This window comes from Mytilus californianus, unplaced genomic scaffold (assembly GCF_021869535.1).
Source record: "Mytilus californianus isolate M0D057914Y unplaced genomic scaffold, xbMytCali1.0.p SCAF_6, whole genome shotgun sequence".
NCBI classification, from domain to species: Eukaryota; Metazoa; Mollusca; class Bivalvia; order Mytilida; family Mytilidae; genus Mytilus; species Mytilus californianus.
In genome coordinates this window covers 69,747,070-69,868,965 of record NW_026262712.1, presented here as the reverse complement: position 1 = coordinate 69,868,965, position 121,896 = coordinate 69,747,070, and the positions used below count along the sequence as shown (strand labels likewise).

The 121,896-nt window shown below is 31.5% G+C and overlaps 3 protein-coding genes and 3 long non-coding RNA genes across 15 annotated transcripts; 4 read left to right on the top strand and 2 right to left on the bottom strand.

Annotated features, from left to right (window-relative positions):
• The first annotated feature begins 998 nt into the window (after positions 1–998).
• On the top strand, positions 999–34,948 carry LOC127706339 (EF-hand calcium-binding domain-containing protein 4B-like). Of its 8 annotated transcripts, XM_052210878.1 has the most exons (23): positions 999–1,155; positions 2,989–3,044; positions 7,767–8,060; positions 12,834–12,984; positions 13,135–13,281; positions 15,709–15,799; positions 18,451–18,546; positions 18,879–18,950; positions 19,603–19,718; positions 20,285–20,356; positions 20,637–20,688; positions 21,843–21,881; positions 23,204–23,295; positions 23,862–24,134; positions 24,578–24,631; positions 27,211–28,152; positions 28,795–28,873; positions 29,705–29,840; positions 30,156–30,237; positions 30,758–30,872; positions 32,022–32,132; positions 32,327–32,403; positions 32,941–34,948. In XM_052210878.1, exons 3-23 carry the CDS (start codon positions 7,799–7,801, stop codon positions 33,026–33,028), a joined length of 3,147 nt encoding a protein of 1,048 aa, XP_052066838.1. In that variant the 5' UTR covers positions 999–1,155; positions 2,989–3,044; positions 7,767–7,798; the 3' UTR covers positions 33,029–34,948. The 8 variants fall into 8 exon arrangements, with proteins under 8 accessions (XP_052066838.1, XP_052066840.1, XP_052066846.1 ...); XM_052210880.1 differs by lacking the exon at positions 21,843–21,881; XM_052210886.1 differs by lacking the exon at positions 27,211–28,152 and having other exon boundaries at positions 1,002–1,155.
• Positions 34,949–37,870: 2,922 nt separating this feature from the next.
• LOC127705229 (uncharacterized) lies at positions 37,871–41,591 on the bottom strand. Its single transcript, XR_007983753.1, has 2 exons — positions 41,084–41,591; positions 37,871–37,949 (listed from the first exon to the last, which is right to left on the bottom strand). It is a non-coding gene; the product is annotated as an uncharacterized LOC127705229 (long non-coding RNA).
• Positions 41,592–47,214: 5,623 nt separating this feature from the next.
• LOC127705138 (glutaredoxin-2, mitochondrial-like) lies at positions 47,215–53,740 on the bottom strand. The gene is made up of 3 exons (XM_052209389.1): positions 53,688–53,740; positions 48,501–48,786; positions 47,215–47,763 (listed from the first exon to the last, which is right to left on the bottom strand). Exons 2-3 carry the CDS (start codon positions 48,753–48,755, stop codon positions 47,653–47,655), a joined length of 366 nt encoding a protein of 121 aa, XP_052065349.1. The 5' UTR covers positions 48,756–48,786; positions 53,688–53,740; the 3' UTR covers positions 47,215–47,652.
• Positions 53,741–53,979: 239 nt separating this feature from the next.
• On the top strand, positions 53,980–103,145 carry LOC127706423 (TBC1 domain family member 9B-like). The gene is given in 31 exon segments (XM_052211053.1): positions 53,980–54,123; positions 56,908–57,019; positions 57,895–57,946; positions 58,857–58,934; positions 59,600–59,689; positions 60,727–60,810; positions 61,543–61,676; positions 64,316–64,381; positions 64,793–64,869; positions 65,661–65,714; positions 66,496–66,567; positions 69,280–69,436; positions 71,111–71,287; positions 71,613–71,701; positions 72,372–72,424; positions 72,957–73,086; positions 73,574–73,682; positions 74,502–74,596; positions 75,520–75,614; positions 75,993–76,139; positions 76,420–76,531; positions 77,133–77,193; positions 77,687–77,866; positions 79,200–79,310; positions 81,155–81,253; positions 81,657–81,848; positions 93,465–93,651; positions 94,445–94,522; positions 95,689–95,952; positions 96,594–96,697; positions 97,345–103,145. Coding segments are annotated over 31 exon segments (3,915 nt in total). The 5' UTR covers positions 53,980–54,079; the 3' UTR covers positions 97,957–103,145.
• On the top strand, positions 69,838–71,089 carry LOC127706424 (uncharacterized). 3 transcript variants are annotated; one of them, XR_007984458.1, is made up of 3 exons: positions 69,838–69,921; positions 70,256–70,365; positions 70,699–71,089. It is a non-coding gene; the product is annotated as an uncharacterized LOC127706424 (long non-coding RNA). The 3 variants fall into 3 exon arrangements; XR_007984456.1 differs by lacking the exon at positions 69,838–69,921 and adding an exon at positions 69,933–70,014; XR_007984457.1 differs by lacking the exon at positions 69,838–69,921 and adding an exon at positions 70,045–70,107.
• Positions 82,465–85,562, top strand: LOC127706425 (uncharacterized). Its single transcript, XR_007984459.1, has 2 exons — positions 82,465–82,799; positions 84,380–85,562. It is a non-coding gene; the product is annotated as an uncharacterized LOC127706425 (long non-coding RNA).
• Positions 103,146–121,896: the final 18,751 nt, after the last annotated feature.

Below are 121,896 nucleotides of genomic sequence, written 5' to 3'. Positions count from 1 at the left end.
ATATCTAGCATAATTGTCTGTTTCATTACAGAAGGTTTTATATTAATAACAGCAAATAAATTTGCATTCAGATTTTTTGAAGGACCATTTTAAGAAATATGAAAACTCGGTTGATAAGATTGTGAATGTCTGGAAGTGTAGTGTACAAAGTTGAAAAATCTTTAAGCCGTACAAAAAACAAAGTACTTGTTGTTAGTTGATCTACACAAACTCTTTTCTGCTCATCGATAGAACAAGGAAGGTACTGGGCATATCATTCTAAAACTGTATTTGTCTACATGTTGTCAAAATGAAATAGAGGATGATGTTAATTTATTTTAGTTCTCTGAAAGAAGCATACATAGGACAGAAATTACCTTATAAAACTTGTGTGACATCAGCATTACAAATTAAACAGGCTGATGAATTGTGAAGATATTTATATAATTATATCCTTGCTTGTCTTGCTCAGTTCATCTTGGTATACAATACATTTGTACTTCAGTATTTTGTCATTGGTGTATCTATCTTGTCATAAGAACTTTCAATAAAACTGTATTACATGTATTTTTGTTATCATGATATCTTATGTAAATGTATTGTTTAAACGATTTCAATGGTATAAATGTAGCAATGGCCCTTGTGGGCTCTTGGTTTGTTGAATAAAATATCTATCTGTCTAACTTTAAAGACAAAAGGTTGGTTATGTTTGAATAATCATGCCTGTCATAAAAGTGACCTAAAAGTACATATTTGTAAGAATCTAAAGAAAATAACCAGTGTAGGAAGTTTCTGAATGCCTGGAAATAATGATGCTACACAAATTTCCATGGATGGATGTTCAAGTCTCATCAGATTAAAATTATTGTCTGATAATGTCACTGTTGATACTGTTGATACTCCTTAGGCCAAAACTTTTAATTTTCACAATGAAGTTCAATGTATTAAAAACAGTTATGTATGATTGAAATGAGATTACATTGTCAATGGATTATATGAATGAGTGATTTTCTCAGGGTAAATATTAGGTGTAAAAATAAAATGTCAATGTGAATGTGCTTACAAAGAGTTTTTACAAATATAGGTAATTTTATATAATTCTAATCAGTACAAATAGAGACACTAGTGTGGGAAGTAGTATTGATTTTATTTGACAAATTTGATCCTCTGAAACAGGTAAGAAATGTATAAATATAAATGAAAATTTTATCAGGAAAAACACACAGATATGTTTTCACTCAATGTTGCCTAAGGTGCTTCATAAGTACACATGTATAAATAAATTATGGAAATAATTTCTGTGATACACCTTAAAATGCAGTGTAAAATAACATTTATTCTTACTATGTCACTTGTATATAAAAAAGATTAAAGTGATTTGCATTGTATGATTTAATAAAATGAATTAAAGGGATTTTAATGGTATACATTTATTTTTCAATCTTGATTTGTGATAAACACACAAGGGCTTAATTTGTGCCTTTAATGAATTATGAGTAGAAAAAAGTTAATGAAACTACAGCGACACAAAAGAATACGTTTTTGTGAAATTTTAAAAGTTTCTTATTTCTACTTATTTCACTGTTAATTGTGGCTTTTGATATACCTTCATACATGATATTATTTAAACAAGGACCAATATAGCAATCAAAGCAAGGTTCACTTAACTTAGATAGAACTCTTTTTTAGCTCACCTGGCCCAAAAACACAATCTGGTCATGAATCCATCTGTGTCCTTTGTTTAATATGCACATAGACCAAGGTGAGTGACACAGGCTCTTTAGAGCCTCTAGTTTCAAATGGTGCTGATTTACCTTCAGAAAAGGAGTTTTCCATGGCAACTTGTTTTCTGTACTTTTAACTTTTACACTTGTGGTTGGAATTGGTAGGTTGATTAATTAACCATAATCTTTTTTATAGAGGGTTTTTTTTTTATTTTTTAAAATTTAGATTTAAAGCAAAACTGAAAAAAAAGCTTTTGAATTAACAATTATTTATATAATTAATAATGGATTAAAAGGTGCCTGCTGTTAATTTCCACAAGAGGACAGAGGGAGGAGATAACCACCTAACTCACAAAGGTGAAAGTGCAGCACTATATATTTACTCAATATATTTACTCCAAATTTACAAGGGAAAACAGTTTTTCAATTTAAATTTTTTAAACACTGCAAAATATTTAGTTCTACAACCTTTGAAGAGGATGAAGGCAAGTAAGCATCGTGAATATTGTTACTTTGCACAATATACTTGCAGCTATTTTGTGTAATTATTGACTAGCATAAGGAGACCAGGGAAAATTTAAGGGATCAGAGCCAGTGGCTTAAATCAGTGGCTCTTTGAAAAGTTTGTAGTTCCTTATTTTGAGTTGACCCTTCTGGACATGATCAAAATTGTCCCTACAAGGACTACATTGTAGGAGTGTAGTACTCCAGAAAATATTGGAGATCTGCAGACCTTTTTGGTAATGTGTATTAAATGTATTGGTAAATAAAGCATCTTAGCGAGCTACCATTTGAATTTTATGGGGGGGGGGGGGGGGGGGGGGGCTAGGATGAAATTTGAAAAAAAGGCAGGACAGGAGTTTTGAGTAAAAAAAAAAGGCAGGATGAGCAACTTGGCAAAAAAAAAGGCAGGATGACAATTTATGTTAAAAGAGTCAGGATAAACTAATAAAAAAAAAAGGCAGGACCGAATAGAGTGAAAAATAAAAAGGCAGGACAGAGATTACAACTAAGAAAAAATGCAGGACTAAATTTTTCATCCTAGCCCCCCCTCCAAAAAAAATCAAATGGTAGCTCCCTTAATCTAGAGCAAGCAAAATTTGTGGGTGAAATGTTATCCAGTTTATTATATATATTCTCTTCATGCATAAATGAAAAATATATATATATTTAAATTATTTGTTTGAGGTAAAATATAATGTTGTCAGACATCCATATAAGTATTTACATATTTATAAACGTGTGTTAAAAACTTAAATATGAGTTAATTGTTGTGCTATTACAGGAAACCGTATGAAAGGAAGTTATGATGACTATTTACACAACTAACAAGTTTGTACGGTAAGTGTACTTTATATTTGATGTCAGCATTTGATAAAAAAATTAATTTTGTCTGGTTTTCAAAATATGCAAAATGACCAAATCTTTTATCTTAAATGGCAAAAGATTTTGCTATATACCAAATGTCAGACCAAAGATTTCATCTCAAATGGCAAAAGATTTAAAAATATACCAAATGACCAAAGATTTCATCTTAAACGGCAAAAGATTTCAAAATATACCAGATGACCAAAGATTTCATCTCAAATGGCAAAAGATTTCAAAATATACCAAATGAGCAAATCTTTCATTTTAAATGCCAAAATAAAAAGAACTCTGTTATGCATTATCAAATTGTAAAAGTAATTTAGACATCACCATAAGACACCAAAAACCAAAAGACATCTCGAGTTTGATCTCACAAACTATTCTAAAACTAAAAAAGTGTAATCTTTGATACACACTGTTACATTCTACTGTAAAATAATGAAACTTTCTTATGTTTTAGAAGATTTTCAGATTTGTTATTTAGGAATAAAAATAATCAGAGATTTTGGGCTACTAATCATCAAATAGAAAATATTCCTTTGTTGTAGTGTAACTAATTATAAGGAGATGTGGAATGATTGACAATGAGACAACTATCAAGTTTGTTTCTACTGATTTCCATAATATGGAACTTTAGCTGGTGTACCACAAGAATAATAATTACTTTTGTCAGTATTTCTATCCTCTGGTTGCTTATGATTTTATTGGTTTTTCTATGTTGAGAAAGAAGATATAAAGCTCCTTTTTGACTTTAAATATTTTCTGATATGTTTCATTGGACTTTTACAAGACAAAATTTCAAGAATTCATTGTAGGTTATATAGTGGCTCATGTTTGCTGTACTTTAATAGGTGTTTAAAGATTAAATTGGTTGAATAAATTCTTTTCTGGTTTAAATTTTGTTTATATGCCTGTTATAAGTTGTTTTGCTTCATAAGATGGATTTAAAATATCAATCAGACATTATTTATTCTACTATTTAAATTTCACTAGGCCAAATAAAATAATTTAGCCAAAAAATGTGTGATTCCTGTAACAGAAGAGTAATCAAAGTACTGTAGTACTGAACATCGGATGACCGCAAGTTCTTGTGGATGGTCACAAGCGCTTGTCTGAGAAAAAAATATCACATCTCTTTACCTGAAAGTGAGGTTAAGGTACATAGATATACTTTTTTCTGAGACAAGTTTGTGCGTGGATGATGAATAAATGACAGGGAATTCAACATCAACGTAATAACTATTATATTGTAGTGATACAAATCAGTATACTCTGGTTTGTTGTCATATATTATATTAATATTTGTATATAACAGTGACATGTATATATTAAAACAGAGAACACTTGAAGGTCTTTCCACATCAATTTTCTAAATTATTATTGATGAGAAGCTACTTCCTATTTACTCAAAGTTACCATTGGCGTCCAAGCATAGTTTTCTTCATGATGATTCAATAAATATATGTTTCTATATATTTTTGTCTGAAATAAGGGAGATAATTGTCAACTTCTGGTTTAAAAAAATGTCACTTTCAGTCTCACATAATAGCTTTATTCACACTGATTCCAAAAATATATGGTTACTATATACTTTTGCCTGTAATAAGGGAGATATTAGGTACTTCTGGTTTATTGAAGGTCACTTCCGGTCTCAAATAATAGGTTTATGTATGCGTATTTAAAAAATATATAGTTTATAGGTATTTTTCCATGAAACAAGTGCAAAAATGGCTACTTCCGGTTTACTCAAGCTACTTTCCGGTTGAAATTTTTCAAGGTCAGATGTCAACCAACAGTTTGCAAAAGACCCTATGGCTTTATCATGTACCAAGTTGGAGTAATAATCAATAAACCTTAAATTTAATCATTTCATGTACAATAACTCCTATACGATGTCATTGGATTGTTTCAGACCAAATTTATCATATTTTCTTCACAATCAGGCAAACATTTTGCACTAGTTCTTTTATATATCTTTAAAAGTGACAGAGGAGGTCATAAAACAAGGAAAAGTCAAAATTTAGAATATGACCTTGACCTTTGACCTTGACCTCAATTTCATTTTTGTGAATCAAGGACCCCAATTCAATACACCTTAGTTCTCTATCACTTTCCATTCATGCTATATATTAATGTATCACTCATGTCAAATACAGAAGGGGAAATAACTCTCATATGGAGTCTTCGTATCGCTCCGGTCAAAATTGGACAAAATATCCTGAGGATATAACGAGGAATATGGTAAAATAAATTTGTCGGAACAATGAAAAGTCAAAATTTAGAACAGGACCTTGACCTTTGACCTTGACCTCAAATTTATTTATATGAACCCAGGACCTCAAATACATGTACCTTAGGTCTGTATTACTTACCATTCATGTGATACATTGACATATCACTTATGTCAAATTCAAAAGGGAAAATAACTGTCATATGGAGTCTACGAATTGATTTGGTTAAAATTTGACAAATCATCCTGAGGATATGAAGAGCAATTTAGTAAAATAAATTTGTCGCTTTCTTTTACGGTTACGGAGGAGATCTCACCACAAAGAAAACAGTGTTTGGGGAGATAACTCTTACAATAAAAAGTCTTCGACTAAACAGGGTCAATCACAAAAGCGCAATAACTGTTCGATATCATATGCAAAAAATCTAAGCGACATCTTGTGAAACCACAAAACAAATTTTGAAATTTGGCGGAAGAAAAGAAAAAAAATAATCAGAACAAATACAATAGGTCTTTCCACAAAATAGTGGAAAGACCTAATAATTTTCATCCATTTGTATATCATTCTATTCTACTATTCTAATAATAGTGCAGTGCAAGTGCATGGTGGACACTCTTCTGTAATAATTTGATTTTTCTAATAGATTGGATTTGAGTAGGCATTCATATTTTCCCGCAAACGTTCTTGAGATATTCCTCCGCATGTGTTAACACAAATTTTCGGTATTCTAGTTTTGTTATTGATATATTTATTTCTCACGACAAAACATTTTCATATCATTTATCTATGTTCTGAAAAATTATTTTCATGAATATTTTTTGATGAAATTGATATATAACAAGCGATAAGGAATGTTATTTTGCGTTCAGTTATCAGTCAAAAACGAAAGTCATGTGGGTAGAAATGTCTGTGGCAACAATACACCGGAATGCCCCAACGGTCATTCCATGTAAAAATGAAGGTGATACATTATCAAATTAAAAAACAATGTCCATGTAGATATACATGTTTTTAGGAAGGCAACTCAACTTTAACAGTGCTTACTTGAAATTTGATATAAAATAAATGATTTTTTCCAAATGATGAAGAACTTATAATTTTTCTTCATTCAATTATATTTGAATGTAAATAAAAGAAGTTATGGGTAATGCATGAATTAGACAGCAGTCAATGATATGAAACAGCAAAAGACATCTGGAGGTCATTTGTAGGTCATCATATTCTTCAAAAATAGACAAGTGCTGTAATATTAGCTGCTGCACATGAAGCAGCCATTAATTTATCAATCTTTTGTTGGTGGGATCTGTATCAAAACCTTTATGAACCATTATTTAGAAATACTTTCAATATACTTATTATCTATGTTTGAAAAAACTTGAAAAAATAGTTAACATTATATGATCTTGTGGAGGGATCATTTAATTCAAGTAACTATTTTCGATTTATGTGATTTAAAGAAAAGCTTACATTGTTGTGGGGGTATTTTGTTCAGAAAAGTCACTTTTGATATCCCTACTAAGAGACATGTTATACTTGGGATTCAATGAAACACTTGCCATCTAATGCTCCTAATGGAAACAGGATGAATAGGTGCCGACTAAGTAAGCACAAAATTGATTTAAAATTACAATTTTTTGGAGCATTATTTGTTATTGTTACTTCTCAAAAGTTTTAAATATAATGACGACATTGTCAGAATGTTACAAAAAAGTATTGGATAAAGACCTAATGCCTTAAAGCAATATCAGTTTAAGATTGTAATTTTGATTGCCAGTCATTCTAAATTGTCAATGTTATTATTTTATGTTCGTTTGCAAAATATTGGCAATAATGTTTTAATTAAAATATCTGAATATCTATAAAAGTACACCTGTTATTAGACTGTACTGTATGATAGCCCATCCAGTAGGCTGACCTTGTTGTGAATTCCTTACCCAGCTGTTACATACAAGTCAATAATATGCTTAGTCAATTGGTGAATTGATCAAAAAATTTTAGATATGCAAAATCAATAATTTGTATATCGGTAGAAGTAAACGCATGTATACATGTATTCAGTTTTTATCACCAGAATGTTAGTGTGTTATCTGTTGTTAATCTTATTCTAAAATAAATGTAGTGACTTAAAATCGTCAAGTGTTTTTGCAGGGATATGTTAACAAATGGATTATTTTAACTAAGGCTGTATTCGTACATATAGCAGTATTCGCTGCAGTTAAAATTATTATATAAATCTCAGGTAAGTAACAATCCATCAATAGAATAGATATTTTACTTGGAAGAACTATTGAAACAAGTTTCAAGAAAAATATGTTATCAAAGTTTCAAGAAAAATATGTTATCAAAGTGTCAAGAAAAATATGTTATCAAAATTTCAAGGGAGTAAGTTTGTATTTTTGAAAGTACTGCTCTGTTGCATGAAAAATCTTGAAAGTTTATTTTTCATATGTATTTTTAATTTCAGCTCTTCCTTCTTGGAAGTAAAATAGTGCCAGCATGTCGTCTGCTTATGATGATCACCTTTCAAAAGACGGGCGTGGTGTGTCAGAGGAAGAAGTTCAACAAATGGCTAAACAGAAAGCACATGAACTCTTTAGTGTTTGTGACATTGAACAGAAAGGTTTTATTACCAAACGTGATATGCAACGTTTGCAGAATGAGCTACCATTATTACCAGATCAGTTAGAGGCAGTATTTGATTCACTGGACGATGATGGCAATGGATACCTTACTCTGGAGGAATTTACTGAAGGATTTGGTTAGTATATATTCAAATTTTAAAGATTAATATTTATCTTGTAACTTCAATGAAATTTGATGTCCCGAGTTCCGGCATCAGAAGCTAAGTGACCCACAATCATATAACTTGGTGAAAGGATGCATCTTGGGGATTATAACAGCTTCAGACAAAAATAGGTAGATCTGACCTACATTTTACACTGCATTGAGTCATGTTCAGTTTTACATTCAAATGCATTTTTGTATTATGTTGCATGAGGGACCAAACTGGGGTATGACGTTGTGGTGCAGGCTGGCAAATGGGCTATTTATTTAGTATTTTCAACTCCTCCTTCAGTCTTCAACTGGGATCCTTTAAACTTCACAGATAAATTGTACATATGTCTCTCTTTCTTGTCTAGTATTTTTGAATATATTCTAAATAGGACACCATATTATATAATGACATAGTTTTAGTTAATCTGTACAAAATTAAAAATGATATGATAACTTGATTCACATGTGTTAATAACAAGTTACATACATACAAGTACATAGCAATTAATCATATAAGCTGTCAATTAAGAGTTCAGGTTTATTTCGTTTCATGGAAGGGCAGGAAAGCAATTTCATTTAAATGTTGAAATGCCATCATAAAAATTGTTTGAACTTCCATTGTGGCAGATCTTGGAAAGATGAAAATTTTTCATCGGATATAAGCGTCAAAACCTATGTTTAATTGCTTTGTATGATATTTTATATTCTATCGTACCTTTTAGCAGGGAATCATAAATGTTTAAATGAATTCTTTTAAATGATAATACAACAAATCCAATTACACAAGAATTAATTTGCATAATTTACATGTCAGTTAGCATTGGTACTATTATAGTTATGTTGTATTAAACAAACATTTTGTGACAATTATTTTTTAATTTTTGTAAATAATGGTAAAGAGGGTTGTTGTCTTGTACTAATATCAGGAATTAATACCTGGTTGATACATTTGCCCTAAGTTAACATGCATTAAGTCAAAAAGTCATGTATTAGTTTAAACTCGTTGCAAAAGTATCAGTGATATACAAAATTTCCATGCATTTATGGAAATTTCATCTAGCATTTAAAAGATTCAATATTGTATAAAGAATACAAAATATTTATTTGAAATAAGTACAAAGACTTCAACATCAGTCTGCAAAATATTAAATAATCATTTATTGAACAAAATGTTTTGTGAGTGTAGACATTTAAAAAATTTCAATTGACAAGGAAGTTTAAAGTGCATGTTTCCTGTGTAAAATGTTATAACATAACACCAACCGGCCTTATTTCACATTGTCTATATATATATATAAGGAATATCATTTTCATCTTAAGTGATTTGATAAAAATCTTGTACATTTTAATTGTGTAAAGATTCTTTAAACTTGTTCTGTGCCACATCAGCACAAATTTGATGTTTTAAAATGATTTATGCAAATTTTTACAATTCATATTCCTTGAACTTGAAGGCAGATGAAAAATATGCTTCTGTACATACTTTATGGAAGCAGATGTTATTAAGTATTGTTACAAATACATGGTCTTTTTCCTACCGTGCATATTTTTATTTGATTGCAAACATTAAGTGAAATGATTATTGTTTTTTTTTTATTGATAGCTGCCAATTTTCAAAGAATCACAACTCTTTGATGTCACATATAACTAATTAGAGAAAAGGTCTTTAATTACTCCAAGCTTTGATCACTTGATTAGTCTGCTGTCTTAATTAGATATTTTTTTTAATTTAATTAATCCATAAATTGACATTATGAGTTAATTAAGAAACTGTGGCAGATTTTATTTGAGTAATTTTGACTTCACTGCTATATCAGACACAATTTTGGAAGGTTTGACCATTTAGACATCCAAAGGTGGAGAGATAAAAAGAAGTTTATTTTGTTAATACATCATTGTATAAGATGATTACTCACAGGAAATATAGTAAAAGGCGTAAGTTAAAAACCACTGTTTTTCATTTAAATAGAGAAATATTAAAAAAAAGAATTGAATGCAACCATTGTGGTGATGTTAAAAAAAGTAAGATTGCTTCACACAATGAACTGTTTATAATTATTCATGCTGAAATATTTGGGAATCTAGATTTACCCATGGACATAATTTAAATGTAAATGCATAATATTCACTCATACTTAATAAAACAGAGACATATAAAATTAAAAGTTTTTTTCAAAGTTTGCATAGGAAATGTGATGTTTTCCGATGTAGTGACATCCTGGACTTTTTAGCCGTCATGTGATCAGTAATAGTACGTACTGACTTCTTAACTAAACTTGCTTCTCCTTTTCTGGAAGAACCATATACTAAATGTGTATTCCCTATTATGACTCACAACTTTTCAAGTATAATTTATTGCAATAAAATTATAAATCATTGGACTCCAAAAATTATATATTTCTAAGTGCTCTTTTCGGAAATTCAGAAAAAATTATCCTCTTTGCTTAATAAATTTTACTCCTAAATGGCCTTGAGGTGATGAAAAGGGAAGTAATTTGAAATAATATTTACACAAAATTTTAATTTATACATCATAAGTAAAGTGCCTCTCAAGTTTACATTTAAAGAAAATCAAGTGTGACAGTGTGTCATGGTTAGGTAAATAATCTTTTGGCCTAAATACACACTAATGTTTATATTAATATGCATTTCTGGAAGTTATTGTGTTAGACATAAAATAAAATAAATTGATTTGTCGTTAAAATTGTGGTATTAACACTAGATATGGAGAAAATTCATCTGATTCAATGAAAAGGACTTGAAAATATATTTTAAAAGCATAAGGATGCAATCAAGTATCACTTCCAGATAGTAAGTAAGTTGTGAAGATATAATATTTTAATGAAAAGAACTTTCACATCAGCATGATTAGTGTTAAGGTTATTTTTGGGTAGTTGTATGAAGGGGACTAAAGCATGCAGTTCTTGATGACTTTGGTGTCTGCACATCAACAATTGTTAAATTTTTTGATTAGAATACACAGACAAGACATATATCTATGTTAACAGTATATCATAGATTGTATTGATTTAAAGTGCTCTTTATTTTAAACTTTCTATTTTGGCTGAATTCAATGACTATATGGCGTTCCATACTTTCAGAAGTGAGCTAGTTGAATATTTATATTAGAACATCGTCCATCAGCTTTGCCTGTTTTTTCATGTGACATACACACAACATGGTTTTGTGTCATCCATAATTGATCCTTGCCTGGAGAAAAATAATATTTTTGGTGAAAACTATTAGTTTAAGGCTATCAGGTTTCAGTGTAAATGCAGAATAATTCTGATACCATCCTCACATTAAAGTAGAGTGTATCTTGTTGCAGAGATTTGTAGCATTAGGGTAAACCAAATATTATTGTAAAACCTTTAAAGAAATTTACTTTCCAAATCTAAAAGTAAATCACAAGAAAAACTATGCTTATTTGATTTGAATGTCTTTTAGTAGACCATATTATGACCAAATATGTTTTCTCTAGTCAGCTCTCTTTCGTAATCCCTTGACACTGAAGTTTAAGAGATATGACAGAGATTGTCACAATAGATGTTTTTTTTCTTTTTATGCAATGGCTACCTTTGGGACATAAAATCTGCCACCTTTCTGAGTTTACTAACTGATTATCAATATATGTATCAAAAGAAGGTTGCAGTGCATTTCCATGTTATCTTTGAAAATAATGGCCCAACTTAAGGGAAAAATTATGTCTGTTCAGAATAGGGAACGTTAAATCAGATACCTTGTGTAAGGAGAGTGCAATGCTCTGCGTGTTAAAAACCTTTGCAACAACTCTTCAAGGGATCTGCAGGTAGCCTGTTGCAAGACAAAATTTCTGTCCCTATCCTATATACCCTCATTTACCAGTGGCAGTCCAAATTTCCTGACCTCCAACCTTGACCGCCTCTATTAAGGACCTACTAATTGTATTTATTGTTAATTTGTTGATGTCCTGAACATGCATAAAATATTTTCCACTGGATGTTAAGCAACCAACAATCAATCAATTAAGGATGAAATGCAATAGAAGTAGTATATACCTATGAAGAGTGTGCAGTAATAACTGGTGTATGTTCTTAAAGGAAGTTACCCATAGCACCAAGGAGACAATGTAATGGAGGTAGTTAATAACCCATGGGAAACGTATAGTATTAACTTTTGTATGTTCTTATAGGAAGTTACCCATAGCACCAAGGAGACAATGTAATGGAGGTAGTTAATACCCATGGGAAACGTATAGTATTAACTTTTGTATGTTCTTATAGGAAGTTACCCATAGCACCAAGGAGACAATGTAATGGAGGTAGTTAATAACCCATGGGAAACGTATAGTATTAACTTTTGTATGTTCTTATAGGAAGTTACCCATAGCACCAAGGAGACAATGTAATGGAGGTAGTTAATACCCATGGGAGACGTATAGTATTAACTTTTGTATGTTCTTAAAGGAAGTTACCCATAGCACCAAGGAGACAATGTAATGGAGGTAGTTAATACCCATGGGAAACGTATAGTATTAACTTTTGTATGTTCTTATAGGAAGTTACCCATAGCACCAAGGAGACAATGTAATGGAGGTAGTTAATACCCATGGGAAACGTATAGTATTAACTTTTGTATGTTCTTATAGGAAGTTACCCATAGCACCAAGGAGACAATGTAATGGAGGTAGTTAATACCCATGGGAAACGTATAGTATTAACTTTTGTATGTTCTTGTAGGAAGTTACCTTAGTATTAATTTTTGTATGTTCTTGTAGGAAGTTACCTTGGTATTAACTTTATGGGAGACAGTACAATGGAAGGTGACGATACTCTGGAGAATGTCTACGAAGGAGAAGAGCGGCAAGAGGAAGAGAAACAATTCACAGACATGATGGAGAATATAGGAGCTAAATCTTTGTTTGATGAGTAAGTTAGAAATTATTATTACTTAAATGCTAATGATCCTTAATTTTTGCACCTTAGATTCAGAATTTTATCTTGTGGGTTAAGGTCCAAGATTTTCCTGTATTAATCTTGTCAGTGTATCATATCATATTAATTACTTTTCTATTTCAGTGAAAACACTATTAGACATTTGTGGATGAAGATAAGGAGAGACGAACCAGAAATGGTTGGAAATTTTGAGGAGTTTCTCTATAAAACATCAACAGATTTACGCAAAACTAAAGCAGACTTTGACACACTGGAAAATGCTCTGAAAAGGTAATGTCATGATTCTCTTCAAAGTGATAAATGGTACATGAAATTTTAGAGTTATTTCCCCTTGCTTTGGATTACAAGATTTTTGGCAGGTATGAATTTAAATACCAGCTAATATTATATGCATACCTTTTGATTTGTCCCTAAGAAGATCACTTTTAGTCATACCTTTAGTAGGAGGAAGAAACAATTTATTGCATTATATTTGTTTACTCAGGGTGGTTCTGCCTTTCTCATTGATAGCTTTATCAATCATTTGAAATTTTTCCTGAATTTTGTGATAATTACTTTGAAAAGACTGCCAGTTTTTGTTAAAATTTGAGGATACTTGTTGATGTAAGTAGCTGTTATGATATTTAAACCTTTGATTTGCCGTTAAGCTAACATTTTTTACAAGGTCCTGCGGAGATATTACTGCAGTATTTATTATGGAGCTCTTTTAATGTATGATTAAGATGACATGAACACCTCAGACATATTTGAAATTATATATATATGACAAAAAAAGATAAGAAAAAAATCGCATTTAAAACAAAACATTTGTTAATTTCATTTTGAAAATGCATTCATGCTACCTTTTTCAGATTAAGGGACTATTTATCCTGCTAACATGTCCAAGTACTATCATATTTATGTTGAATCAGCTAGTTACAAAATAACAAATCATATTCTATGAAAAATACTTGAATAACACCATCAGTGTGTATTTTATTTTAAATAAAAACTTTTATTTCTTCACAATTTAAATCTGATAATTATTGTAAAGTGCTATTAAATTTTAGAGTTTAAAATATGTGTCAAAGCAAATCATTAGTATTTATTTACATGAATAGTGCAGCTAAGTTTGATAATCCTCTTATTTGACCAAGGATGATAAATTATAGTGTATTTAAAGACCAAATATTAGGATTAAATACTGTACTGTAGCTATAAGAACCATATAAATTGTTTTAAGTGGCGACATTATATATATTGCCCTAGGTCATGCATGTAATGTTAAATTGTCACTGATATTTGGCTGTAACGTGCACCTACAAAATCAGTTAGTCATCACAAAATTTTTGTGGATTTTTTTTTATCATATCTGTTACTGGAAATTTTTTTACTTTCATCAAATAGGTAGGATGTTTTTATTGATAACTTATTGGTTGCTATGTCCTTATGCCATAGGCTCTTATTTTTCATGTTTCTTGTCAGAGATCAAATAAATCGTGATGTGCACCTTATATACTCATCCATATAAATCTGATTGGAATTTGGGAAAGACATATTAAGTCAAAAATAGGAAGTATTTACACCTTCAAATGCTGTAGGTGAACATAACCTGGGTCACCTTATCTGGGTCACCCTAATCTTGGTCAGTAGGACAGTATACTGTTGATTTTCATCTTGCTAATTAAAATGTCTTATTGTTTAACATTCATATTTTAAAAAATGAATTTTGCTTTTAAAAAAGTGTCATGAGAGGATTTACCCTTTGATATATGTACAATATTTCTGGGATTTTTAGTATGACTATATTTCAAAACAGGTCGATGTGAATTTATAGAAGGAATAAGTGCTATCTTTTAATTGTTGCAAAACTATTAAGAATTAAAATAAAGAAAATGAATTCTGCCAAATACCTTCACAATTCTGTATTCAGCTTAATTAATAAAAAAAAAGTTATCAAAGAAATTTATTTATTTGCGCTCAATATATTTAATATTTATTAAATAAATGACCAGTGATTATTTTTTTATGGACCACATGTGATATAAAAGACACCAAAGCCATTTTTTTCTATATTGTATTTTTGAGCTTGGTATAAATAATTGAAATCTTTGTATCTTGTGTGAGCTCATCTTTTATGGCTGTTTAGGAACCATCTAGAAAATCATTTTGGTTGGCATGGATTGTTTGGTAGCTGTCTGATCAAAGTTAATGCCACTACTCTTTGATATTTCAGTTTGAAATTTATTACACCAACATAAATGAATGTACATGAAGTTTATCAAACACAAGTTGATTTGCATAATAATTATCATGCCTCATTACTGTGCTGTTCAACTTAAAATGTTTACAACCTTCATAAACTGGTATTTAAAAGCTATGCATGGTTAATTAAAAAAAGAAATATTGAAATGTAAAGTACATTGAGAAATTTATGATGCTCTTTGCTTGATAAGGTTATTTGTAAAGGAATTTACTGTTGAAATTGGACTAAAATCATTTGAGTGTAAAAATATAAAAAGAATTTTGAAGTTTAAGAAATGTTGATTTTCTTTAGATACATCCTTTAACAGTCTGTACTTTATAAATTTGAATATTTAATTGATATTTTAGATTTATATATTTAGAAGAGGGTAAAGTTAAAAATGCTCTAACTTCTTTTTTGGTAAATATTCATTGTAAGAAAAGGAATAATTGTTAATATTTCTCTATTTTCAGTAAAAGTTCTGCTCACGACGAGGAAGTAAGGAAACTATACGAAGAGATGGAATATCAAATAAAGAAAGAGAAAGAACGCATCCTGAGTGAGGTATGAAAAGCATTTATCTGTTTAAATTTGTATAAAGAATGCTAATAAAGAAACTTAATTTGCATAATTTCAAAGAACAGAAAACAAGAAAAACTTTGTTTTTCTATTAAATAGGCTTTGTTTGATTTATACACCAATCATTTAGATGATGTCTTGTTGGTTGTGTGGTAGCATGCTTGCCTAGAGTGCAGGAGGTAGTGGGTTCAAACCCCAGCTGGGTCAAACCAAACACTTGACAATTTGTATTTGCTGCTTTTCCGCTAAGCACACATTATTTAGGAGTCCTAGCAAACCTGATCAATATGTCCAGGTAGGGTGACATGTTTCTACAGACTGCTACCTTGGGAACTAGCATGTTTAAATTCTGGCTCAGCCTGTTGGTCAAGTTCAAATAAGGGTTTCTATTCATATCACATTATCATGTTCTTGTCCTGAATATGCATTTAATTTGCCACTGGACGTTTAACACCATCCATCCATTCAAATTTTCAGACTTGGTGATTTAAAACTGGACTTATTCATTGGGTTTCCCTAAGCAAATCATTGACTTTGCCATTGCTATTTTTGTATTGTACCTATTTTTTATCAGTAACTTTTGGGTTCTAAGCAACTCATAGACTTTACCATTGCTTTATATATGAGGATGGGGGTATCATTTTGTGAGCTTTGATTGCAGTTCATCAAGTTTCTATATACTTGAGCTACAAAGATACTACCATTAAATAAATATCTCTTTGTAAAAAATACTTTATTTATAAAAGAATTATTATCCCCGAGTGAATCAATATCTATGTAAAACATATTTTATTTGCAGAGAAAGATTATCCTTCTAATGAATTTATATTTTTATGACAAAATACTTTATCCAAAAAGTTGCATTATCCTCCCACTGAAATTTACTGCAAAATCTGTGATGATTCATCTGTCCTTTCGCTGGTTCAATAACACCCATGTCAGTAAATGTAACAGCTTGGTAGTATTGAACTGTAAAATAAACAGGATTGATTTGATTTTTTAATAGTTAAATAATACATCTACTATATAGTTTTGAGGTCAAACAATAAATAGCTCTATAAAAGTATGGACATTTTGTATTCTGATCTAGGTCCCCAATAAATCATTCTTATTACAGTGCATAATAAATCATTTGGATCAAAACTCTTATTCCTTTTGTCTTTAAGTACAAGGAGTTTATTTAATCTTCTTAGATTTAGATTAAAGGTATGAAATCCTCTGTTCCATAATAGATACATGATGTTTAACAGTGCAAAATTACAACCATTAATGTTACTTCTATTTAAATGTCAACATTTAAGCAGAATATATGGTTATGTTTATAAACAAACATTTAGGATACTCCAAAGATATGTCCATCAGCAACACATTTATTGGATAACTTAAAGATGTCAAATTTGAAATAAAAATGCATAATAAGTACAAGGATTTTGTCAGTTTTCTTCAGAGAAAAAAAATTAAAGACAAAATATAAGAATTGAGTCAGAATGTATATAACAATGGCAGCTCCTTTAAAAAATATCTTTAGGGGTAAATAAACAGAGTTCTAATTTCTAATCATCAGCAAAAATTTCAATGTCCAAAAACGAGTTCATTATTCTTATAGTTAACAAAATGTAATACATAAAAAAACCTATAGATTTTCAATATAAATTAAAGAGAAATGGTATAACAGTGATAATTTCAAATGGTCAACCATCCCAGATTTTTTATTGCCCTAAAAATTTGGTTCAACTACTCAATATGTTTTATAGTTCAAATGATTAACCATCCCCAGATTTTTGAAAACCTTAAAAACTTTGTTCAAACTGCTCAATTGATCAACAATACTCAGATATTTTATCATCCTAAACATGGGACAATTACACAGCTTGTTTAAATTTCAAATGATCAACCATCCCTAGATTTTTGAATACCCTAAAAAATTTGGTTCAATTACTCACTATGTTTTATATTTCTAATTTCACAAAATGATAGAAGTGAGTTTTTTTCAAATTATCAACTGTCCCTAGATCTCAAGATATTAGATTTTTAACTTGCTTCAACTACAAATTCTTTGTATGTTAAAGAATAGAACGGACATGGAAATGAAAATTTGAAATAAATGTAAAAAAAAAAAGAAGGAAAACACAATCTTTTCTAGCTGGTAAAACATTTACCATTAAACAAGAGGTTATATGATGTGTAAGTTGGGAAAATTAGTAATATTCTGAGAAAATCAGTTATTATTTGTGAGAGAAATTTTATATTGATGCATTGCCCTTACATTATGACACATAACCTACATTTAAGTATACCGGCATATTCAAATGATTCTTCAACCAAAGTAAAAATGTTTCTTTTTTTCAAAATTATATTTACAAATTTATAAGAAAATGTTATAAAGGGGAGACAACTTCTGACAAAATTTATGTCAGATCTGTATATATATATAGGGGTTTAATGACATCATTGATATATGTTGCTGATTAAGATTTTATATTAAAATTTAGCTCTGTCATTTTATGACATTTAAAGTCCTAGCTGATGTGGAATTAGTGATGATATAATATTGTCATTTCCAATCAGTGCGAAGCATTTGAAATGAACAAACTATTAAGCCATGACAATACCTAATTGATTATACATGTATTTAGGAACAATTAAAAGAGAGAAATGTGAGAGAAACTCTGGAGAGAGACTTAGAGGAGAAGGATAAACAACTACAGGAACTGTTAAACAGACATTCAGAGGTACGGTCAAATTATTAGAGCATTTAAGGTCATCATTAATATTCAGTTGAATTTTATTTTTTTTATTTTGTTGAAATTAATTTTCATTCATATTATTGACTAGGGAAGAATTTCCAGATTTGGATTTATTGGACTCGTGTTGAAGTGGAGTAATGAAAATGAAACATATTTCTGTTAATTGACATCAAAGGAGAATTACAAATGGTCTAAGTCTATGAAAATAGTAAATAGGAATAGTAAGGCTATTTTTTCGGGTAAAAGTATCATCAGTTAAAAGGGTTAAATGAGTATGAGTAACTCGCAAAATACTTACAAAACAAATTACATTTTAGATGGAGAAGAAATTGGAAGTGTTAAATCTAGTAGAAACAGAGACCAAACAAGAAAACGAGAAATTAGCAAAGGTAGAATGAATTAATATAACTAATAAGATTATTCTAAAATATGAAAGTCTTTAATTGGTTAAAATGGTATAATACAAATTGGAATGAAGTACTTTTTAAGATTTACATTTTAATGTTGATAAGTTTCTCCTTTATGATATATTTTTGACAGTTGTAATATTAAGAAATATGTTTTTCCAATGAGAAATGCAAAATTGAAGGTACTTTGTTCAGGAGAAGCATCACAAGACCTTTGCTTAACATAGCCCTTTTGCAATAAACTACCCCCCTTTTTCCCCTTTTCATAAAAAAAAATCCTTTGAAATATTTTAACTTATATACCCCTTAAGGAGCCCCACAAAGAAATTGTGTCCAAGATCTAATTTTGTATTTTTTTTCAATTTTATTGTTGCTTGTTTTATGCAGTGATATTATTGGTGAATTTAAAAGAAATCCAGTTATGGTTGCTATGGAAATAATTAGAATATTACCCTTCATTGAAAACTGGACTAATTCAATTCTAAATATTGATGTAGATTAGCACATTTTGTATTGTTTGAGAATAAAAAGGCTGCAATTAATGAACAAGCTGATTCTCAAACAGAGATCATTTAATAGTTGGGTGTGGTTTCATCAGTCACTTCACTTAATTTTAAATCTTCTTTAATTTCAGGATAAAGAAGAATTAGAGGACATGTTGATGAAGTCTCAGGTTGGTTTAGAAGATTCTAAGATGTACATAGATCAACTCAGACATCAACAGAAAAAGGAGAAACAAGACCGAGCAAGGTAAATATATGGCAGTATCAACAGAAAAGGGAGAAAAAAGACAGAGCAAGCTAAATACATGGCAGTACAATTTTGGCAAGGACAGAATATGTTTACAAAACATTAGTGACAAAAAAAACATTAAAGAGAATGTGTTAGGAATCCCTCTGTTGTATAGATTCTCAGCTTTATTTGCATTGATGGAATGATGGTTACAGTGATGAAGAAAACTTCATCTGATTACAGTAGTTGTCGTCTGTTTATGTAGTTCATACATGTTTCTCGTTTCTCGTTTTTATATAGATTAGACCGTTGGTTTTTCCGTTTGAATGGTTTTACACTAGTAATTTTTTGGGGCCCTTTATAGCTTGCTGGTCGGTGTGAGCCAATGCTCTGTGTTGAAGGCCGTACCTTGACCTATAATGGTTTACTTTTATAAATTGTAACTTGGATGGAGAGTTGTCTCATTGGCACTCATACCACATCTTCCTATATCTATTCATAAATCCAAATAGTGAGCTATTGTGACATTGATGCAGTATATTTTTTAGGATGTGTTGATGATATATATTGTGTTATCATTATAGGTCTGCCATCAAGTTAACTGAAAGCATTGCCTTGGAAAGAGAAAGTTTGGTCAAGCAGCTAGACACACTCAAGTATGTATGTTATTATTTTAAAAGAAGTGGAACTGAAAATAAAGTATCTTTCAAAGAAACCACAAAAGTTGATTTTGTAAAGGTCTAGAAATAATGTATTAGAATTTGGTAAAAATAAACAATTTGAATTTCATTATTAAAATATTTTATAAATTTCATGTGCTTGTTCTCAATATCGGTTGCCAGAATTGTTACTGAATGTTTTACATGTATTTAGCTCTCCAAAAATACTTGAGTTAACAGTGGAAAAGAGTTACAATATTTACTTTTTATTTTTTAGAGATGTAAACAAGAAGTTACGAGATGACAAGGACGAGGCAGAGATAAGGCGGGTATATAAACCGTTTGTTATTTTCAGACAGGAGACCCTCCCAGACAGTCTTTTTCTTAAATTTCTGTGCATGTCTGTCAGATCTGTCTAAGTTGAAATCTTTAAAAAAATCTCCTCGACTATAGAGCTTTACATGAAATTTTGTCTTTATAATTCTAAAAACTTATATTATTTCTCAACTTGCATGACTTAACTTTTCATGATCTCTCATCTTTTTACAGTTTTAAAATGTCAGAAATAACAACTATCATTTTCTCTTCCTACATGACTAATTCAGTTTCTTATACTTTTTAACTCAACATTTTACTGTTTTAACTTTCATTTTAAGTTTTAACTTTGAATAGATTACTAATGCCTACCATATAAATTATTGAAGCATTTAAAATTAATAATATTAAAAAAGCTGTTCATCCAATTATTATTGCAGTATATTTTTATATTGATATTTACCAATAATAGATTATATATTTTGATAATGCATGTAAACATTATATTATTGATGAAAACACTGCACATATAATATATTAAATATACCGGTAGTAGGAAGAAAATGCATTTCAGTTTTTGCACCTTATGTATACTTGAACAAGTTAGGAATGGTTATGTAATAAGAATAGAAGGCTGCAATCAGCTATTTTAAATATTTAATATATAACATTTCTTCAGGAGCAGATTTTATAGATTAATTTGATTCATGCAAATAAATTGTGATTGGGGATTACCTAACAATCAAATTCTCACCTAAAAATTTATATTATTGACTTTTTATCATAAGAGTTTTTTTTTAATGAAAATGCTTATAACTCTAGGTACATTAGTTGGTGTTACAAAATTAATATTTTGAGATACAAGTTTCATTCTTACAGGCATCTTTCATATAAGCATTGTATTTATTTAAAAGTAATGGAATTGCTTGAGCTTGTATTTCCAGTGCATCTTGAAATGTTTTCTGAATGAACTCTGGACCTTTTATTATATTGAAATGACTATAAAATCATTTTTATTGGGTTATTCTTATTATTTCAGTAAAATAACTGACATTCTTTACTAATTTAAATGAACAAATGATACAATAAAAATCTTGGTATGTTATAAATATTTAGCTTAATATAATATTTGTACTCCATTTTCCTTTTTACTTATGGCTAACTCTAGGATCTGACCAGTAACCCTGAGACAGATGACCCTGAACAGGTATTCTCCTGCCTGATCTGAAACAAACTGGTTCAAACTGGTTTTACTTCATTTAAACTTATTTTTGTTTGTTTTACTTACATGAAGTTATTGTTTGATTATCAACTTTCAGAGATTCTTAGAAAAAAATAGTTTTCTGAGAACTTACAACTTAGTTAAAAATATATGAAAATCTTTGAAAGTTGAAATGTTTTGTTAGGTTTTATTATTTCAGACATGTTTTTGTGTTCACCCAATTAGTTTAAAATCACCATTTTCCTGCATGTTATTTAAATGTTGCAGTTGATTTACCACCAATTGTTTTTAATATCTTGTTTAGAAATTCCAAAAAGGAAACTTACATTATTGTAGTATTTAAACCATTTGAAAGATGTTTTGGCCACTGGCCTTCTCCAGTTTCTCTGTTATGTTAATAAACTACATTATAGATCATTCACCTTTAACTATAAGCATTTAGATGTTTTTATACATTTAGATCATTTCTAGTGGTTGAAATGTCTTAAAAATGGTTTATATGCAGGATTGGATGCTTTTTTTTGGGGTAGTTTTATTGGGGTATAAAAATGTTGAGTGAAGCCTTGGAACACGCTTCATGCTAAAAAATGTATACAAAGTCAATGCTTTTACAACTCTACAAATTGACACAAAAAGCTTTCAAGTCTTATAATTACATTTTAGCGCTTAAACCAGGAAATTGAGTTTTATAAACCTTTTTTTACAAGTGTTTTAAACATTTCTATGAATTTTTGTTATTTGTTATGGGAAGCATGTGCAGTCATGGATGTTTTGTTTTGTTGGGACATAAGTTACCAATTTAAAATGCCATGAGACAGTCGACTCGGTTGTCTGCCAATCAGAACGATGGAGTCTTAATGAAACATCTATGTAATGATATTACTTTGAAATTGTTTCAATTTTGTTGAACATTATGTTTCTTTCATTTGAGATTTCATACACAAGCTTTGTTGTTACTGTTTTGTTTAGTATAATTAAACAGAAAAATGAATATCGGGATAGCTTATCGCACTTGAAATTCACCAAATTCCTTAATGCTTATTAATCAATAAATAAAAAATGACATTCTCTTAAAATAGTTATTTTCTTGAAGTCTAAATGATTTTTCAAGTGCCAAGTAGTTTTTGTCAGAAGTTTTATTTGGTCTGAAATTTTTGTAATACTTCATTTAAATATCTTAGAATTTACAAAATTAACTGTTGAGAGAAAATTCAGAATTATATTTGACAGTTAGCTATTGTTATAAGCAAAGGAAGAGGAGTACTAAGTGATTGTATTAACACAGAATATCTGTTTTATGGTTACAGATTCTGGAAGCAGAAGCAGGCAGGTCTTCACCAAGAAAAAAAGAATTATTCAAACAAGGTTCAATCCTCGGAGATTACTTCCCAACCAGCAGGTATATAATCTAAAATTAAGAAACTTGTGCATTACGAGGCAATATTTCAGAAACAAGATTGAAGTGCTTTTAACATATATAAAAAACAAGTTCACAAGTGATTACTTTTTTATTCTGTGTACAATATTTGTTGTTGAAAATGAAAATGGACAAGGTGAGATTGAATAGTAAATAACTGAAAACTACCGGTATATGCCATAATTTTTTGCAAAAAAATTACTGTTGTGTAAAAAAGAGGCGAAGGATACCAAAGGAACATTAAAACTCATAAGTTGAAAATAAACTGACAGCGCCATGGCCAAAAAGAAAAAGACAAGCAGACAAACAACACTACACAAAACACCAAAGACTGAGCAACACGAACCCCACCAAAAACTAGGTGTGATCTCAGGTGCTCTGGAAGTGTACGCAGATCCTGCTCCACATGTGGCACCCATCGTGTTGCTTGTGTAAGTTTAATACTCAAGCAAAATATGTACTGCTATTTTATGAATTCTGTTAAGTATATTCTAATCATAAATACTATGAAGTACATTGTAAATAGCTCTGACTTCTTTTTTTTCAAGGAGGAAATTTGAATCAACAGCCGAGTCAATTGAAGAAAGTTTAGATGTAGAATCGGGCAATGAAGATGGATTTTCGGATGACGACATTGAATGTGATGATGACGATTTAATTGAAAATAATTGTGCTAATTTAAATAATAATGATATTTTATATGGGGATTCTGATGATAAAGTAAAAGGTAGTTACTATGGACACGATTCTAACAAACTGGACCAATCATTAAGATCTAGTGATGAAGATGAGGCTGGGAAGACTGATTCTAACAAATCAAGGTCTGTATTTTTCATGCACAATGATCAATGGTTAAACAATTTGTTAATTGAAAATGAGTGCTGATCTATTATTCACTTGCACCAAGTTGCTTATTATACCAATATAAGAATAAGAAGATGTGGTTTAATTGCCAGTAAGACAACTGTCCACCAGAGTTCAAATGACGAGATACAAGCATTGATTACTGAAACAGCAGTAAATGAGGATAGTTGTGTATGATCTACCATCTGTTTGTTTGTTGTTCATCCATACTTTGTATCTGCAACCTTTCTCCAATCTGGCTCAGCGTGGTGGTCTAGTACAAAGCATGGGTAATATTCATGTTACATAAACGTGTTCTTGTCCTGAATATGCGTTTTATTTGCCACAGGACGTTAAGCAACCATCCATCATCATCTACGGTATCTGAATCTGAATTTTGAACAATTTAATTTCCTTTCAGACACAAACCTAAGAGAAAGATACCATCAAAGAAACCAGGTTTTCATCCTGTTAGGTAAGTGTAGAAAAGCTTTGATGTAGTTTTGGCAACAGCATATTTTAGTTTGCTCTTTTGTACTCAGGATTTCATATTATTCTTAAGAAAAAATCCATGTAAGAATCTGATGGTAACAATTAGTAAGAATCAATTAAAAGTAATAATTACTGTAATAGTGATAACATATTGTACAAATTTAAACATAGAGGAAAGAATTGAAATTGAATTTGTGTGATTCTTACATGGGAGTTTTCTACCAGTCAGATAGGAGAGACCACATTCAATAAAAAGAAGCCCTTTCCATCAGAAGCACAAATAATTTTCACTTAAACTAATTGTAATGAAATTTTAGTATACCTCCACTCTTAAAGAGTGGAGGGTACCAGGAGTGTAGGCTATATTGAATTCAACTTGTCCGTCCGCCCATCTGTTCATCCTTCAAAATTTTTTGACACATTTTTAGCTCACCTGGCCAAAGGGCCAAGTGAGCTTTTCTCATCACTTGGCATTCATTGTCATTAACTTTTACAAAAATCTTCTTCTCTGAAACTACTGGGCCAAATTTAACCAAACTTGGCCACAATCATCATTGGGGTATCTAGTTTAAAAATTGGCTGCCAACCAAGAGGGCAGACCTGGCTAAAAATAGAGCATAGGGGTAAAATGCAAGTTTTGTCAATTATTTTGAAAACCGTTATAAATAGAGAAAATCTTAACTGGAGCATAAATGTTCAGAATGTTGAGCTCTACCAATTGTTCATATACATCAAAACTGTCAGACCACTTCTTATAGGAGTAATTGCCCTTAAATGACAAATTTTACTATTTTTTTTTCATTTTTGCCTATTATCTTGAAAATTATAATAGATAGAGAGAAACTTTCAATTGCAAAATGATCAACGAGACAAGTTCTACAAATAAGTCTGCATAGTCCATATCGTCAGTCGTTTCTTTCTTAGAGTTGTTGCCCTTTGATGACGATTTTTACCGATTTTTGTGTTTTGCTTTATATCTTCAAAATTGTAATAGATAGATAGAAACTAAAATAAGCAAAAATTATCAGCAAGACAAGATCTACAATTAAGACGATATGGGGGAAATCGTCTGATGACTCCTTATTGGAGTTATTGCCCTTTAATGACTTTTTTTTACCATTTTTTTTGCGTTTTGCCTTATATGATAAAAATTATAATAGGTGAATAGACACTTTAAATCACAAAAATGATCAACAAGTTAAGATCTACTAACAAGTCAGATTTTGCTGATATAGTTAGTAGACTGTCACTCTTTATAGGAGTGATTGCCCTTAAATAAGGATTTTTTTTACCCTCTTTTGTGTTTTGAGCAAAAACAAAAGAAGATAGAGAGAAACTAAACAGACTAAATGATCAGCCATACAAGATCAACAAAACAGATTTTTGTCATGAGTTCTATTCTCGTCTACAATGTTGGAGAGTGTCCTTTGTTGAATATGCACATAGACCAAGATGAGCGACACTAAGGAGCCTCTAGTTTCATGTACTTCTGAATAGATTGAATGACTTCATATTTGGTTAGCTGTTTGAAAATGGAACTTGTGAGAACTTTTTTGAGTACCTACTTCTTGTTCAAACATACTTTAATTTTTCAATGTGCTGAATGAAATTAATATTTTCGTCGCACATGTGTGCACTACTTTCATATGTGGTAAGCAGCTTGACAGTGATGAGTAGTTTTATGTGAGCCATTGTCGTATCTGTCAGGATAATTCCTGTTTTCCCATACCTTGAATTACGAGTGTGGTATGCTTAGTACAACAATATGTGCAACATATTATTCAGTATCAAATCTCTTAAAAAAAAAAGTTACAGCTTGGGAAAGTTGAAAAAATACGCCAGTTTTATTCTAAACAATTTAAGTAATTTTAACTCTATACATAACAAATGCAATATAATGACTAATCAAATTTAAATTTATCGGTCATCATTCATTTCTCACAGTTGCTTACATTTCACATTGGTTTTAACTGTTGTGCACTTAAGGACTTTCCATGGAAACTACAAAAATTATTATGAAATGTGCGAAAACAAGAAGCATTTTCAAATTAAACATTGTTAATGCAGAAATTGCAATGAAATTGGGAAAAAAATTTGGAAGTTTTTATCCTAAATAAATTGCAGACTTTACTGTTCTTACAGAAACTTTCTATAGCTGCTATATTTGAATTGCAAAATGTCAGTTATCCTCTTACTGATGCATTGCACAGAAAGCTTCCTAGGAAAGTCCTCTTCACATGACTAACTTTCTTATAGTTACTTAACACTAACTAATGATCACCTTTACAGATATGTAGAACTTTAAAAAATGGAAAATTGCACAGTTGTTTTTTGCATTATGTAGATTGAAATATTGACTATTTCACTTGCAGTAGAAGAGTTTACATTCTTTGATAGTTTGAATAGTGTACAACATTTTTTGTAAATACTGTCATTTTGGGGGAAATAAATTTAATCACTACAAATCGAAAAATATCAATTTGTCAAAAAAGACAACTAATTTAAATAATAAAGGTGATCATTAGTATAGTCAGATTTCTTAACATGGTCTTTCCTCCCTAGCATGCATTCCAAGAGACCTGTAGCTCCACCTAGTGGTGATGGTGTAGATGATAGTTATGAAGAAAGTGGAGATAACATTGACATGATGGTAGCTCCTGCTTTCGAGGACAGCTTAGTTTTAAGTCCAACTGGTAAACGTCACTCTATATTTTTTGAAAACTTGAAATCTGTTGACATGGAAACTGTTGCTGTACAGACTGAGGAAGAAATGATACCAAAATCAGAATTAGAAAAGTTTACCTCTTCACTTAGTGTTGATTCGTCAACAAACACTGATATTATTGAATCTAAGGGAGATAATTCTAGTAATACTATTGAAAATATTTCAAGATCTGACACTGTTGATTCTTCAACAAACACAGACATTATGGAATCTAAGGTAGATAATTCTTGTAATACTGTTGAAAATATGACAAGATCTGACACTATTGATTCATCAACTAATACAGACATTTTCGAACCCACTGGTGACATTGAAAATAAGTCTTTAAAAGATATGTCTGTTTCTTGTACCATTGATTGTTCAACAAGCACTGATGACCTAGAACACACAGAAGAGGGAATAAAATCTGAATCTTCTGTCTGTTCAGTTAGTGTTTCAACTAATACAGACTTTGAGGAATATCAGTCACATGAAAAACCTGAGTCAAACTTAGGCCTTGGAGATGTATGCAATGAAACCAATTATAAAACTGAGTCTCTTGGATTGTTGGAAGGTGGAAAGATCAGTGATATAGATAATTCTTTTGAAGTTGGTTCTCAAAAGGATTTTAATAGAAATAAGAAAGATTTCAAATTAAAAAGGAATAACAGAATTTCTGACGGTGATGAAAATTCTATTGAAATGGCGAAAATGAAACCTAACATTGGTGTTTCAACAATGGTACTGGAACACAATGATCGGTTTGTTATACCAAGGGATGGTCCAGTTCGGGATAGAATGTATGTTTTTATTCTTTTCTACATTATAACTTTGTATATTAGGAAATGTGGAACCTTCATGCAGTGGTGACAGTATATTTACTACAGAAGAAAAAATTGTCTCTGCGACTGTGTTTAATAATAACTGTTTTATATCCTTGGGAACGAAAATCTGATGGTGACGGCTTTGAACCTGCAACTTTTTCCTGGGATAAATACCTTAATGAACTTTAAAATGACAGATAACTTGACTGTTCACTGTAATTAAGTAAAAAGTAGATATATACTAACACTGTGCAAGTGGATCTCAGCTTTTAACCTTAAAGCACTATTGGTGGTGGTCATTTAAATTTTGGTGAGATGATTTAAAATATGCATGCATCATTTTGTTTTGCACATTGTGGTATAATTATTGTAGCATGAGAATAAGCACAGTAATCTTTCACATTCTTCAAAGGTTTTTTTTATAACATGTTTAAATAGCTTGTTTTTGGAAGTCAAAGTTTTTAAAGCTTTTTAAATGAAATTCCTTGATATTCAGTTTTAAATTAAGCTCTTTTATTAGCAATTTTTATTTTTTTTCTCAAATTCCTGATAATTATAAATTCAAATTTATTGTGTGATCTATTAGTTTTAATTTTAGTTTTTTGTACAAATTAACAGTGATTTCCATGGCAATGATGAAGTATTACAGGGAACCAGAGGACAGCCTGTTGGAGCAGATATAGAAACTAATGAAAAGGTAAACAAATGAAAAATAAGTATAAATGTTACATTAATTATGAAATTTATTATATAGACTTAGACTTGAATTTAATATATGAATGTAAACAGTATTGAAAATTCATATTGGAAGCTTATGTGTATATGACAGGAAAGCTTTAGCAACATATAGCAAATTTTGTGTCGTCTGACATAAAAGCTGTAGTGTAATATAGGAAATTTTATGTTGCCTGACAGAAACCTGTTGCAACATATAGGGACTTTTGTGTCGCTTAACAGAAAAGCTGTAGCATCATATAGGGACTTTTGTGTCGCCTGACAGAAAGGCTGTATCAACATATAGGTCCTTTTGTGTCTCCTGACAAAAGCTGTAGCTACATATAGGGACATTTTTGTCACTGGAAAGCAAGATGTAGCAACATATAGGGACTTTTGTGTCACCTGACATAAAAGCTGTATTGACATAGGATCACTTTTTTTGTGTTGCCTGACAGAAAAGCTGTATTGACATAGGAAACACATTTTTGGGGGTTTCTCAAAAGATTCACTACTATTTCCACTTATTCATTTGAGATGCCTTTGAAGACTGACACATTTTATTACAAATTCTTACAGTCGGAAAGATTTAAAAGAGCACCGTATAAAGCAAAGTTTTGGTACTTCCATAGTGTTAAGTAAGATAATATTAGGTACCATATACTAAAATGTTATCAGTTTGGTTTTAAAGTCAACATAGCTAACATAGCACAGTATAAAATCATGACTTGTAAATATGTGCAATATGGTTAAAAAGTTTAAACAAACCTCCAAAACTTCAAATCTCTTGAATTGAATATGTTATTTATTTCAGGGCGTTGAATCAACTGTTGCTATGAGACAGAGAATCTTTAAAGTTGTATTTGTTGGAGATTCTGGTGTTGGAAAGAGTAGTTTTATTCACAGATTCTGTAATGATAACTTCAATCCTACATTTAGTGCTACCATAGGTATGTTCAATATTTTTAAATATCAGTGTTAGTGAAGTACTGAGTTTCAGCAGCAAATTATGAAATGAAATACAAATTTTATAATAAATATGAAAAATTTAGTCATACATTATTTGTGTATTTTTTCATTAAGTATTTCATACCTTAAATTTCATAACTTTTTTGGTCACAATTGAAAATTTTTGTATTGCAGATTAAAAGGATTTTTTTTTACTTTGAGGTAATTGTCATAAATTGCAATTAATTTGTAGTGAAATCCAGATATGTTGAATTTTTGTATACAATGACTTATTGTTGACTGCTTTTATTTTACAGGTGTTGATTTTCAAGTAAAATCTTTAATACTGGGTGGACAGTCGATTGTCCTACAACTATGGGATACTGCTGGACAAGAAAGGTGAACTATTTTTCTTTTCTTAAAGTGTAATAAAATAATGTAAGTTCAAGAAAATTGAGTAAATTACCAACGGTCCACACAAACCTACACAATACAACTAAAGAATTATCCAAACATAGACATCCAACAGAAGGGTAGTCAGTATCCTTCTCCATTAATGGCACCTGTTATTGTCATCAATGCAAAGTTGGAACTTGAAAGTATCATGAATAAAAGGGGATATTGGATAAAAAAGCAATGAGATTGAAACCCACCAATACAAATCAACTGCAAATATACAATCGCTAAAGGGTTACCATTTTTACAATAACATTGGATAAGTAATCAAACCATCGGACAAATGAAGTGAGTCAAAATTGAGACAAAATGGAAATAAATTCAACAGATGGAAAAAAACGTTTCGGCAAGTTGCTGCAGGCTCTTTTCTTGTATTTGTGTATAATAATTAAGCATCTCCAATATTTGTCCATGTATAACTAAACAACTTTCCTTATTAACATTAAAATATATATTGTTTTAGATTTCGTAGTATAACCAAGCAGTATTTCCGTAAAGCAGATGGAGTTGTTATCATGTATGATGTAAACTCAGAAGCTACGTATACTAATGTGAGAAATTGGATGGAGAGTGTGCAGGTTTGTATGTTAAAATTAACTACAGTTACCAGGGGATAGGGGGGAATATGTAGGTTGAAGGTCAAGGTCCTTTTTGTCTATTTGACGGAGTAAAAAAGTGAGACTTAGGTATGCTGTTTTTGGTGGCGGTGGCGTCACAATGTATTAGTTTGTGATTAGGTCAATTTATGGGAAACCACTAGTGGTAGGTCAATGATATTTGGTATACAGTTAGAAGTATTAGCATTGGCACACTTCATTTCCATGGAGATTATTTGGCCCCCGTCCCCTCAGTCATGGTCTTTCGACTTTGAAAATTTTGCTTAGTTTACATGTATTAGTTTGTGATTAGGTCAGTTTATGGGGAACCACTAGTTGTAGGTAAATGATATTTGGTATGCAGTTGTATTAGCATTGGCACATCTCATTTCCATGGCAATTATTTGACCTCCTCCCCCCATTCATGGTCTATTGACTTTGAAACTTTTGCTTAGCTTACATGTATTAGTTTGTGATTAGGTCAGTTTAAGGCGAACTACTAGTGGTAGGTTAATGGTATTTGGTATGCAGATGGAGATTATTTGGCTCTGCCCCCTCAGCATACATGGTCTATTGACTTTCAAAATATTTTGCATAGTTTACAGGTTAAAGTTTGTGATTAGATCAGTTTAAGAGGAACCACTAATGTTAAGTCAATGATATTAGATATGCAGTTGTATTAGCATTTGAAGCCTTTTTTCCATGGAGATTATATGGCACCATCCCCTAGTCATGGTTCATTGACTTTGAAAGTTTTACATTGTTTACAAGATAAAGGTTGTGTTTTGGTTAGTGTAAATGGCACCACTTATGATAAGTCAATGGTATTTGGTATGCAGTTTTATAAGCATTGGCATTTCTCATTTCCATTGAGGTTTTTAGGTCCTGCACATTAATTCATGGTTCATGGATTCAATATTTGCATTATACTACCAAAATTACAAAAAGGCAGGACATATCATTGTGTCAACAGTCTGACTGACCTTCGTGATTATTCATATTAATGACAGGATTATCATTTAACAGGAAAAATGTCTTTAGAGTTTTCAAGTTTCAAGATGGGACAAAATCTTTTTAAGTTAAAATTTATGAAGTCACTACATGTAAATTTTTTTACTTGATTTTTTTAAGGAAGGAGTTGAGGAAGGAACAGTTGTCTTATTGGTAGGAAATAAAACAGACATTGCAGAATCAGAATCTGACCGCGCTGTAAAGACAAAAGATGGCAATAAATTGTCTGTTGTAAGTTAATCTTTAATTGTTATACATACAAAATTTGTAAACATAACATCTTGCTGATAGATTTACCTTTGTTTTACCTTCATTATATTTACAATTCTTACTTAAATTTTGTGTCCATTTCATTTAACTTATGGTAAGTTATAGTAATTTCAGAAAATATTTATTACCATTATTTTTTTCTTATATTATTGCAGGAGTATGATGGTATCTTCTTTGAAACCAGTGCTAAGATGGGAAACAATGTTAAAGAAAGTATGGAAGCTATGGCCAGGTAAGCATTGATTAAGAGCCATGTATTACAAAGGAATATAAGAGAGGGTCAAACCTCAAAACTAGTTCTTACCTTTTTTAACAGAATTTTACCAGAACAAAAAAGTGCTTTAGACACACCATTTTCCAATAAAGCCATTTATAAAGTGTTATAGTCATTTTAAAGATAGACCTCTCTGAATTTAAGTTTTTAGAGTGGAAAAATCATATATACATCTATGATAATGAAAATATACATAATAAATCAATACTCACATAAATATTCCTGATTTCTGATCTTAGTAAGGATCCAAATTTTTTTTAAGTAATCCTTCTTCCCATGAAACATCAATCAAATTTTTCCAAGAGATCAAAATCAGTAATGTGTCAAACCAATAGAGATAAATTTGATGCTTAGAATAGAAGAACCACATAGGGGACACGATAATTTGTCAAAAAAACACACCCCTCCCCAAGAAAAAAAACCCCAAAATTAAAACAAACAAAAACAACAAAACAATGTAATATATGTAATATACATTTTCTGATGAAATTTCAGCATTCTAAAAGAGAAGGAGGATAAAGAAATTGAAAAGGCATTACATCTGGATGACAGTGCTGCTAAAAAGAAATTTTGTTGTGGATAGCACTCTATCTGTACATAGTACTGAAGAAAGATCTAAATAATTCCACTTATCAGGGTTCGCTTGCATCGCTGTAAATCATGCTTCCTAGCAAGTTATGGATGAATAAAGTTTTACAGAATTAACGAGAAGAGACTAAGGTTAAAAATGAGCAGTGTATTGATCTGATGTATTTGATATAAGAACAGTTCAGTGAAACTAATTCATGTTATTTTTTGCATTTTTTAAGTTTTACTATTTTCAGAATTTTTGTACAAATCTTTTTGAAAATACATTCATAGTCTCCTGCAGCATAAAGTATTTTTCTAAATAGGTTTTATTTGTCACCAAGAATATGCATGAAATATTTGCTGCTGGACAGAAGAATCAATCAGATTTTTTATTTAGAAATGTACAGAGAAGTGTCATGGTATCCCAGTTTTACACTGAAAGCATTCCAGTTTGTTTCGATCTCTTAGACATGTGTGATTTGTTGATTTTATTGAGTTTAATGGTTGTTAAATTGTAAATATAATTCTATCTTTGTACATTTTGATTTTTGATTATAATGAATTTTGTATCTATCAGAGTCCCCATATCACTTATGTACTAAAATTATTGTAGGCCAAATGAATAAAAGATTAGATTCTTGCATTTCATAGTGCATCCATACATTATCGTTGTTGATTGTATGAATATTTATTCAATATTTTATTTATTTGGCCTAAAAATATATTATATTTTTTCAGTTGCTTTTTATTTATTGTTTTTTATTTTATTGAAATTTTTACTTGCATATTTATTTATGAATAGTTTTAAGCAGAAGAAAGTTGAAAAAGTAGTAAGAATTATCATATATATATATGAGAAAAGTCTTGGTTTTAAAATCCTGTGGAAGAATGTATTTACATACATAACCTTGTGCGATGACCTTGAAAGATTTGCCTAACCAACATCTTCTTGATAAGGATGTAATTTTCAAGCAGAAAACAACAATAAACGCACATGATTTTAATTCACTTGTTTATAGAATTATAAATTTTTACATTTCATTAATTGTGAATTTATCAGTTCACAAGACATTTTAGAAAGTAGTTGTAGTTTCCACAGCATATTTTTTTTCAAATATTAGACATAGCATTTTTAAACTTTAGCCAAAAAATTGATTTTAGAATAAGAAATGTTCAAATTACTATTGATCTCATGTAATAAATCAATTTTAAGAGAAATTGTTACTATTTGATGAAAACATTTACTTTTGATCACTTTATGATATGCAATTCAAATTAATTCCAAAATAAAAAGTAAAGGTGCATGTATATAAAATGTCATTTATAAGAAGAAGAAAACCTTGATATTGAATCATAGTCTTTACAAAAGTCTTGTCCTATTTATTAACTCCTAGATAGAAACATACCGGCATAAGAAAAGTAATTTTAGATACAGAAAAAAAAAATATGGAAGAAATGATTTTCGACTTTTGTTTGAAAATCCAGTTAAATATCAAAATCCTGGCTTTGTTTCAATTGGTGCTTTTGGCAATCACAGTATTTGCCTTGACCTTATATATCTCTATTGGTCAGATTCCTGATTCACATTTTCATTTTTGCTATATATATTCAGATAACATATATTGTTGATTGTCAAAGATTCACAACTAAAAATAGTGAATTGTTTTATTTTCTGAATTTATGTTACTATTATTTTTAAAGAATGATACATTCTAGAAAAATTCTGTCATTCTTATATATAATACTGAATTGTGGGATTTCCAAGGATATATGTAGCAAAAGAATTTTTTAGCTGTATAATAAAGTTTTTGAAAAGGCTGATAGAAATCCAGATAGTTGTTAGACAGCATGTGCAATATATTTTTTACTCACTTTTTCTTCTTATTTGTAAAATCATATTATATATGAGGTTGGAAATAAATTTTCAAGATTATAGTTTGTTAATTTCTTTGTTTGCTCCTGAATAAGTAAACGATTATAATTGAAAACCAGACCTAAGCAAGATAGAAATCCACCTATACCCTGTCTCCAGACATGTGTTAATGTTGTTTAAAAGTTATCCTCACAGATATATGAAATAACTTGATAAAATTTAATACCAATAAAAATATGACTTTCTTCTCACCAAGGAAACATGCAGTTTTTGTCTTTCGAAATGTTGGGCATGTGTCTTGAACACAAATTACTGTTTACATTGAAATTAAAGACATTTTGTCAATAGTTTCTGTAGCTATATTAGGTGATAAAGTTGAATAATCCTGTGTAAATTTTGAAATCTGTCCTTTGTTCTCAAAAGTTTTTTAATGCATAATTTCCTACAGTGGACTTTGTAATGATTATAAATAAAAGGAGATTTGGGGTAAAAGTTGATAAGTCAGCAACCCAACAACATGAATAACCAAAAGACATCTAGAGGTCAATAGACAACTGTCTAAACAATATATCAGGCTCCAAATCATCCACAGTATATAATAGTTGTGAAAGAAGTGATCAAAAGACAAGCAAAGATCTGCTGTAAGCACCAAAATCTCCAGATAAAAACAAAAAATTTAGCTAATGACATAAGGCAATGACTGTCGAGATTCAGGGCTTGGAAAAGGCACCTTTAAATATGGAACAAACTGTGACATAATTGCTTGCATATCAAATTGGAAAAGAAACAACAGATATTGGGTGAATGAACATGTGATAATAGCCCTATGGAATACTAGGCATTATTATACAATTTATATACCTTTCTCATAAGTTGAGGTCTTCAGTAACATTTTCTGATGTGATAGAATGCACATTTTACTTTCAAAAGCACAGTGAAATCATGGGATTTGCTTAAAATAATTTACTTGTGTGGCGAATTGCTACATGAAAAGGTCTCATACATCAATAACTTATCATACATTTGCCAGACTTAGCTTTTTTTGCTTCTGATTGCCATAGTGATAAATTATAGCCATTTTATTGCTCATTAACTTAGAAAAAATAAGATATTTTACTTCCCACTTACATAGTGGGTAGTATTATTTAATGGCCTTGCTTTATGTAACATATTTCTCAGCTTCTGGATTCTTATTATGGAATGCCTAAATATTTGGTTTGGAACTTTATAATGTCAAGCAGTAACATGTATGAATATCTGCCAGGCAGTCACTTCCTGTTTGGCAATACTTTGAATTTTTTATCAACCCACTGGGAATGGAGGTTTTTGTCAATGTCTTATAAAATTGTGTCAGGTGTATACTTTCCACTTTATTGTGTGCAACTTCTTGATTTATTTTGATATTTGTATAATTTTGAAGAATGCAGCTCCACGAAAAAGTGGATGCCCAGCACTTATATCCATACACTTCATAGTAGGAAACTTTACCCTGTCAAACAAGTTTTAAATGTACCTACAGATCCTAGTTAAAAGATGGAAACCTCTAAGTTAACATTGATCATTATACTTTATTGGAGGCATTTCATTAATCTTGAGATTTTCACCTCATTCTCTGATGGTTTTTGGTGGATTACTGAGTCATTGACAGTTACACAGTTATATAAAAGTTTGCCTTGCTACCTAATTAAAAATTAAAACTATATTGGAATATGATTATATACTAAGTAGTAAATACAAGTAAGTATTATATGTAATACAATAAATGGTGATTGTTCGATATCTGAACAATCCATGATGATATCGATATCTGAGCAATGATACACAGGTTTTCTAAAACCCCATCAGATAAACATCTGTTCAAAGTATATATGATATGAGTTTTCCAATATCACACACTATATCAACCCTCAATCGATATAATCCCTAGATCAGAGCTATCAGGTTTATATTGTGTCCCAGATGTGATAATGAACAAACCATATACTATTCTCTATTTACTACAGCAGATATATTCCTAATACACTGATACATGACCATAAGGCAACACCAATCTAAGTTGCACTTTCTTCAGATATTACATTTTGGATAACATTTCCACAAGAAAATGTTTAATTCAGTACTAAAAAAAATCAAATTTGACTTATCTATATTCAGAGTAGAAGATAATTTCTTAATTCTAATTCTATTTGATGTAACAGATCTCTGTGTTAAATTATGGCATTTTGTCTATGAGAGTAATTAAAATCAAATATTTCATCTGCACAATATGAGTATGGGCTAGTGAATCAAAAGTTCTAATCAAAGTGATGGAAATCACTCATGGAAAGATTGGAAGAGTAGTTTGAATAATTTCAAATTCTATTTAGGTACGGTGTGGACAAAAAAGAACATTAATATAGAATTATTGCAGACAATTGTATTAACTGCAGGTCTTTAGAAGGATAAGCACTTTTTCAGTAGATAAAATGAGCTAATGATGCAATTTCTTATCTTAACCTAATGTTCCCTGTTACATTTTATCGTTAGAAGCAGAAGAAATTAACAAATAAAGATAATATAGATAGTGATCCGGCGGCGGCGGTGGCGGCGTTAGCTAACTTCTTAAAAGCTTTATATTTTAGAAGGTGGAAGGGGTGGATGCTTCATACTTTGTATATGGATGCCTCATGTTACGAAGTTTCCGTCAGTCACATGTCCAATGTCCTTGACCTCATTTTCATGGTTCAGTGACTACTTGAAAAAAAAGTTCAGATTTTTTGTAATGTTAGATTCTCTCTTATTATAAGTAATAGGATAACTATATTTGGTATGTGCGTACCTTGCAAGGTCCTCATGCCCGTCAGACAGTTTTCACTTGACCTCGACCTCATTTCATGGATCAGTGAACAAGGTTAAGTTTTGGTGGTCAAGTCCATATCTCAAATACTATAAGCAATAGGTCTAGTATATTCGGTGTATGGAAGGACTGTGTAACGAAGTCAGTAAGTGGATAAATAATTTTTATTATGTAATTACAAAGTTAAGACTGTTTCTAAAGTTCAAATGTTCGATTGTTCACAAACTGTCTTTAAAGTTGAATTGTTCGAATGTTCATATCGTCACACGGACACGTGATCGTATAGTGGTATAACTGTTCGGTCCTGACTGAGTAATTCGGATGGTTAGTGAATAAATTCCAGCCTACCCACAAGGGGGGAGACCTTGGCGGATCTCCTGTCGGAATCTATCTGTACGAATCTATCTGTACAAATCTATCTGTACAAATCTATCTGCCGTTCGAGTCCAAAGCTGGATCTTATATAGTTCAGTGGTCCATAGCTGTAGGCCGGTTACGTAGTAGTCTGGTTGTGGAGTAATACTAGTCTGTGGTTAATTGTCAAACTATGCAATTAACCCCTGACGGATACATGTTATTTCACAGTAGACATGGTCATTTATTGGCTGCAGGGTATATGTCTATAATATTCGTACAGATTGTTATTAAGTGTCTAAAGGTTACATGTAATCGTTTCGGATTTGCTGTATTTAGTTACTTCCTGATGATTAACGTATGGAACACAATTGTGTTACATAATGCCTTCCATCCAAAATAGAACGAAAGTTCGGTAAAATACGATAGTTTTTCTTCCTGTAGGTTATTATAAATTCTGTAGTTTTTTGTTAAGTCTTCTGTAACCATCACCACATATATAGTTCATAAAATTCGGCAAATCCAACATCTGGATACATAGAGTTCATATGGTTCATAAAGTTCAATATTTGGGTATATATTGTGCATACTTTTTCCCGTCACCATTATAGCATATTATTCATCAACTGCTGGAAAGGGCACACATCTTTGTACACGTGTCGGTCATCATCATCTCCATTACGAAGTAGTTGACGCATCTAGCAGGTTGGTTCATCCTTCTTAGAGGCTGTTAACATCGGCCTTCGGTTAAGTTTCGTCCTTGATCAATGGCGCAGAGAAAGACATCTCTCTGGAATCAGTAACATCTGTCCCGTCCCAACCAATCACGTAGACACCATTTTGTACTCATTGTTCGTGGCATTAGAACCAAAACTCACACCTTTCTTTTTGGCCAACCAAGATATATTCTGAACAAATTAACAGTACAAAAATATGGCTATTCCAATGAAGATCGCACCTAAACCCCACTGATAAACTTATCTCAATTTGGAAAAACTTGAACTTGTTAACTTCCCCTTATTTCTTTTTTTTATTTATCAATCAGATTATTGATAGTATGTTCACTCGCCTTTAGTTCGCTGGGTTATTCAAGCCTAGCAACATTTTGTAAAACAATTCCTATATATAAATCAATACGTTCTTTTTTTATATCGAATTACCTGTTTAAAACAAAAAAAATAAAAGGGGGAAACTGTTGTATACAACTTCTACAAGTTTGAGAATCCTACATAATAAAAACAAAGATATGTTTATTTACACAAGACATAAGAACATATTTACAAATTTACAATCAAATAAGTTCAATTGGATCATTTTATATAACCCCTACACCTACATGATACCTATAAAAAAAAATACTAAAAATTATATGCGTTACTTTTTAACCAATTGTAATACTTTTACGTCTTTAACTTTAGTTTCTCATTAATTAATCTTAATGCTAAATGTAGTCCACAAATTAATTCAGGCTCATCACTCTTAAATCGTTTACATTTCCAAAAAAATGTATATAGTTTCCTCATCATAGTCTTTCCTTTCTTTTTTTATATATATCATTTTAATTTGCTTTAAAACATCAGCAACCTACTGCCTTTCCTTTTTATACATTTCATTATGACTGAATGTTTTTATTCATTCTATTTTTTTTTTAAACTTGACTTACTTCTTAAAAACCAAAACAATTTAAAGTTTGTTCTATGCTTATTTATGTACAAAACCCATTGTTTAGACTCATTTTTTGTTTTACTACTAAATTAATTATTTTCTTATTCTTATTTTAATTTCTGATAATTATCCTCATAATTGTTTATAAAAAAAAATCAATTTTATTTTAATGCTAGTTTTCCTTTAATATCAATTATCTATTTCACTTAAAGTTTGTCATTTGTCATGAAGTTCATGTGTCTCTCATTTTTTACAAATATCAATCTACCACAAAAATACTGTAATTCCCTTAGGGCAAAACATATCAACATTTATCTTTAATGTGCTATTTCCTGAAGATACTTCTCTTTATCTATTAACATTTATTTTTATGTAAATAAGGCGTTATCTAACACCATAAAACAACTTGCACCATTTAATTACTTAACATCACTTATGTTAATCGTCCGAAGAAGGGGTTGGAATCTAAAATTATAGACTATTTGTTTTCTCTAAACAAATGTGCATACACACTACCCAACTGCGTAAACCATAATCGTCAATGGCTATAGCATCGCAAACATATGAACCCACAATGTACCCTTAACTTCATCTACCAAAGGTTCTAAATCAACCTTCATATATACCGGTGCTCTACTAATTTTACGTAAGATATATATTTTCTAGAATAATTGAATGTATCTTCAAGAAAACAACCCATAATATATATGATCAAAAACCATAAATACGAAAAAATGCTATAGTATCAGACATTTTACTTTTTTTTATTACATATTTACTCTAAACGAAAAACTAGCTTCTTCAAACTTAAAAAAAGAGTTTTATTTTAAAGAATCATACTTATTATATATAACGTATCCTATCTATTAAATAACTGCATATAAAAATAACTAAAAAATTATCTTCAATTGTTTTAAGAATATGTGTATTCATAATTCTTAAATTGACGTACAATTTCTAAAAATACTAATAAAAAAATTTCGTGCGAACCACAGCTCGTGAACAAACTTCTGATTTTAAGCCTTTTAGATATACGGCCTCATTCCCTTTAAAATTAAAAAACTGTACTTAACATGTGTGCCATCCCTTGAAAAGCCATTTCTACTTTTTGCGCTGACATAGAAATATCTTGATTGTCCATAAACAAAAAAAATGAAAGTAACTTAGTTCTTACGTTTTATATTCCTTTGCGTTGTTTTAGCCAATCCAAGTCGATCCTGGTCTAGACGGCATCAATTTTACGACTTGTAACGAAGTCAGTAAGTGGATAAATAATTTTTATTATGTAATTACAAAGTTAAGACTGTTTCTAAAGTTCAAATGTTCGATTGTTCACAAACTGTCTTTAAAGTTGAATTGTTCGAATGTTCATATCGTCACACGGACACGTGATCGTATAGTGGTATAACTGTTCGGTCCTGACTGAGTAATTCGGATGGTTAGTGAATAAATTCCAGCCTACCCACAAGGGGGGAGACCTTGGCGGATCTCCTGTCGGAATCTATCTGTACGAATCTATCTGTACAAATCTATCTGTACAAATCTATCTGCCGTTCGAGTCCAAAGCTGGATCTTATATAGTTCAGTGGTCCATAGCTGTAGGCCGGTTACGTAGTAGTCTGGTTGTGGAGTAATACTAGTCTGTGGTTAATTGTCAAACTATGCAATTAACCCCTGACGGATACATGTTATTTCACAGTAGACATGGTCATTTATTGGCTGCAGGGTATATGTCTATAATATTCGTACAGATTGTTATTAAGTGTCTAAAGGTTACATGTAATCGTTTCGGATTTGCTGTATTTAGTTACTTCCTGATGATTAACGTATGGAACACAATTGTGTTACAACTGTAAGGTGTACATGTCCAACTGGCAGGTGTCATCTGACCTTGACTTATTTTCATGGTTCAGTGGTTATAGTTAAGTTTTTGTGTTTTGGTCTGTTTTTCTTATACTGTATGCCATAGGTCTACTATATTTGGTGTATGGAATGATTGTAAGGTGTACATGTCTAGCGGGCAGGTGTCATCTGACCTTGACCTCATTTTCATGGTTCAGTGGTCAAAGTTAAGTTTTTTGAGTTTTGGTCTTTTTTTCTAATACTATATGCAATAGTTCAACTATATTTGGTGTATGGAAATATTTTATGATCTATTTGGCAGTCACGCAGGTTTTATTTGACCTTGACCTCATTTTCAAGGTTCATTGCTCAGTGTTAAGTTTTTGTGTTTTGGTCTGTTTTTCTTAAACTATAAGCAATAGGTCAACTATATTTGTTGTATGGAAGAATTGTTAGCTGTACATGCCTGCCCAGCATGGTTCATCTGACCTTGACCTCATTTTCATGGTTCATTGGTCAATGTTTAGTTTACTTGGTTAATGTTAAGTTTATGTGACAGTTGTAATAAAGCTTTATATTTAGGACTATCAACATAATATCAATGATTAGTAAAGAAGGCAAGACATTTCAGCGTGTGCACTCTTGTTTGATTTAATATCTCTGAGAAAAGAACATTGAAAATGTACTTTTTCAACATAAACAAATCAAAATACCTATTTTATTGAAATAGGGATTCAATGACTCCTTCATTGCGAAAATATACTTCTTGTATTCAAATGAATAATATTGTTAATCAAAGTACTGAAGTACTGAACATCGGATGACCGCAAGTTCTTGTGGATGGTCAAAAGCACTTGTCACAGAAAAAAATCACATCTCTATACCTGAAACTGAGGTTAATGTACAGAGATATATTTTTTTCTGAGATGAGTTCGTGTGTGGATGATGAATAGATGACAGGAAATTCAACCTCACCGTAATAACTATTATATTGTAGTGATGCAAATCAGTATACACTGGTTTGTTGTTATATATTATATTAATATAACAGTTACATATATATATAATTTTCATCCATTTGTATATCATTCTATTATACTATTCTAATAATAGTGCAGTGCAAGTGCATGGTGGACACTCTTCTGTAAAAATTTGATTTTTCTAAAAGATTGGATATGAGTAGGCATTCATATTTTCCCACAAAAACAATTACAGAGTTACCGGTCCTTGTCTGGATTCTTGAGATATTCTTCCGCATGCTTTAACACAATTTTTCGGTACGTGTGCATAGATATTATCAATGATTTTTTACTTATATATATATATCTAACGACAAAACATTTTCATATTATTAATTTATGTTCTAAACAAAAATATTTTTATCAGTATTCATTGAAGAGATGTATTTATAACAAACGATAAGGAATGTTAATTTGCACTCATTAATATCAGCGTATTTATCATGTTCATAGATCGGTTACAAACCCAAAACGAAAGTTACATAATGGAAATCTAGGCGATAGCAATACATCGGAATGCCCTCACGGTCATCACGATGTAAAAAGGAATTTAATGGGGAATAAACTTGAAAATATTGGTTTGCTCAGGATAAGAGTTTTGAAATTTTACTTACCGGTGTCATATGGTATTTTGAACCCCCTGAAAAGTGAACCCGGGGTCAAAATACTATATGGAAAATTGACCCTGGGGTCATTATACTGCATGGTATTTTGACCCCGGGGTCATTTTTCCCATATGGTATTTTGAACCACACCATGGAAAATTGAACCCCCCTGTTTTAGATAATGAGTATTGCAGATTATCTAATTTACAATATGTTGGCTATGATTTTTTTCTAAATTGGAGGTCCAATATACCATGGCAGGGGGGTAAAAATACCATGGCTAAGTAAAATTTTCAAAACATCTTTTCCGGCATGTTAAATACATACAAACTACTTATTGGAGTATTATTACTACAGTTCTGCCAACTTTTAATAATGCAAATGCGTGAGATTTGGCCAAAATCGTAAAGATCAAAGAGAAAAAACAATAGATCAAAGGAAAATGCTGCCAAATAAGCATGAAAATGTGTGAGTCTCACGCTAAATGCGTTAGACTTGGCAGCCCTGTTACTATGTAAAGGAGTTAGAATAGCTAAAATTTTTGAAATTAGAGGTCTATAGTAGGGGGTTCAATATACCATGACAGGGGGGTCAAAATACCATGGCTAAGTAAAATTTTCAAAACATCTTTTCCAGCATGTTAAATACATACAAACTACTTATTGAAGTATTATTACTATGTAAAGGAGTTCTAATAGCTAGAATGTTTGAAATTAGAGGTCTATAGTAGGGGGTTCAATATACCATGGCAGGGGGGTCAAAATACCATGGCTAAGTAAAATTTTCAAAACATCTTTTCCAGCATGTTAAATACATACAAACTACTTATTGAAGTATTTACTATGTAAAGGAGTTAGAATAGCTAGAATTTTTGAAATTAGAGGTCTATAGTAGGGGTTCAATATACCATGGCAGGGGGGTCAAAATACCAGTAGTTTTACTGAGCCATGGTAATTTGACCCCCTCCCCCTTTTTTACCATGGTAAATTTAACTCCCTTTATTTGTTAGAATTTCAAAGCATTCAAGGTACATGGTCTAGTCATAATGCTTCAATAAGTATTTTGTTTGAAATTTTGTTGGTAAAGTCTTCAGCATGTTCAGAGCACTTATACCAAGCCATGGTATTTTTTTTTATTTCCTATCATGGAAAATAAAAGTACCTCCCATTTTTGTATGTCTGATTTTCAATCTATAATAATCTTTAAAATAATGTATAATGTTCTAATAATTATCTAGAAGGAAAAAAACATGGGGGTTCAATTTACCATGGGGGTCAATTTTCCACACAGGGGGGGGTTTCAATTTACCAGGGGTTGGGGGGTTGGAGGGTTCATTTTACCATAGCGGTATTATGACCCCGGGGTCAATTTTCCATGGGATTCAAAATACCATACAACACCAGTACTGTTTCAAACCAATCACTGATAAATTATTGATTAATCACAGATGATTTATATCATTTATCTTTCAGACATAACTCATCATAGAATCATATTATGATACATAGAATCATTTTATGTAGGGTATATCAAAAGTAATAGACAATGAAGATATCATTTCTATATATCAAACATCAAATATATGCATTTGTGTCGTCAAATAATGAGGTTGAGTATTCTTGTATTGAGATGTATAATGAAGGGTCTTGTTTAATTGTGTAAGACTGAGGTTGATTAGTAATTTCGTCAATATGATTGGCATTTAAGGAGGAGGGAGATTCAAACTAAGTCCCCAAAATGTCTGTGATTGTTTGGTGATCATGGGAGTTGTCAATCATACTGGTACTGTATCATTACTCTTACCTAATTAATTTGCAAATAATGCAAATTGACAAAACTTAAACATAACATACTTGAATCAAATGCTCCAAAGATATAACCTAAATTTTCCACAGTTCATATGTGCATATGTACACAGACAGGAGAATTATAGGGAACTTATAGTATTTCAATGTGTATACATTTTGTATATTTAGTAGCTAGTATGTGCTACTTCCTGTTTTGGAGGCCAGTGCCTTAGGAAAGACTTGGAACAATTCTAATCTTTCCAAAAATTATTATGGTGTGGCCTTACCATTGTTCTCGTTATAGATCCACTCCATCACTCCAGTGACCTGCTGTAACAGGATAATAAACAACCATTCTGAGAGTATTGCATGGCAATACATAGTCCCCTACCGGTTAAAAATTAATTGTACTGGAACAAAATGCTAACTTGATCTATAACTTGTCATGATGTAAACTATATACCAATTATCAAGTCAATATCTTCAAGCATGACGAAAAAAAAGTGTGGAAAACTGATCATTTAAGTGAATTTTCTAAGTCCAAGGACCATAACTCTGCACAAAATCACGAGACTGGAACAAAATTCGAACTTGGTCTGTAACTTGTCATGATAAACTATATACCAATTATCAAATCAATATCTTCAAGCATGACGAAAACAAGAGGCTCTCAAGAGCCTGAATCGCTCACCTGTATTTCAGAGGAGAAGATTTTTAAATGTTAGCAAACTTGATGAACAAATTGTGTAAAATTGTCTTTAAAGGGCAATAACTCCTTAAGGGGTCAATTGACAATTTTGGTCATATTAACTTTTTTGTAGATCTTACTTTGCTGAACATTATTGCTGCTTACAGTTTATATATATCTATAATAATATTCAAAATAATAACAAAAAACTGCAAAATTTTGTTAAAACTACCAATTCGGTGGCAGCAACCCAACAATGGGTTGTTCGATTCATCTGATAATTTCAGGGCCGATAGATCTTGACAAATTAAACAATTTTACCCTATGTCAGATTTGCTCTAAAAGCTTTAGTTTTTGAGATATAAGCCAAAAACTGCATTTGACCCCTATGTTCTATTTTTAGCCATGGCGGCCATGTTTGTCGATGGATCAAAACTTCGGATACAATTTATAAACTAGATACCCTAAGGAATATTTAGTTAAAGTTTGAAGGTATTTGGCCCAGTAGTTTCAGAGGAGATTTTTGAAATAATTTACGACGACAGACGACGGACGACGACGGACGCCAAGTGATGGCATAAGCTCACATGGGGCCCCCGATGAGCTAAAAAGTGTGGAAAACTGAATATTTGAGTGAATTTTCTAAGTCCAAGGACCATGACTCTGCCCAAAATTATCAGACCGGAACAAAATTCGAACTTGATCTGTAACTTGTCATGATAAAACAATATACCAAATATCAAATCAATATCTTCAAGCACGAAGAAAAAAATTGCAAAAAACTGATTTGCTGGACTGACGGATGGACAGACGGACAGACAGACGAAGGAGTGCAAACCTAAAGTCCCCTTCGACTTCGTAGGTAGGGGACTAATAAAATATCAACTTTATCAAGTCAGTGAAGCATAAAAGAGTTTTACATATTTTTGTGTTGAGACTCATCGTTTTACTATAAAAAAAAGAGATGGCATACAAAGTTAAATACTCCTACTTGTAGTACTCAAGATTTTGAATCTTATGTGAACTTAAAACAAAGTAAGTAGAGCATGAAGCATGGTAAATAGGCCAAACTAATCATAATCTTACATCATCCACAGACCTAGATAAAAGTTTGTTTCTTGTAAATTTAAGACAGTTGAGCATACAAAATAAGTCGAAATCTATACTTTCTTATGAAATGACTAGATACTATACATCATCCAATGACTCAGGTAATTCAGATAAAAGAACAGAAAAGTGACAATTTCAAGAAATTTTCAAAGGGCCACAAGTTACAACTTTGCAAAAATCACTCACTTTGAATCACTAATTACCAAATATCTAATCAATTGATTTGAGCATTTCAGAAAAAAAGTGAAGAAGCATGTGCGACAGAATGATGGATGAACAGACAGACGGCTTGATTGGCAGACAGAGTGCAAACTTATATTTCCCTTCCATTTTTCTAGGAGGGGACTTAAAACCAAGTAAAAATGTATGCTTAACTATAAAAATAATCAGTATGATGCAATCAAGACAACTATAAACACATTATTCATTCCATAAAATATTTAATTATATACTGATGATGTACATGAATGAAATAGGAACACATTGGTAAATGTTAGTAATAAGATGTAACAGTAATATCAATAAACAGGAAATAACTGTATTATAAATACACAGCACCAAATGTAAACATGTAGCTCATTACATTTTTTTTTTAACTATATACATTGTATCACATCATTTAACTAAATATCTGAGATATAACTTATATTTCTTGTTTACCAAAACATTGAACCAGCCAGGTTTACCCATCTTCTTTGTAGTAAGATTTTACAATATCATCACCACATGTAAATTACTGCCTAGAATTTTCTAAAACAAGATTGTGTAACAATTCATAACACTGATTAATTGATAAATAACAAAATTATCACAGAAATCTTGAATATCTTATAAACAACTTTTTAGCAACAGTTTTTATCACTTGACTTTACATTTCTGTATCATCCTGAGGAGTTGTCCTGCTTGGTGTAATGCTCTAGTATCTGAAGCTCCACCAATACATTCTCCATTTACAAAAACTCTTGGTACCTGTAATATAGATAATGTTTTATTAGAATTTGTAATGACCATGTGCAACACCGTGGGTATTACATGTGGAGCAGGATAATCTTACCCTTGCAGAGCAGCTGATATCACCCCTGGTTTTTGGTTGAGTTTGCGTTGCTCAGTCTTTATTTATTTTTGTAATGTTTAGTGGACTTTTATTTGTCTCTTCTTTCTTTTTTTCCCTGAGTTTCTCGGTCTCTCTTGACTTATGAGTTTTGATTTTCACTTTTGTATCCTCCACCTCTTTTTTTTTAATAGCTATGAATTAGGAAATACCAAAACATTTTGTATATTAAACAGTATTTGGCTTGAATATTAAAAGGACTACTTACACAAGTTGACTTAAATAAAAAAGATCAATAAAAATATACAGACTTAGTTATCACAAAAGGATTTTGATTTTAGAAATACTTCTTATCAGGGATGGTAAATCAGAAAATATCTTGAAAACTGTAGCCCATATAAGAATAATAAAAAAAACTGAAAAAAAATTATCAGAGCCTGGCACTGTGTCCTGGCATAGTGAACTTAAATTTGTTTTTGTACTTTTTAACTACTTAAATTGAATTTACTTCCTTTAACAGCTAAGTTGTACTAACTGTGTTTTTAAAACTAGTTGTTTTGAACATTGTTTTGTAAGAGTTGAGTTTTACTTTCAGTTTTTTTTCAATGGTTGAGGTGAACTGCCAATTTTTATGTACTATTCAAGTTATACTTACTGTTTTTTGTTTTGTGATGTCAGCTAGAACCTCTTGAACTTTGTGACCAGATTCCATCTTATTGATTTCTATAGCTTTATAAGGAACACCTATCTCATTAAACAATTTCTTAGTGTTCGTACAGTGTATACAAGATGTCTTTGAGAACACTGTTACACAATTATTATGTACATTGTCAAAGATAAACTTGTGCTCCTCTGTATCAAATGTTGGTGGTTTGTTTTGGGACGGTGATGATGACTGCTGTGATCCCATCTTGTCAAGTACAGCTGCAAGATAAATCAAACTGGAAATTAAATATGAAAAAAAAATGTTAAAACTTTTTGAACACAATATGAGCTTCATTGAACCTGTTCTCCCCACAATAAATAGTAAAATCTTAATAGTTAAAATCAGATCATTTGAATAATACTTCAAGAAATGCATGGTGTTTGAGCAAATAAGTTGTGAGTTTGAGTCCAGCTCATGGCAAAGTGCATTCTACTGCTGATCTTAATTGACTGGGATTTCTAGTTTCCTGAATTGGTCAGTGGTTCTCTTCTGGTACTCAGGTTTTGTCCACCAAGTGGCATTAAAGTGTAAACACCAACAATCAATCAACAATTCTAGGGTCAGTGTCAAAGAAATGGTTCTTGTCATCCTTCTGTACTGATTTAATAACATGTCTACAGGATTACAGAATGAGTTGTAATATATCGTTTCTGCATTTTATTTTTTAAATCATGGCACATAATTTGGGATAGTAAGTACTTAGGAAGGTGAGAATTTCATGGTTCTTACTAAGACAAGTCCATGAGTCCTGAACTCATCATTTTCTGAACTGATGAATCCAAAGACGATCAAGATTGTACAATTTTGTTTCAGCTGAGCACAGATATCATTTTATAGCAAAATTTCAAAAATTAATCTAAATTTCCTTTCTTGGCGAAGAGACTGAAATAATGAATAATAAATGGAGAATGTGTCCCCATGGACACAGATGATGCCCCCGCTTGCATACAACATAATAAAGGGACATAACTCAAGAACAATAAAAGTGACGCTACCCAAATTTGTACTTGATCTGAGTTTTGTGGTAATAAGTATTGTGTAAAGGTTTCATAATGTTTGGTTGGGGCAAATAAACTTAAATTAGAGAACGGAAACTAAAAATTTTGCATTTTTTTCCATTTATAAAGAGGCATAACTCGAGAATGATTAAAGTGACCCCACCAAAATTCAAACTTGATCTTTATTTTGTGGTAATAAGCATTGTGTATAAGTTTCATAACATTTGGTTGAGGCTAACTTAAGTTAGAGAACGGAAACTAAAAATTTTGCAATTTTTCCATTGATAAAGGGGCATAACTCTAGAACGGTTAAAGTGACGCCACCAAAATTCAAACTTGATCTGTGTTTTGTGGTAATTATCATTGTGTATAAGTTTCATAACATTTGGTTGAGGCAAACTTAAGTTAGAGAATGGAAACTAAAAATTTTGTAATTTTTCCATTTATAAAGGGCATAACTCTAGAACAGTTAGAGTGACGCTACCAAAATTCAAACTTGACCTGTATTTTGTGGTAATAAGCATTGTGTATAAGTTTCATAACATTTGGTTGAGGCAAACTCAAGTTAGAGAACGGAAACCAATTTTGGGACGTACGTATGTACGTACAGACGGACAAGGGTAAAACTTAATGCCCCCTCCGCTACAGGGGGGGCATAATAAAAATAGTTTTCTTCTCACTGTTATAAAAATAAGGAGATGTGGTATGATTGCCAATGAGGCAACTATTCAACAGAGTTCAAATGACCTGAATATATAAGCATAACAATTTTATAGGTTACCGTACAGCCTTCAACAATGAGTAAAACCCATACTATATAGTCAGCTACATGTATAAAAGGCTCTGACATGAAAAAATTGAAACAATTCAAAGGAGAAACAGATGGCAGCATTTTTTACGGCTCATTTTCAACTTAAATCAATGTTCAATCTCAGTTTATAAACAACAAATTAACAAATGTTTATCAATAATGGACTTTTTATGAGGTCAATACGTTATATATGGACCTGTTCAGATTATATTGACGAGGACCAAGTCCGAGTGTCAATATAATCTAACAGGTCCACATAACGTATTGACTGAGTGAAAGTCCTTAATTTATATATTACATATGTAAATGTAACAGCCACTATGTTCCGTCAGTTACTTTGTTCCGGCGGAACTTTTCAACTAGTTATTTCGTTCCGATGGAACTTTCCAACTAGTTGTTTTATTCCGAGTGCAGTCGAAAAGTTCGCGAAAAAAGTAGCTAGTTGAAAAGTCCCGGAACAATGTAGCTAGTTGAATAGTTCTGGCGGAACAGAACAACTAGTTACATCTTTCCGAATATACCATATTTCGTCCTTTTTGTAGAAAGAGGGGGAAGAATGAGTATCAGTATATATTATGGCAAAACATTAATTTACAAGAATACCCAACGCACTGAAATGGGTTTCTTTGGGGACAAATATGCAAAATTTAAGTTGTATTTCATAGCTCACATAAAACGGAATAAGTTGCATTATCATGCAATTTTAGTATTCATAGTACCCTCAAGAGAGGGAAGAATACCCCCCTCCTCATGTGGTTCTTTGCATCAATTCTCCAAATGGAACTTTGTGGCTGGTTGATAAGTTCCGTTGGAACTTTTGGGCTAGTTTGTTAGTTCCGGTTTTGACTTATTTGCCAAAGAGGAACTTTGTGGCTAGTTGATAAGTTCAATTTGACTTTTGTAATCAGTATCTTGGTTTCCCTTTGAAAGGTTCAAATATAATATGTTGGCAGTTGCGCTTTTGCGGTGCATCAATTCTCCAAATGGAACTTTCTGTCTGGATGATAAGTTCCGTTGGAACTTTTGGGCTAGTTTGTTAGTTCCGGTTTTGACTAATTTGGCAAAAAGGAACTTTCTAACTAGTTGATATGTTCCGTTGGAACTTTTCAACTAGTCACTTTGTTCCGGTGGAACTTTTAAACCAGAGGAAGAACAAAGTAACTAGTTAATAAGTTCCTCCGGAACATTTCGGCTAGTTAGTTCTTTCCGCCCGGAACTTTCCAACGTCAGAACAAAAGAGCATTTACATTAACAGTGTATTATGGAAATTACTTCAATGTTCTCTCAGTGTATTTTGCATTGTATTTTGCAATATTTTTAATATTGACCATCAATATATACCGGTAATAGAAATAGAAACATAGCGTATTTTACGTTGTATTTTGCAAGATTTTTAATATTGACCGTCAATATATATATAAATAGAAACATAGTGTCTATATACTTAAATACCCTTTGAATCACATGATCGTAATAATCAATGAAAAAAAAGAATGCTACACCATATCTTATTTATATGCATATCTACTGATGAGTTTCAAAACCCCTGGATGCACATCTTGTTCAGTAGTTAATGATAAAAAATGTAAGCTTTGGATTTTAATGAACGTAATCTATGTATTACTGGTAAATTATTATGTCAGGGATTTCGTTATCACAAATTACTTAAAACCTTTACTAAATTCTTCCATAGATATAAAGATTTGGTTTTGAAGTTTGGTTGTACTTGTAGAAAACTTATTTCAAACAGGATAGCACATCCTCATTTTTACGGAGATGTTGTTTTCCGAGCCCGGAAATTTAGAAATGATCCTGGTAAACTTATCGATCCTTTAAATAAACTTATGCGACAAGGTTACCAATTCAACACTGTAATTAGATCTTTGAATATTGTTTTTATTGGTATTAATATTGATTTTGTTATCAGTAAATTAAAATCAAACTAAATATTATTGTTATATACATATGCACATTCATGGCTCTACAATCTGTCGATACCTGTATCTTGGCATTGCACAAGGTCATGTTTTTCTCTGGCTGTTTATGATGTCTTTACACTAAATCCATTGGATGTTGGATGTGTGCTGATTGATAATTTAGTCTTACATGCATGATTTTTTTTTTATTAATTGTTATTGGCTTTGAACTAGCTGTCAGTAACTGTGAGTACTCTCAGATCTATGCTAAGTGTCTTTTTGTTGTTGGGATGTACAAGTACCTGTCCACGTCCACTTTGTGTTTTTGTTAGATGTATTTCTATTTGTATCCATCTGATGAGTTAAGCCTTTTTCAACTGATTTTTATAGTTTGTTCTTATGTTGTACTGTTACACCACTGTCCCAGGTAAGGGGGAGGGTTGGCGCCTTCAAACTAGTTTAACCCTGCCACATTCTGTATGTGCCTGTCCCAAGTCAGGAACCTGTAATTCAGTGGTTGTTGTTTGTTGCTGTGTTACATATTTGTTTTTCGTTCATTATTTTGTACATAAATTAGGCCATTAGTATTCTCGTTTGAATTGTTGTACATTTGTCATTTTGGGGCCTTTTATAGCTGACTATACGGTATGGGCTTTGCTCATTGTTGAAGGCCGTACAGTGACCTATAGTTGTTAATTTCTGTGTCATTTGGTCTATTGTGGAGAGTTGTCTCATTGGCATTCATACCACATCTTCTTTTTATATATATTCGTCACTTCCAACCTACATTGAGTGAATTAGTGAAAAAGCTTCATGCTATACTGGACAAAATATTTGTTAAATTAAAATCTAATTAGTTGTCACCATCCCTTTACTTGTACAGGAATTGAGGTTAACTTACCTAAGGAACATAAATTATTTCTAGACTGCAGAATGGTGATCCTGAAGATGTCTGAAACTTTAATAGTGCAGGGATACAGGCACGCTTCTATCTGGTAAATGACCTCATCAGGGCGTGCCTAATTGACAAGAAATGATTCCAGAAATAACCTACTCACAGTATCATGAGTATGAATCTATGATATGGTGGACTCTTTTTTATATACTTCAGTTGAAAGGATCCTAGCTTACTGTGCCAGGGAACCGGCATGTAATTCTGGTTTAATATAGGTGTATTTTTGGGAGGAAATTACTTCATTGTTACATCAATAAAAAGAAATAAGGTTCTACAACATGTTTACATAACATATATATACTAAGTCTATTTGTCTACAATATTTTAGTTTTTAGTATTCCTGTCTTTTTAAGTTCTTTGTTGAGAAAAAAAATACTCCTATGCATGTCTTATGATTCTTTGAAACAAATCTTGCATTTAATCTATAAACTCAAAACATTTCAACCTCAAATTTACCTCAAAAACTTGCCTGTTTTATATTGACCTTTGCTGGTACTTGGACAATTTTTTCAAAAGACGGACTAGACTTGACAAATATTCCGGATTATTTTTTACCTTAATAAATTAAAGTTATATAGGATGTCAACTTCCCATGGTTAAGTGAAATGTCTAAAATAAATGCATGTATGTGAAAAATTTGTCTTTCTCATACTACAACCTTCTCTGGTGATTAATTTCAGATGAAAACTACTATTGGTCTTGTTCCGTTCAGTAGCTGCAATTTGGTGTACCCTAAGAAAATTGCAAACGTAAACAACCAACATGGAAGTCAGCTGATTTCCTGTGCCAAAGTTTTATAAGAATTTGATAACACTTATATATTGTACAAGAAACATTGTCACACAAAAATGTGGACGAAACCTGATGAAGTGTTATTAACAAATGCTCTTTGGTACGAAATACTCATGAACATCTCAAATATAAAAAAATATTTTTCCACTTCCAGGTAGCATGACACATGTATCTGTGTATATCTGTATTTGTTGCAGGAGGTTACTCTTGAATCATCTTTATTGTCAGTAATCCATATTATGTTATGCTGGTAGCTATGGTATTATTTTGTTGGTTTATACCTCTAGACAATGCACCTTATTGCTATTTGTCTGCTATTACTGGACATCACAAAGTTTCCTGTAAAATTTTGACGTCACAATAGAAAATGTCTGATACCACAAAGGAAAAGTGATTGTTGTATGACGTCAATAGTTCAAGTGTCGCAGATTCTCAAATAGCGATAAGGTCTATTCTTAAGGTTGTTTATCATCTAGATAATATGAGGCAGGCGTTACCTGTTTTATTATCAATGTCAAACTCCCTCTCTTTACTATTGTTAGAGCTAATTTTTATACGACCGCAAAAAAATTTTTGTGGTCGTATATTGGTATGACGTTGGCGTCGTCGTCAGGTGTCGTCCGAAGACACATTGGTTTTCGCACTCTAACTTTAGTTTAAGTGAATGGATCTCTATGAAATTTTACCACAAGGTTCAATACCACAAAAGGAAGGTTGGGATTGATTTTGGGGGTTATGGTACCAACAGTAAAGGAATTAGGGGCCAAAAAGGGGCCAAAAATAAGCATTTTTGTAACTTCCAGACAAAACTTGTGTGTTAGTGTATTGATCTCTCTGACATTGTACCACAAGGTTCCATATCACAAAAGAAATGCTGGGATTGATTTTGGGGGTAATTGCCTCAAAATTTTAGGAATTAGGGGGCAAAAAACAAGCATTTTTCTAGTTTCATGACAATAACTTGTGTGTAAGTGTATGGATCTTTCTGAAATTGTACTACAAGGTTCCATATCACAAAGGGAAAGCTGGAATTGAGTTTGGGGGTAATTACCGAAACGTTTAGGAATTGGGGGCCAAAAAGGGGCCAAAAATAAGCATTTTTCTAGTTTCCAGACAATAACTTGTGTTCAAGTGTATGGATCTCTCTGAAATTGTACTGCAAGGTACCATACCACAAAGGGAAGGCTGGGATTGATGATGGGGGTAATTGCCTCAATATTTTAGGAATTGGGGGCCAAAAAGGGGCAAAAAACAAGCATTTTTTTAGTTTCAGGACAATAACTTGTGTGTAAGTGTATGGATCTTTCTGAAATTGTACTACAAGGTTCCATATCACAAAGGGAAAGCTGGGTTTGAGTTTGGGGGTAATTGCCCTAAACGTTTAGGAATTTGGGGCCAAAAAGGGACCAAAAAACACATTTTTCTAGTTTCCAGACAATAACTTGTGTTCAAGTGTATGGATCTCTCTGAAATTGTACTGCAAGGTACCATACCTCAAAGGGAAGGCTGGGATTGAGTTTGGGGGTGATGAATCATAAGGGGGTTTAAAAAAATTTGGGGGGGGGGGATTTTTTTTTTTCCTTTTTTTCTTTTTTTCCTTTTTTTTTTTTCTTTTAAAATTTTCCATTTTAAGTTGGTTATTTCTGATTTATATTTAAAAGCAAATAATAATGATATGGTAGGAGATACACACCAAACAGGATGTGTAAATTATTATATAATAAGTATTGTGCAATAGCAAGAAATTTTCAATTGCACAGTATTGCACAATAGCAAGAAATCTTCAATTGCACAGTATTGCGCAATAGCAAGAAATCTTCAATTGCACAGTATTGCGCAATAGCAAGAAATCTTCAATTGCACAGTATTGCGCAATAGCAAGAAATATCCAATAGCACAATATTGCGCAATAGCAAGAAATTGTCAATTGTACAGTATTGCCCAAAGCTGTATCAAGCTTGAATGTTGTGTCCATACTTGCCCCAACTGTTCAGGGTTCGACCTCTGCGGTCGTATCAAGCTGCACCCTGTGGAGCATTTTATTTTATCGTTATAGTCAAATCACATTTTTGAGCTTCTGTTATGGTGATAGTGTCAAACAGAGTGCAATCTAACCCATTACCTAAGCCATTAAAGATCTGGAAATTATTTCACACAATTTCAGTCGTTTTGAGATGACTTGAAACTTGGGGTCCTTTTTTCAAACTTTCGATTAATTCAAATTAACAATATTGACAAACTTGTATAGATGTTTCACAGCATTTACTTCTTGAAATATCTTAATGTTTTTCTACAAACGTTTAAGAACAATTAATGGAATATACAATTTAAAATTGAAATTATTTTAATGACTAAAAACTAGAAATTTCTCAAGAACTAAATGCATTTACATGTGCATGATGTGTACATGTTCAGAACGAAACATAATAGTTTAGTTCTAATAACTAATTTGTTGATACAAATCTTATACAAAAAATAAGTACAGAATTCAAGAAAAAATTAAAATTAAGTGTACAAAAATTATAAAATTGGATGATGTTCAAGATTGACTTTGAAAAGTCAAGTGCTTAAACATGTTAAATTGAAAATCTAGTTCAAAAGTATGAAATAAAACTCTCTTCACATGATTGTGAAAGATGTGTTTTTTCATTATTGGCTGTAAAATAAAAATGCTTTTCGGTGTTGTCTACTGAATAGAATAACAATGTTTTGATAATACCATAAGTTATCCCATTTTGCTTTTAACAAGGAGGTTTCTGTTAACGCAAACATTAAAGTAAAGATGGGGATTGCGGTCAGTATGACCAAAATAATTCTTTTTAAGCTTCACTGTCTTATTTGATATGGTTGATATTCCAAGAACTTTTGTTTTTTGTAATTCCAGGGTTACAGAGCGGGCCAATCCATTCTTTATCCTTCAGAGGAGGAAAGGATATGGAGGAGGCGGGTTAACAGGACTGTTGGTGGGAACCATAGATACTGTATTAGACAATAAGGTATTATAACACAGCTTTGTTGTTAATTTTGGGAGAAAATTTCATTCAATTTATGGGTTTTTTTCTGTATTTTCTCTTAAAAGTAAAATTTTGATCTCAAAAGAAGCTTGCTAGGCTGTTTAGAATAATAATAGCAAAGGATAAAACATCAAAAGCATTGTAATCAAAAACATTTTAGGAAATTAGTATGTATAAATCATAGAAAATTATAGTTTACATTAGAGTGCCAATTTATTTCCTCGTGGCCTTTGAACCCAGACATTAATAAACAGATTATGATAAAACATGACCATTTGAGTGTTTGTTTAAAATGTGTAAACAGAGGTTCAAATCTAATAAATTATATGTTTATATATAATGGTATACAAACAAATTCTTAATATCTAACATGATGTTGATGATAATTCTTAGATACCATTAACAGAAATCATCTTTCAGAAAGCTACTACATATAAATAAGAAGTTGTGGTATGAGTGCCAATGAGACAACTCTCCATCCAAGTCACAATGTATAAAAAGTTTACAATTATAGGTCAAAGTACGGCCTTCAACATGGAGCCTTGGCTCACACCGAACAAATTCAAAACAGTTCAAATAGGGAAACCAACGGTCTAATCTATATAAAAAACGAGAAACGAGAAACACCTATGAACCACACCAACAAACGACAACCACTGAACAACATTTACAAAAACAAGAAATATGGACTACAATCTGATGTCAATAACTTAAGGCTCAGGGGCTCTCAAAATGTTTTTTTTTTTTTGTACAGAGAAATATTGCATTTTGATAACATAAGTTTATGTGTACTTATTTAAGAATAACTTGAGGTTTAGAAGTAAAAGCACAATATGTACAATAAACTTAAATTTCAGACACCACCATATAGAATATTACACCAAACAACTGAATCAGAAGTCAGTTTCTGTAAGTACTACTTTTTACAATACACAAATGTTAAAATCCTCAATCCATATACCATCTCTCATTGCAATTTTTCTGACAAATTTAAAAAAAAAAAAAAAAAATAAAATATATCAGCGTTGCCACATGATGGTGTCCAATGTCATGTTTTGATACATTCCATACAGCTCTTTATGAGAAAACTGGAATAAAGTCAGATTGAAATAATAGCATACTGTAAAGGGTTAAGTTTCCATGGGTTTTATTTTCTCTTGAAATTTGATTTTTCATAAATGAAGAAGATCAAAATAAAATTGGAAAATTAAATCTTGCAAAAAGATTTGGCCTTTGAAATAGGGAAATTTTAACTTCTACAAAATAAACCATTTAACAGTATCGATTAAAGATATATGTCATTTTGATGAATAGATGTAAATTCATTGGTAAAACATGTTTCATATAATTTTTTACAAATGTTTTTTTTTATTATTTTGATGTCTTTATTTAACTTAGATTTGTAAAAACCACTTTTATCTTATGTTAATATGATCAAGTTATTACATTAAATGTCAGCTCAGTAGTTCTAGGCATTTCTCAACTAACATAGCTATTGTCAAGATAATGTGTATACTGAGATAAACTGTCACATAATTAAACAACTAGGTAAAAAAAATTCAAGCATCTAAATGTTTAGTTGATCTTAGAACAACAATGGAAACATCAATACAGCAGCTGTCATGAGATTGTTATCTTTTTAAAAGCATCTCTATAGTGTTTTTAATCACTTTTATCTACCTTTTCTTCAAACATACACATGTTGCTGTCATAGCTCAATCATTCATGATAGATTTCCAATACACACTGTGATTGCTATTAAATTATATTTCGTCAACAATTCATGACAACCTTTCATTAGATTGTTTTTATTTTTTAGTGGTTGCAGTTGCTAACAACAAAAGGGATATAATAAAAGACTGGGAATGGCTAGAGCAAAATTTGATGGAAATTCTTGGTAATTTAGAAAATAGTTGCAATTATCTTTCATATTAAACCTATGATGTATTGCTTAAAACAAAAATAGTAAAAGATGAAGCAAAACCCAATGTAAAACAAAATCCTTACTTCATAATTTGATTTTTCTTGACAATGTCTAATTTAACTCTAAAGATTAAGAATGTTGAAAAACCTCATTAATATAAAGATAAGAAGATGTGGTATGATTGCCAATGAGACAACTCTCCACCAGAAACCAAATGATATAGAAGTTAACCATTTTAGGTCACCATACAGCCTTCAACATTGAGCAAAACCCATACCCCATAGTCAGCTAGAAAAGGCCCCGAAATGACAAATGTAAAACAATTCGAACAAGAAAACTAATGGCCTGATTTATGTACAAAACAATGAAAGAAAAACAAATACGATGTACAGCCACCAAAGACAACTACTGAATTACAGGCTCCTAACTTGGAACAGGCACATACAGAATGTGGCGGGGTTAACCTAGTTTGCTGGCACCAAACTCTCCCCCTAACCTAGGACAGTGGTGTAACAGTACAATATAAGAACTATTTTAAGCATTGACAAAGAATTAATTAGGTCTTTAAACAGTTCAAGTTTTCTACAATGTACCAGAGTTACAGAGTTACACGAATATTTAATATACTTATTTTACAGGTGCATTTGAAAATGAAGATGATGCAACAGAATTTGTGAAATGTAAAATAGAAAGTCTAAGAGCTAATGAAGTTAAAGTATTTGATCAAGGTACATGTACATTAAGTCATATCAAACGCGAAGATTTGTAGTATATATGCATGAAATTATGTAATTATATCCCATCATATCCAGTTAAAACTATAAAACAGGATCCAAAGTTCACTATGTTGTCTTCAACCATGAAATAACCCCCACACACCAGAGTAAGCCAGAGGAAGTTTTCAATAAAGCACATAAAACTTCTTATAAACAGACATTAAGTCATCTTATAGCAAGAATGTCACAATATGAATTCCATTGCTTTACAGATCTGCCCATAATTCGAGTGCAAAATTCACATATCAGTTTGACATTAAATGACAGTAATAATGATTTAGGATGATCAATCTTATTTCAAAATCTGACCTCTCATCTGTAATGAGGAATATAAAAAGTTGAGAAGGTAATGGAACAAATTTTTATGCCCCTGCCGCAGCTGAGGGGGCATTAAGTGTTACCCTTGGCCTTCATACATCCTTCTGTCCCTCTGTACGTCCCAAAATTAGTTTCCGTTCTCTAACTTAAGTTTGCCTCAACCAAATTTTAAGACACTTATACACAATGCTTATTACCACAAAACACAGATCAAGTTCAAATTGGGTCTGCGTCACTTTTACCGTTCTTGAGTTGTGTGCCTTTATAACATTATATGCAATCAAGGGCATCATCTGTGTCCCATGGACACATTCTCCATTTTTTTTTTTAATTGTGATCATACATTTTGATTTGCAGTTAAACATAATGAGCCCCTTAATGATGCTTTACAAAATTTCCTTGAAAAACAGAAGGAGAAAGGGATTACTGCCCATGTGCAGAGTACTGACAAAAAAAAGCTTAGATTTATGATTCACTTATATATTGATTTTTCTACTGCAATGAGGACTCTGTCTTCATATATGTTGTGTGCAGTTGAAAAAAAATCTTTATTCATACTTATTTGAACTATTCAAGTATAGACTGAAAACAGAAACATTTAAATATATTTTGACTGAAAAGAAGTGCTTCGACACAAAACCCAAAATAATGATAATAATGTGTTTTTTCAGATGAAGAAACTGTGAAGTTCAAAACAGCAACACAGAAGTTTATGAAATTGTTCAACATGCCAAAAGAGGAAAAACTAGTTAATTGTAAGATTAATGTCAATTTATTCTGCTTATATTGAACAGCACGATTCTTATGTATATTATATACCTAGAAAAGTGACATAAACAGTACCGTATGTAATTTCTAATACAAATTACCCTGCAGACATAATTTCAGTGCCTAGAGTGACTTTTAGAAACACCTAATTACTCAAAAGCATTAAGTATCTAGAAGCTCTGATGATTTGTTTATAACAATGGAGAAACCAATACAGTAGACAATTACTTTACAAAAGCATTCTATGTATCAAGAAATTTCATTGACTTGGTTTTACTTTTCTTAAACACATTGGTGTATATGCATACTTTGTTGTTTTTTTATGACTTTTCAGTTCCTTACTGCATTGGTTATATTCAAAAGAAATGAATTTTATAATTAAACAATTTTATGTTACAGTTCATATATTGTATCCCTAAAAGAATGCATATCTGCAAATTATAAGTCAATTTTAAAAAATGGTACTGACTATTTATTGAATTATGAGTTTTTTTAGCATGTGTGTTATAGTAAAGCTTGACATACATTTTTCATTTAGTTCATTGTTTCTTTTAGTTTTTGGAAATTGATACTGCATTGAAACCTTATTACCTATGAATTTCCAAAATGGTTTTCTACACTGAACTAGTTGGAAAATTAACCATAAAGCATGTTGAGGTAGTACAAAGTTATTGATATCCAACTATTCACATATCATTAACCTACCTTTTTGTCTTCAGATTACTCCTGCAGTTATTGGAAAAGTAAAGTACCAAGACAGGGCTGGATGTACCTGAGTATTAACCATCTGTGTTTCTATTCCTTCTTGATGGGGAGGGAAGCAAAAGTTATCATTAGATGGACTGATATAACAGTAAGTTGAAATTTTTCTCTGAAGACTAATTTATTGGTTTTGATATGAAACCAAAATATTTATGTTTAATTTTAGTTTATAGTCCGTTTGACTTCTATAAATCTTCAGAAAATAATTCTTAAAAATTCATTTTTACAAATTAACATTGTCGTTGTCGTCGTTAACTTTTTACATTTTGAACTTCTTCTAGAGAACCAGTGAATGGAATGAAACCAAACATGGCATGAATGTTCCTTATGAGAGGCTGACCAAGTGTTGTTACTTTGTAGCTGATCCATCATCCAAGATGGCTGCCAGCGGGGGACTTAGTTTAACATAGGACCCTATGGGAAATACATACAAATGTCTTCTTTTAGAGAACCACTGAATGGAATGAAACCAAACATGGCATGAATGTTCCTTATGAGGTGTTGACCAAGTGTTGATTCTTTGCAGCCGATCCATCATCCAAGATGGCCGCCAGCGGGGGACTTAGTTTAACGTAGGACCCTATGGGAAATACATACAAATGTCTTCTTTTAGAGAACCACTGAATGGAATGAAACCAAACATGGCATGAATATTCCTAATGAGGTGTTGACCAAGTGTTGTTACTTTGCAGTCGGTCCATTATCCAAGATGGCCAACAGCGGGGGACTTAGTTTAACATAGGACCCTAAGGGAAATACATACAAATGTCTTCTTTTAGAGAACCACTGAATGGAATGGAACCAAACATGGCATGAATGTTCCTTATGAGGTGCTGACCAAGTGTTGTTACTTTGCAGTCGATCCATCATCCAAGATGGCCAGAGGGGGGGCTTAGTTTAACATAGGACCCTATGGGAAATACATACAAATGTCTTCTTTTAGAGTACCACTGAATGGAATGAAACCAAACATGGCATGAATGTTCCTTATGAGGTGCTGACCAAGTGTTGCTACTTTGTTGCCGATTTACTGTTCAAGATGGCCACCAAGATATTTTATTAAATAACGGGACCAATATTAATCCAAATTTGGCCTCAATCATTATTTGGGTATCTGTTATGATTTTTATCTATCTTTACATGATTTCTAAAACCAAAGTAGAGTCAGGTGAGCGACACAGGCTCTTGAGAGCCTGTAGTTTTTCTTGATGTATGTTAATGTATGATATATACGAACTCTGACAATGAATATCATAATTTTGGGCCAATAATCAAAAATTTTACCCATTAGATCTCTATGTTACTTCTATTTTTTTTTATATAAAATACTTGATGGAGTAAGTATGAATAGTGGAACAGCTTTCCATTCAAAACAAAAACATAAGACATGTGCTTTAAACCTGTTTCATTATACCATGTGACTTAACTCATTTAAATAATGCTGACCAGCAAACAAACTTGGACTTCATTTAAGTTTTATGTCATGTGAATACTGAACTTATTGTATACATGATTTTGTATTTTTCATTGTTCAATTTCTATGAGTAACTTTAGTAATATTTTCCACTGGACATTACTAGTATAACATTTTTAAAAACTACAGAGTAGTTTTATGCAAAATTCAGTTTAGAAATTTTATTAAAAAGTTTCCCTTATCATCAGTAAAGGTCTTTATGGTTATATTTTATCTAATTTTATTTTCATATTTTGAAAGTCATAAGCTGTGTTTTTTCAAGAAAAAAGTAAATATTAAATGTATTCTGTAAGTACTTATTGGTGAAACTTTTTAGAGGCTCTCCATTTTGTTTATACTGTCATCATGCTTTAAGCATGAAAAGCTTGCTTGTATTCTTTTATAAGATATATATAAATATATAATCAAATTAAGGTAACAAAACTTAAGATTTGGTAAGTAATAAAAACAAAATAAAACATCTGATTATAATATTTTTTCCCACAAATAACATCTTTGTAGATACATGCAAGTTCATTTATAAAATCATATAAAACCAGTTATAAAAAAACTTAGATGATGGTCATTTTTAATGACATGTATAATGTCCTTTGATATTTAAATGAGTTAAGTCACATGGTACAATGAAACAGGTTTAAAACACATGTCTCATGTTTTTGTTTTGAATGGAAGGCTGTTACACTATTCATACTTACTCCATCAAGTATTTTATATAGAAAAAATAGAAGTAACATAGAGACCTAATGGGTAACTTTTTTGATTATTGGCACAAAATTATGATATTCATAGTCAGAGTTCGTATATATCATACATTAACATACATCAAGAAAAAAAATGTTTATTTGCAAAAATGAATTTTTAAGAATTTATTTTCTGAAGATTTATAGAAGTCAAACGGACTATAACTATAAAATCATGAATTTTTATTACATGGAAAAAAGAATAAGCATATATAAATCTGTCTCTGTTTTTAAAGGACTATTCCATTAATTTCAATTGAACTTACAAAGCCCCCTCACAAGTTCACAACCAACACATAATGTACAGTGTCGTTAAAAATAATTTTGCATGCATCAAATGGACATGAAAATAAATGACTCATGACCCATGTAAAAATATCAAAATTTTTCCTATCCTCCTAAGTACATGTTTTGTTTATGGGTGGAAATTTTTGTATTGCAGAAATTACCTCGTATTTTGTAATTGTTACTGAACATTCTTTACTGTATTTTACAGTTGTTATGCATTTATTTTAGAAATTAGAAGTTGGCAACAATATGCTGTTCCCTGATAGTGTCAAAGTTACAACCAGAGAAGGGGAGGTAAATGAAGTTAAAATTCCAGACAATTTGTATAAAACCTTGAAGTAAAAAAGTGGTCAAAATTTATGTAAAAACTTTTTTCTTTGATTTTACATGTAAAAAAGACTTTAAAAAGGAATTTTGGTTATATAATCGCAACCGCAGGCTTCAGCCTTAAACAGAAATATTTATTTTGAGATGAAAATTATATTTTGTTCAAATTAGTTGGTAATTGAATAGTGGTAAGTGATAGGGCTGAATGAAGTGCTTTTCAATCTCATTTCATTGTTTTTCTAATATTGGAATATACCATTTTTAATTTGCCCTTTTAAAATAAATTTTTCTTCTTACAACTTTTAGAAATAGGCTCTGTTATGCAATTTCAATATCTGTTTTTGTTTAATTCAGTTTGTTTATCTTTATTTATTTCAGTTTTTCTTCTCCATGTTATTACACAGCAGTGAATCATTCAGACTCATGGAACAGCTGGCTAACATGGCTATGAAGCAGTATGTACAGTGTCTAAAATTAGTTTCATGAATCTTGTATAACCCAATATAATTTAATTTTTGATGTAATATGTCTTCTGATTGGCTGACGTTGTTTTGTTTATCAGCTCATAGACATAATTTTGTCATGTGACCGTGACGTCATCAACGTTTTTTCATGGTTTACTCCGGTTTAAAATGGAATTTAGAATTAAATTAAAAGAAATGAATGTAATATTTTTTCTGTCTATTCGAAATAACATAAAAAATGTGGTGCACACTTTAAAATAACTTGCTACGCGGGTTATTCAGTGTGCACCACATTTTTGATGTTATTTCTTCATAGACAGAAAAAATATTACAGTCATTCCTTAAGTATACACTCAAATAGGTCACATGTGTTTTATTTTTGGGATCAAACAGAATCTCTCTAAAAGCGTTATTAATTTTTTTGAGTCTTTGGTAGATATTTTGACATCTATAAAAAATGGTTAAAATGAATGCTTAGGATTATTACTCACGATCTTAAGATATATAAACATATATTTATGATCATGTAACAAGTTCATATTCAAATATACCCTAAAAAACAAAAGAAAAATAAATGAGCAGGTTGTCATTGGCATCAATGTGAAATAAATGGTCATGGAAACAGATTATTTTTAATGACCTAATAATACAGAAACGTTTAAATCATTTAAGTACAAAATAAATTTTAATGACAAATAGTTTTTATGTAGACAACACACAATGCAGAAACAACAAAAACTAGGGAATAAGCAAACATTTTGACATGTTTGTATATTTTGTAGATTAATGCTTGAAGGAGGATTCGAAGAAGACAAAACTATTGCAGATAGAACTAAGTAAGTTATTATGTGTCAATTTTTATGAATTCATTATTACTTAGTTGTGAAAAATAGAGAAATCAATGGGCACACCAAGTATCCAATAATGGAATATGCTTTATTTTTGTCTGATGATATGAATATTAGAACATATGGAGTATTTGTCAGTGAGATAGAATTTAAAAACAAAAATAACCAGAAGACCTCCAGAGGGCAATATAGGGGTTTGAACAGCAGACAGATGTCCATACAATATATGTCAAGAGTCTATAAAAAGTGTAAATATATTTAACTTGCAATCAAAGATCTGTCAGTAGCAATATATTCTTCAAAAAATGAAAAAGAAAGAGTATTTTAAAATTTAAGAAGAGCCGTTTTAAAAGAAATGCATCAATGACACTATACCATGTGGAATCTTAGATCTAATTTATAAAGGGAAAGCAAAATTACAGATCATTGTGCACCTTTTCAATTTAGTTGAAAGTTGAGAAAGTTTAGTTTAAACATATTTTATTGTTCAAAAAAAGGACAAATGGATTAGACACAAGTCTTTCAACTTAGTAATGTCTTCTCCAAAAGTTGAGGAAGAATGGTTAATAATGAAAAAAAAACCAAACTTTTAACAGGTATATTTTGGATTTATTTTTGTGTAACCATCCAATCATTTGAATACTATATACTATGAGTGTTATTTTATAAAATATTTATATTTCATCAATTGCACCATGAATGGCTTTTCAAAACTAACCACAAGTAGCAAATTGTGCATACTTATATTTTTCTAATATTAACTTTACAGAAGGAAGACTCCAAAGAAAATGTCTTCTATAAAGAGAGATCTGGATGCCAGAGCCAGGAGTGATGCGTTCAGGTTAGATTTACCGATGTTTCACATTACAAAAAGTAGCTTTTAAAAATGTTAGTGACATATACAGACATGTTGACTGGTTAAACTTGTCCTAAATCCTACTAATGTATAAAGAACAAATTTTATAAATAAACCCAAAATTGATCAAAATAATCCTTGGATGGTCACTTTTATGAATTATATCCACTATATACAAAAGAAGCTATCCAATCTGGAAAAATAGGATAGAAAGAAAATCAGTGAAAAACTTCTATTAAATAAAACAATTTCGTGAATGATTCTGATTGAACCATTTGAATTAGTTTTTAAAACAATCTTCCAGTTAAAACCAGGGCTTCCAAAACGGTCATATATTCCGGACTTGACCGAAACTTTCATAAAAAGACCGGCTGCTCTCAGCCTCAAACGGTCAAATAGAATTGGTGTGCCACATTTTGTTATTCAAGGCATTTTCATGAAACGGTCATTTCAATTTTTACCAACTATCGATCGATAAAAATGTCCGTTTGGGGCTTTGGGCATGTCCGTTTGGGCATTTTAGTTTATAATTGTGGCAATCTATTTCACAAAGATATTTCGGTCATAATTGGGTTTAATAAAACAGAAGCAGCATATTTCAGATACTTTGAAGTGTCTCAGTTAGTCTAATCCTCTGGGTACATAAATGTACGGCTTGGTCTTTAGCTTGTGTACATCAATAAAAAGTAGAAAAAACACGTTTTCTTTTATTTAAATAACAACAAGCTGTCAAACAATTATCCCTTCAATAAGTTATATTGAAGCCATAAATCATTCACTGATTACAGGTTTGTTACCTTTGATGAGGTGTCCTTAGCTTATCTTTATCAATAGAATTAATGATGCATAACAATGTACATAAAGGTAATCCGGTAAACGAGGTCAAACATGTAAGCGTGTATGGAACAACATCCTATTTAATTACGCTTTATAGATATTATTTTAAATGAGCATTCAGTTTTAAAAGTATCCTGATATTTAAAAGTTATTCTTCAAATAAGGATATTTATAAATGAATAAGTATGATATATATTATTTTATTTAACACTGTACATCGTGTTAAATACTGGGGTACTCTCAAGGGGAAAATTTACAAAAATATATAGGAAAAACCAATGGACAAATTTCAGTCAATAAATAATTTAACTAAGTTAAATGGTGCCGTGATCACTTCTAAATTATATCAAGAGAACAATGCCTGCTCCGAATTTATTCAGACAATTTCCGATGTTATAGAGAAAGAGGTGATGTCCGACGTAAAGTTAATTCCCGCCGTGGGAATTATGATCGACTAAGGTGTAGTCTAGGTATTGACGCTTTAGATCAACTTATGAGGATAAGCTTAGTAGGTGTAGATGTTAAAGACTTTGACCCTGTTCCTGCTATCCGCAAATGGCAATCCGTTCGTAACTGCCATGTTTATCAGAACAATGCATTTAGCAAGCTCATGAATGTAAAATCTTTAATTAGACTAAATGAACTCTAATCTTGTGCTGTGATCTGTGCTTCTTTTCAATGTGCTCATTGTAATATTTATTGCGTGTGTTTGTCAGCATTGTGCTCTTCTGATATTTTATTGTTGTTATATATGCTTACATAAAATATCATGTTGTTATTCATTACATTATTTATCAACTGAGTATGTTTTTATTTATTCCTTATTTTCTAAATCAGGTTGGGAAATTGTACAAAGAAAAATGTTATCACTGTTCAGTAGATTTTACACGGTTTAAAACAATATCCTTCATCGGGCCTCCTCAATGTTATCTATAAATACCGCATCAGTTGTAAAAGTCACGTGGTCAGGTAATAAATACACAAAAAGAAAAGTATCACGTGTATTGATGATCAAGTTGTACTGCAATTAAAGCCAACATCAACAGTTTCAAATAAGATGGCCTTAATTTACAAAGTGTTAAGTACTCACAGAGAGAAGATAGATTATATAAACAGAAACAAAAACATGAGAACAGTCAGGTACTGAAGCTGATTGATGCAATGATGGTTACTGTATTACGATACACAGAAAAATGACACAATACCGAGGATAATATTTTATTTATTTTTAGAATGAAGAAAACAAAACAGTTATAAATAATTTTATTGCATATAACACTACTAATTATTTAGACACATATATCAATTTATGCATCCTCTCAGTTACATTTAAGTATCCAGCTGATCATTGACCGTCATAAATAATTCTTTGAAAAATGTCCGGCTGTCGTCAGGAAATTTTGGAAGCCCTGGTTAAAACCATTTCGAATTTACATTCCAAAATCTAAGATATCAACCATGACTGAAAATTCTTTGTATATGAACTTACTGAATAAAAGTTCTTTGGTTTCTCAAACGTTGGGTCTTGAGCCTACTTGATGAATTTTATTTCATGTGTTGTGCACAGGGAAATAGGTACCATAAGTTTATAGTATACATTTAGACATCCTTTGACCAACACATTTAAAAATAATTTCAATTATTGAGTTTTTGATATTATGCAAAGATGGCAGATTGGTAGTTTGGTTGCCCTCTCACTAAAGTACTCACCACATTTGCTTTTATTCAAATTTCAAATATTTTTCCTCTCTTATCAGGGACTAAAATTTAGTTTTTGTTTTTGTTTTGGTGTCATGATTTCTATTCAGACTTTCTCTTTCAAGCTAGTTGATTATTTAGACAATATGATTATACTTTCAGGTCATTATTTAGATTGCCTTTATCTGCCAAATTAGATGGTGATGTAGACTGTATGATACAGACACCATATAACAAACACTATGTCTGGGGAAGGTTATATCTGTCTTCTGGATATATCTGTTATGGAAGTAGGGTAAGTATGGGGAAGGTTATATCTGTCTTCTGGATATATCTGTTACGGTAGTAGGGTAAGTATGGGGAAGGTTATATCTGTCTTCTGGATATATCTGTTATGGTAGTAGGGTATGTATAGGGAAGGTTATATCTGTCTTCTGGATATATCTGTTATGGTAGTAGGGTTAGTATGGGGAAGGTTATATCTGTCTTCTGGATATATCTGTAATGGTAGTAGGGTATGTATGGGGAAGGTTATATTTGCTTCTGGATATATCTGTAATGGTAGTAGGGTATGTATGGGGAAGGTTATATCTGTCTTCTGGATATATCTGTAATGGTAGTAGGGTATGTATGGGGAAGGTTATATCTGTCTTCTGGATATATCTGTAATGGTAGTAGGGTATGTATGGGGAAGGTTATATCGGTCTTCTGGATATATCTGTTACGGTAGTAGGGTATGTATGGGGAAGGTTATATCTGTCTTCTGGATATATCTGTTATGGTAGTAGGGTAAGTATGGGGAAGGTTATATCTGTTATGGTAGTAGGGTATGTATGGGGAAGGTTATATCTGTCTTCTGGATATATCTGTTATGGTAGTAGGGTAAGTATGGGGAAGGTTATATCTGTTATGGTAGTAGGGTATGTATGGGGAAGGTTATATCTGTCTTCTGGATATATCTGTTATGGTAGTAGGGTAAGTATGGGGAAGGTTATATCTGTTATGGTAGTAGGGTATGTATAGGGAAGGTTATATCTGTCTTCTGGATATATCTGTTATGGTAGTAGGGTAAGTATGGGGAAGGTTATATCTGTCTTCTGGATATATCTGTAATGGTAGTAGGGTATGTATGGGGAAGGTTATATCTGTCTTCTGGATATATCTGTTACGGTAGTAGGGTATGTATGGGGAAGGTTATATCTGTCTTCTGGATATATCTGTTATGGTAGTAGGGTAAGTATGGGGAAGGTTATATCTGTTATGGTAGTAGGGTATGTATGGGGAAGGTTATATCTGTCTTCTGGATATATCTGTTATGGTAGTAGGGTAAGTATGGGGAAGGTTATATCTGTTATGGTAGTAGGGTATGTATGGGGAAGGTTATATCTGTCTTCTGGATATATCTGTTATGGTAGTAGGGTAAGTATGGGGAAGGTTATATCTGTTATGGTAGTAGGGTATGTATAGGGAAGGTTATATCTGTCTTCTGGATATATCTGTTATGGTAGTAGGGTAAGTATGGGGAAGGTTATATCTGTCTTCTGGATATATCTGTAATGGTAGTAGGGTATGTATGGGAAGGTTATATCTGTCTTCTGGATATATCTGTTACGGTAGTAGGGTATGTATGGGGAAGGTTATATCTGTCTTCTGGATATATCTGTTATGGTAGTAGGGTAAGTATGGGGAAGGTTATATCTGTCTTCTGGATATATCTGTTATGGTAGTAGGGTAAGTATGGGGAAGGTTATATCTGTCTTCTGGATATATCTGTTACGGTAGTAGGGTATGTATGGGGAAGGTTATATCTGTCTTCTGGATATATCTGTTATGGTAGTAGGGTAAGTATGGGGACAGTGGTTAAAAGATATCTAATATTATAGTACTATAAGGTAACATTCAGAATAAAAATCACATGATCTAAAAGTGGATCTTTATTTGAATATATCAAGTTAATGGACAATCTCACACAACTGCTCTGATTGCCTTTTAGGCAATGCTTAGTTCATTTTAAAAGTTTATATCTTGTAATCTTTCAATCTTGTAACAGGTACCAGATTTGGTGACTGTTGTATTACCTATCAGAGAGATACAGTTGGTAGAGAAGAATGACAACACATCAGGAAATGAGCTGGGCAATAATGCTCTGATTATAACTACAAAGGGAAAGGTATAATCTGTATAGTAGTGCTTTACAAATAACTACAAAAATAAAAGGTATAATCTGTATAATAATTCTCTGGTTATAACTATAAAAGGAAAGGTATAGCCAATGCTATATGCCAACCTCTAAATAGCTTAAAGTCAAGACAATATATAGATTTACATAAATATAAGCCATACAAAGCAATCTGATCTTTTCATTGTTAAAGTAAATTTACAAGTTATTTGCATGTTGTTTGACAAGCATCCAGAAAACAAGTTCACAGAATTATCAGGAACCAACATTTGCTGTTTCATTAACGCATAAAATATCTGACTATTTTTTATTTTAGAGCAACTACATATTTTCCCAGTTGCCACAGAGAAAAATGATTTTGGAGAAGATATCAGACTTTTTATCAAGTCAGCATATTCCACAAAGGTAAAGGAAAATTTCACTTTCTTTTTGATTGCAACACTTTTTGCTGAAATCTCCCATCCTACAAATATATAAAGAAAAGAAAGGAAAGGAGAAAGTATGATTGATGTTTAAAATAACAAGTATATCAACAGTCATCACATTTCTTCAATTTGAGTATTATACCCAAACTAATGAAAAGCCAAAGGAAATGTTGCCATATCATTTAATGATGATGGATAAGCCAATCAAATCAATGCATTTTTCATATCACTTTTTCGCCGTGCAGTGTGATAGGAGAAATACCTCTCCATTTGAAAATAATGGGTATATAACAGGCCACAACCACAAGAAAATGGCTCTTTTCCTTCCTCCATGTTTGGTTATATTGGTAAGATAAAACCTGTGCTTATTCAGATTTACTTTCTGTTGTCTGCTTCCACATTGTATATGTATTTTCTTTCACTCAAAAGCAAGAGCAGGTGTATTAATATGCGAGCAGTAGCTTACGATACATATTGTTTATCCTGTTTCTAAATTTGTATAATTAGAACACAGTTGATTGTATTGTATTTATGTGATGTAGAATTCTTGACAGTTTCTGATACGGTTCACATTATTATAACCTAATATCAGTTTGATTAGTCAGATATTCTTAAATGATATACAGAAGATATCATTTCTTTTTTTTCAGTCCAACAATGAAAGGTTTAAAATCAAAAGGTTCAGTAACAGAAGAAGAGAAAGGTAAGAACAGCACCTGCCTTTATTTTTATTTAGCTTTAATAGAATGAAAGATCATAGTTAACATTTTTAATTGTTAGAAATGACTTTCCAGAAGAAATGGGGTTTGGGAAGTCAGTCATATTCCATTCCTTTTCTGTGATACCATAAACAGAATTCTAGTTGTTAATAACCACAATTGTTAAGTATGTTTAAAATTGAGAATGGAAATGGGGAATGTGTCAAAGAGACAATAACCCGACCAAAGAGCAGAAAACAGCCGAAGGCAACCAATGGCTCTTCAACACAGCAAGAAAATCCCGCACCCAGAGGCGGGCTTCAGCTGGCCCCTAATGGGGCTGAATAGTGAAATATGAGTTTTAGATAAGTATTACATGTTTACAACAATATACTGGTTTCTTGTTCCAGAAGATAAAAGAGGTACAATCTGTATATGCACTTGTTAGATTTATTGTTACAGTAAATGATCAATTGAAAATTCTACAAATTTTGTTAGAACGTTGTCATAGAGAAAGTTGTATCTTATCTATTATAGAAGATGAAGATACAGTACAATTTCAGCCTGCACTTGTCAGCTTGTTTCACAGAAGGGATTCTGATGAATTATCTGCTAAAGAAACTGTCAAGGAACATTTGTGGAATGTACACTTTACAGAATATGGAAGGTACAAGTCAGACTTATATTAACATGGAATTTGTGCTATTCATTACATTGGGTTTTGAACTGTCTGATGTTGTAAATTCAGGTATATCTGACAAGGACCCTACACTTCTGGTTATCTGTTTCTACCACAGATTTGTTAAAAGTAAATTAGTTTTTGGCTAATGATTATGCAAATGCAAATGTTGAAAACCTCTTTTTCTTACAATTGTTGGTGTATGTTGTAGGGTTCTATATATAAAGTTAATCTCTGTTTTGTTTTGTGGCTCATTTTTGGTATTTTTTGTATTGTATCTTGTAAGAGATTTTGATGAAGTTTGCTGGTCTTTATGAAAATTTAACACTAGGGTCATTTGCGTAAGACAGATACTTTAGATGTTTGTGTGATATGCTAGTCCCCACAGTTATCTAAAAAAGAAATGCTGTAATAAAAGGACCCTGCATGTTGATAACAAGTCTAAACTACAAACATGTATCTTTATTCTAACCAGGGGTGTTTGTATGTACAGAACACATAAGACACAAGATTTAGTATTGAAAGGTTTGCCAGAGAAATACAGAGGAGAAATATGGCTGTTATTTTCTGGAGCTATAAATGAGGTACACACTGAATTTTTTGTAAGACATAATGTTATGTGGTACTATTTTAATGTACAAAATATCTGTGTGAATCATATCAATTGTGCAATCACATCACAATAGCTTTGTTAAGCTTAATTTCATATTTTATTTATTTTTACTTTTATGATTTGCATTGAAGTTTTGAAACTGACACAAATAGAACCTTCCTTAACAAAAGTCAATTATATAGTTAAACCTGCCTTTACAATCACTTCGTTTCAGCTGTAACCTGTCGCTAACAGTCAGTTTCAGACCCTGTGAAATGTTTTCTCCATATAGTTTAACTCTTTTGAGCGGTCACATAATTTTTGCATGACATCATCATTTCAACTTTTAATAACGGTTATTTATTATGTGTTTAGCTACCAATATAAACATGACAAAAAATATGTGTGCTCCATATGGAAGTCTAAATGAGAATCGGATCTGGTTTGAACCGAGATCGCACAATTGGAGGTGAATTCGTAAATTCCTTATATTCTTCTGTCGATTTCCATTTTCCAATTTACACTGCAGGAATTCACCATTTTTTATTTCACAGCTCGGAGGACAGTAATTCTACCTATTGAAAACACTTAAATAATTTGCAGAGATTCTGGGCCATGGGCAAAGTCAGAATCAGAATTAGTGAAACCACTATTAAAAAGGTCACCTCTCTTGAGCGGTCATTTTTAATGATTCCAATGATGAAGTTTTAATACAGGTTTGACTGTTATCTAAATATAGTATGGTATTAATCAAATTTTTTACATGTAAGCTTTGTCGTTATGACCTTTTAGTTGTGACTGTTTGTTTTAGATGGCTACACATCCAGGATATTATGCCAGTTTAGTGGAACAGAGCTCAGGAAAGTACAGTCTAGCTACAGATGAAATTGAAAGAGATTTACACAGGTATACTAATCATGTATTGAGTATTGACACATATGGACATTTATCTTGCATAAGAACGTAACACTGTTTAGTCATTTGAGAGTTTTATTTTACTTTCAGAATGATGTAGGAATAGTGTAGTTGTCAGGCCATCATCAGGACAGAACTTCCAATTTTGTAGAATTATTTCTCTCGTAACCATGTCTTTTCAGTTCATGGTTCCAAGAGCTTGATTCTGAGAAATCCAAAATTCTTGCTTATAAACGAACTAACTGACTATTTCAATGTGAAATGATAATTATTGACAATTGAAACCAGATCTGCGAGTGAACTCATAAAAGGATACCCCTAACCCCACATATTTGATTATCTCCCCTTTGATATGTAGAACAAGGAATTTATTTCTTCATGCACATCCTGAGGTAGTTTTCTACATCTATATAATGGAAACATTAATATCAATATAGCTATTTAGTTGGAGATGCCTTTAGAGGTGATTATTACAACATATTACAATATTGAAGTTCGATTGTCTCCCCTTGACAGGTAGGACATATTATATTCTTTATGCACATCCCCAGGAAGAGTTCTACAACTGTGTAGTTTGAATTGCACTTACATAGACAAAAACCCAGACAGACAGATAGAAGTATGGACGAACAAACAGACCCAATGACAGATATGGTGATACCTTTTTGCCCAACAAAACCTTGTATGCAAGAGGGAGGGGGTATTTAAAAGTAAATACTGGTAGGGTAAATTTATTCTGTGATTATTGAATAGTTAGTGATATGGATAAACTTCATTGAGACAGAAACTTTAACATAATTTATCAAAATGTAAAAATCTAGAGGGCACCATATGTAAATCACTTTAAATAGTGAATGTAATTGGCAGAGAAAATTAAAGGTAACAAAAAGAGTTATTATATGTTCTGTTTGTAGATCTTTACCAGAACATCCAGCTTTCCAGTCAGACTGTGGTATAGGGGCCCTGAGGAGGGTATTGACAAGTTATGCTTGGAGGAATCCTACCATTGGTTTGTACTGTATAACATATATACAGAGTAATGATAGATGGAACTTGCACAATATCTTAAAAAACATCCAGTGATGTAGGAAAGCTCAAACCCAGAAACTTTATAGCCAAGGATGTATAACTTCATGATTATGTAAAGGATTTTATCACCAAAAGGGATCCATAAATTAATAGCTGAATCCATCCAAGGTTAACTTTGCTTGAGGGAGTAGCTAATTAATAACTTCTAAATTTGTCTTATGTAAATTTGTATTCTCGGTGTCTTTTAAGCAGTATCTTGTCACTATTTTTCTTTTTACGCACACCAGAAAAGCACTTTTGATGCACAACGTTTATAGAGTGTTTATTTCATTCACAATATTTAGTATGTTTATTTCAGGTTATTGTCAAGCCATGAACATAGTAACCAGTGTTTTATTACTATATACAAGCGAGGAGGAGGCTTTCTGGTTATTAACTGCTATTTGTGAGAGACTTTTACCTGATTATTATAATACCAAGGTGGTAGGAGCTCTCATTGACCAAAGTAAGTATGAACTTTACTTGTTAATCACTTCCATAATATTTGAATTAGTAGAATACAAAGATATGTTGTCTTTAATAAATGAATGAACATTTCGTAAAAATTGTATATGATATTCTAAATGAAAACAAGATATGTACATAAGTGTAAGATGTAAAGACTAATTGCATACAGGAAAAAGACAGAATTTGTAAAAGATGCATTTTTTGTAAGAGAAATTACTTGTGTTCAAATTTTTGAACAGTTTGCATAGTTATTATCAAGAAAGTTATTATCATTCCAGGTGTGTTCGAAGAACTAGTCAAGGACAATTTACCAACACTTCACCAGAAATTACAAGTTTTAGGACTGCTTAGTATGATCTCATTATCATGGTTCCTGACTATATTTCTAAGGTAAATGCCCTCATTGCTCTAATCACTCTGCCTAACATTTTGCTGTTATTGTTTTCCCTTTTGCAACAAATTTGTCAAGGTGATATGATATTATCTGTCTTTGTGTTTGTAACACAACTACCAAGTCCAGTTTTCATCCTTTGCCTGTTTTAAAGCAACTTATACTTATTATCTGAAAAAAGGTGAGCTGTCCAACCTTTCTTTAATAATTAAGAAGAAAAGAATAAAAGAAAGAGATGACATTGAAGATATAGCCTGAGTTTTCCCCTTTATTTTGTTAGTAACATTGAATAGTTTTTTGTTGAAGAGATGTAAATGTATTGACAACTAGTTGTATAAAATTGAAAAGTACTGATTTTAAAATTTCATCTTTTGTAATGTAGATAATACAGTAAACATAAAGAAAATTTGTAATTGTAACATTAGATATTGAAGCTTAAAAACCCCGCACACTCCTTCATAGCAAATGCAGCTGACCTTAGTTGATCTATGATGGTTTATATAAAACTACTTAAGATATAATATGAAATAGGTAAGTACAATTCATTGTGATGTAACTCTGCAGACATTTATATACCTTTACTATCATTTATATTTGCAGTGTGATGCCATTTAATTGTGCTGTTCACATACTAGACTGTTTCTTCTATGATGGTGCTAGTGTAAGTATTACTGCCAAATTGTAAACTTTAATTTTTATGTGTTTAAGTTTATCACTTATAAAGAGCTTATTAAATGTATTCAATTACTAATCAAAGAAATGAAAATATTATCATTGTCAAAAAGATTGCAATATACGCTATTTGGAAAAAAATTGTACACCTTTTAACGACAGACATATTATGGTATACTGTTGTTCTTATGTCCTTCTGTTTATTCGTCAGGTGTAAACATATTGTGTACTGACTTGAGAAGCTTTTAGTTATTTACACCAAACTTAACAGATTATTAAGAACGGTAGTCTAAGGGTCTGTGTCCTTTTTTTTTTTTTACCATTTTCACTTTGCCATTCCAGAGTTATGGGACTTTAATCTCCATAGAACAATGCATACTTTTTGACAATTTTCAACTTTGGTAATTCCAGCTTTATGGGGATTTAATCTTCATAAATCGTCATGCACATTTTCTTAAACACATATTATTCTTTGTTTTTAGGTAATATTTCAAATAGCTTTGACAATATTAGAGCAAAAGAAAGAAGAACTTGAGAATTCAAAAGATGATGGTGATGCCATGACAATACTTAGTTCATATTTAGAAAACGTATCTAACCGGGATTCCACAATGCCAAATATAGAACATACCAGTATGCTGTGTTCAAAGAAATCTGATGTGGTAAATTTAGATTAAGACATTCCTTAGTCAAGCTATAAAACATGCCCGAGTTATCCTGAAATTTTGCTTTGGCATTTATTGGTTATTATTTGAATGTTTTAGCAGTAAAATCTGAAAATTGTTCACTTTGAATCAGAATAAAATTTTACTCTGTTGTATGGCTCTAAGTGCTTAAGGCACATAGAAATTCTTTATATATTGGTGTCAAACAACAAATATTTATATCCTCTGTGAAATACATATTTATATACTCTTTGATTTTCATAACAGATATATGCAGTACATGTCATAATTAAGATGTTAAATCCACTTGTAACATGAATGGCAATTTTTCCTTTGATCTTCGAGTGAGTTAACTTCGGTTATTTTTAGAGGAGTGCGTTAACTGAACGATTTTTTAGTTATTGCACTCTCCAGTCCCGTCGTGTGTCGCTTGTCATAGGAAAAGCAAAGAATGGGAGGAGCTTAGACCAGTGCTCTAACTTCCTTCTCAAAAGTTGTTATTTCACTGTCTAGCTCCGCCTCCTTGGCCTTGGAAATGACTATAAATTTTCCTACTGTTATTTTGGTTGGATACCTGGTTTATCGTGTGGAAATTATTAATATTCTAAAAAATATATGTCACTGAATGTTTAGTAATTTTCTTCGTTTTATACAGGTCTATCTCCGTGAATTGATCATGCTTCAAATATTTGTCCCTGGACATTACACGCATTCAACAAGCAACCATTGCAATCAATTAACCGATCTTTTTTCCAGTTCTTGGGAATGGAAGGATAGTATTGATTAACATCATAATTGGTATTAGAAAATGTTTCCTTCTTATCACAATGTTACAAATCCTTTGAAACTACATGTCATTTTCGAGTTAGAGGGCAGATAAACATCGAATAATATTTTGCATCACCCCCACCCCCCTTTTTCAAGAGTTTTCGGGGAAAAAATATTTAATAACACGTAAATGGCTATTGAGCCTGAATCCCACGGTAACAATTCATTTAAATGTACCTGTATCTGACATAAAAATCCAATTGACATCTGCTGCATGTGTTAATTTTCTGGAGATCAGATATAGTATCACGCGACTATTTGATTGTCAGATTGAAAAGTACAGTAAAGTTTTATTGGTCAGCATTTAACCTTTGACATGTGTCATAGCCCATTAATGATGCAAATCATATATAGCCATGCCTTACTCATTAACATATTTAATCCACTCAAAGCTACGCTTTTCATGAATTAAATAAGTTAATTCATAAAAGCCGTGCTATATATATAACTTGTATTATACAAATTTTGTGCTAGTTTTTCTATGGTGATTTTTATGTTTCAGCCTTCAATAGATGTGAGTGATCTGATAGATGATAGCTACAGAAAGTTTGGTCATATCAGCAACCAAGAAATAGACAAACTTAGACTCAAATATAGACTTCAAGTTGTTCAGGTTTGATATTCTTCATTTTTAGCTCACCTGGCCCAAAGGGCCAAGTGAGCTTTTCTCATCACTTGGCGTCTGTCGTCCGTTGTCGTCGTCGTCGTCCGTCGTCGTCGTCCGTCGTTAACTTTTACAAAAATCTTCTCCTCTGAAACTACTTGGCCAAATTAAACCAAACTTGTCCACAATCATCATTAGGGTATCTAGTTTTAAAAAAGGTGTCCGGTGACCCGGCCAACCAACCAAGATGGCCGCCATGGCTAAAAATAGAACATAAGGGTAAAATGTAGATTTTGGCTTATATCTCTGAAACCAAAGCATTTAGAGCAAATTTGACAGGGGTAAAATTATTTATCAGGTCAAGATCTATCTGCCCTGAAATTTTCAGATGAATCGGACAACCCGTTGTTGGGTTGCTGCCCCTGAATTGGTAATTTTAAGGAAATTTTGCTGTTTTTGGTTATTATCTTGAATATTATTATAGATAGAGATAAACTGTAAACAGCAATAATGCAGCAAAGTAAGATCTACAAATAAGTCAACTTGACCAAAATGATCAGTTGACCCCTTAAGGAGTTGTTGCCCTTTATAGTCAATTTTTAACCATTTTTCGTAAATTTTTGTAATCTTTTACAAAAATCTTCTCCTCCGAAACTACTAAGACAAATTTAACCAAACTTGTCCACAATCATCATTAGGGTATCTAGTTTAAAAAATATGTCAGATGACCTAGCCCGCGAACCAAGATGTCTGACATGGCTAAAAAATAGTACATAGGGTAAAATTCAGTTTTTGGCTCATATCTCTGAAACCAAAGCATTTAGAGCGATAAAATTGTTCATTAGGTCAAGATCTATCTGCCCTGAAATTTTCAGACCAATCAGGCAACACGTTGTTGGGTTGCTGCCCCTGAATTGGTAATTTTAAGAAAATTTTGCAGCTTTTGGTTATTATCTTGAATATTATTATAGATAGAGATAAACTGTAAACAGCAATAATGTACAGCAAAGTAAGATCTACAAATAAGTCAAACATGACCAAAATTGTCAATTGACCCCCTTAAGGAGTTATTGCCCTTTATAGTAAATTTTTTACAATTTTCATAAATTTTGTGAATTTTTACAAAATATTTTCCACTGTAACTACTGGGCCAAGTTCATTATAGATAGAGATAATTGTAAGCAGCAAGAATGTTCAGTAAAGTAAGATCTACAAACACATCACCATCACCAAAACACAATTTTGTCATGAATCCATCTGTGTCCTTTGTTTAATATGCACATAGACCAAGGTGAGCGACACAGGCTCTTTAGAGCCTCTAGTTAAATTTCCTTTCCTGCTACTACTACTAAAGGAGATAAGGGGCAAACATCAGTGAGGCAGCAACTAAAAAACCAAAGTTGATAAAACAAACCTATTTAAATGTTATTATATGGTCTTCAGGGATGGACCAGCACCTCCTCTGAAGGACTATTTCTTAATATGTGAATTATAGAAATTAATAAATGTAGGCTTTTACACAAAAATCTCAATTTGAAAAAAATAAAATGGAGAGGGACAGAAAATCAGGTTTAAGATTCCTGACTTATTTGTAGGACATTTTTTTAAAATGAAAGTTCTAAATCAAAACAGCAAATTTCAGTGAAAAATGACCAAAACACAGCCCTTACTTCAGCTTTTTTCCCCATGTAATTACAGTAATAAGGTATCAAAGAGATTTTGCTGTATATTTTACTATTCAGTTGTTTTATTGTGATTAAAACTGATACCGGTATGTATTGATATTTTTCATTTTGTGATTTGATGACTATATACTATTACACAGCCCTGTTCATTAATTTATGTATTATCAGAATATAGAAGACAGTACTATGAGGAACATCATCAGAAGTGTGGCATCAGATACATTATTCAAAGGCCAGGAACTCAAAGATTTATATGTCTTATTTAAGGTAATTTCTTAAGATTTGTAGGAAATGGGACATTTGAAATATTAAAAAGAGACAATCAACCCTGAAAAATGAAAATATTCATAAATCAAAGAATTCTGAGTATACAAACATATGTCAGTCAGCAGTGAATTGTGAATTAATTTTTTAGAAATTATAGGACAAACCTATCAATGAACAAAATCAAAATATATGTATTGGTGTACTGGAATCAGGAGATAATTTAATATTTTGCTAAATAATTAAAACAGCATAGTTTTTGTGAATGAAAAAGATAACTACCTGTAAACGATGATATCAAAGCATATCTGTTGTGAGGACAAAAATCAATGGTATGTTAAATGATTTGAGTATCTATTTCATAGGGCACTGTTAACTTCAACAAATGTTTTGTTTATATTTGTAGGAAGAGTATTTAACCTCATGTTACTGGAGAACTCACCAACAACCAGTAGATACTGCTGATAAATATGACCCTAGTCGACCTTATTATGAACTCTACAAGATTGACTTTGACCAATTTAAAACCTTATTTATATCTCTGTCTCCCTGGGCAACAGGACAACATGCTGAGAAGATGGCTCTGTATATGTTTAGGGTATGTTACATCCTAAGAGTTCAAGGACATTTGAATTTTTTACCTATTCTTAGTGATCTGATCTGATTGGTCCTAGTTAAATTTCTGTTAATTCATTGGCCTTAGGTCTTCTCATACTGTTCAGATAAACCAGATTTTACATGTCACATATTTACATATGGCAATTTTTCAGTTTTTAAAGGCAGTGCTTTAATGCCTTTCTAGTTGCCGTGTTAATATTTCTTTCCGCGATATCCAACTTATCTACGTGGGGGGTCATTTAGCTCCAAGTAGATCCGGAAAATGTTGATTCTCTCCTCTTCTTATTGTGGTATAAAATGTTTTTTGTCTCATTTCATTTACATTGGGAAATAGAGAAACGATCATTGTGTTTTGTTAGTTTTAAAAACTTTTGATATATTTGTATTTTACATTATAAGCAGTCAACCGATTGACAAACTAGAATTATTTGAATTCCGTGTGGAAAGAGCTCGGGTTAATTTCGAGTGTTTTCTGCAATCTAGATGTTTATAAATCATTTCAGTCGTTGATATAATAATTAAAGGTCGACTGAACATGAATTATATTATACAATTTAAAGCGCATTTCCCGCGAACCCGTCTAACGTTATTGTTATTTCGCAGTTATATAAAGTAGCAAATTATCGTTCCTGAATAGGTGGCGCCGTTGTAGCCGATCCTGTACTTCAACTTCCGGTTTCTGCACTGTGCAACTATTACAGTTGCATTTTTAATTAACGATGCCAAGTACTTGTTGTTGTGTACCTGGATGTCATTTAAGAGGAGGACATGCATTTCCAAATGACTTAAAAAGAAGGAAAAGTTGGATCAACGCCATGGCCCATACGCAGATTGGACGAGAACATGATGAAATCGTGGAGTCCATCTCAATCAGCTGTTGTTTGCAAGGCACATTTTACTGAAAAAGACTACGTGCAGGAAACTATTCATGGTAAAACTCTATTTTCTTTTTAAAATATATAGTTATATATGTAATCGCCATGCGAATAAACCAAAGTCAGTTTACAACCGCAATTATCGTTGTAGAATAAAAGGGGGTGGTTAATTCAAGACGTCATAATTTTTTGGATTACGATTCAATGTGATCTGTTTGAGATTTTTTGGTGCTTGCTACAATTATAATGATTTCTTACAAGAGGTATATCATACTGAGAATTATTTTAGCAGTAATTATGCTTATGTAGTAATGACAGGAATGCATAAGCTATGCCTCATAGACTTTCTTGAAAAATATCAATGACAATGTTAACAGGAACAAAACAATGACATGCTCTCATCTATATTATAGTTATTTAGGTACAAACAATGTATGTTTGTTGCATACGTCTCTCATTGTTTGTCCTTTGGATTTACATAACATACATTTTGATGTACATTGAATCAGGCTAACATAGTTTTATCCAGATTGTAATGAACAAATCTAGTTAATATTTTGCCAGGTTACGAGTACAAAGGAATTATAGTTATCTCGTACCATTGTAACTCGTACCAATGTCAACTCGTACCACTAAACAAAAACTCGTTCCAATGCAAACTCGTACCACTGCTAACTCGTACCACGGTAAATTCATACCATTGTAAACTCGTACCCACTTATTTAAATGCATTCAAATGGTGTTTAATGATGAATATATACTTTAATTTCACTCAATACCTCTTAAGTCTGTAAAATGTATATAATTTGAAATTACAATAACCAATTTGTAGCTAATTTTCCTTGTCTAATTGAAAAGAGAAAACCGTGGCAGATTGGCTTTGTTGTCTCCCTTGAATAGACTCTTTTTTAAACTTTTACTGACAACTATTTGATTTAATTTTTAATCATTCCAAATCAGTAACATTGAATAGATTTGGGTATTTTTCTATTGTTTCTAAAAGGAATTTTATTTAATGAAAGAATTTATTGATTGTGTTTAAAAGGTTTAAAATTGTTTATGACCAACAGTTAGACAGTATGAAATTTATTTTTATACAATATTCAGCACATTTCAGCAGAATATGACCATGCTTATATGATTACACAAGTTGATTAGTTAAAGATAAAAAAAACCAAGTTGATTAGTTAATAATCAACCAATAATCACACAATCAAAGGAATTTAATATATTTATTAGCATGGTAATTAAGAAATTACATTTGTATTTTGTCTAAGATTTCATTAAAATCTGGTATAAATTTCAAAGATATTTTAATTTTTTGTATAAAGCTTAAAAAAAAAATAATCATAAAACATTCGTATTTTTGTCTAAGTTTTCATTAAAATCTAGTATAAAATTCAAGTAATTCAACTTTTTTTATTTAGTTTACCAAAAAAAAAAATCATAAAACTTTCGTATTTTTGAATATATTTTTAATGGTACGAGTTTGCAGTGGTACGACTTCCCAGTGGTACGAGTTTACGTTGGTACGAGTTTACAATGGTACGAGTTAACTTGCTTCTGTACAAAGTATGCATTGCTAATGGAAGTTCATTTATTTATCAAAAAACTAATGTTTTATAACCTTTTTCAGGGCACAAACCCACCATACAGAGACTTTAAGTCTACTGCCAATCCCAGCCTATTTTCCTGGACCAAGCAAGAGACTGAATCGTCCGCAAAAAGAAAAATCAGGGCAGTTTCCTGTGAAAACAAAAGAACTAAACTTGATGAATATTGTAGTAGAAATCTAGAGGAAAGTTTTGATTGTAAAGTTGGTTTTCCTGAAGAAGTAATTCATACTGCAGACAGGATTTATGACTGTCCACCACCAACTGCCGAGCTAATGTTGAGCTTCACAGATGGAATTACGCAAACACCATCAATGCCTATATTTTCAGCAGAGAATTTTGAAATGAAGACACGTGACACAGCCATGCATTTTTATACCGGTTTAGAGTTGTATACTAAATTTTTATTTGTTTTGACCACACTTGGTCCAACAGCACATTGTTTGAGATACATATATTTTCAAATTGATAGGGTGTCATTTGAAAATCAGTTTTTTTATGACTTTGATGAAATTGATGCATTATACAACCAACTTTGAACTGTCTAGATTCTAGATTGAAACTAGTGTTAAGAATATTGTGTAAACATGGATTGTTTTTATGTCTAAACAGTGGCGTGAGGCTAACACTTGGCCATTTAGTGGTTTAGTCAGGTATTTTTCGCCATCCAACTTAGAATTAAAGTTTCCTACAACTTGGATTATTATTGACAGCACAGAATATCCCGTGATAAAACCTAAAGCTCCTAGAGCTCAGGCAACCTTTTCATCATATAAAAACAGAAACACTGAAAATACTTGTATGTTCGACACCTGGTGGTTTAGTCAACTATGTCTCTAATGCATATGTTGGTTGTACCAGTGACTGTGAAATAGTTGAAAGATGTAGAATAGTTCAATTATGTGATCCAGGTGACAGTGTGATGGCAGACAAAGGTTTAAATGTGCAAGATTTGTTTGCTCACTTTTTTCAAAAAAAGAAACAGAATTAGTTCCAAAACTCTTATACGGGATAGAAAAGTCTCCAATTAACACGTGCACATAGAGCTAATTATTGGACTTGGCAAAACATACAAAATTCTAATAAATCCTATGAATGGAACTGAAACAAAACTTTCATCTGAAATAACATTTAGTTGTTTTATGTTGTGTAATTTTAGAACTTGTATTGTGCCAAAGGATGCATAAATAAAAGTGACGCAATGAAGTTTGTTCTGATATATATATATAAATATTATTTACAATTACATGCACATGTAAATTGTAATGCATATAAAAATAAGGAGATGTGGTATGATATTCAGTGAGTTTATCGAACCAAAGTGCATAAGAAATGGGTTAAGCAGTTACAGGTGTTACTGTCACCATACAATCTCCAACAATTAGAAAAACTTGTACCGTGTAAATAATTTCAGAGATCTTACAACTAAGTTTTGTTGTCTCACCTTGACTTTGGTGAATTGTTTATATCTGTTGATGTAAATATAAAAAAGAAGATGTGGTATGATTGCCAATGAGACAACTCTCCACAAGAGACCAAATGACACAGAAATTAACAGCTATAGGTCACAGTACGGCCTTCAACAATGAGCAAAGCACATACCGCACAGTGAGCTATAAAAGGCCCCGAAATGACAATGTAAAACAATTCAAACAAGAAAACTAACGACCTAATTTATGTACAAAAAATGAACGAATAACAAATATGCAACACATAAACAAACGACAACCACTGAATTACAGGCTCCTGACTTGGGACAGGCACATACATGTACATACAGAATGTGGCGGGGTTAAACATGTTCGCGGGATCCCAACCCACCCCCTAACCTGGGACAGTGGTGTAACAGTACAATATAAGAGCGAACTATAAAAATCAGTTGAAAGAGGCTTAACTCATCAGATGGATAAATACAAATACTAGTGGACGTGGCTGGGTAGTTGTACATCCAAACAACAAAAAGACACTAAGTACAGATCTGAGAGTACTCGCATTTACTAACAGCTAGTTCAAAGCCACAAACAACTGATAAAAAAATCTTGCATCTAAGACTAAATTATCAATCCATAAGCTCCCTTTAGAATTTTATAAATTTTAGATTTTACATTATTGAGTTATGGGGTTTTATTCATTAAAAAGGGGGGGATTTTCCAGTTTTTGGACAACAACTCAAAAATGCTTTAAGCAGTTCGCATGAAACTTTGGTGAATTATTTATAGCTATTGATGTAATCTCCCTATTGATTTTCATAAATTTCAAATATGACATTGAGAAGAAATTGAACTTTATTTGTTTATAGTCTGGCAACAGATTTATTAAGTATTGCGCAACAGCACAGTGTATTGCACAACAGCAAGAAATCTTTAACTGAATATAAATTCAATTCATATAACCGATTTCAAGTTCTTTGACTACATTTATTCAGAAACTATAATATGTCAAATATTTAATTACAATCCAAATTCAGACCTGTATCAAGCTTGAATATTGTGTCCATTTTTGCCTCAACTGTTCAGGGTTGGACCTCTGTGGGTGTATCCAGCTGCGCTCAGCGAATCAGTTTATTACTTAATTAAGAACTCCTTTTTGTCGAGCCTGTGACTTTTGTCGCAGAAAGCTCGACATAGATATAGTGATCCGGCGGCGGCGTTAGCTAACTTCTTAAAAGCTTTATATTTTAGAAGGTGGAAGGTCTGGATGCTTCATACTTTGTTTATGGATGCCTCATGTTACGAAGTTTCCGTCAGTCACATGTCCAATGTCCTTGACCTCATTTTCATGGTTCAGTGACTACTTGAAAAAAAAGTTAAGATTTTTTGTAATGTTGAATTCTCTCTTATTATAAGTAATAGGATAACTATATTTGGTATGTGCATACCTTGCAAGGTCCTTATGCCCGTCAGACAGTTTTCACTTGACCTCGACCTCATTTCATGGATCAGTGAACAAGGTTAAGTTTTGGTGGTCAAGTCCATATCTCAGATACTATAAGCAATAGGTCTAGTATATTCGGTGTATGGAAGGACTGTAAGGTGCACATGTCCAACTGGCAGGTGTCATCTGATCTTGACCTCATTTTCATGGTTCAGTGGTTATAGTTAAGTTTTTGTGTTTTGGTCTGTTTTTCTTATACTGTATGCAATAGGTCTACTATATTTGGTGTATGGAATGATTGTAAGGTGTACATGTCTAGCTGGCAGGTGTCATCTGACCTTGACCTCATTTTCACGGTTCAGTGGTCAAAGTTAAGTTTTTGAGTTTTGTCTTTTTTTCTAATACTATATGCAATAGTTCAACTATATTTGGTGTATGGAAATATTTTATGATCTATATGTCAGTCACGCAGGTTTTTTTTATACCTTGACCTCATTTTCAAGGTTCATTGCTCAGTTTTAAGTTTTTGTGTTTTGGTCTGTTTTTCTTAAACTATAAGCAATAGGTCAACTATATTTGTTGTATGGAAGAATTGTTAGCTGTACATGCCTGCCTAGCATGGTTCATCTGACCTTGACCTCATTTTCTTGGTTCATTGGTCAATGTTTAGTTTACTTGGTTAATGTTAAGTTTATGTGACAGTTGTAATAAAGCTTTATATTTAGGACTATCAACATAATATCAATGATTAGTAAAGAAGGCGAGACATTTCAGCGTGTGCACTCTTGTTTCATTCATAAATTACTTTATACTTGGAAATATAATTTTGCTTGGAGTTATAGTTTCTAAAAAAAGTATTGTCATTGAAAGAGTTGACATGTTGCAATGTACATTTATTCTACATAGTTCTATGGTACCAAATCAAAAGTTTATATTAAAGAAAGAAGTCAAAGGTTTCCCATCATAGTTTAGTTACATACATATTTTTTGTACCTGAGGTCGTTGAATATAGATCATTATATAAATAAGGAGATGTGTTATGATTGCCAATGAAACAACTATCATCCATACATTGTACTTACCAGTAACAAACCACATTTGCAAAGTTGAATAAAATACAGTTGATAACATTTACTTATTGCTTAAAAGAAAATGCCAAACTATTTTAAACAGTATTTGACTATAAACATAGATAAAAAAGGTACTAACTGGACATAATGCACTAGTTCATAAACAAGTGAGAACAATCGCCTTCATATAGTGCTCAGAATATGACATTCATAAAACTTGTTCAATATCATTAGAGAACTCTAAATCTTAAATACTGAAAGCCACCTCTGATAAGTACAATGTACTATGCAAGATAATGATATAACTGGACTAAAAATACACACAACCTGTAATTAACTGCCTTTACAGCGCTTTCGCGCTTTGATTAACTTAGGTTTACCCAGTGTAGGATAAATGATAAAATTTTCTTAAAAGAGAAATTAAAAATGTTGTTTTTCTAATAGCCTTATTTGTAGGTGGATTGAAAACCTATGCTTTGTGAATTATAAGGTTCATATCTATTCATACAGCATTTGATTACTTTTTTTTTTAGCATTTTTTTTCTGATTCTGATACCCTCTTCTTTAAATTATGTGGTTTTTATGTAAAAAAAAAAAAAGAAGATAATTTTGCATTCGAGCAGCTTGGGATACACCTTATCGCTAATCCCGCTTGACCCGAGAATCAGTCCCGCTCGAACTTTTGACGTCATACAACAATCACTTTTCCATTGTGGCGTCAGATATTTTCTATAATGACGTCAAAATTTTACGGGAACTTGTGTGATGTCCAGTAATGGCGGACAAATAGCGATAAGGTGTATTGATGGCTATGCATTAGGGAGCCATAAATTCATATATATGTTACAGAAAATCAAGATTAACTTTAATAGATACAAATATTTTGATATAATGATGTGTGATGTCTCATCAGTATACACCTTATCGCTATTTGTCCGCCATTACTGGACATCACAAAGGTTGCCGTAAAATGTTGACGTCATAATAGAAAATATCTGAAGCCACAATGGAAAAGTGATTGTTGTATGACGTCAATAGTTCAAACGGCGCATATTCTTGGGTCAAGCGGCACAGATTTCCAAATAACAATAAGGTGTATTGTACCTGAAGCATACAGATTTACCATTGTCCAGCTACTTGTCAATAAAATTCCATTTACCTATAAAATTTCAAGATTGAGTGACTTTGATAGAGTTTATTCTTTTGTTTGTTATGCCCCTGCCGAAGCGGAGGGGCATTAAGTTTTACCCTTGTCCGTCCGTCCGTAGGTCCCAAAATTGGTTTTTGTTCTCTAACTTAAGTTTGCCTCAACCAAATGTTATCAAACTTATACACAATGTTTATTACCACAAAACACAGATCAAGTTTGAATTTTGGTGGCGTCACTTTAACCGCTCTAGAGTTATGCCCTTTATAAATGGAAAAATTGCAAAATTTTTCATTTCCATTCTCTAACTTAAGTTTGCCTCATCCAAATGTTATGAAACTTATACACAATGCTTATTACCACAATACACAGATCAAGTTTGAATTTTGGGGGCGTCACTTTTACTGTTCTAGAGTTATGCCCCTTTTCAAATGGAAAAATTGCTAAATTTTTCATTTTTTTTCCAAAAATATCAGTCATTATTCAAGTAATTTTTAAAATTGGAGTTATCTTCCTTTGTCCATGATTATATTAAATCAACTACAATCAATGCTTTATACAATGCAATGTTTAATTTTGCCTTCCACTGATAAAACACAGATCAAGTTGAATTTGGGTACTGTCACTTTAACCATTATTGAGTTATGCCCCTTTATAAATCGAAAAATTGCAAAATTTTTAGTTTCCATTCTGTAACTTAAGTTTGCCCCAACCAAACATTATGAAACCTATACACAATACTCATTACCACAAAACTAAGATTAAGTACAAATTTTTTGTTTCCGTTCTCTAACTTAAGTATGCCTCAACCAAATGTTATGAAACTTATACACAATGCTTATTACTGCATAATACGGATTAAGTACAAAATTCCGTGGCGTCACTTTTACCATTCTTGAGTTATGTCCTTTATAAACCTAAAAATTGCTGAATTTTTTCGTTTCCGTTCCCTTACTTTAGTTTGTCTCAACAAAATGTTAAAAAACTTATACACAACCGTTCTAGAGTTATGCATGTGTTTACAAATAGAAAAATTGCTGAATTTTTCGTTTCTGTTCTCTACTTAAGTTAGCGTCAACCAAATGTTATGAGACTTACACACAATGCTTATTACCACAAAACTAAGATCAAGTTCAAATTTGGGTAGCGTCACTTTTACCGTTCCTCAGTTATGTCCCTTTATAACTATATGATATGCAAGCGGGGGCATCATCTGTGTCCACATGTGGACACAATCCACATTTATTATTAACATATATAGCATTCCTGTATAGTAAAGTTAACATTGCAAAATTTTTAATAAGCCAAAATATTATATAATCATTACCGTGTCCGAGGAGACGGTATTATGAGTTGAATGATGGACAGTCTTCGGAATGAATGCTATCTTCTACCTGATTGTTTGACTACATTGATCAGAATAAAGAAATTTACATATTCAAAGGGAAATAACTTATTTTCATATTGCTGCATAACATAACAGATGGACAAAAAATTGCTTTTATAAAAGAAAGATATTTCTTTGCTTTTAACCATGTACTAAACATGCTTCAGAAGTAAAATAGTTGATTTATGATATACAGTTTCTTAAAGGATTTAATTAAACAACAAATAAGAGAGTAAACAATAAAAAAACCCATCTACATGTGAAAATATATTTATTTTTAAGGGAATTAAACAAGCATAGTTGCCAACTGACATGATATTCGCATGTAATACACGCCTTTTCAGCGGTTTACACGCGAGGATTTTGTCACATGGCGTATTCACACGTTTCGCCACTTTACACGCAATTACACGTTTTTTCGTTGTTTTGATTTTTTGGTCGTTGGTGATATCGCGATTCTCAGGTTTTTTCATTATTAGACAAAAAATACCGAAAATTTCAAAGTAATTGTATCGTCGCCATTGTTTATTTTTCTATATGGACAAACAGCAAAAGCCCTTAAGGTAAGTAGTTTGTGATTAGTTTTTATGATTTTGTGACTTTCTTTCTTTCAAATTCACTTAGGCGAAATGTCGACAGAAATAGTTCGCTTTCAGGACCTGTACCGTTGTCTAAAGAGCCAATTGCTAAGCGAAAACGATGTGTACGTACCAAGAAAAATTTCAAGATTTACAAATTATATTTGGGAGTTCAAGTTTAAATTATCGAAAGACGAGTAACGCATTGTGCACCCTATGTTGCAATCATAACAATACATGTGAGAGGAGAACTACAATGTAGCGATTTGATTAAGCATTTAACGTGTTTAATGGTAATCAAATAATAAAATACTTTTCTTTTTCAGTTTCAAATCTAGCCAAACAGATTCCCACAGGCCAAAGGGGATGGAAATATCACGGAACTGTTGGATTAGTTCTCATAGTACCAGCTGTCTTCTGATGAACTACCCAGTTTTGACCAGACAATAGCCTCAGAGACAATAGCAACATATATAAATCGTTGGGAGCAATGGCAAAGATAATAGATGACATTTTAGATGGCAAAAAACGTTATGACACTCTTTCAAAGCTTGATCAAGCTATTTAAGTTCAGCCAAATATCAATTCTGACTGTGAGAGAACATTTTCAATTATAAAGAAATCTACACTGAATTCTGATCAGAACTCGACAATGATATATTGTGTGCCTTGTTGTCAAGTAAATGTAATCAAACTGGCAGTTGTTTTGAATATGTGCCTAAGCCTTGGGTGTTGCTTTAAAAGAAGCAAAACAGACCACTGTTGAATACAATAAAAGTTTACTCTAGAATATTGTTTTTATTATATATTAACAAATTTGTATAATCATGATAATGTGAAATTATGACCATTGTTCATATAAAAAAGTCCACATCTTCAACGCGCTTTTTAACACGCTTTTTGACATTTCTCATTGTCAGAGGTTGTCAAGTATGAACAAGGGGTTAATTATTTGATACAGATATTCTGAGCTTAACATGTCCGTGATCTTCAAATCAGTTGTTTAATACCACCTTTATATACATGTATTCATTGAATGAATAAAATTATACAATTATTTACAATTTGAACATTGTGGGTTTAAGAGTTTAATGCTAAAAAGAATATTACTTGTATTAGAACAGTTTTAAACTGTTAAGAGCAAGGATTTTAGGGTTTTTTCATCCCCCGCTGTAGTGGAGGGGGCATTAGGTTTTACCCTTGTCCATCTGTACGTACGTCCGTTTGTCGGTCTGTTTGTCCGTCCATACGTCCCAAAATTGGTTTCCGTTCTCTAACTTTAGTTTGCCTCAACCAAATGTTATGAAACTTATACACAATGCTTATTAACACAAAACACAGGTCAAGATTGAATTTGGGTGGCGTCACTTTTACAGTACTAGAGTTATGTCCCTTTACAAAGGGAAAAATTGCTTAATTTTTTGTTTCCGTTCTCTAAATTTAGTTTGCCTCAACCAAATGTTTTGAAACTTATACACAATGCTTATTACCACAAAACACAGATCAAGTTTGAATTTTTGGGGCGTAACTTTTACTGTTCTAGAGTAATGCCCTTTACAAATGGAAAAATTGCTGAATTTTTCGTTTTCGTTCTTTAACTTCAGTTTGCCTCAACCAAATGTTTTAAAACATATACACAATACTTATTACCACAAAACTCAGATAAAGTACAAATTTGGGTAGCGTCACTTCTACAGTTCTTGAGTTATGTCCCTTTATAACTTTATATGCAAGCGGGGGCATTATGGATGTGTCCCATGGACACATTCCCCATTTATTTCACATGAATCTATGATGATAATGTAACAATGCTATATTTTTAATAGTATATTTCCTTATAAAAATATTGTCACTATGACCTACGTTTTAAACTTAATCTTTAATTTCTTTCTTTACACAATCATATTTCTGTATGAGCTTATTTGTTGTTTATTTCTTTGCCATCACTTGTTGGATTAATGTAATTGTAAACATGCTGCTGATGTTTTATATTTTACAGAAAACTTATTTCTGTTGACTAGTTTAGCAATGAAGATTAGTTATATTTTGTAGTTAATCGATGAAAACAAGGACAACATGATAAACTTCAAAGAATTTGTTTACATCCTGGGTGTAGTATGTAAAGCTGATATAACACACAAACTCAAGCTGTTGTACACATGTCACCAACCACCAGCCTTACTACCAACAGATACACTGGATGAGGAGTCCGATGATGCTCCGGTCTCTCCTGTTTCAGGTATGTACATAGCACTCACAATCAGCCTAAATACTGCTGACAGATACACTGGACGAGGAGTCCGATGACGCTCTGGTCTCTCCTGTTTCAGGTTTGTACATGTCACTTACAATCAGCCTAATACTGCTGACAGATACACTGAAAGACTAATCAATTGACTCATATACTAGGTATGTAAATATTACAGACAACCCGTGCTATTCATATTGATAAACGTCATTTTTTAATGATATAAATATCTGGAGAATTTGGTGATGATGGCAAATTTTGTATTGTCTAATTAATTTATCACTACTGTTTTAGAGTCAGATGTCCTCTATTTGTCTTTTGATAATTTGTGTTATTGTGTTGCTGTCTCATTTAGACGGATTCTCCAGATTTCTATCTTGTTTTTCCTGTATTATATATAGGTTCCATACTGTTACCACATACTAAACACCAGATTTATGTAAAGTTTGAAAACAGACACTATCGGTTGACTGACTGAAGCTTACCCTTTTTAAGCCCCCTCTGTCACAAGAAGGGACAATAAGTGTTACCCTTGTCCGTTTGTCCATGCATCTGTCTGTCTGTCTGTACGTACGTCCCAAAATTGGTTTATGTTCTCTAACTATAGTTTGCCTCAATCAAATATTATGAAACTTATATACAATGCTTATTACCACAAAATACAGATCGTGTTCGAATTTGGGTGTTATCACATTCTGCAAGCGGTGGCATCATCTGTGTCCCATGGACACATTCTCCATTTATTTTAAATATAATATTATATTAGAATTGTTTTCACTTTCAGCTGCATCAACAGATGTTGCAGAAGAAGCTACAGATTTCTTTACGGATGATAAATCTTTAACAGATTCTACTAAAGATGGTTGGTAGCTAGATATAGATTTATTTCTATAATTTTTCAAAAGACAGAAAATTTATTAAATGAATATACTATTATTTTATGAACTGATCCCTTTATCAATCTAATAGAATAGCAACTATAAAAAGGAAAGAAAAAAAGAGAAAAAAACAAAGAAATATGATTCCCAGAACTTGTATTAACCAAATTGTTGTCAGACTTCAATAAATGCTGGAAGTCCATTGATTAATTTGTAAAAGGCTTCTAAGAACAATTTTATTACACTGAGTTGAAAATGGAAAAACATAAATTTAAGAACACCTGAAATGAAAAATCGAGCATTCAATCAAAGCCTAAATGAAAAGATAATTGTTCAAATAACTGACATCAGTTTTACTTTATGAACATAGTCAAAGTTTATCAAATCTACAAGCAAACATACCTCATGTACTAAATGTATCAGAGCCAGAATTGAAAATTAAAATGGCAACAATAAAACGTTTTTATGACTGATTATTTTATGCACTAGGAATGAAACCAGAGAACCAGTTAAAATAGAATTTATGTAATTACAATTAGTTATATATAGATTCTACCATTGCATCGAGTGTGATACGATATTTATCCACTCGAGACAGTTAAATTTTTAAATATTTAAAATTTAACTGTCGAGAGTGGATAAATATCGTATTACACAAGATTTGGTGGTGGAATCTGTTTCTCTAATGATTTTTAAACAATACGCAGGCAAATTTATTCCTTCTTTTCAAATGATCTGCAAAAAGATGTGTTCTTTCTATGTGACGTCATCAGGCATGGTCGCCTTTTTTCATGCCGTCACAATAGGAAATTCAGAGGAAAGCAAGAAAATTCGACGTCATAATCGGATTTTAACCAATGAAGAACTGAGATCAAACGAACCACACATTGATTAAATTTTTTTTATACAATGGGTGCAGAAAGGGATAAATTGACGAAGAATTAGAGAAAAATATTTATATTGGTTGATAAAAAAGTCAGCCAGTACTTTGGACATATTGAATATGAATAAATGTAAAACCATAAAGGTATTTCAAACAAAACTAGCTTGAATATTATTTGATTCAGTCATTGTATCTGTGACTTGAATTGTTGATTCAGAACCATCGTGCCCTGGGTAACATACATGATAAAATGAATTTTGTTTGTAGAAATAGAATTACCTGGTGATTTTATTGAGGAAGATGTGCCTGTCGAGGAACCAGAAGAACCAGGAACAAATGAGTCTGGTATAGGAGACAATGGAGCACAGAAATCCTTAGAAGAACAGCCTATTGACAATTCACAGGAAACTGGTTCTTCTCAGGATACTGAGAAGACTGGAGCTGAAGGAGATGGGTCCAGTGTAAAAGCACTTGGAGCTGAAGGAGATGGGTTCAGTGTGGAAGTCCCTGAAGCTGGTGGATATTATAAAGGTAGGCCCATCTATTTTCACAATGCAATGTACTGTGGATACATTTATTTTAATGAATACCAATTTTTTTTGGATTAAGGAAAAATTGTATTTTCTTGGATATTTGATTTTGATGTTTTACAAAAGTTTGCATACAAGCTTATAGAAAATTTGTACTACCTTGATCATGTCAATTTGTGGTTCACCTGAACCCACTAAATCCACAAAAATGGTATCCCACTTATAATAATAACTCCACAGTATGTTATATTTCAATTGTCCAGCTGGTCAGGATAGCTTTTCTTTTATTGACTATTAAATTCTTATCTTGATGTTTGACTTAAGAAAATTAGTAGATGGAAGTAGAAATGGACATAAGAATTGGTATTCAAAGGAAGGTAGTTTCTTGGTAAAATGTGACGATATGTGTCAAATATTGGGTTAAATATATTAATGAATGATGATTCACAGCACTAAGAGGATACCAAACAAGCAACCAAAAGACATTAATAGAAGGATAGACAACACTATGGCAAAAAAAAGATTATTTATTACAAGTAAAGAAGAAATGCCATTTTTTGTTTAATAAATCTGTGACTGATTTGAGCTTATTTATTCATTTAAATTTGAAGACCATTATTATAATGCTAAGTATGTTTGCAGCTACGGATATTCAGTACAGCTACAGAAAGATGGCTGAAAAGAAACGAGAGTTAAATAGATCAGATAGCAAAGCTGATTTGAAAAATGTACCAAGGTTAACTCAGGTGAGAATTATTTGTCTGTTAAAGCAATGCCAGTAGCTTTTAAAAGATGAATAAAAAGATTGAATGAACATTCTGAGATATTGCTTATTGTAGATACCACATACTTTTTTCTTATATTTCAGTATTAAAAAAATGTCCCCAAAATTTTGAGAAATAAATTTTTAAATAAATTATAAAACTGGTATATTTGATAAGGCTTTAGCAATATATTTTTGGATTGTTGACATGAAAATAATGTCACAAAATTGTATGAATGTATAAAAAGAGTACTGTACCTCATCGGATAAACAAATACCATTTGTGAAATTGAATAGATTGCAGGCGTCTTAAATTGGCAATTTAAAAAAATGAAGCTGAATTAATAAAAGGTAAACAGATTTATATTCAGAAATTGATTTGAAGTTTTTATAAATGCAAATAGTATGTTTGGGTGAGATTCGCAATAATAAGAACTCTCATTCGAATATCTGATACATATATCTATATGCAGCTTTTTCTGAAATCACAATAATTTACTCACATTTTTGTCCATTTTTCAAAAATCTCAATAATAGATGCACACAATAATTTCTGAATTTACAGTATTTTCTATCAATCAAAAATATGCTCTATAGTGTATCGACTTTATAACACTTGTTCATTTTCAGGTTCAGTTCATTCAGTTATGGAAAACTTTGTATGACATGTTTCATGATCATCCCCATGAGCAACAGTTATACCATTCCATAGCAACAGTGGGAACTCTTCTTTTGGAGATTGGGGAGGTAGGAAAACGCTTCTATTTGAAGTCAGTATCAGAAAGTTCACAAGGTGAAGGCTCTGTATCTGTGAGTGAAGTGGACTCAGTTGCAGCGTATGTAAAGAATGTAACCATTGATTCTAGTCCTAGTAAAAACTCTGGAAGCCCAGAAACGAAAGATAATGCTGAAAAATCAAATTCTATTGATGATTCATCATCAGCAATGTCTGGAGAAAATTCAAATGTTACACAGCAGGACAGTGGCATTTCTGAGCAATCAGCAGACAGTTTACAAAGTAGTACCTCAGACTCATCTTCACAACCTCATTCAAAACCAGATTCTGATTGGTCAATATCATTTGAACAGTTTATAGCTTCTATGTTAACTGAACAGCCATTGGTTGAATACTTTGAAAAAATTATAGACATAACAGAGGATATTGCAAAAATGAGAAACAGGCGTCTGTTGACTAGACAACAGAGCACATGGGAAACACAAAAACAGAATAGCAAGAAGTAAAGCTAACAGGAAATAACAGTTATTTCACAGAGTTTCACCATTGTTTTCTATTTACAAGCAAGAAGATTTTTAATATAACAGGTTAAAGGAGTAGGCTCACAAAATGTAAAAGTTGGCCCTAAAAATTTTGAAATTTCAGCTCAGAACTTATATAACAAACATTTGAAAAAAATGGAAAAATTTGTAAAAACAAAAAAAAGTAAAAAATAATTTTTCACACATTGCACCAGTGATGATTCCATAGTTTTCATTTCATAGGTTGCAGTCTTAACTTTTGACTGATTATTGTCTAAATTCAGGTAGTTTTTATGAGATTTATTTTTTAACCCATTTGATTTTGGTCCATGAAACTGACTAATATATTTAGGAACGATCTTTTCCTTAAAATGAATTGAAACTGCAAATCTTGGTTAGTACTGGAATAGTTTGTTGTTTTTAATACTGCTGTCTAAAGCGGATAACAAACAGAAATAATCTTTAGTTTATTTAAAGTTGAACAATTTTTTAATGAAATATTCATTTTCATTTTTGATTGCCCCTTGGTTTCTTCTTCCACCTTTTTCAGTTGACAAAATTTTGATTTTAAGATCAGTTTTAAACCATCTTGGCTCTACTTCTTTTGTACACTTTTAAACATTCAGGGTTATTACATTTAGTAAAGGCTTCATGGTTTATATGTATGTAGAATATTATTTTTGGGCATTTCCATTATACTTTAACCTATATATCGTAATATTTGTTGTGAATGAATTTCATCATGTCAGTTAAAAAACACAACAACCATTGAAAACAGTTTTTGGTTCATCTCCTACTGGTTTCACTGTATAGTTCTTATGCAATTTTTTTTTAACAATAATATGGTACATGTACAACCTCATATATCAGCTGTTGTTCCACAATATAGAAAAAAACATATTTCTTGTTACATCACTGCTAATATCATCATATCAGATGTTGACAATTAGAATTATGAGTCATCATTGTATACTCTGCTAAAACAGCATATTTTTAGGAAGCTTCCATTTATCTTTGGTGCTTTGAATCTAAATGTGCAGTATTGATGTTTATTCATTCATTCTGGATTATTCATAGCCCTCAATATATTTGGCAGTAATGCTGCAATATTCCTGAATATTTTTTGTAATTTGTTATGAAATTTTTTGGGGTAAATAGTCCATTGATATTCTGACTGATGCTTTGCTCTAAACAAACTTAGATATTAGAAGACTATTGAGTTGCTCTACCTGTTATTACATTCTGTACTTAAAACATTACTCATCAATGATAGAGCCTTTAAACTTTCTACAATGTTTGTATATAAATTTAAAGTATTCACTTCACTTTGTGTACACATTGAGATAATTTGTTGATTTGTTGAATCAGAATATTATGTATGGTACAGAGCGATACATTATATAAATATATATTTTGTTCATATAAATGCAAAGATCTTACGTTTTTTTCTTATTTCTTTAAAAACGGTTGTTAGTTAAACAGGTGCCATAGAAATAAATATGTACTGCCCTTTGCAGATTCTTATATTCAGCAAAATTTATCAATGATCTTATTTCTGCTTTTGATAGTTGTATATATTCTCAAAAAACATATCTTTTTTTTGGAACTGGCCAAGTCTATCTAAATGGTTTATTTGTAGTAGAAAACTGTCTGATAACACAGACCAAAACCATTTTCATGAGAAATGTGGTGAGCTTAAGTATTAATTCATAATATGTTTCTCAGTTGAACATTTTAAGTAAGTAACTTGCAGGAACTTTATAATGATTTTTTGTACCAAGCATAATGATATGCAAAAATAGATGTCGGATCTGTACCAGTAAAAATATAGAAGATAAAAATCATTCATTTCTTTTCTATCATTCATCATCATTTCACCATAATACGGAAATGTATAGGGAAATTGTACAATGTAATAATGCACTGTGGACAAAAATGATATGTTACAATTAATCCCATTTTAGGAATTACTGGATAAGAGCATTAGTATATGTATTTATATGTCATAAATTAAAAGCATGTTGAAAGTGGTTTTGTCACTTACAGGTTAGGCAAACAATAGTCTTTAACAAAAACTGGTATACAAATTGAAATTAAAAAGTATGCTCAAAATGTTTTTACAAGTATGCATGTCTTAATATACTGGGTAATTGAGTTTATTTGTTTATCAGTCAGATCGACTGAAATTTGAATGAGATTTATTTATTGTACATGTTTTATTGTGGTGAAATTTGGTAGGAAGTTTGGGATATGGTTATTTGTTTGTTAAATTTTGTATTTGTAATACTTTGTTTATAATCATATTTAGGTTTGGTTTTTTAGTCTTTGAAAAAATCAAACACAGTCCATGCAAGACAGATTTGCATAATGATATGTTCCTAGTACACACTATGATTAAGGTTGACATGTGTAAAATCTTCAAAAGGAAAATAAATCAGTAGAAAACAGAATACATGCCATTCCCTGTGTAAATTGACAGTTGTTTTGATGCCCTATCTATGATATAAGGGGTCAATTAGTGCATTTGACTGACCGTTAATTTGTCCATCTGTCCCTTAAAAGGGTGAAACTTTTGGTTTAATATGATTAAGGTCATTTGAAATTTTAGTCAGTCACACCAACTTGAAACTTAGTTCACATATACAGTATGACGATTTATGCCAGTATTTTGACCCAGACTTTCCGGTTCACTGAACATGGAAAACATTTCAGGTTAAATTTTGGTTGAAGATAGTATACCATGAAGTTGTGTACACATCAACTTTAAAATTTGTACACATGTTTATTATAATATGATCTTTTTAAGATACATGCCAAATTAGGGTTTCAAATTTCACTGAACATAAAAATGTATCTGGTTAAAGTTTTGGATTAAGGTATATTATACTATGAAACTGTAGTCACATCAACTTGAAACTTTGTACACATGTTTATTATATTTATGATACAAACTTTTGAAAATATATGCCTAAGTAATGTTTTTGAACCAGATTGCATTGTTAATTGAACATGGAAATTTGATAGTGAGAGCAGGGCATGGTTCCAACTGACACATATTCTTGTTTGCCCTCTGCTTTAATTGAATAAAGGAAACTGGAGTGTCTGTTATAAACATGTAAGCTAGCTTAATTGTATATCTTGTTGAATAACCACTATTCAAACTTCAAAGTGCTTAAATTTTATACCCATTGAATGCGCAAAAAGCTTGGTCAAAGTAATATATCCGATTCTTTTTAATACATCACAGCATGTGCTGGTTGTATAAATGTTGCATAATTTATATTTTATATGTTATATTGTTATAGATAATTGTATGATAATGATTTCAGTTACATTTAATTAATGTTTTTTGTTGATGAGCTGTTCATGAAATTTAAGAATTGTGATAATTGTTTTTTTTATTAAACTGGACCTTAATTGTAATCATAATCAAATTATGAAATAATATTTTTTTTGTAGGTTTTTGTCTCTTACCATGTATTTACAGTGTTCAAGTCCCCAAGGTACTTCTCCCTGCTGGCAAAGTGGGAGACACTTACATTTTAAAAAATAATCGTGTTCAAATTTGGGTGGCGTCACTTTTACAAATCTCAAGTTATGTCCCTTTGTAACATTATATGCAAGCGGGTGGCATCATATGTGTCCCAATGACACATTCTCCATTTATTGACGTAGTTATAGAGGTTTAAAATGACTTGAAAATTATTTAAAGCTAATTTATACTCACTGATTACATGTGCAATAGAGTTGACTTGTATCTTAACTGTTAGATATTTTATTGTCTTTGGCTTAGTGATAAAATTCTTGTTTGATTACTGCCATTTCTTATTAAGTAATGTCATCTACTAAATTTCAAAATTACTTAACAGCTTACATACATTTTTAGGCCTTGATTGAAAATCCAACATAAGAAACTGTGGGAGATATTTTATTGAATATAATTATCAATGCATATATGAATGTTTTTTAGCATGCAGATGAAAGTTCATGTTTAAAAAGTCTGTCATGTATCTCCAGTTCACAGCTGTAATTTGAAAAATAATGTCTTTTTAAGTGATGATTGAAAGAGAGAAGTATGTTTAACTTCAGATTTCTTCTAATGCAATGTATAACTGAAAAATCGTTTTTTATTTATGTATGTTTTATAAAAATGTTACAATATTTGAATTGTAGATTAGATTATTTATTTCTTATATATGACTCTTGGCATTACCTTACATGCTTGTTATATTAATATCAAATTCTTTTTTAAATTGGTTTTGTATGAATAAATTGTGAGTTCCATCTATTGCAGAAACAATTTATAATGAAAGTAAACAATACACATTTGACTACATTAAAGTTCAAAATTGATTATATAATTGAAAAAAATTTACAAGTGTTGATGCTTCTACAATTTTGCTAACACCAATTATTTCCCACAAAACTACTAAATTTACTAAAGATTGAAAATACATGATAAAAATAATTTTAGAGAATTTTAACACTATCAAACTTGATAGATATCTAGGAGAAATAAAGGTATAGGACATTTGTCTACTTCAGTTTGTTGTAGAGCTAAATATTTTCACCCCAAAGGTCCCACTTTCCAGCTTTTATGAAACAAATACTAGTATTCTTTCAACTAAATTTATAAATCAATAATCAATTTGAATAACATTTTAAACATGTACAATTTATGTCAAATAAACTTTAATCAAATATAGTAGAAATTGCTTGAAAATAAAAGAATAAATCTTATTATTTTATTATATATAAAATAGAAATACAGTTCAGTTTAGGAGGCAGATGAGAAACAATTTTGATGTAAAAATCATGCTAGCCTAGAACTTATGATTTAAACAGAATTAAAGTACACACCTTATGCATTTAAAGGTAAGAGAATTATATCTTTTTTGAATTACTGAATAAGGTTTCTTTTTTTCATTGTTATATTAAAAGTTAATTTTGAATTATAATAGATAATAAGTTGAATAATATTTATCATGTCCTTGGTAGTATTGACATACTGTGCTAAAATAAAAAAAACCGAAAGAGTATTTAAAATTTCACATATGCACAGAAAAGTACTATTTGAAACCTTTATTTTTACTGCTGTTAAAGTTTATACTTGCATTTATTTGTTTTCTTCAAGTATGTCAACTTTTCTAATAAATAAAAATTATACGACCATTTTTTGTCCAAGATTTCTTGCCAAATTAATTGACATCTATAGTAAAATAAGGACTCATCATTAAGGAGATGTTGTATAATTGCCAATGAGACAACTATCCTCCAGAGTCCAAATGATGTGGATGTAAGCAAGTATAGGTCACTGTATGTCCTGCAACAATGAGCAAAACCCATACTGTATAATCAGCTTTTAAAGGACCTGACATCACAAAATGTAAAACAATTAAAAAAAGAAAACTAATAGCCTGATTCATAACAAAACAGTAAATGAAAAACAGATATGACAGACATGAACCAATGACAACTACTGTATTTCATGAGCCTTGTTTTCATTTTTGATTTGCCTGTGTACAGGAGTTGACATATAGAGATCACTGTCTGCACTCTTTCATTTTCTAAATTGTCAATATTATATCACTTTTGTTAATTTGTAACTTCTCTTTTTATTTGACATGAACCAAACTTGCAGAGGAGATAAATCTGTTTACCTCAATTTTTGTCAAGATCAATTTCTTATTTTCCCCATGCAAAACAGGTTTAATAAAAAACCAAATCATGGCAACTAAAGAAACACCACTTAATGACACAACAATATAAAAAAACACTACTTAAAACAACTAATGACTGAGCAACACAAACCCCACATTAACAGGGGTGATGTAAGGTGTTCTAGAAATGAAAGAATTATTCAGCTCTACACAAGGCATCCACTGTTTACTGTTGTTCAGACAGGGGACATGTTTTATTTGTAACATTGTAATTTTTGTTAGACCACAACTAAATTTCATCAGGGTTTCTACAGCAAATGAAGTTGAAAACTCTTCAGTTTGAACCAATTTATTGGAACAGGCTTTCTACAGCAAATGAATTTGAGTAATTCATTTCAGTTTGACCCAATTGATTTCTTGGCGTTTTAAAAAAGAACAGGTTGTCTTTTGTTGCTTTGTTTCATATTTGTTTTTCGTTCATTATTTTGTACATAATTTAGGCCGTTAGTTTTCTCGTTTGAATTGTTTTACATTTGTCATTTCTGGGGCTTTTATAGCTGACTATGCGGTATGGGCTTTGCTCATTGTTGAAAGCCGTACGGTGACCTATAGTTGTTAATTTCTGTGTCATTTGGTGGAGAGTTGTCCCATTGGCAATCATACCACATCTTCTTTTTATATTTCGTTGTCATTTTGTTGCATATTTGAACCATACAATGAATTCTATAGCAAAAGAGAGGGACGAAAGATACCAGAGGGACAGTCAAACTCATAGATCGAAAACAAACTGACAACGCCATGGCCAAGTGACACATGAGACTTTCACAGAAGAATCCCTCCACATTTATTATATGATATGAGGAATCCACCATATAACACAACCGGATTGACACAATACATTCTTAAACTAAAGCAAGATATTTTAATTTCAATGATAGTATGATAAGTGGTTGAAATTAACATTCTAAACAAACATTTTTTCTCTAGTCTACAGTAACACCACTGATAATCAGCCCTAAAACTACTTTGCATCACCTGTCTGTTTTAGTTCCTGTAAGAAAACAGCTGACAATCACTGCCATCAGATATTTTTATACTTTGGAAAGACAAAATTGTTAGTGTTCTATTTTGGGCAAAAGAATTGAGCACGTAAACATAATAACCTTTCATATAATGGCCCTGGAACAAACTATACCCATTGGTGGCCTTTTGCTGTTTTCTGCTCTTTGGTCGGGTTGTTGTCTCTTTGACACATTCCCCGTTTCCATTCTCAATTTTATTGATATAAATAATTACAAATTAGATTTACTGTCCACCTATGTTCAGTTAATTCCAATTAAGGTTCTATTTGGAGTCTATATTAAAAAAAAATGGATAAAAGACAAGATCAGTCGGGGTCACAAAAAAAAATAAGTAGGAGACGGTCGATTTTGCCATGACTTGCTAAATAGATTTTTTTTAAACAAATACAATTTTATATATCATACTCTTCTACAATTAAGTAAATTTCCACCTAAGTTGAGGTCATTTTGAAAGATATACATAAAAGTGAATACCCCATGGGTCTCCAATTGACCATTCATCACTTTAGACGACTTGCGTCGTCAGTCTACATGAACACCAGAAAAGGTCACATAAAGACCTCAGTTCCGTTTCATGAACTATTACACCATATCCCTTTTCTATGATGCAAATTTTCGACCAAAACATTAAAGTTGCGCATACAAGTCGATTTCATTTTCAATATTTTATTTTTCCGGTTTACATAAATTTCGAGCATCGTTTTCTTACAGGTAAAAAAAATAATGACGATTGACTTCGACAAAGAGTGCATACAGTTGTTTTTTGACGGGACATGAAAGTTATATCGTCAAATTTTGACTTGGAAAATTATCATGAGAATAACAAACGAGAGGCGAAAGACCAAAGGTATATTAAACTCATAAGTCAAAAACAAACTAAGAATGCCATGGTAAAATAACGACAAAGACCAAAAGAAAAACAGCAGTATACAAACTTACAACATGGAAAACTTAAGACTGAGCCACAAGAACCCCACCAAAAACAGGGGGTGATCTCACATGCTCCGGAAGGGTAAGTAGATCCTGATCCACGTTTGGCACTCGTCGTGATGTTTGTGTAAGTACAAACAATAATGGATTCCTAAAGGTTTAGAAAAGACTAAATAACCATTTTATTTTTATTTGTCTTATTTTGCATGTCATTTTCTGTTCCTTTGATTTTGTTGTTTTTAAAAGAATAAAGTATTTTATTGTACTGTATTAATGGTATAAAAAAAAACCAAATATCAAGGACATGAAAAACTTACGCCGCACACAATATAAACGGTAGTTTTATTGTCGAGCCTGCGACTTTTGTCGCAGAAAGCTCGACATAGGGATAGTGATCCGGCGGCGGCGGCGGCGGCGGCGTTAGCTAACTTCTTAAAAGCTTTATATTTTAGAAGGTGGAAGGTCTGGATGCTTCATACTTTGTATATGGATGCCTCATGTTACGAAGTTTCCGTCAGTCACATGTCCAATGTCCTTGACCTCATTTTCATGGTTCAGTGACTACTTGAAAAAAAAGTTCAGATTTTTTGTAATGTTAGATTCTCTCTTATTATAAGTAATAGGAAAACTATATTTGGTATGTGCGTACCTTGCAAGGTCCTCATGCCCGTCAGACAGTTTTCACTTGACCTCGACCTCATTTCATGGATCAGTGAACAAGGTTAAGTTTTGGTGGTCAAGTCCATATCTCAGATACTATAAGCAATAGGTCTAGTATATTCGGTGTATGGAAGGACTGTAAGGTGTACATGTCCAACTGGCAGGTGTCATCTGACCTTGACCTCATTTTCATGGTTCAGTGGTTATAGTAAAGTTTTTGTGTTTTGGTCTGTTTTTCTTATACTGTATGCCATAGGTCTACTATATTTGGTGTATGGAATGATTGTAAGGTGTACATGTCTAGCGGGCAGGTGTCATCTGACCTTGACCTCATTTTCATGGTTCAGTGGTCAAAGTTAAGTTTTTGAGTTTTGGTCTTTTTTTCTAATACTATGTGCAATAGTTCAACTATATTTAGTATGTGCGTACCTTGCAAGGTCCTCATGCCTGTCAGACAGTTTTCACTTGACCTCGACCTCATTTCATGGATCAATGAACAAGGTTAAGTTTTGGTGGTCAAGTCCATATCTCAGATACTATAAGCAATAGGTCTAGTATATTTGGTGTATGGAAGGACTGTAAGGTGTACATGTCCAACTGGCAGGTGTCATCTGACCTTGACCTCATTTTCATGGTTCAGTGGTTATAGTTAAGTTTTTGTGTTTTGGTCTGTTTTTCTTATACTATATGCAATAGTTCAACTATATTTGGTGTATGGAAATATTTTATGATCTATTTGGCAGTCACGCAGGTTTTATTTGACCTTGACCTCATTTTCAAGGTTCATTGCTCAGTGTTAAGTTTTTGTGTTTTGGTCTGTTTTTCTTAAACTATAAGCAATAGGTCAACTCTATTTGTTGTATGGAAGAATTGTTAGCTGTACATGCCTGCCTAGCATGGTTCATCTGACCTTGACCTCATTTTCATGGTTCATTGGTCAATGTTTAGTTTACTTGGTTAATGTTAAGTTTATGTGACAGTTGTAATAAAGCTTTATATTTAGGACTATCAACATAATATCAATGATTAGTAAAGAAGGCGAGACATTTCAGCGTGTGCACTCTTGTTATGATTACGTTTTTGATTTCAAATAAAACTTTAACATTGTGGTTAATCAAGTCAATTCACATGAAACAAGATGCAAGGTTTTACAAAAACAGATAATTATACACATAAAACTACGCTATTTATCATGTTGAGATATCAACAAACTAAAAATGGTATACTGTAATTTTCTCAAAAAATAAGTATCTGTTAACTTTTGTTAAATGAGAGAGATAATGAGATATAACAAACAGTTTATCAATTTCGTATTCAATATGAGTTATGCTTAAGAAAATTGAGAAATATTTTTTCCACAAATGTGGTACCTCTTTTGTTAAAATTTTTACTTCATATAGTCAAAATTTCAAATCAAAATTGTATGTATGATTGCCTTAGCTGTACTTAGCACATTTTTTCGGAATTTTCTATTTTTAATGCTTTTTAAATTCGTATTTGATTTGGCCCTCCAACTGTTTTGATTCGAGCGTCACTACCGAGTCTTATGAAATCGGAACGCCGGTCTGGCGTACCAAATTATAAGCCTAGTATCTTTGATGAGTTTTTACAAGCACTGTTTCGATGCCACTACTGGTAGACGTTTCATCCCCGAGGGCATCAATAGCCCAGCAGTCAGCACTTTCGTGTAGACATGAAATATCATTGATAATTTATTATTTCTGTTTATGAAATGATGAATTATTCGAAACACGAAAGTTTTTTTACTCCCAAGACATAAAATGCCTAAGCCGTAGTTGGCACAATTTTTGTTTTTAAAATGCTCTCCATCTTCGTATTTGATTTGGCTTTCCAACTGGGTGTTTTGATTTGAGTATCACTGATGAGTATTATGTAGACACAACGCGCGTCTGGCGTACCAAATTATAAGCCTGGCATCTTTGATGAGTTTTTGATATTTTTTCATGTGAATACATTTACTTGGCATATATAAACAAAATCAACTGTACAGATATTGTCAAAAATTTCTATCTATCACCTTAATTTGGGTATAGATAACTCAAGCCATAGACTATCATTCATAACATTCGAGGAATATATCTGCAATGCAAGTGACACAAGCAATACGGATGTAGAAAACAAACTTTCCCTCTATAAAACACAGCTCATAAACGACTTCATCTATTCTGAATACTAGTATCAGACGCACTTAATTCATAAAGTGTTATTTTCATTGTCTTGCACTGCGTACATATAGTCAACCCCGAAAGTATTGTACCTTAGGAGTCAGTGGTGCTTCGGTAATAACAGGATATATATTAAACCTTTTTAGCTCACCTGGCCTAAAAGGCCAAGTGAGCTTTTCTCATCACTTGGCGTCCGTCGTCGTCGTCCGTCGTCTCCGTCATCGTCGTCAGTAAACTTTTACAAAAATCTTCTCTGAACCTACTGGGCCAATTTTAATCAAACTTACCCACAATCATCATTGGGGTATCTAGTTTGAAAAAAGTGTCCGATGACTCCGCCTGCCAACCAAGATGGCCGACATGGCTAAATATAGAACATAGGGGTAAAATGCAAGTTTTGTCTACGCTACAAATAGAGAAAATCTAACAGGCCAAACATGTTAAGAATGTTGAGCTCTTCCTATTGTTCATTTACGTCAAAACTTTCAGACGATCCCTTACAAGAGTTATTGCCCTTAAATAACGAATTTTACCATTTTTAAAATTTTTTGCCTATTATCTCGAAAATTATAATAGACGGACAAAGACTTTAAATAAAATTATAATAGACGGACAAAAACTTTAAATATGATCAGCAAAACAAGATCTACAAATAAATCATCATGAACGAAATTGTTAATCGACTCCTTATTGAAGTTATTGCCCTTTAGTGACGATTTCCCCCATATTTTTTATAAACTTGAAAACTGTAATAGATAGATAGAAACTTTAAATAGCTCAAATGATCAGCAAGACAAGATCCATAATGGGCCATAATGGCGGAAATTTTTCAGTCTACTCGTTACTGGAGTTTTTGCCCTTTAAAAAATGATTTTTAACATTTTTTTTGCATTTTTTACCTTTTATCTTGAAAACTATAATAGATAAATAGAAACTTAAAAAAAAATTATCAGCAGGATAAGATCTACAAATATGTCAAATGACTGAAGTTGTCAGTTAACTCTTAATAGAGTTATTTCCCTTTAAAAATGCATTTTACTAAAAAGTGGCCATTGTTGAAGATGCAGGTGAGCGACACCGACACTTTAGAGCCGCTAGTTCCAATTAATTATCTGTTGATAAATAAAGAAATATGCAAGATTCAAGACTTTACTGTTTTAACTCCCTCAAAGTTGACTTAAGATACATTTAGCTATCCTTGAATGCCCTTTTTTGTAATATATCATTGCATTTCATATTTTGGGTTTAGGCAGCCATGATGAATTTTAATCTAATAATGAGCTTCGGACGCACTTAACCTATTGATGTGTGTTTTCATCTTTAAGTTCAAAATAAAAGTTCTCATTACGATAAACCGACAACTTTGTCTATGGTTTGTCTTTTTGTGATTTTCTAGAAAAGATAGAAAATGCCACCGGTCTAAAGACAGTAACTGATGTTACTGATTACTCAAACTATGGTTTACAGGTAGATTTCTGTACAGATAGAATGTCAATTATCTGCTTTCTACTGCTAAAACTGTATGACGCCCTCTAGATGTAATTTGTTTATTTTGTCGTCTGATTGCTTTGTTTCATTGACAAATATTCCACTTTTTTATATTCGCACCAGCAATGTCATATTATGTGACTTCAAATGATCGAAGGCTCCATTTGAAAGATTGTTATAAGGGTTCTCATAAATGGCATTTTGCAGAAAGAAAAAAAACCATTTCATTATCATCAAAAAGTTATTTTTCTATATACCGTATATTATAATCCGTTTCTCCGAATAATCAATTTTGTTTTGGGACTATCACGATTTGTAGGTACAGATATTTTCCAATGAATACGTTGAAGAATGGTAACTGACTGTTTAATATTAAGTTGGCATGTTCTCTCAAGAGAACAAGGAACCCCAGTGACCAAGTGGTGTAAGTAGTTCAACTACTGTATCCCTAGCATGTCAACACGTATGCTGTTAGCTAGAACCACGCAAGTGAGGTGCGGTCTATTCCTATCTTAATTGAATAGGATTGACAGTTTTCATGCCGAAGGTCGGTGGTTCTCTCCGTACATTCCGGGGACCTCCACCAATAAAGACAGACCGCCACGAAATAGTGCTGAAAGTGGCGTTAAACATAAGATAAATTAATAAATCAATCAATCAAGAGAATAAGGTATACTTCGCAGTTTGGAAAAAAATTACCAACAAAATGTTAAACATCCACTTTTTCTCGCTTCCAGTGAAAAAAGCTAACTGTATGTGTTATACATGTGAATTTGTATATTCTAGCAATCAGCATCTTTTGTCATTGGGTATCTTTCGCCTTTCTTTTCGATATATTAATTTTTGACAGTTAAAATGATGAAAAAAACAAACTTTTTTGTGTATCTATGGCAACATTCTGAATTTAGTTGAGTTAACATAGAGCAACAAGAGGCTCTAAAGAGTATGTGTTGCTCACCTTGATCTTGTGTATTTTTCAACAATGGCCACTCTCCAACATTAAACACTTTATACCACAGGTATGTGGTAACATTTTAATCTTTAGAAGACATATTTATAGTGTTGATTCATTAGGGATTAAAGCACATAGGTTTTGAAAAGCAATATCACTATACAGTTGTTATATTCTTTATTTACATTTTATAAGCGTTAATCTAACATTAAAACAAATCCAAAGTATTAGTAAAATATATTCCTAATTATTATAAACATCAAGGTATTCATTTCAAAACAAATACAAGAAGTTATACATTTCTCCTGGAGTAAGTTCTTTCCAATATGTAAGTGGTCAACAAAATGACTAATTTTCACGTGTAACTGACATCATATATCAAATTCTGACAGCTGAGAATTGTTTTTTATAAGCAGTTATGGTCTCAGTTTATATGCGATTCGACATCTGTGATCTTCATACTCTGCGCAATTGAAGGTCTAGTGCTTTAAATTCTATTGGAGTTTCCGTAATCTCAGTGGTGCCAAGGCTTTTAATTGTATTATCTAGATAGTTGGCATCTACGTTTGTTTTAAATTCGACACCCATTTTCCGTTCTAAAGCAATCTGTTCATTCAACTCCGATTCTTTCTTCTAAATCTCCGGTTTAAGAATATTTGAAAGTACAAATCCTTGCTTATTTGAGCCATGGTCGGAGACAAATTGAAAATTAGCTTTATGCTTTTTCGAACTGGTAGATAGTTTATCTATAGTAATCTCGTTCTGATTAACTTTCGAAACAGCTTGATGTTCATTTTCTAATTTTGATTCAAGTTTTTCAAAATGTTTATCAAATACACATTTGAATCGTCTTATTTTACTCGTAACCGCCAGTTCCTGTTGATTAATTTCATCCAAATTTTTCCTATGATGCTCTTTCGGTTGTTCCGTGTCGTTAAATATATCCTTAACATCGATAGAAAGTTTTTCAAACAATGCAGATTGCTTTGCGTTTTTGGAGACATCTTCAATAGAAACAATATTACAAGTGCGATGAACTGTTTGAATACACGCCCGACAACACAGAAGACTGTGTTCAGAACAATAAAATTCAACAGATATTTCTGGATGGTTTTCGCACAAAACATAAGAAGATACAGAAATAGGAGTAGTTGATGAAATCTTATCTACAGCAACTGCAGTGTGTGACAATGACACTTTGCTTATTTTGTGTGCTTCATCGCAAACAGAACATAGGGTTTCCTCACAATCAGAGCACCAGCTAAAAGTGACTGATTCTTTGTTTCCTCTGAAGCAAGGTTCACAATAACTGTTGAACAGTGATGTTCTGAAAAGAAAATACAAGGCCATTATTACAAACATTTTATTGTATAACAATAATTTCAGCATCTTTTTGATTGAGTATCACAGTTTGTCTTGTTCACATGACATATGCCTATAAAATTACAAATGTAGAAAACAACGAAGACTAGAAAGTGAAATAAACACACATGTATTTATCTAGAATTTAAAATAGATTGATAACTCAAATAACTTTGACAAAAAAAAATTAATTCAAATTATCTTAAGCCTATTAGCTTTGATAAGTTTTTTCTACCTTTTAGATGTTACATTACCCAAGCCATAAACATTGGAGTTCACACATCTCATTTTAAACGATGCACCAATCACAATTTTTCCATGAGAATAACTCTAATAAAGGTGTACTATTGACTTAAAATATACTTATACATTGCCTCTTGTTTACGATAACCGACTGAAACAATAACATTAATGGTCCCAATCACACTGGTTGTTGTCACCATGTCCCAGTGTCTCGTCCTATCAGGGATATATTTCTCTATTATAAAGCCTATAAGCTACATATAGCCTTATTTTAATTGCCATTATATATATATATATATACATATATATATATATATATATCACCCGGCTAGTGATCCGATGGATAAATCTGTTGTAGAGTTGTCACTGGTTCAGACGTACTTATAAATATAATTATTTTTGTGACTGTATCTTGCATTAATTTGTAGGATCCTTTACAATAGATATTTCAGCTGATATGTAACTATTCCATCTTCATGCCTTATATATCATATACTGTACTACGACGCTAGATTAAAACTGACGAGGAAAGGTAACACCCGGCCACCGAAAGCTTTATTATTATTGAAGCCTAGGTAGCCGAGTGGTCTAGCGTGTCAGATACATTGCAGGCGATTTGGTGTCACGATATCTCAGTAGCATGAGTTCGAATCCCGTCTTTTGGAAAATGTTGTTTGTGCTGTATTTAGACCCCTCTATAACGAAATTTGTTTTACATGCACGCGTATAAAAAATGCGGTTTTTATCCAACGCAATCATAGGTTTGAACGTTGTTTTCAATTTAGACTTGTTTATACTTATTTCGTCTGGGCTTGTAATATATTTTCCCTCCGGTTTATATAATCCGTTCATCCTATTTCGACTCTTTAAAATTCAAAAGTCTATCCTAAATTGAGGTAAATTATATGGCCTTCCAAATACTATTTCGATTCCTAACACCACTGAGGAGACATTAATTGTCGAAATCCGGATATGGTGTAAAAAAAATTTTAACACCTCATGATTGTGGTTTACGATCTCAGCCGCAAGTTTATTGTTTTCTGTTTGGTATTAAATTAATATAAAGATCCATTTTGTTACGTCTTGTGATCAATTTATTTGGCAATCGTCAATGGCAGTCAGCAGGGTTTAAGAACATCAGATGTTCGACCTGTTAGTCAAATGCGTTTTGTTAAAATATACTTTTTCACTTTTTTGGTCTTTTGGAAAATGTTGTTTGTGCTGTATTTAGACCCCTCTCATCGAAATTCGTTTTTCATGCACACGTATAAAAACTATATATATATATATACAAGTCTAAATCGAAAACAACGTTCAAACCTATGATTGCATTGGATAAAAACCGCAATTTTTATACGATATATATATATATATATATATATATATATATATATATATACAAGTCTAAATTGAAAACAACGTTCAAACCTATGATTGCGTTGGATAAAAACCGCAATTTTTATACGTGTGCATGCAAAACAAATTTCATGATAGAGGGGTCTAAATACAGCACAAACAACATTTTCCAAAAGACCAAAAAAGTGAAAAAGTATATTTCTACATTTTATTTTCTACACAGTCCTGTCTCTCCGACATAACTTTACGTGTAATCTAATGAACATATGTTCAATTTCAAATTGTAAGCGCGATAATTCTTGATAATGCTTTCACCAGAAATGCTATCATGTTCACATGGAGATCAAAGCTCCAGCTTTTTTTATATATAAAGTTGACAATGGACGGTTTTTGTGTTGTACGCACACAAATCATATCTTACGTTTTTTACTGAATATTATTGTTGTTGCATTTCAATATCACACACTTTTTGTTTTAATTTATAATTTGATACAAATATTGTTTCACATACCTTTTTTCTTGCACGGAACTTGGCGAGATTATTTGTACATTCGAAACTGCTGTAAAATTGCATGATTGCTTCTCTTTTTCATCATTCGTAATGTTTGCAGTGGACCTACAATGCAAATACGTAAGCTATGTAATTTCCCTTTGTTCTCGGTATGAGTGTTTACTAATATTACTAATATTACGAAAGAACAAGTTTTTCGTTGATTCGAACTAGTTGAATACCTAAGCTGTTTAGTCTTTTTTGTTTTTTTTTCGATGGCGTTTGTCCTCGAATTTTGAGTTGAATATCCCTTTGGTATCTTCTGCCTCTTTTTGACAGTTTCACCTCCAAAGACGTTTTTAAACGACATTGAGCATAAACTCAAAAATTAAATATAAAATTTTCAGCTGTAAATTTCAAAGGTTAAATTGAATAAAGCATTTGGTGTAGGATGTTTAATTCAATTGCAATGGAAATTATATCTTGATGATCCTTAACTATTTACTTTTAGTATTATAAAACTTTCTGATCTAAGTATTCTACTATATATGTGTCAGAAGCCTGATTCATAAAACTAAAATTAATAGGAACATTTCAATACACAATAAGAAGATAAAAGCAACTTTTGACCTCAACAGTGTCTACTTCTACTGTCACTATTTGTAAATTGTAAAACAAAATTGTCTTTTTTATAGTGATAATTAAAAAACATGTTTGCAAAAACGTCATTCCCGATTCGACCTGATAGTATGTATCAAACTGATACTGGTTTGTAGGTACTTTTGAATGGATACGTTGTAAAATGGTAACTGGTTTCATATCCAGTTTACAGGTTCTTTTAAGCGCATAAGGTAGAAATCTACAGTATGGAAAGCAAATGTAATTTAAGATGGTCGCCGAGCTGTTAACACTATAAAAGTCAGCTCCTGCAATGTTTGCAAAATTCTTTGTTAATCAAGTGTGGATTTACATATTTTTTGGATTTTCTGATGTATATTGGCATGACTTATCTGAAGATGGATTTATATATGTTAAAATTGTGAAATTAATGACTTTTCCTCAAAGACATTGAAATATTACATATTGTATATAAGGAAAAGGAATTTCAGCTATAGATTAATACTCACACCTATTGGTCATTATGCCTGGAGGCAGTAATACTTTAAACAAAACTTCCACTAAACCTACACATAGTAGAACAGTAAGGAGTGTTCAGACATTATTTGCAGCTAAAAAGGACAACAAAGATGATAAAGAACCTAAGGCTAAAAGAACTCACTCTGAAGTTTCTAATGACTCAAACACTAGTCTTGATCTATCAGGTCTTATAAACTTTCAAAAAGACCTTGATGAAATAAAATTTAGCTTGAGGGATGTAACCACAAAAGATGATTTGATTGACATTACAAAAGACCTTGTCAAGACTTCAGACTTAGAAAATCTTGTTACTGGAATTGTGAAAATTGTTCAGTAATTTTGAGTCATCACTGGAAAAAAAAATGAACGATAAAATTTCAAAAATTGAAAAAGAGATGGAAGAGAAAACAGAGGCACTATCTATTGAAAATGAGCACCTGAAAAAGAGACTTGATGCAGTGTCCTCTCATATGTCTCCTATTAAGATTGACCTAGCAGAAACAGCAAAAGTTGCCAAAATAGCCAATTTGAGCAGCAATTACAACGAACATTATTCCAGAAAAAACAATATCTAGGTGTTTAACTTTCCAAGGAGAGACAGACAAAACCTTCGCAAGGATTTCATTGAAATGGTAAAAAGAGATTTAGATGTTACTTTAGAAGAAAGGGATGTTGTGGCAATACACAGGTTACCAGCTGTACACGAGCCAAGTCCACTTATTGTTCGCTTCTTTCATAGTGATGTGAAGAGAAGTGTTAAGCGGGTTAGGAAACAGTTGAATGGGAAGGTGAAATTCGTTGATGATGTCACACAAAGAAATATGGAGCTTATTCATCGGCTGTAGAAGAGCAATCATTTTGAACAGGTTTGGTATTTTAATTGTGGTGTGTATGGTAGAACAGAAAGTGGTGCACAGATAAAGTTTGGAATGTATGATGACATCAACTTTCGACTCAGACAATTTAGGTCTGGGCATTAACTTTTGTGGAAAAAAATATTTCTGACAATTATTAGATGTAAATTTGAGAAAAATTTGAAAAAAAAACCAAATTTATTTTTAATCAAATATATTTAAAACAATTTCATGAGGAAGGCTCTATTTTGTAACAAAACAATTGAATATTTTATATATGTATAAATCTAAAAAAAAAAAGGAAATAAGAACTCTAGAATTTGCAAAAATTGTACTTTACTTCAAGTATAAAATGATGCGAGTTATCTTAATTTTGTATCTATGTTTTTATTCAGTATTTCAATATTTATTTAGAGACAACAGTTTTAAAAAAACATTTGTTTGTTTGCCTGATGAATTTGTGTTATCAATATTTTGTGAATATTGGTACATGTATGTACATGTATAGTGTAAATGTATTTACCTCATTATGGGGTCTCTGAAACTTTTAACAGTAAATTGCCAGGGTTTGCGGGATAGTGCAAAAAGAAAAGATGTGTTTAATTTACTGAAAACAAAAAATTATAATATTTACTGCTTACAAGATACGCATTTTACTACTAAAATTGAGAATGCTATCAGATCCATGTGGGATTTTGAATGTTTTTTCTCTTCTTTTTCCTCTAATTCAAGAGGCGTATCAATCATGTTTAATAATAATTTTGAATTTAAAGTGCTAAAAGAGAAAAAAGACTTGAATGGCAATTACTTAGCATTAGATGTTATAATAGATAAACAGAAACTTACACTTTTGTCATTATATGGACCTAATATGGATAGTCCTGGTTTTTATGATCAGATTATGAATGTTATTGAAGATTTTGGAAATGAAAAAATCACCATTCAAACAAGCACGTCTTGATTTTTTTCTTATTCCAGACTGTATGTTGACAAATTTAAGAAATTGTAAAATCGAACTTAGTTATCGTTCAGATCATTCCATGGTAGTTTTAGAATTTGAATTTAATCCTTTTGTTCGAGGCAAAGGTCTATGGAAATTCAATAATTCATTACTTTATGATATTGAATACATAAATATTGTTAAAGATAAGATTTTAGATGTTAAAAAACAGTATGGTGCATTGGTTTATAATTTCGAAAATATACATGAGATTTGTAATGATGATCTCCATTTTACTGTAGATAGTCAGTTGTTTCTTGAAACTTTGTTGTTAGAAATTAGAGGTAAAACCATCTCTTATTCAAGCTATAAGAAAAAAAAAGGGATAAAAAAGAAAAAGATTTATTATGTGATATTGAAGTATTAGAATCTACACTAGAAGAAAATAAAAGATTAGGGGTAAATTTATACGCTCTAGAGTTCAGTGGATTGAAGAAGGTGAAAAACCTACAAAGTATTTTTGTGGTCTTGAATCCAAAAATTTTACAAGCAAAATAATTCCCAAAGTAGAAAAGGATGATGGTAAAATTATTACAAACCAATTTGATATTTTAAAAGAGACAAAGACTTTTATGAAAATTTATACAAAACTAGAGACAAATATGGCAATGGGTGTAAACTGAGTGATTTAGAAAGAGATTTGAAAGATTTAAATTTTAATAAATTATCAGTGGATGAACAGTTAAATTTAGAAGGGGAGATAGCTATAAATGAAGCCAGCATTACCTTACATAAAATGAATAATAATAAAGCACCAGGGTCAGATGGTTTTTCAACAGAATTTTTTAAGTTTTTCTGGAAAGATTTGAAATCTTTTGTTGTTAAATCTTTAAATTATGGGTCAAATTTAGGACACTTATCAGTGACTCAAAGGCAGGGAATCATTACATGCTTACCAAAAGACAATAAACCAAGACATTTGCTCTAAAATTGGAGACCTATCTCCTTGCTGAATACTGTATACAAAATAGGTTCAGGGGTTATTGCTAGTAGACTTAAAAAAGTTTTAGACAAACTGATTGATTTAGATCAAACTGGCTTTATCAGTGGATGTTTTATTGGGGATAACATAAGATTGATTTATGATCTTTTACAGTATACAGAAGAACATAACATTCCAGGTTTATTGCTTTTAATTGATTTTGAAAAAGCATTTGATTCTCTATCTTCGGACTTTCTGGTGTCAGTTTTGCAATTTTTCAATTTTGGTGAATCTATTATTAACTGGGTTAAAGTATTTTATAGTAATATCTCATCTGCAGTCATTCAGGGGGGAAATCTTTCAGACTTTTTTCAAATAGGACGTGGCTGTAGACAAGGGGATCCCTTATCACCCTACCTTTTTATTATTTATGCAGAAATTTTGGCAATTCGAATACGGGGGAATAGAAATATTACTGGTATAACTGTGACTAGGATAGAACATAAGTTATCACAGTTTGCAGATGATACTTCACTTATTTTAGATGGAAGTGAACAGTCCTCAAATGAAACTTTAAATGAATTAGGTTGGTATGCAAAACTTTCAGGGCTAAATATAAACTTTTCTAAAACACAGGTAGTTTGGATTGGGAGTAAAAAATATTGTAGTGATAAACTTTGTCCAAACAGAAATTTATCCTGGGGTACAACATCTTTTAAGTTATTGGGTATTAATTTTGATGTTGATCTTGATAAAATTATTAACATTAGTTATAATGAGAGGATTTTGCAGATAAAAAATCTAATTAAGATATGGTCAAAAAGAAATCTTACAGTAATAGGTAAAATAACAGTTGTGAAAACTCTGATTTTATCTGTCCGTAATCACCTTATAATTACATTGCCAAATCCAAATCAAGAACTTGTGAAAAAGATCAATGAGCTTATTTTTTAAATTTATTTGGAATTCACCTGTTCATAGAGTCAAGAAAGAGCTGTTGCAAAAAAAGATTACAGTAAAGGTGGATTGAAAATGATCAACCTTAGCTCCTTTATCACAGCCCTCAAATCTACATGGGTTAGAAAACTTTTCCAATCTGACAATAAATGGAAAAATGTTTTATTTTCCATAATAAATCAAGAAAAATTAATTAAATTCGGAAATGGTTATCTGTCAAACATTAAAGTAAATATGAAAAATAAATTTTGACATGATGTATTCCATGCATGGGACATTATCATTGATAATGATGAAAACAATACGTGGGAATATTTTTTGTTAAGCCCACTGTGGATGAATAATTGTATAAAAATAGAAAATAAACCTGTATTTTATAAAAACTGGTTTAATAAAGGTATATTTTTCATTAATGACATTGTATCAGATGCTGGAAAAATTCTCAGTTTGGAACAGTTAGAAGAAACATTTAAGATTGACAGAAATGTTATGAAATACAACAGCATAATTTCTGCTGTAAAGAATGCAAGAAAGGGCATGTTTTTGATAATTATAAACTAGTCACTCTATTTATTCCTTCATTTGCCAAGATTTTTTTTAAAAGCTCAAGGTGAACTAAAGACATGTATTCACTATTAATTAGAAATAATATAGTTTCAACGGGTCCAAATTTTAAATGTAGATGAAAATGAATGGAGATTAATTTTCAAATTACCTTTTGTAGTCACAAAAAATACCAAACTGCAGTGGTTACAATATAAAATAAATCAGCATATTCTAGGTACAAATAAATTTTTGAATAAAATTAATGTCACTGACAATCCAAATTGTACATTTTGCCAAGAAGAAGTAGAAACTATTGTACATTTATTTTGGAATTGTGAAATTGTTCAAACATTCATTGATGAAATTGACTCATGGTTTTTTGTCTAATGGTATAAGTGTTCCATTTACCATAAAACATTTTCTGTTTGGGGATATTACAAAATCATTTAGGGGGAATGCTGCAAATTTGATTTATTTGCAAATAAAACAATATATTTTCAACTGCAAGTATTTTAAGAAAGCTTTAACATTGCAGGCAGTGCAAAGTAAAATAAAATATTTATACAGCACTGAAAAATTAATTGCTGTTAAAAATAAAAGAGTAGATATTTATAACCAGAGTTGGAATGCTTTTGCCATCCTTTTCAGTGAATGATCAGTTATTTTTTACATTGTATATGTGTACATAAATTAATAGACATAGAATTTTCATATGATATATTGTCTCTTATATGAGAAAAAACTACATGATTCATCTGTGCAAATAAATAACCAAAACAAACAAAACAACTTGTAATTTCTTTGAAATTCATCTGATTATCTATCTTTCAATTATTTTTTTATTTTTCTTGTTTTTTGCTTTTTGTTTTTTGTTTTTTTTTCACTATTTGAATTAAAAAATCTACAGACATATCTTATATATCTTTATATTTTACTACTAAAACAACACAAATTATATATTTTTCATAACCTGTGCATTTGTTCTATTAGATAATTATATATTTGATAATCTTAATGGTAAGCTTCTTTATTGATATTACTGACATGGTACATAATTTTTTTAAGTACAGAAAATTGTATGTATAGTACTAACAAAAACTAACAGCTGTATAAATATGTTATTTACTAATGTTAACGAGGCCGGGATAAGGTATCGGTACTTGATGTTTTCCACTAACAAATGTACAGATTTCAATAAAATATGATAAATTAAAAAAAAAAAAAAAAATTTAATTTAACCCACACAAAGTTTAACTATTTTCTTTATCTTGCTGCCAATGAATAAAGCTATCTATTTGTGTCATACATGGGCATTTGTATGTAATCAATATCTTCCACATCATAATTTTAGATAGTTAAAAACTTGAAAAATAATTTCTCTTTTTGTGTATCCATGACAACATTCTGAATTTATTCGCCATAGAATACTTTACATTTGTAGTTGATGTCTAAAAAATAAAAAAACGGTTAAACTCGCCATTCAATGGCATAACTTTTTTAAGAAGTTGATTTACAATTTCAGCATTGTGACCTATTTGTAGATCCTGTTTTGCTGAACATATTGGCTGCTTACAGTTTCTTTTTATCTTTTTTTGCTTAACATAGAAAATTAAAGAAGTCGACTTTTAACGGCGTTTAATCCTACTAGGAGTCAACTAATAGTTTCATCAATGTTGAGTTATTTGTAAATATTGTTTTGCTCATCATGTTCTAATTTAGTTTTGGCCAAACATGCTTAAACTGGTCAAAATTATCATTAAAAAGTACCAAACTCCAAGGAAAATTCAAAACGGGAAGTCCCTTATCAAATGGCAATAACTCCTAGAGATGGCAACCGATAATTTCTTTCATCTAGACAAATTTGTGGATCTTGTCTTGTTGAAAGTTTTTGCTGTTAACAGATTATTGTCTAAATAAACTACATTTATGGCAAAAAATACAGTAAAATGTAAAAAAAAGTCATTTAAAGGCAAACAGTTTTATAAGGAGTCAACAGACAATTTCGGCCATGTTGACTTATTTGTAGATCTTGCCTTATTAAAATAGTTTTTAAAAAATGAAAAAAAAAAACTGCTATGTTGACTTATTTGTTGTGTTGCT

Bases quoted from the DNA above. Each gene is read 5' to 3' on its own strand.
- LOC127706339 (XM_052210878.1), top strand. From the start codon at position 7,799: ATGTCGTCTGCTTATGATGATCACCTTTCAAAAGACGGGCGTGGTGTG. The intron at 8,061-12,833 runs GTTAGTATATAT...ATGTTCTTGTAG, and splicing joins GGAATTTACTGAAGGATTTG to GAAGTTACCTTGGTATTAAC. The intron at 28,874-29,704 runs GTAAACAAATGA...TATTTATTTCAG, and splicing joins ATATAGAAACTAATGAAAAG to GGCGTTGAATCAACTGTTGC.
- LOC127705138 (XM_052209389.1), bottom strand. From the start codon at position 48,755: ATGGGATCACAGCAGTCATCATCACCGTCCCAAAACAAACCACCAACA. The intron at 47,764-48,500 runs GTAAGTATAACT...TCTATATTACAG, and splicing joins ACATCACAAAACAAAAAACA to GTACCAAGAGTTTTTGTAAA.